Here is a 121,896-nt window from a genome sequence, read left to right on the forward strand (position 1 = left end):
GAAGGGATAGGAATATCTCCAGACAAATAAATGCTCCTTCTTATCCAGCTTAGAGTTTAGGGCAAGAGGGAATAGTGACACAAAGTAATTCCTGAAATCTGTCAGCGCTTTGCAATTTGAAGGGCTCAGAATCACTGAGGCTTTTCAAATGTAGTAGCTTCTTATGCATGATAGCATATGGAAGGCCTTCAAAATACGTCAACAATTGCTCTTTGAAACTTGGATGTTCTTCACCTTACATAATTTCATATTATTACTTAAATAAGTAAGTAAGTAAATAATAAGTATCTTTTTGATGAGAATGCTGTGTGTAAGAAACTTGTGCAGTTACCTGAGACTAATAAAAGGAATTTACATAGAGGAGGATTATCTCTTACATAAGGTTTTAAATACAGGCTGCTGCTGTTACATCACTTATTTGGACTGTGCTGATTACTCTTTTGTTCATTGCTCAGGTCTTACCCCAGTAAACCTGAACCCACTCTGCACAGTTTTGGCTTTAATGAAAGATATGGTTGAATATAAGCTGCTATGAACCTAGACACAGCACCTGTGAATTGTGAATCACGGTGAGAATGGAATTAAGTAACAAGTTTTTAACAAACGACAGCAACACAAGAGGTACAACGAGCTGTTTGGAGAGCCCTTGAGCTGCCTTAGCCACAGAAAAGGGCAGAGCAGATGGGCTGTGCAAGAAGTTACATGTCTTCTACTCATGCCTGCTTTAACAGCATAGTCCTCAAACCCAGTCCTGATTCAGGGTAGCTTCTTACAAGAAACACATTCAGGGTAAAACTCACATGTTTCTTTCATTGTAACTACCTATTTTTAGGTACACTGCAGTTCTTGCATTACTTCTTCATCACTGAACTTCATTTTTGCTCTTATTTCTCAGCTTCCCGGCTGCTTACATTCCGGTTTAGCAAAGATGTCCTTTAAAAAAAAAAAAAACTTTAATCCTAATTTGACTAGTTTTTGAACCCAAACCAGATCTTACTGGTGATGTAAACCCTACCAGCTTTGTTCTTCTCTCCTTCTGAGAGAGAAACACTGACAGCAATCTCCTGTGGAGTCTTTGAACATATTCAGGTTAACTTTCACTTCTGGAAGAGAAGAAAGTAAATCTTCAGCTACTGATTTTATGCAAATGGTGTTTGACACATGCCTGTTTCTAGAAGGATCTTTGCTATATATCTTACTCTCTTTGTAAACTTCTAGGACCCCTGCTTGACTATCTCTTCAGCAGCCCTGTTAGAGGGAGTTTCAGGATAAAAGAAACAGCTGGAAGACATGTTTTTTTCCAATACCAGTGAAATCAGTAAGGTATACTGACCTAGAGTGCTGAAAGAATTTCATTTAATGCTCTCTTGTAGTAGAAAGTAGCTTTTAAATGAGATGCTCAGGACTATAAAAGAGAAAATTAAATAAAACTATTTTTTACATATAGCAGTCTACAAATTGAAACAAATTCAATAAGTGCAGCCATTATTGTTTTCAATTGTTATTATACTTGAGTAAAAACTGAAACCCTGCATCAGTCCTGTAATGAAAGTAGTATGATGTGCAGAGATATTAAAAAAGTGATTGAGTTACTCACTGTGCCGGTAAAGGCAGGCATTGTGAAAATAATACAATATTACTGTATATTGTGACATCTAAGAGAACCAAAGCCCTCACATAAGTATTTACCTTTCATTTGTCCTTCCAAGCTTGGTGCTGCCATCCATCTATAGAATAAAAGAAAGAATGAGTACTGAAGAAAATCAATTTATGAAAAAAGGCTTATTTGCAAATACTGTTTGGGGCATGGCTCCTAGGGTTCTTTACTGGAATCTTCCATAATATCATGTTCAACTTTGTCTTTTAATAAATTCCGGCAGTTACTTGTGATAGAAACAATAAGCCTGACAACCAAAATAGTTCTAGAATGAAAGTTTAGGAGTTGAGTAAAAGTCTTCTTCTGTTGAGTTCTTTGTGATCTGAGGGAAGTTGATTTCAACCTCAGTTTATGCACCTGTGAAATGGGTTTTTACTGTGAAAGTCACTAGGATGAGGATATACTTCTGCTTGTGAAGTGGTTTAATAGCCTCTGCCATATAACACATGCCAAGTGGCAGGGTGTTGTGCTCTGGCTAGAAAGCAGAATAAAGATACTTAGTACAGATCTCAGTAAAATTTACAATTTAAGAAATTATATTCCTATGCTGAAAATATTTCCTTCCTCCCTCCTAGACAACTGTATACAACACAAAAAAATGTTCGGGTCTTACTATTCTGTCAGGCATTATTGAACTATTAAAAAATGATCTTGTCATCTCACACTTCTTAACAGATTATGAAAGAAAAATGTCTAAAACTTGTTCAGACTGTCAAGTTCCTGCCAAACTGAAACTAATGAATCACCCTGGCATTGGTAATTAGCCAAAACTAGATGATATGAAGCATATAAACAGTACTAGGGACCATGTTGCCAAATACTTATATTTATACCCCTGAAAGTAGTTATTGTTTTATTCCCATGAAGTTTTAAATTAAATTCTATCCAGCAGAGTAGTATAACACTCTTGTTTTTATTTCAATTCTTACTTTAACAACCTAGATATAAAATGAATATGATTCATGCCTGCTAGTTATTGATTTTGATATACATAGTAGACAGAATGAGCTTGGTGTCTGAGAAATAGCTGATGCCAAAAGTGGGATGGTGCTGTTGTGGGGATTAAACAAAAAGAATTAGAGGAAACTGTTTAGTCCTAGTGAGAGCTTTTGGCCCAGTGGGGTCTCAGGTATGGCAGTTCATGTACTCTAATATCAACTTTTTTCCTCTTCTACCTTTTTTTTTTTTTTTTTTTTTTTTTTTTTTTTTTTAAATGGGAATGAGCCTGTAGGTAGACTTAGTCTCATTAACTACAGTTAAACTCCTCCACTCTTCTGCTAGAGGATCCTCTATTCATGAGAAAGGTAATTTTGTTCTTGCCACTGCCATCTAGGCTAGTCAGATACTATAGTGACTGAAATAAAATGTAACAAAAGCTAATATACCATGCAAGTCATCCAGATAAGAAACTTTAACATATGTCTTACTGTGTACCCCTCACTGAGTATGTGAAAAAATGGGAAACATTTAAAAGATATTTATAACTGAATATACATTTCTTATGTAAATGTTGTCAATATCAAAATGTCTACATTAGATTAGCTAAGAAAATGAAAAGGATTGATTGAAATTTATGCATAGGATATGTCCACGTTAGAGAAACATTTCTTTTGTTAAGAGACTATTTGCATTCATGAGAACTGAAAATTAAGAAGGAATAGGATTTGTTTCTCTGCAGACTTACTAATTAGTGTTGGTTAAGCTCTCCCAAATGGTAGGATGTCTGAGTATTTAAAATGTTGATGCAGTCAAATTTTGAGACAAATTACAATTTGGTATTCATCCCTGTATATAGCTTCAGACTACTCTGTCATATCCTAATGACATGCAGAATTTCTGGATTCTCAAATGCTAAATTTTAAGTTTTATCAGAGGACCAATAACAAAATCCATTTATCTGCAGTCAAGGAGATATTACAAGAAGCAGTTAATGACAAATAGCAGCTGGGTTTGGTTGTTTTGTTTGTTTTTTTAATGAGCAGGTAAAGAACATAGGGACTTAAGGGAATCAAATTACTTTTAGAAGTGCCCTGTAGAATACTCGTGGCCACTGATCATACTTCTTTACTTGGTGCTTTAAGAAGGCTAAAACTATGAAAAGTATGTGCTTTGGTGTTTTTCAGTATTTTTACAGTGAAATTTATAGAGCCACTGAAATACCAGTTTTCAGTAGTCTTTCCCACAGAGAATGCCTATAGTTGGATCTCATGCCTTCAACAAAAATTGCAGGGGAACTGAATACTTAATACAAACGTCCTTTGTACAAGCTGATAAGTAAACATTGTGTTTGCATATGGCTAATTTTTTTTTTCCAAACCAATTTCAACAGATGCCTTAATTCTGTTCTTTCTCTCATTTGAATGTTCTTGTTAGTGCAGACTCTTTCTGGCTAAGCAACAGAGAAAAATCTTTTCTGTTTTCCTTTTCAAACATAAAAAACCAAAAGGCCATATTTTTTCTTTCATCTGGTAGTACAGTGCATTTAAAGAAAAGAAATCTAAAAATTGGGTGGCTTCATAGTGAAGGCCAAGAAATTTAGCTGCACAATCTGAATTTTTCTCAGGGCAAGGGCTGTTTAGAACAACTCTCTGTGAGAAGCACATAAAGGTGATTGCACTGTTTTCAAGTTCAGAACAGATCTGCACAAAATAAAGGAAGTAAAAAGGGATATTCAATAAACCAGGAAAATGGGGTATGTGGAAATCAGGTAGTAGCATCATACAAGCAGTCTTGCTTCCTGCTGTGGATGTTTTGATTGAAACATGCTCATGTAGTGGAATGAGACTCTAGATTCCCCTTTAAATATTTGCAATATTTTAATTCTGATTTGCAATAAATAATATGACTAATCCATGCTCCCTCTCATTGCTTTATGATTATCACTTGCACTGCACATCTTGGCTGCTCTTAGCACTTACAAGGCTCTGATATATAGCTAAATGTTTCTGACTCCATCTGCTACAAAGAGAAGTGACACAGAAGTGCTCCCCAGCCATTTTATTGCAATTTAATGTAAATCTGTTATAATGCAGATGATGAAAAGTGCAGTGGCTTCTATGAATTCTGAGAGCTGCGATTGGGTTGTGGCTGCTGCGCTGCCCTCTGAAGATTTGCTGGGTTTAATTTTACATTGCACAGCCATTAGCTGCCTGAGGTTCCTCACTGAATCACGCTGCCACAATACTTCTTCATCCTCCACTTCCTTTTCTCCTCACAGTGACCTCCTTCACCCAAGTTTTCCAGCCCAGTCTCTCATTGCTTTTATCTTACAAATTGTAACCTCCCAGTACATCAGAACACAGAGCCATGCAATTGACCCCTGCAATGGATTATTTTGTTAACTCTTGTTTGTGGGAATATCATAACATCCCTTCCAATTTGCTCTGGGCTCATTGTGATTCTCACTGTTGTGCAAGGACAGACTCCTCTTATCTGGTTGCAAGGAGAGCTTGCCTTTACCATGGCATCATGTGTGATCTTATTGTCATTGTGTCAAATGAGTGGTGTTAAATGTGTTCTGCGCTGGTTCGTTGGGAATTAGCTGGTAGATGGGAATTGGGGTGATCAGATTCTGTCATCCAGCATTAAGTGTTATTATGTATAGGCCCTTAGGCAAATGATTTTTCCCCTGTATTTTCTGTAAATGTTACTGTTTACAATGATAGAATTACCTTCAGTAGAGTAATTAAACTGTGGCAAATTACGTATACCTAGAATGTAATTAAAGTACAGTAAAAACACATGTAAATGATAATTGTTTCATTCCCACAGGGAAAATGCAAAAATAATCTTTTCAATAGAGTATCATGTCTAGAATCTTTACACATGCCAACTAACATGTTTGTCCGTAAGTAATTTGTCTAGAAGAAATTGACTGCAGTATTTTAAAAAATAGCTAAAAATAAGGAGAACATCCTGCTTTCTCACAGGTGTTTCACCTGCAGACTGGGGAGTTACCCAGGGAAAAAGTTGTGATCTTTCTGTGATTACATTCTCCAGTCCAGCTGACTGGATGGGCTAGAGGTGGAAGGAAGGACTAATTACAGGCTTCAGATTGGTTGAATTATTAACAATGGCGATCGTCTTGTCTGAAATAATAATAATAATGCCTTGCTTGGTAAATTCATCAACCTGGAATAAGGTAGAATGTGGTGCTGACTTCACCAACAATTTATTCTAAAGTATTTAAAGTTATAGCATGAATTCTGTTGCATGGAATGATCTGTAGGGATGTCTTTCCAGTAAACTTTGTGTGGTGCCACTGCAGATGGCACTTTCCTTTTTGTGTTGTCATCCCTAGAAAACTGGTGATTTTGAGTGAAGACTTTGGTGTGGATGTTTACATAGAATCTTTACTCCAAATGCAAATAAAATTCAAAGTTGATAGATGTTTTTTGAACCTTGAAAAAAGGCTTTTTGTTTTTTGTGAACAAAACTGACTCATTTGCAACCAGTTCTAAGAGAAACTCTGCAAAACCTCTGAAATGCAAATTTATTGAAATAAAACAATCCAGTCACCTGTCTCCTTGTGCTCCTGCAGCAAGGTGACTACCAGAGGAATAATTTCACATAAAGCTTTCTCAAGTGTTTTTCCTTCATCCTCCAATTGAAGATATGTATTTTTTTATTAAAACCAACTCTCAATTTTAATAATTTATTTCCTTTCTTCTTTTCATTACAGAGGAAGTCCATTGTTGCCGTGAGTTTCATTGCAGCATTCCTCTGTCTGATCATTGTTCGTCTCACAAATGAAGTAACTTTCCCTTTGATCCTAAACTGCTTTGGACAAACCAGAGTCAAGTGGATCCCATTTTCTAATGGCCAAAGGCAGCCTCTGAAAACTCATTATGGATATATAAATGTAAAAACACAAGAGGTAAGACCTGGTTTTAACAGCCTGGCAAAATGGAGCAGTAGATTTCTTTTTCTCCGATCCCATCTAATGCTTTTTTGCAACCTGCCCAGTGTCAAAACTGAACAAGGGTGTTTCTGAACAAAGTGGCTATTTTAGAAGTCTTCTACCACGTAAATGACCTTTGAAATTTAAAAAAAATCTGTCATGATTGCAGTGGAGAGAGCAATGAACTCACCTCAAAATCACCCTTTACTGAGTGAAAACTTGTTCATATAAACAAGAAAATCTTTCAGATTAATTTCAATCCTTCAATCCCTCTAATGCAAAAGGGAATTTTCTTCTGTTTGTTGTAGTAAGGTCCTAAAAATGTTTAATTTTGCCTGGGCTTCCCAAAGAGGAAGTAGCTTATTTTTGGTTATATGGGAATGAAAGAGGAAAAATGAGTGATATGTGAAATGAACATATGTGAATCTAGTGAATGTATAAAGCTAGAAGTTTACTGGATTTTTCTGGAAGTATTGCATTAATACTTGATAGCTATTTCAAAACTCGGCATGTATTTGCATTCTGTACTTTAAAACTCACTGATGTGTATCTGCTTTGCAAAATACTTGCTGTGTGATAAAAATACTTGCCTGATGAAATTAGGTTTTACAGGGACTCCTGCTTTAAAGTATCTTAGTTGTCAAAATTTCTAGTGCCACTGTTGGGTTTTGGTGGTGGTGGTGCATTTTCTTCAGACTTTTCCTCTCTGTAATATTTGTAAAATGGAATCTTTCAAAATAAGGTAACATAAAAATTGAACTCTTTCTATAGTTTGTGATCAGTTATAGCACTGTCAATGATGAGAAATACTATCAGACTTCCATTAGCTGCTATGTTTTTTTTCAATAAAATTACAGTTATTAATGAGTGAAATTCATTCATATAACAGCTTTATAGAGAATGAAAATACTTCACCACTTCATTATATTTAGTCCTGTAAGTGTATGGGATTACTTAGTTATTATCCTACCTTTAGTGGGTTAAATGTTAGAAATGTTAGTTAGATATTAGAAACTCAGAATGAGTGAGAGGCAGTTTTTAGGAGGCAGCTTCTTTTAAACATATCAAGCTTTTAATCATTGTTCCTGTAAGACGCAGCACTATTTTGGAGGCCCAAGTACATCATCTATAAAGCAGAAAAAGGACAAGCACCTGAAAGGAGAACTGTTCAGATGTGAATCCTAGTCCCAAGTGAGCTGTTGAGCTCAGAAGGGTTAAGGCTTCATCCAGCATCTTCATCCCTCAGAAATGGGAGGGCAGTGTGTTCTGCTTGTCCCTGGGTTGTTGCCACAGTGGCAGGCGCGGAATCCGAATGAGGCAGAGCTGCCACGATCACTTGATCACTATCAGTCTGAACTGATAACTGGAGAGGAGAGGAGCATGCTAATCCATTTTTATTCACCATTGCCTTCATCAGAGCTTAGAAGTAGTTTGTGAGGGCCTTAATTCATTCTTGAATTTGATAACACGCTTGGAAGTTCTAACAGTAAATGGAAATGAATGTCCTGGAAGCTGGTGACCGGTGTTGATTCGTAAGACATTTGTTTCAGTTTGGCTTGGGTCATGAAGGACTCCTTAAACTTAGTAATTTTAGTTGTTTTCCCTGATGTATTTGCAGATTGCATTAATATTTGCTAATTAAAATGATAATGAAGAACCTGAACATGGCATGCTTATTGTAAATGCACTAACTTTTGACTTAATTACTCCCTGTGTGAGGGAACTTTTGTTGTGATGCTCCTGTGAAAAGCTTTTACATAGCTTATGTGCCTAACTCACACTCATAGCTTTCTCAGACTATGATGTTTAGAACACATATTACTTTGTCAAATAAGCATTTCTATACTATTTGTATTAATATAGCCAGAAAATCTCAATTCTTAATTTCTTTATTGTGTCAAATAAATTGAATTTCTGCTCATTTCATAAAACTTAGATATTTTCTAGGTTTTTTTTGTGCTGCTGTGGTATATAAGATAAGCAGAAAAGTCTACTCTGTGAGATAGGCTAATGCCCCAAATGAACGTGGCCAAGATTTTTGCAAAGTGGGACACATGATGTCTCTTCAAGGACCAAATGGTGTGAGGAAACAGTACCACAATGAATTACCAGAAAATAAAATGATGGAAGGGAAGATAGGAGGGAAGGCTTTTAGAGATGTGAATTTGGGCTTTTTGTCTTTTATTGAGGGAAACATTTTGCAGAATTCTTTGAATGAATTCTTTGTTGAATGTGCTCATATTCTCCTAGAGTGTCCTTTGAATCCTGTCATCCCACTGGTGTCTCCTGCTGTCTGATAGCAACTCCCTCCTCTTCCTCAGCCACTTCTAACATCCTTCTTTTCTTCACATTTGTTTTCTGTTCTCCTTTACCTGTTCCTCTCAGGCAGCACTCCAATGTCTGGCTGCATGTCAACTCCTTAGTGTACTTAAATACTTAAAAGTAGAAGGTCAACAAACGAGAGGAATTAGGGTAATTTGCCACCAACCCAATCAGTCATTTGAAGTGACAGGGAAGCTAGAAAATCTAGAATGAACTACTTCTCTGCCTTTTTGCATACATACTCTCTGAAGAAAAAGGAAAACGAACCCAAACTAAAGAAGGCCCAACCCTCCAAAATTTTCCATAGCAATAAAAGTTTAAGTTAGGAGGACCTGTTTTTTTTGGGGGGGTAGGGCTGAGTGGGATGAGACTTCAAAAATCTTACAAGATGGTGGAAAATCAATTATTTGGTTAAAGTGGTAGTGATCAATCATTTGTATTAAAAAAAAATCAGGAAATACAATGATGTGAACATTAGTGCTTATCTCAAATAAAAAATGATATGGCTGTTATTAGGTATGATCAGAATAATGCTGTAAAGACATTTTTCAAGGGTGTTGTGTATTTGACTTGACACTGTAGTATTGTGGAATTTTTATTGTTAAAAAGTCTGAAAAAAATATTAAAACTAGATGTACTGGAGTATTTAATATAAAATGCAAAGAGAGACATAACTTAATCCACAATTAAGGCTGTACATAATACAGGGTTGTTGCTATGGTTTCCTTGATTTGTAGCCATAGCAACAGCTTTGGGGAAACTGTCTTTATGTACAGTAAATACATTAGAATTGAAATACAAATAGATGTGAAGTGTTGTATATACTGGGCCACTATGGCTAGACACATTTTAGTTTCACTTTGGAGGTATTTCTGAAACGGGGGATTCTTCACCTAGAAAATTTGCATCCAGAGCCCACCCACACTTCCCTCAGTAAAAGAGGATCTTGTAGCAGCCTTCCATGATGTGAGCTCTTTTCCCTTTTCAATATCCCTATCTGAGGTGACTCCTTGGAATTTGTGGGAAGCTATGCCTGCCTGTTTTGCAATATTGCTGTCTCGCTCAATACATGAATTTTGACCTTTCAGTGAGAAGGAGGTGTATGAACAAGATGACCTTTCTTTCTTTCCTTTGTTTCCTCCACTTTGTGTCTATGGATTTTTGGTGAGAGGTCCCATGAAGTCTGTCTTTAGGGAATGTCATTACTATCATGTGTTAGTTATTTTTATCCTATTCCTGGTGATTTTTTTTGTAGAAAATATTAATTTGATACCACTCCATGGTGGTTACCCAATTGAAACCTACTGGAATAAACTTCACTCCCCACCCACATCAAGCTGAAGTAATGACTCTTTTTGTATATCAAAAATGGGGAAGCAGATAAAAAGAAGCAGGTAGAGAAAATATAACCTTCCTTCTTCTTTCATACCACTCCTACTCTACAAAGAGTTCTGGCAAAATTAATGAACATCATGTATTTAAATTGCAGCATTATGACATCAATTTAAAATCCATTAGCAGTTTGAAACTTTATGCTAGGCAAGTCTAATAGTGTTCTTGGATATTTGATTGTGCTTCCTGAAAGGTGAATATTGAATAGATTTTTACTCTACCGTCAGTATTAAAATAATATAGCATTTTCCTACATACGTAAAATCTGAAATATAGCTGCAATAACACTTGAAGCATAATTATAAAAGTATATTCAAGTACTGAACAAAGATTAAAACTGTTCTTGGAAAAGGGTAAGTTCTGAGATGACCTAAAATCCCTACATTAAACTGCAGCTGTGAGATCTAATGGCTTCCTCTGAAATGAATTCTGAGGGAGCAAAGAGCCTTTGTGTCGTGAACATTGAGGAATCCTGCATTACAGTGATGAGCACTAGATAAAAGGAATGTGCACTTAAGACTTCTTAAAAATCCTGTCATAACTGAAAAACTCATCAGTACTGTACTGATATTGAAGAAATACATTTGGATCATATTATCCCATAGCATTTTGTCCCTAACCTGAACAGACCTGGCTACAAGCATTAATTGCTCAGCACTTGTGGCACACACAGCTACTGGATTGCCTAAATCTGGTTCCTTTTTTTTTTCCTTTTTGCCAGAAGTTCTGTAGTAGGACTTGGCTTAAATGAATGGAGGTTTCCACAAATTAAATAGCCCAGATATGCATATTAACCGGAGCCTACTGACCTTTGCATTATCCTTTTTATTATTCTTTTTAAAAAACAATAAATTACGCGCACTTAAAATTTACCTGAAATGTAGAGGAAAATTAACGTAACATGCAGAAATACAGGCTGTGATGTGGTCTCTGGGTGTAAGATAAGGCACATACAATTTCAACAATAGCAAAACCATAGTTGTCAATGTGTTATAAGTAATCATTGGATGGACCCACACCAACCATGAGACATCACCTTCTTACAAAACTTGAAAAACTAAATTAAAATATCATAAAGAAAGCAAAGAATGGGATTGATATTTTAATATTAGTTCCTCTCCCAACATGGGAAGTAAGAAACATTTTTCAAAAAGACCGAAATTTTATAAGAAACATTATAAAAATGTAAAGCTAGCAACCAACCTGGGAAGGTTTGTTTTGCCTCTGTTAGTAATGGATGAAAATGACACTATGAAGTGTCAGTGCAGAATATTGGAGTGCTATTGGAGAACAGCTTTGGGTTTCATCTCAGAAGAGAAGGTACCGGACTGTGAACTTGAATGGTGTGTGCAGCTGACTCCAGAGATGCTTGTTTCATACTCTTCTTGGGAAAAACTGGGTCCTAGAGAGGCTAAAAAGCTGCATCAGCCGAAACTCCCTGTGCCCTGAGGTCCTTACAGAAAGCTGCTTTAGTATTTTATTTCTGACACATGGATGACTTCTATCCTGTCTCTTTTCCTTTGGGATCTTGTTCTATGTTACAACTTAAGAATTCACAGGATATTTTGGTAGTAAAAGGTCATTTGTTTCATAGTAATTTATCATTTATATCCCTTCTAAGACTCAGTTTTTTATCACAGTTGCACAGTTACTCATTATTTCAGCATTGGAAATAATGTAATATTAATAGTAATGAAAGTACAACTAAACATGCAGTATCTTCTGCATATTTTTCTGTTTCCATTTTATACATTTTCAGGAACAATTTTCTTTGGAGGTATTGCAGAAGGATTAGTACATAACACTTTACATGTCAATCACATTGCGTGTTAAACTTCTGAGGGACATTCATATGGAGAGTTGATGGTTCCTGTTCCCCTGCCCCTGTTGTGTTTCCTAACTGTTCCAGAGCTCCCATTCCTGGCTCTGGGAGCCATAGGCACACACTCAGAAATACAATTCCTGCCAAGGACTTCAACCACCAAATGAGCAACTCCAGTAGAACATCATCTATTATAGAAATAGATTTCACTAAACAAATAGACCTCACCAGAATCCTCACTGCCCTCTTCCTCTTTCCAGCCCTCTTTTGGCCTGGAAGAAGAGAGAATGATACAAATAAGCTGCAAGGTCCACTTGAAACCACTCAGGTTGTTACGAACCTGCAGGAGAGAAGGGAGCACAGATAATGTGAGTCCTCAGCGGAGCAAATCCTGCCAGCTCAGCCATTTTCCTTCTGTATATATGGAATTAGCTTAGGTTTTTAAAGCTGCCACAACTCTGATGGTGTCTCATGAGGAAAAAGTCAAGTGCCAGGATAAATATATCAAGTATTCTATATAGAGGAATTAAATCTGCTCCACACAGAGCCTCAGTGTGATAAGTCAAGCAGTGCTGCCTGTGTGGCAGCTCTGCTTTAAAAAAAAAAAAAAGGCTATGGGACTTGAGAAGAGATTACTATCAGCCAGTGAGCTGTGCCTTCAAAAGTCAATCCCTAAAGAACCTGGGCTGGTAGAAATAAATGTCTGTGATGCAGTTGTGGGCTGGATTGATCTGTTGAATGGAGTTTATAGGTTATATCGCTGAAGGTTACTGGTATCAAAGATTTGCCATCCACCTTGGTTATATGCAATTTTCAGAGATTCCTTCCACCTTCTTGAGGACTTTTTTATACTGCTGCTCAAGGGTATGGGTATAGTAGCTAATGTTAGTCTCCCTATTGAGAAGATGCCAGTTGTATTCTCCATGTGAAACGTGTGAACAATGTGTCCCCAAAGAAGAGACACGACACCTAGAAAATTGACTGGAGATAATCTGGAAAAAAAAATCTGAAAAATATTTTCAGAAGAAAAGCTGACTTTTGCAGTTAGCTAGCTTGATAGGAAAATTTCTGTCAGTAGTGTTTAGTTTTAGTTTGAATGCCAGGTGGACCAGAAAAGTGAATGGAGTATTCTTTGGACTGGTAAAGAAAAGAGCAGAGAGGTTGGGTGTAATGTATTCTTGAGTTAGACCAAACCTCTGGGGAAAATAGGAAAGATGTAATGAGCAGATGAGAGTGAGGCTTGTCAAGGTGATGAAGGAGGAGCTTACTGATTTTACTCTGGATGAGAACTTACTTCTGTTACCATGACATGATTTCAGCTTTTGTCAGTAATTGTTGCCAAATGAAGGATGGGCTGTTTTGCATTAGTGGCAGGCAAGGTGTCTCCCTGGTGTTCCAGATCATCAGCTGGGAGAGCAGTGCCCTCTCCTCTCATCCCTGAATATCCTCCCACTACTGCTGTTTAAAAATGAGGATGCCTTCATCAAAAGAAGCCCAGTGTCACCCTCCTGAGTTTATACTTGGAGTCCATTTCTCACAGAGATTCAAGGTGTCTGTTGCAGCAGAGTGTCACTAGTTCTGGATTTGGAGATGGCAGCTGAGGTACACTTTGTACTGGTGTATAAAATACACCGCAGAGTAAAAAGAGCCACTAAAAATGGAATTTTGCTCTTATAATCCTTCTTACACAAGGGCTTCCTGCTGGCTATGGCAATCAGTGAGTTCAGCTCTTTGAGCTCTTGCCCAGCACAGCTATTCTGGCAGAGATGCACAGCACAGAGCTGACCCAAAGCTATTAATACTTCCCTGCAGGGAGCCGCGTGCCAGCCACACGCAGACGCGTGTGGGTGCACATGTAAACACAGCAGCTAGAACCCGCTCAAGAGACAGACTCCTAACACTGACAGCCATGCCAATTTCTAGTTAGCTTTAAAGCCACAGCCATCTTCCTTGAAAGCCTTTGCTTTCCAAGTTTGCTCCCATGGCCATCTGTCACAGCCTGCGTTTGGCAGCTCCAGGTTCTGCTGTGAGGCTCTGCGGATTGAGCAGAGTTTTGTCTTTTGTATTGTTCTCTGAGTGGGTGGAAAGTTTCATTCACATGAGCATTTTCTCTTAGGCTTTTTGTTAGATTAAAATGTGAACCTTAAATGAATATTTGAGCTGTTAATCTGTGCTGTGTGCTCTCAAACCAGGATGGAACAGGTGGACTGGTGTAAGTGCTGCATAGAGAGAAATGAGCTCAGAGACCCTCTTGGAGCAGATGCAAATTGTACCAGCAATAATTGCTTTTCTTGGGATAGTTGCTCTTGTCTGGCTGAATACATTAGTCCATACTACCAAATATTCTGTTAGAGACCTGTATGAATGTTGTATCAAAAACCTCATGCCCATTAATGGCATTACTATGCTAGCAGTGTGTGCATCTTAGAGCTCTACTTAATAGACTTACAGTATCTGTTACAAGGAGCTACATTTTCTGTGGGTGTAGCTGTAAATTTTGTGTACTCATCACAAATAATTTTGTAACTACCTCTAAACCAATAAATTGTATTCCCACCAATGCTGGAAAGTTCATTGCAAATAGTGTCTGTGCAGCTGCACCCTAAAATGAAGACCAGTTCAATCTGGGGATAAGTGGAAGGGAGAAAAAATGAAGTTCTCTGTTACTTGCAATATTTCTTTCTTCCATCTTTATTTTTCTTTCTCTCTAATTGATATATTTTCCATATTGAGCTAGTCAGAGATTACAGTAATCGCTCAATTAGAAAAGCAGTTGGCCCATTAGATGAATAAATACCGTGTTAAATGAAAATCCCCAAATGAGTGCAGAGAAATTACTAGAGTGATTTTGGGATTGTCCTCTTAATAACAACAATTCATCCTCCTTTTTAATCCCCAACCCCAGGGATGCACATTACTGCCTTTACCTTTTCATACCAGACAAGTCCTCTTTTCTGCAACTAATAGCATCATTTTTCGAAGTAGCCCTTCTTGAATTTGTCTTTAAGAGTTTCTTGTAGTTAGGACCCAGAGTTTTGGATTTGAAATTGACAAAAATGCTACCAAGTCTTAGATCAATATTACTCCAGGGGATGGAACCTGCTCTGTTCCAGTTAGAGACTGAAAAGAGCACTCAAGGGTCTCATATTAGCATTACACCAGCCAAAGTGCAAGTTGGTTTGGGTTGATTTCCCTGGTTCTAGTTCAGTGATGCTACCACCCTCCCTCCTTTCTGCCTCTTTCAGTGCTGGTACCTAGGATTCACATTTGTAAAGAGAAAAATATAATTTCTGGAGTGCATCAAGTTGAAAAAGTACATTTCTAAGCTTTTACAGATGCCTTCAGACTCCTATGAATGCCTGACTGCATGCACAGGACTCACTCCAGAGTAGTTTCAGGGCAGTACACTGAAAGCTTAGATCAGCACTGGCAAATATCCTACAACAGAAATTAAATACCAAGGTGAAGGATAAAGTCTGGCCTTTAGGTAAAAACAATAACCCTATATTTGATGACATACAGTGTCTTATGGAATTGATCTGTGAATGACAGTTTTGTTCTCAGGTGTTTTTTGTGTAGTTAATTTTATTGATTTATCAACATTTTCCAGGTTACAATACAGTTTCTTGTGTCGTCTTATTCCTAACATGTAAAAGATTTGTAATGTTGATCCTATTTGCTATTAGTTCTTCCTTTTTAGAACCAATCCAAAACTGCTGATTTTTCTTCAGCTTCCCCTCCAGTTTGGCTTGTCCTTTACTGCCAGAATTTCTTTCACTAGATCATCAGATTTACTCTTCCCCCAAAATATATTACTGTTTATGCTTTGAAGGCATAGATTGGAGATTTAGGAGATAAGAGGCTGTTCTTAAGCCACCTACTGCTGCTCAAGGTTTGATTCCTGCTAGAGTCAAGATGTGGCCTCAAGATGAATATATTCATCCAGCCTTCTGGTAGCAGGCTTTGGAAGAGCATCTGGAAATAGGTTTCAAATCAAAAGAACCTGTGGCGAAGTTGTGTCTCAGGTCAGAGTTCTTTTTAAGTTTCTTTCTGATGTCCTTACTAGAATGGCTTCTTTTTCAAATGGAGTGAGCTCAAAAGAAGTTTATTTGAAGCCATGTCAGTGTTTTCCAAAGGCTGAGTACAGGCCCTTTCAGTGTTTCCAAGGCTGAACTGGCTCTCCAGTAAGAAGCCAGAAAAATGCACTTTTCTCAAACACATAGCAGATGGTGCTTCTTCATTAATCATCTCCATGGCAGACCTTCAAAAAGTCCCACAGGAGTGCCTTGGAGGTAGTGGGATCACCTCTGGGATCCTCCATGCTCGTGAGGTTGCTCTGGAGCTGTCCTGTTCATTTCTGCTCCAGCTGGCCCTTGGTGTTGAATGTGCCTTGTCACCATCAGTATCAGTGACAATGGATGGAGCTGATGACATTATTGTAAGGCAAATAATGATGATCAGTGTTGATCTTTTACTCAGAAAGGAGTGGGCAGAGGAACAGGCTGGAACTCTGATGAGCTTGCCTCAATTTCTGTCCTGCTGATGTAGACCAAAGTATTCTTCACTGCTTCAGGATCATCATGTTTGTCAAGGATTCATGTTTATGAAGAGCAAGTAACATTTTTTGATCAAGTTACTTGTGGTCATGTTCAAAAATTAAAAGGTTATAGTCATATTGACTGTCATAAAATGATTGTGAATCTACTATCCCAGATAGATTATCCCTTATTACCATTGTATTACAGCCAGAGCTTTATTGTCAGAACAACAACAAAAATAATCTTTGCACTGCACTAATGCTTCATTCTGATTGACAAAGGATGAGGCAATCCACGTACTGTGACAGCAGTGTTGGCATGTATTATATAATGATATATAGCAACTTCCATAGGCTGCCATTAATTTCTGCATGAATCCTGTCTGTCTTTGATAAGCATGTGTAACTCCTAATAAATTATTTTGGAGCTGAGTATAAGTATCAAGGAGAAAGGACTTTTGTAGGTATGGGGGCTGGTGATAGCTGAAAATGAGAAGGCAAAACTGACAGATAATTGTAGATGAGAAGTCATTTTCAAGCAATAGACAGGGGTGATATTGTTTCCTGTTTAAAATTAGTTGCCACTTCTGCTGGCTGCAGTGTAAGGTAAGTTCTGATGTAAAATCTAAATCATTTGATCATTTGTTATGTAGAGGCTGTTGATAATAACATAGGAACCAGCTCCCTCCACTTGCTCTTAAATGCCTTGCTCCCATTCTGGTGGGTGTTATCCACTCTTCATTTCCTGGGGAAGAAATGGCCCTCTGTGAGGCTGTTTATCTGAATAGCACAGAAATAATTTTCTGCAAACATGACTATTACCATAACAGAACCCTTAAAAAAAATTACAGCGACACTCTGAGTTTTCTGAGATTAGGGTCTTCCTTTAAGGTCTCTATTTCCTCTGGTATTACTTCCAGTCCTGTTCACTGAAACTACAGTGCTTGTCTGCCACAAATAGCATGAATAATGCATATATTTTTCTGCTAGTTTCAGTGTATGCTAAATAGTTTCATATATAAAAAAAAAAAAAAAGAAAAAAATCTAGAGCTGAAAGAAGCCAATTGGCCACTCATCATCCTGCTAGTACGTGATTGACCCATATTCCATGTTATCTCAGATTTTAACCTGCCTGCTGCTATAATTGCAATTCTTGGGCCTTTACCCACATCCCTTAGAAGATCATGTGGTACCACTTGAGTATTTTCTGAGATTGAGATATGGCAAATATTACAGCTGTCTGTATCTCTTTATTTCCTGTTTCTTTAAAGATCTTAGATGTTTCTAGTTCTTATTCTCTTTTTTCTTCCAGTGTGTATGGAACTTGCAGTTTCACCTTCATCACCATGTTATCAAGCAAAATGCTCCTTTATTTTTCCTAAATCATCCGTAGAAAGAGCCCACTTTTTCCTCACTTCTTGGTGTTCAGTTTCCTAGAACTCGGTTTGGGATTGAGCTGTAATGGAAGAGAGATGACATAACATGGTCCCTCTGTTTCCAAATATCAAATTACCTTGGATTTATTTTTCCTAACGTGTCTTGGATCTTTTTCCATGAGATTAATCACTTAATGGTTTTCCAAGGTGATGCCCACCATGTTACTTTCCTCATGCTTGTGCACTGTTTCTGCAAATACCACTTATTTTCTCCTGAAGATTTTTGTAAAAATAAGGCAGATTTAGCAAGAAAAAGATCATAAATATGGTGTTGTATGAGGCCAGTTAGAAAAGGTATAACACTAAAAGGCAAAGTGATTTTTTTGTTGGTTGGTTTGTGGTTTGTTGGAGTTTTCCTCCTTAGTTTGTTTCAGTCCTTGTATCAGAAATCTTATAGTGGTTTAAGTTATTCTTGAAAACAGGATTTTGGTCGAAATTTTTCCCATTCAGTCTGCAGTAGCGCTCTTGCAGTTTAAATGCCCTTGTTCATTAGAGGAACAGTTTTCATAATGGAATAACAGAATGGATCTGTTAAGAAACTAGACCTTCATTTTATGTTCAGAACACTTGAATTGTATATACATTTGTATTTCTTGTACATTCATATTAATTGTTCAATTATCTAGGAAGCTCTATTCTGAATTCCTGAAAATCTGTCTTTTTATCCATCTTTAGTAAATGGAAGAATGCCTGTAGTAATTTCCCTTTACTCACTAAGCATGTCATTTTTCTTTGAAAAATCTAGTTTGTCTGGCAAGATCTTTATAAACATAAATATAATTTTAGCAACTACATATCACTAAGAGGCATTTCTGTGTTAGATGTGTGAGTCGATATTATTGCATAATACATCTTAAAATCTGTTTGGATTTTTAAATTGCTAGAGGATTCATGAATGTAGTTTTTTTTTGTTTCTTTCCAATATGAGTATCTATCTCTCTATACAACCATTAGTTATTTCTAGATGCAATGAAGTATTTATCTATCTAAAGATGTCCAAGAATTCTTCTACTATTTTGTATTTGAAATAGCATACTTTTTAAAAGTGCTCAACACAGAGCAGTGTCTATTATTTAATGATTGTGGCGATTTTGAGAGGAGAAGGGTGTTTCTTGATTGCATGGTTAGGTTTGGTCCCAGTAACACTTGAAGTGAAACCTCAGGTCCTCATGCTTTGTGGAACCTGGGCGTGTGTCTGCAAGATTCCTTTCCTGTTAAAAAAGTACCTGTTTTGTCAGGTTCACAGCCCAGATCCTGTCAGCCTTTGCAAAGCACAGGTCACAGCTCCATGCAATAGTTGTAAGAGCAAAGGAGCCTGAACAAGCTGAGGAAACATCTGCATCTATTCAGCATATCAGCTCACCCAGCCCTGTTCTCAGAGGCATTTAAAGCCCCCATGTTTTGCCTCTCCATAACAGAACAGTACATGGTAATCAGTAATATTTTCAGCTGTACTATAAGTTCTATTGTGAAAGGATGCCCAGTTTATTTCTGCAGCAGAAAATGGACTTGGCATGAGCTTTGGTCCATAGGTAATAGGTTCTTGAAGGCTCTGAGTGTTTCTTTCAGCAAAATGCTAATCTGGTAAATTGGTACATTTAACAGTCATCTGGAAATGCACCCTTTTGTGTAATATGTAGTTGATTGTAACAATTATGGATGCTATTTAATGGTGCCATCCTTAAACTTTCCAGTGTGATACTACCTAGAGAATTTGTTACTGATGAAATCATTATAGTGTTATAGAAATGAAATAGGTTACTGCTGAAATTACCCTCAACATCTAATTGTAACTTCACTGGAATTTTTCCCATGATGGATGTTAGGTATATGTGTATTTCTTATTTTTATAGAAGCAGCAATTTTATTGTATGCTTAATTTTATTCCACTATCTGCTATGTATATATTACATTTTGCTTCTCATTTCCAGTTGTGGCCAAATACAACTTTAGTCCAATTTGGTTTTTATCTGATATTATTTTATTTTTATTTCTCCTGTCACATGAATGAATAAGGCAACATATTTCCTTTCTTGAGACTTCCCTAGGATTTCTCAAGTTAACACAATGAAGAGCTCTATTTTATTAATATCTGAAATGATGCAAGTGCTCTCAGTTTCCTTGTGAGGGCTTTCTTGGAAAGAAAAGCATATTTCATAATTTCTGGCCTTCAAATCAATTCAGATTCCTTTTTTTAATTTTTTTTTTTAATCAAATCTCTTGTTGTACCCAAAGTTTGCTTTCTTGGCTTGTCTTTGTTTCAGACAGTGTCTGATTTAACAACAAAACAAACTAAGAAGAGGAATCTTCTTACTTGTTTGTAGTCCATGGGCAATAGATGAAATCCTTGCTCACAGAGGGAGATTTCAGTGACTGCCCAGGTTCCCAGGCACAGTAGCCCTGCTTCAATGACACTCTCTTAGGTTATCTCTGTATTGTTCTAGCTCTTACTCAAAGATGTGATATTTCACTGCTTTCAGAGCAACAGCCTTACATTCATCAGGAGTTGTGCCATTCATTCTTTCTGCTCTTGATCTTACAATATAGATTGATCCTGTAAGAGATGAAAAAATACCCATGTCTGTGCATCAGATTCTGTCCCTGTAGTCACACAGAGCCAGGGCACAGAGTGGGTAGGTGGCCATCAGCCACAGAATCCACTTGACTGCTCAGAGAAAAGTGGTGCAGAAATATCTTTTACTTCCCATGCTCATGCTTCTTGCATTTCCCCCCCTTCCTAAAGCATCAGACTGACTGAAATATACCTAATTTGGTAATTATTGTTGCAAATTTTCCATCAGAAAACTGGAAATTTGTGAATCCATGGTTCTAAAATTGTTCAAGATATGCTCCATCTGTACAAAATGTAATAATGTGTATTTGAACTCTGTGCTCTCATTGTTCTTAGAAGTAGGCTGCTCTTTCTCCTAAACAAAGAAAGCTTTGCAGAGTAAGGAGAGAAATATCATTGGATGGTTTGGATAGCCCCATGGATTTCTATTATTTTGTTTAACAATTCCTTCCAAAGAGTCCCAGATACTCAAAGCTATTTGTTAGAAGCAAATATTTCTTAAAGCCATCGTGCTTATGTCCTACTGTTGAGAAAATGGCCAGGGAAATGTTACCTTTCACCCAGGTGGTCCCCAGTGATGGGCAGCAGTGACCTTGCTCTGGTGTCTCATCTGAATGCGGGCAGCTCGAGCTGTGCGGAGACATCCCCCAGACCTCTGCTGCACTGTCAGCGTTGGACACAAGCCCATGTCTCAGTCAGAGATGTGAATCCCTGACCTTCCAGTGGAGAGGCAATCGTGCTGCCAGCTGTGTTATGCTGACAGGCAAAGGACTTGTTTTTGAGATTCAGAAGGGAAGAAATTGAGCTTAACACAGCACAGAGTGCTAACTGTTGAAAAAATGTAGCTATAAACCCCAGTCTTCAGTTTCCAAATTATTTTGTTTTCCAGGTTGCTGGGAGTAATTTGCTTCATTAATGCAGTTCTGCAGCATGAGCTATTTAAATTTTATCCCAGAATGAGTTCTTTTAGCTGAATAAAAACCTTTTGAAAAACCTGATTTATGTCACAGTCACAGCTTTAAATAGAGCAATTCTGGTTCAGTGACGAAGCGTTGGGGTCAAGGTCCGTGCTGTGCGTTTTCTGAGTGCTGTGCATGGATTTGCATGCACACAGCTTACATTAGCACTAACACAATTTGTGTATGTGGCCCCTGTGCAGCAGTTTAGGAAAGTAGCCCTCAATAGAGAAGATATTTACAGCACTGAAGCTCATGTTGGGAAATATGAACAGCTGTGCTCCAAACAGAAAACACACATCTGAAATAAGACAAGCATACTGAAAATTATGTCCTGGCAGTTAACATTTTATTTATGCAGACTGCTAGGCAAAACTGAAAGGAAATATCATTCTTTCAGGATTGATATGTTTTGCAGAGCTAATAGGAGAAAACACCTGTCATCAGAGAAGATTTTTGCTGATTATAATTTTTTTTTGCTGCATTTCCTGTAAGCATTGGTACAAAAGAAATAAATTAATAAGTAAATGCTGTGTCACTTGCTAATTGTGTTTTACTAGCATTTCAATGGCCTCTCTATACTTTGAATACTCAGTTGAAATCATTCCTCTAGAACATATATTTGCATAGATTTTTAGATTTAAATATTTTGAATTTTCAATTCTAATATCTCAACACCTGCTGTGCACAGAAAGTGAGCACCTGAGAAAGGCATTATCCATCACGCTGTTATGGGAACTAGTATTGACTTGCATAATGTCTAGAGCTGTCTGATAGCTAAATCCACGGCAAGTATAGAGGACTTTACAAAAAGAAATTTTAATTAATTTTAAATTTGACTGATGGAGCACATGCCAATACCTCAGATTTCCCCTGCTGGGCTTCCCTGGAATCGGTCTGCCTGCCTGTTCCCCAGTCCCTGCAGGGTCACACCTGGAGGGCTGGAGGCCTCGTTCCACTGATCCCCATGTTCAGGGAGCAGATAGGAGGAGGCATGGTAATTCTCGAAATGGACCATGCTGGATACTTCACCTTCACAAACAGCGTTCCCTGTGGAGAGGTTTGAGGTGGAAAACCTCAAACCTTTGGGGTGGTTTGGGGTGGTTTTCTTCAATAACACTAAAATAGCCAAGCAGTTCTGACTTGCCAAGGTTGTCATTTACCTGAGACATAAAGCAGGTCAGGAGCAGGACAGACCACAGCTCAGGGTTCCTGAGTCTAAAACTCCAGACTTTTATTTTGCCTTGCTTCTGAGGTGTTGGGCTTGTATGTCCAGGGAATAATTTGTATTGCCAAATGGAAAGCCAGTGGGTGAAAGACACAAAAAGCAGTTTAGAACACAGTCTTGATAAATACCACTTAATTAGTTTACATAATGAATTTTGGAAGATGACTATCTGTTAGATAAAAAATTTTGGATGCTTCTTTAATATGAATATTTTATTTCTTAATGACATATTAGTTGGTCAGGAGGAAATATTTTTAGTAGAGCTAGTTGGAAAAAATATTTTCCCAATAACAATTATGACATTATAATTACAAAGGAAAAATAGTGTGGCTACTGAAGTAGAGAGTGGTGTTCTGCTGTTGCCATTACTGCTGTGGTAATTCAACTTACTGAAATCTCTGTGGAGAATAGGCAGGTTCTGCCTCTGCTGGACAACACAGGTGTCACTCTCATGCTGAGGACAGATTTCTTGGCTTTTTAAATATTCTTTTGTACATTTGAGGTTGACATAATACTAGTAGGGTTGCAAAGTTAAGGTTCAGGAACCACGGAATGCCATAAATAAAATCACTTCTCCACTTTTGATTCAGAATTCTTTGATGTATTCATGGCTCTGAAGAGTGGGACAACTTCAGCCTCATTCTTTGTCCAGATTTTACCATTTCTGGTGCTGGGTGGAAATGTATAAAGAAGTTGCTAGGACTACTGCCTCATTTGCTGAAGAAATGAAAATGTGTGAAGGAGTCGGGACACTACAGGAATGGAGGGCAAGGCTGTCACAGTCAGGTTAATGCTAGCTGCTATATTTTATTCTTGCCTCTGTTACAGACTTTCCATGTGATACCAATCTAATCAAGCCACGTTTTTACTAATTGTGTGTGTTTACTTTCTGAATGCTTAGTTTGAGACCCTTGGGTCTGATTTATGAAGCACAGAGATAGCTCAAGTCGGCAAAAACTATTTCAACATATAAATTACCAAAGAATTCTAATTGCTCCGGGTTCTGTATGCCATTGAGTGTATTCTTCTTAATTTAAATTATAACTTTCACTTAGATTATAAATTTTTCAGACCTCTTTAGTTGAAGAAGGCTAATACAATCTTTTCCTGTCTCTCTTTAGAATGGTATTGGAGAAGGGAGGAGCTACTGTGAGTGTCAAATGACAGCCCAGGCAGAAATTAATAAGTCTCAGAGCAGGGTGTGAATAATGCTCAATAAATGAGGCATGGGGACACATTGACTAATAACAAGAAAACAAAGGCATTGAGTAGCTGCTCATTATGTCAGTCAGTGCAGGCAGGGGTCCAGTGGAAAAAATAGTAGGTGGTCGGGTAATTAAAGATAGTATCATAGTGCATGCACACAAGGTTGCCCAATTAGAGCTGCATAGCAACTCTAATTCTGACACTTCCCTAAATTTTCAGTGCTTGATTTTACACATTTAATGTTCCCTAGCATATTTTTGGTGTATTTACATATATACGCTCCCCCATTGCCTCCTTCATTGCCAAACTGTTAATTAGGTAGAACTACTGAGAAATGCAGTTGGATAAACAGGGCTTTGCAATGAGCCTTGGATATCATGCTGCAGAGCAGGAAACCTCAGGCTGCCAGAGCTTTGAAGGGTTTACATCAGTGGTAATGAATTTGTTTTCTTTGCTTAATTATTTTTAGGAAGTTATGTTTTCAGTGCAGTCTGTTTTCTTACTCACTATGTTAGGTTATTTCTAGGTCTTCATGGCTGATGATAGTCTAGATGAAGCAACTTTTAATGAGATGTGTGTTCATAAGACTCTTCTCCCATGGGTGTGAGTAGTCTTCAGCTATAGCCTTCATTTAAAACAATAATTTTATTTCACCCACCTCTTTTGGAAAATTGTGATCTGCAGTTAGATACTTTGGTCTTCAAGTGCAGCTTTCTACTTGGCATTACCTGCCTGTATGATCTGGAACTTTTCAGAATATCACAGAAGAACAATAAACACAGAAGTGGAAAAATTGAGAGACTGAGAAGGGAGAATTGAGAGACAGGAAAGTAAATAAGCTTTATTGAGACTTTTTGTCTTGTGCATGCAAATAAATTATTTCAGTGCTTCAGTGACGCTGTTCTCCTGAGCTGTTCCACCACAATTTTACTATAAGTGCTCTACCTGATGTGGGACTCCAGTATTCTGAAATTTGGCCTCACTTGAGTATGCATATGGCCAAGGGTTGAGCAAAGGCCGTTTTGCCTGTGCTTCCTGGCTGAGGGGAGATGCTTGGATGTCTCAGTTGCTGCTGTCAGACACCAGGTCCCCTTCACCCACCTGGCTGAGCACAGGGGCAAAAGGAGGGATATGGGGTGAGTGAGAGCCACCCTTGCCAGCCTCCATTCCTGAAGGCAGCTCCTTTGCACTAGTGCCTGTCCACCTGTATGGGCTGTCCATAAGAACTTGCAGAGTTAAAGCAGTCTTGTTTCCTGGTAAAACTACATTCTTACATTTCTACTCATGCTAGATCTGTCGTCATACCAAAGGGACTGCTGGTGTTGTTGGGTTATCTTCAGCATTAGTAATAGCATCAGAATACAAACCCAGGTGATAGATTCAGGATTAGAAAGCCTGAAAAGCTGAGCCTTTTTTCACCTTGCCCTGTTGAGATACTCATAACTCAATTAGTTTCTTTCCTTCTCTAAGATTTTACCTGAAATAAAAAGGTGTCATTATGGTGACAAGAAATCACAAATAAAGGTGTCTGCATTATGTGCCAAGCCATGCAGACATCATCTTTAAAACACTGTAATTTTTTGCAGAACCAGTTCTTGGACTTAGAGTCATATGTGCTATAATTACTTGCACCTAGAACTTAATATTTATTTTAGTTTTCCATTTGTATTGTCTTTAGTTGTATCTTTTTCTTTTGATTGTTTAATATACAGGAATTCTAGCCTTTCACAAAATATCTAAAGCTGCAGTGAAAATAGATGGCTGACTCTGAAATTATATTTACACTGTTATTACAGTTTTCATATCAATTTTACCAGACTTTTACCAAGCTTTCTATTCTTATAAACCTTTTTCTTTTAGAAACTGTGTGGAAATAATTTGGCAATGACTTACATTATAGCGTAGCCTCATACTGTGAAGCCTTTTGGAATATTTTGTTAAGACTTAGGTTGATATGGCTCTGACAGTCATGGCATTTATGTAAACCACAAAGAACCATTGTTGATTTGAGCTGCATGGCTGAATGTTGTGACCCGTATTTTCTAGTTAAGGATTTGTAGGGTCACATTTTCCTGTCACTCTTGTTCATGTGAATTAAAATCAGAAGTACAGAGAACAAAGACAGTCAGATGATAACAAACAAGGATGACAGCTCAAGCCCAGGACTTATCCAGAACTTACAACAGAATCGGCTGCTACACTTGGGATTCTTCAAGAAATTGGTCTTGTAGTGTCCAAATGCTTCTGCCTTACATTGTTTGAAACTCACTGGCTTGGATGGGCCAGTAGCATTTAAGTGCTTAGACAGACAGAAATGACTCTGTGAAATCTTTATTTCTCTCTGATACTTGTTTAGCAAAACACCTCAGCTCATGCTTAGCCCCAGATATATTTAACAGGGGCCTCATCCCAAACCAGATAAAAGCATTGATTTTTTTCATGTGTTTCAGAATGGATCCCAAAGCATTTAAGCACATGCTAAATTCTGTATTGACTGAGTTACCAAAAATTTGTAATAGATAAAAATTTTAAAGGGAGGTAGTCAATGCATGTACACTGAAGGCAGTGAAGACATTTACACTACATTTTGGAGACCTTTACACTACACAAGTCTTCCCTGAATTCTCTTTTTTTTTTTTTTTTTTTTTTTTCTTCTATCACAACAGCCTGTGATTTTGGTTGATTTCCTGCTGTATTTTTCATCCACAGTAAGCATCCTTCTTGCAAATAGCAGCTCAGGATGCTCACTAAAGAATTTGTAACATCGTCTGCTCTGTGATGGTTTCAGAAAGTGACACCAATTGAAAATAAACTGTACAGTTGGCTTTAGTGTATAATTTATTGTAACCTTCAAATCCGTTCCTTGTTCTGGACATTGTAGTGTCCATTCCTTCCTTTTATGATTCAGTCTGTGTGATTTTTACTACCATTCTATCTCAGAAGCTTGCACTTTACCATTCTTTCTGAACTCTTTTGAAAAACATGGGTTTCATCTTTCAAAATTAACCTGGGTATGTGTGGTATTTACAAATTTTAATTTCTTGGTTAGCTTCCCAGAACATGGGCTGATACCTATACATAATTTAAAAAAAACAACAAAACCAAACCAGAGCAACCAAACAAAAGAAGTCAATCTGAATGAACTGCTATTCCTCATTCTTCCTTGTTTTGGTGCAATTTGGTGTAATTATCTACACTGTGTATACAGAGATGTTTGAGTTTTTGCAGTATAATACTTTGCCACTCTTGTGTGGTGATAGCACAGAGTTTGCTGATATTTAGTCCCAAAGCTATGATTTCAGCTCTCCCTAGTCTTGCATTTAAAAGCAGTCAATTGAGATCAGCTCCTGTGGACCTGCATCTTTCTCTTCAACTATCTGTGCAGATTCAGCTTATTACTAGTTTTATGCTAACAATAAAAAGCAATAAAATACATTTTAGCAGAGATGAAAATATGTAGTGAAGGCTTAAAAAAATCTACATACTATTTGCATATCTAAGATATATATATTGTCTATCATTGACAGAAAATACATGTTATGCTGGAAATTGCTCCATTATGTGTAAGAAAGGCCCACTGGCTAGCATAGAAGGTTGCAAGTTCATTTCTTTCTCCTTAGCAGAAAGTTTTTACTATCCATCTCTATTTTTATGTTTTATTTACATTAGATGCCCTGATTTATTTTCTTTGTAATGGCAAAAAGTGGTATTAAAAAAGCTCAAGTGGTTCTAGTAGATACACATATGGCATTACATATTCTCTACAGTAAAACCTTGGAATGTTCTGTTTATAGATATCCTTGTTTCCTTGTCTATGGAAAGATTTATAACCAACTCTGTTTTCTGTCTTTTTCAATGCCATGCTTTCCTACTTTAGAAATCAATCTGTTAGATGAAGCAGTATCAAATCAGTTTTTGAGATCCAGAAAGAATACATCTAGCTGTACACCTTTTTCTTTGCTGAACAGCAAGAGGGTTTTTTTTACACACAGTCTCCCTCTTAAAAAAAAAAAAACCATAAAAACTCTCCTGAGTGATCTTTCCCATGAGCACAGCTCAGTTGGGCTTGATTGTTGTATTTGCCTCTGGGTTTGGAGGCTCTGGAGATCATCTAGTCCAACTTCATCCCGAAAGCAGAGTCAGCTACAGCAGATTGCTCAAGGCTCTCTCCAGATGTGCTTGAATGCCTCCATGGATGGTGACTTCCCAGCATCTTTGGCCAACCTGTTCCAGTGCCCAGCCACCCTCACAATAGGAAAGTTTTTAGTATGTTTGACTGGAATTTCCTGTATTTTTGTTCATGCACATTGTATCTTGGTCTGTCGCTGGGTATCACTGAGAAGAGTTTGCTTTCAAATTAACTCTCACCTACCCCAGTCAGGTATTTATACCAAGTCTTTGAACAGGACAAAGTCTTTCTCTTGGCATTTAAAGCTGTCAATTCAGATTTTCTCCCCTGTGCCAGGATCCACAAGGTAAATATTGCTATATATTGCTAACTGTCTTTGAGACTTTGGACCCTTATATTCCCTGCTGTTCTTGCCTACCTTCTGCCTTATTAAACTTCTATTCCCATTCCTTCCTCCCTGCATCTGTCTGTGGATTCTCCGCATAGGAGAGAGCAAATGTTACACAGCACAAACAAAATTGCATAAAAATGAATGTTGCCTCAAAGTGCAGTATTTTGGGATCGAGTGAACATAAGCAATAGCTGACTCCAGGAATAATGCTACTGATTGTGAGAGGCCTATTCAGAAGGAAGTGCTGCTTAAGATGACACTATTAGGAGTAGAGTCCAAGGGAGTGTGAGTTACATGTCATTTGTTATCCATTTGCTCCAAGACTAGAAAAATTTATATTTCTTTGAGAAATAACTTGGTATCGGAAGTAACCCTGATGGCCACTCCACCAGTTCAGAAATGGATATGGTTGCCAAAGTTCAGACTCCTAAATTTGAAAATGCACCCACAGACAGATCTTTTCTGCTCTGTGCTGTTTATTGCTTCTTCACGGGGGTTGTTTCATACCCTGCTAATTACCCCTCATCTGTACTTTTACACAACCTTTAACAAGATCTCCTGTTTATGATAAAGGTATTTTTAAAAAACCCATCTTGATTTGAAGGATATCTGTATTCATTATTTCTCATGTATCATTTTTTTGGGGAACAGAATTGATATTTCTGTGCTGAGCAAAAAGGACAAAAGTGAAAAGTACAGTTATATACCAGAAGCAGTATCCTCCTTCAGCACAGCAGTTTTTCAGCAGAAACTTGTGCCGTCTCTTACTTTCCTTTGTTCAGATCTCTTTGTAGTGGTTTACAATTGACAGTGAAGGTTTCTTATTTCTGCAACTGGCATAAATGACTTACCCAGAATTTCAAGTTTATATTAGTGTTAAAGTAGAATTAAGTCTTCTGTGCCTTTTCCTTTGTCTGCATTACCAGACTGATACAGACTTGGGTGTGGGTATTGGACATTTTTTCTTTTTTTAATTGTCAGTGTTACAGATTCTGGTCATATGAATAGTGCTGCTGAAGATAGAAGTAAATAAATAAAAGAGTGGTGTAAAGGTTGTGTCTTAGAGAAAATCTCAGCATGATTGTGCAGAATAGAGTGACCTTGTTGTGCTATTACATTAAATGTTTACAAATGTCAAGTCAAACACACAAAAAAAGAGAATCTGATTCTCACATCCCAATGTGAATAATTGAATAATCACATCCCAAAAATTGAAGCACATCAGCATTTACAGTCTGTCTTTCTGAAGCCTGCAGTTGTTATTTTGCCTCATAACCTCTTCCTCCCATCGTAGGTGAGCCCTCGCTGTGTAACTGTGTGCACGTGGTTCTGTATCCAGTGAGCTCTGTGTGAGTGCAGGATTTGCTTCCCATACAGGAGCTGTTGTAAACACACTGATCTCTGTCAGAGGGAGTCATTCACTACTCTAACTGATCTGCAAATGTTGAGGCCAGCCTGGAGTTCTCTGGACAAGTTCAGCTGCAGTGATGGATGTGGAAATCTGCTGCAGCGCAGTATCTACACGTGCATTTCCACAAGGGGTGGGTTTTGTTTGATGATACACTGAAAGTCATGAATGACAAGACCTCTGTGATGCAGGGGAGCATCAGAGATCCCACACAATACATAGTGTTTTATCAAGGGTTATTGCCTGTGGAACCCCATATCTGTTTTTACAAGTGTTACAGTTACTTGATTAGCAGGTAAATTTGCAATAGCTTGGAGCCAAGTAACACATGAAATGCAAATTTAACCTGTGTGTTTTTCCTAGGTCAGTAGGGTCATTCACCTTGCAATGGCTTTAAAACATTCATGAGTGCTTTTCTGTTATCTGCATTGTCAAAGGTAGTAGCCACAAAATGGCTTTTCTTTACCGTAGGACGTGTAGGGTGTGTCTGCAGTAAACAAACATATGTTTGCCTTCACAGGAGAATTCCACCAAGGAACTTCAGAGCACAGCAGGCTTATGCTCTGTAGTCAGAAACTTTCTGCAGAAGGTTCCTTTAGGGCTTCATTGCCCTTGAGTAATTCGTGGCATCTGATTCATTTTCCCCTGGCAGCTATATATGAAGATGATGCTAACAATATGGCAAAGACTTTGGAAAAGTGTCAGGGAAGAGCTGATCAAAAACATGTGAAAATGCACACCCTCAGACTGACTTTAAAAGCAACATTTTTTTGCACATACAGAAATTCTTATTCTTTAAATACATGTTCAACACCACAGTTACTGTAGACATACCACTATTCTAGACTGTGATATGTACATCAGGCAGCTTTTTTAAAAGTAACTCATACAAAATATTATTTATTTAAGCAACCTTGAAAGCACGGTCTAGTTGCTTATCATTTGACAGAGCTTAAAATAGAAAAGAATTTGACATCCTTACTCATGATGAGTGGTACTTTATTCCACAATTTCTCCTATTCTTTGTACTGAAAAAAAGAAAAGGGACGGCAAGTCTAGAGCTATTATAAACTATGAAGAAATACAGCTTTTACACAAAGACAGCTTCATATCTACTGTTGTCAAGAAACATGGTTTGCTAGGAATTCTTCAGGTAGCATTTGAATAGATATACAGGAAAGAAGAGTTGATTTCAATCCTTCTATTGCATTTAAGCAGGATTTCAGCATAAATCATAAAAGACGATGGGCTAGTGAATATTTCTATTTTAGTTTCCTTTTTCTGTAGCTTGAACTTGAAAATCAGAAGTGCGTGACACTGTAACAAAACAACTGTTAATAATTAGGAAAATACTCTTGACTTTCTAAAATGTTTGAAGCTGTTACCTTTGGTTATGGATAACCTGATCTGTTCTCATTTTACTGATTTCTCTGTCTGGGGATTAAGGTTTGTCAAATTGCAGGTTGCTTTACTAGAACATGAGTTCCATCCATCACACGTCTGCCCTGGTACCTTTTTAGTAAAGGATACCTGGATAGCTGCTTTTCCATGTAGTGCAGAGCACAGTGCTGAGCTAGAGACTGCAGCACAGAACATTATCTTCTTTCTTTAGCATCACCCAAGAAGGCTAAGTTGGGAAGTACTGTGTGCACATCAACTTACTAAAATTCACAGAATTGCAGAAAATAGGATAAGAAAGGACTTCCAGAGATAGCAAGTTTGTAATTGTGCCCCTGGCAACATTTTTATAACTATGTTTTCATATAGAAAGCTGCTTAAAGTCTAACCCGAAGCTAGCTAGCACCCTGCTAATGTAGAACAGACGTGAAGAATCCTTTGCAGCATATTTTACATATTTGGAAACATTTATCACAGCTTCTCCATCTTCTCTTCTCTTCTCTTCTCTTCTCTTCTCTTCTCTTCTCTTCTCTTCTCTTCTCTTCTCTTCTCTTCTCTTCTCTTCTCTTCTCTTCTCTTCTCTTCTCTCTCTTCTCTTCTCTTCTTCTTCTCTTCTCTTCTCTCTCTTCTCTTCTCTTCTCTCTCTTCTCTTCTCTTCTCTTCTCTCTCTTCTCTTCTCTTCTCTTCTCTTCTCTTCTCTTCTCTCTCTTCTCTTCTCTCTCTTCTCTTCTCTTCTCTTCTCTTCTCTTTCTCTTCTCTTCTCTTCTCTTCTCTTCTCTTCTCTTCTCTTCTCTCTCTTCTCTTCTCTTCTCTTCTCTTCTCTTCTCTTCTCTTCTCTTCTCTTCTCTTCTCTTCTCTTCTCTTCTCTTCTCTTCTCTTCTCTTCTCTTCTCTTCTCTTCTCTTCTCTTCTCTCTTCTCTCTTCTCTTCTCTTCTCTTCTCTTCTCTTCTCTTCTCTTCTCTTCTCTTCTCTTCTCTTCTCTTCTCTTCTCTTCTCTTCTCTTCTTCTCTTCTCTTCTCTTCTCTTCTCTTCTCTTCTCTTCTCTTCTCTTCTCTCTCTTCTCTTCTCTTCTCTTCTCTCTCTTCTCTTCTCTTCTCTTCTCTTCTCTTCTCTTCTCTTTCTCTTCTCTTCTCTTCTCTTCTCTTCCCTTCTCTTCTCTTCTCTTCCCTTCCCTTCCCTTCCCTTCCCTTCCCTTCCCTTCCCTTCCCTTCCCTTCCCTTCCCTTCCCTTCCCTTCCCTTCCCTTCCTTCCCTTCCCTTCCCTTCCCTTCCCTTCCCTTCCCTTCCCTTCCCTTTTCTCTTCTCTGGTTAATTTTTCTATGGCATGGATTATTCTTTCTGCTTTTTTTGGCTTTTCAGCAGCAGATCCAAATCTGTGCTGAAGTCAAATGCCCAGACTGAATTTACTATCAGTGCTGCTGAATAGAGTGAAAAGATAATTTCAAAACCCTTTATGTATGTCTCAGGATTATGTTTGCTTTTTTTAGTTGCTAAAACCTGTATTGGCGATTTTGCTGCCACTGAGCACACATTTGTGACTTGTAGCTCTGGAGATGACTGCCATTGTCACTGAAGGCTGCCCCACTTTAGGAAGTTAAAGCATCAATTAAATTAGCTAAATGTTTATATTGCTGACATCTGGCCAGCAGAATGGATGTATCTTTGTTGGAATAGAAATCCATAGAAATCAAAGGTTATGCTCAGAATAAGATTATAGCATCATAATCTCATTAGTTGGGAGGGGGATGTTGAGATTAAAAAGAGATTGAAATGGAATGCAGTATACACCAAAACTGATACTTGTTACAGAGAAAACGCAAATGGAAGAAATTACAGGAGACATGCCTGATTTGAACTTCAAAACAGTGAAAATAGCATTTCATTTCTATTTTTATTTCAAACCACATCCAAGAAAAGGAATAATGGAGACAAAAAGAGACTTCTAAGTGCTTTTCTTTTCAAAATTTTTCCTGGTGAGGGATGGATGGCAGGGGATTTTATGCCCCAAACAGCACTTAAAAGTGCTTTTGCTTTTTTAAAACTGTCCTTCGACTGAGAAAGGGAGAGAAAGAAGCAGACAAGGTGCCCTGACACATCACTTCTAAGTGATTTCTCTCCCAAAAGTATTCAAAAGACTGATAGAAGATTTTGTTTTTTGGTTGGATATTTATTTTGTTCTGTGACTTGGCAGAAATGAAGTGGGAAGATGAAGGGAGAAAGCTCTTGCTTGTGGAGCAGTATTAAATTCTTGACTGTAGCTTTAGTTGTGAGAGTGAGTGGAAGGATAACCTTCTCTATTTGGCATGGCATGCTACAGAATTTCATTGCTACGTCGTATGTATTCCTCATTGTGGGTCTCTTGTTCCAAAGTATGCAGCTAAGCCTAGTCAGGGAGCAAATCCCAAGTCAAATTGTCTGATGCATAAAGAAAGACAGTTTGGAAGGCAGGAGTCATTAGAGGGAAAGGATTTTTCATTTTAGTTATGGAACTTAATTTGTTTTCACTGTCTCCTTTGCATCTCTAAAATACTGATAGAGGTTGTAATTTCTGACAGTGATGTTGATTGTGGCATGGTAGGTTCCAACAGCTGATACTGATAGTGCGCTATCGTGATGGGGCCTGTCACATAGAGACAAGATTGGAAGGTGCAGCTGAAAGATTATAATTGGTATAAATGGGAATCTTGAATCTGAACAGGCCTGAAATTAGAGAAAGTTCATATCTGCATGCAAGTTTCACAGCTCTCATCCAAGTTCTGAATTTTAGCAGTGGTGTTTCAAGTGAGGGCTGAGCAGCACTGTGTGATCATAGGGATAAGGATGAGAAGGAAACCCTTCCTCAGCAATACAGCAGAGTACCGAGCAAGCACATGGGTTTTAATCCTGCCAGAAAATGCTTCTGTCTCCTGTTGCTTCATGGCAGATCCTGCCTTTCCTATTTTGGAGTGCTTTCCATCTCTGGCATTAGTGATGGCTCCCATCAGACACCTGTGGTCTCTCTGCTGATGGCTGATTGATCATACATGCAAGCCAGGGAAACAGCCTTACAAACCTTTGATCAGTGTCCTTAAGTAAAGTATGTTTTATGCATTAAATTTGACTCAAGGATTTCAGAACCATGGACTGCTTTCTCTTTAACAAAAGTTCCAGAGTATTTGAAAACTGAGGAAATCTTTTGTGCCTGTCTGTACTTTGTCAGGTTTTTTTTTTCATAAACCTTTTTTCAAAAACGGTTGTTCTCACTTTTTCTTGAAGTTTTTCCAGCTGCTGATAGTGTTCAAAATAGCTCTGTGCTGTGTGGGATCAAAACAGCTTTGGCATTAAAATAAAGCACAGCATTAACTGTTTTGTTTCAACAATAAAATGGGAAAGAAATGAATAATTTTTGAAAAATAATTATATTATCGGATAGGCAGTACTCCAGAATTTGTGAGGTGTTTTGGTTATCTCCACATTTCATTACATTTTGATTTGAAATGTGTGGATGTGGAAGTAAACAGCAATGTGTTTAATAGTCACTGTATCTGGGTCACCCCAAACAGCATTTAATCCCCCCACAGCAAATGGTTTGTAGGTAAAAGGGTGTCCTGGGAATATTGAGGCAGGATAACAGCCGTGCTCCTCACATTTAACTTGTTAATCAACAGGTAAGAAGAAGAAATGTCTTGCATCTGGTCAGGCATCCATGAGCAGCAGCCAGATTCTTTGCCCTTTCCCAATGTGCTCTGAAGAAGAATGGAGTCATGCTCCTTGTTTTGCCCATTAGATAGCATTATCTCTGTGGAATGCCAATTCATATCTCCTTGTGCCGTGTGTGGTTCTCACATATGGGATTTTAATAACCTTCATGCTGTGCTATGAATTCATAAACAGGGCTTATAGAGGAAAAGCACCACAGGACTTTATTTTTTAATTATTGCTCTTTTGAAAAATGGGGTCTGCAGGATTTTTGCAAGGGTCTTGTGACAATCAGCAATTGTTTTGCTACTGCAGTGAGGTTATTCCAAGAGGAGGGGATAAATACAGTATTTACCTCTGATTTTTCAGAATTGATTTTCAGTATCCTACATTTTGTAGCCACTATAATTCTGCTGTTTTATAGATGGATTTTTGAAGGTCTGATGGTATGGGAGTTTTCCCCATTTTTCTGGAATGTAATGTGCATTTGATGTTTTAGAACATAGCTCTCCTCCTCATCCCTCCCCCCGTGTCAGCCTGTGATCCCACAGTTTACTGCTCAGTTGACACGAGTGCATGGCAGCAGTTTAGATTTCTGTTCTGAAAAAGACTTATTCATTCTGCTTCAGTGGTGTTTTTTCTTTCTTTTTACCCCTCTTCTTTCTCCTTGGAGTCCAGTTGAGCCACCACTTCTGCATCTCAGTCGTGTCCCAGTACTGGTGAAGAAGGCACCACTGTTAGTGGAGCTAAAAAGAGTAACAAAAACTCCCAGCACTGGTCTTCAGGTATGGCATGGTATATCACCTTCTATTCACTGCCAAGAGCCTTAGAAAGTAGTCTTATGAGGAGGACTCAATACATTTAGCTTTCTCTACAAACACCTACAAAGTAATGGCCTATTGGATACAGCCACTTTAGCAGTCCAGGCGCTGGTTCACGCATGGCAGGAGGGAAATTGCACCATGTTCCCTGTCCACACCCTGTGCCACAGCCAGCTGGAATGAACCTGTGGTCATTCTGGATTCCAGTCTTGTAACTGTGCCTAATAATATTTTATCTGGAGTAAGATTTATTAGGTGTAATTTCTGTGTGGGGTTCTCATAGGACATGCAGATCAAATCTTTAGCCCATTTTCATTTTAGGAATGTTTCTCTCTCCTGCTTTATTTTGTATGATTTTGTGTGTGAGAGGCGGTAGAAAGAACCAAGAACAGACAAAAAAAAAAAAAAGGGAATAATTTTTCACTAATTATTTCACTATTTTGTTGTCATTTTGAGTTCTTTTATTTCTAAAAAGGTTCCTCGGGACATTGAATAGTCCTCGTTATTAAAAATGTGTGCTGTCTTTTTCATTAAAATTCATTGAGCTTCCCCTTGGTTCTTAGTGATAGAACTGTAGAACTACAGAAAAAAAAGTATGTTGGAAATAACCTCTGGAGACCATCTTGTCCAATATCAACTATAAATAGGACTAACATCAAGGTTAGGTCAGGTCCCTGCCTCTTCAAGCTTTGAAAATCTCTAGGAACAAAGACTCTAGAATCCTTTGGGCACCTGTTTCAAAGCTTAATTGCCCTCTGTCATAAAAGTGCGTTCCTTGAAAAAAGGATTCTTTTTAAATGGGATATATATATATATAGAGTCCATCAGGTTTTTTTCCTCAGCTCATCTGCCTGGGTCTTTTGTAGCCATGAGAACACTGTGAATGTCTGACACCCTGTATGATGGGGTAGCTGAACACAGACACACACAAACTTCGTCGTGCTGCATCTATAATTCTTCAGTTGTATGACTCAGAGAGAGGGGATGCCAAAACTTGTACATTTGCTTTGTAAATATTTTCTTAGAGTTAAATTAATATGTAATCTAGGCCCTCCATCTCTCCCACTTGCTCCTTTGGATGTTGTTAATACAAATGTACATGTGTGCGCTTTTTTTAAAGTCACCAAGCAAACGAGAACATAGAGCTAACGTTGAGTATGGAAAAGTTTTCCCTTGTATACTGTTTATAGAAATGAAGAAGTGTTATTTCTGTGCTTTTCCTCAGCATAAGCTGTAATCTGGACACCTGTTCATTTCCTTTGGATGATTATTATATAATTATTTGACTTCAGCTGATTTTTTTTTCTTACTCAGCTGCATCCCCAAGTCTCTCACACCAGCTTTGTGGCAGTGAGGTGGAACTTCCCTTCTCAGTTCCCACTGTGAAGTTGTGAGCTATTGGTAGCTTGAGGTGCAACAGAGCCTGTAACGTGGAGCAGCATTGCTCCAGATGGAGGATGAAAGGAGAGGCACAACTTGTTTGCTTAGAAGGCAGTTCTCAGTATTCCACGATCTCTTCTCTTTCTAGGCCCTCAGCTGAGATGTATTTTGCCACATTCATAGTGCCAGCAAGCCACGGCAGGCAGATGCTCTCAGAGGGTACTGATTTTCTTTCTCAAGTTGCTCTCCTGTAGGACCTGTTTTGTCAGAACCATGGTAGTCACTGCTGTATCAGTGTGAGTTACAGAGCCACTGATGAGCTTAGGTGTTGACCTTTAAGATTGCTTTTCAAGTTTCAAAGATCCTGCTGTCATTACAGTCCTTGGAAACATTAGGAATCACAAGCTATATTAAAGCCAACAGTCTAAAAGAACAAAACAGAAAAATCTACACAAGCTCTGTGCACTCACAAGCAGAGTGGAAATGTAGAATGTGATGCCAGCATGGAAGCTAACGTGGCCTCCAAGGCTTCCATGCCAGAGATAGACTTGGGGTAGGAAATAGTTTCAGTAGTGACCAGGAAGTCCATCCAGCCCAGAACATCAGTATGTGTGCTCACACACACAGAAGGTGCACTGTATTCTGGATTTGTGAGTAGGTAACTTACGTCACGAAAGCACTCTGCGTCCTTTTCATGGGTTGAAGCTGAATCACAGCTGAAAGGCCTCTGAGCTGCCCAGGCAAAGGAGTAGCACCATGATTTTGTAATCTTGTCCATCCACGAGCTGCAAATCCAAATTACTCTTCCCAAAATTCCTATGTTAGGTGAAGTCTCCATGAAGTCTTTGGTCACGTCAGTGGGAGTTTTACTTCTAGCTGTAATGGAGGCAATGAATGTGCCTCCATTTACCCAGATTTACTCAAATCTATGTGCCATAGATTTAGCCAGAAAGTCAATGTATAGGTATGTTGCAGTGGTATTTTTCTTTTGAAGATGTATGAAGGACTAAAAATTAATTTCTCTCTTAAAAATTTAAATTATAGGTAGAAGAGCTATATGATTATAAATACCCATTTTGGAAGTAGTGTTGTTTATATCTTGCAACTATGTCACTGTGAGGCCAGACTATGTAGTAGATAAAAAAATTGATAGGGTTTATTATTTTCATCTTTTGATAAGATTTTGTTTTGCCATTGCTTCTAGCATGTTTCACCTCATAACTTACCAGCTCATTTGTGTGTGTGTTACTCAGAACCTCGGGCCTTGGTTTGGTTCTGAGCTCTGTGCTGAGGATGCACAGACCTGCACAAGGCCCTTGATTTCAGTAAGGTTTGGCAGAGGCCACTGAGCTCAGGGGCTTTTCTCCAGTAAAAACTTATATGTGAGGGGTAAATGGAGCTGTTTGGGATGTGGCAGGAGCAGAAGCTCCATGAGTAAGGAGAACCGACAGAAGGATCTTTCCATTATTTACAAGTCACTTAGCCCCAGTGGTTTCCACTTGAGTTTCTGCTTACTGAGTTACTGCAGGTATTGTTAGTCCATGATGGAAACTGTTGTCTGCATGAAATCTGCACTGATTAAAAGGTGCTTAGTGGATATATGCACCAAGGTAATGATGAAAAAGCAATCACAAGACAGTATATGTACAGTGATTTTTTTTTCTTTTGAAACAGACCTTTAACTTCAAAGTTTTAAAATATGCAGCTGTGCTTCAATAGCTTTCACTAATGACTTAAAAAAACATAAAACACATCTGCCTAATAATTTAAGCAGAACTTTCTAAGCCATTTAAAATTTTTGTCCTAGTGCCCATTGCCATTGTGTTTGAAATTTCAGGTGTCTGACAAAATGATGATTTAATCCTTTCTCTTTCTGAAACTGAAATGATTTTATGATTTTAAAATAGAAGATATTTCAAACAAATAAATTTTTGGACTAAGACTTGCTAAGTGAAATTTTAACCTGAAACTACATTTTTAGAGAAAATTTTAAACATTTTTACAGATGACAGTCATAAGGTGGTACTGCAAATATTGCCAATGTACGAGTGAAACCAAATGAATGTGGTCAAAAGTAACTGTGTATTCTCTTTTAGATAGGGCGTCCTGAAATTAAGAACACTGGACTTAAAAAGCTTCTTAAAGCTTATTTTATCAAATGAAAAATGCCACTGGTTTTAATGCTATTGTAATAAACCTTATTCTTATTCCTGGCATGGATATTATAATTCTTTTAATTTCAGAAAAAAATGGATAAATTAGCATTTTAGCTTATCACTTTCCTTCCATGCATACAAATAATTTGTCAGATAGACCACCAAGAGAGACAAAATTAAATAATAGGTCTAGACAGCATGGAACCAAAATAAATTAGAGGTTAGGGTTCCAGCCTGTTAGGTGGGTGTTCATGAGAAAGAAGAGGATAGGTTAATACAAGGAAGTTTTTCTGACAGTTTTTGCTGCCTACATTGATATTGTTTCCCCATATCAAATCCCAAATAAATTGACCTGAAATAAGATGTAAACCTCCTACTAGAAGTCCCCTAATTTATTTGTGAGTCTAATTTTTTCAAATGTATTTAGATTAGAGGCCTTACAGGCATTACTGCATCTGTGATTCAGCCAACTAAGTTCCTAGATAATGGTCCATGATTGATGGTGAATGCTGATAATAGGAGGTTATTAGAGAAAGCAAATTTGGAACAAATCTGTATACATTATATACTTTACCGCCATCTGCGGGTATTTATAATAAATACAAATTAAAGTCAGCGGTTAGAGCAACTCATGTTTTCCATATGTGACAGAGAATTCCTTAGACATAGTCTTCCAGTAGGCATCTTCACTGTAGGAATTCCAATTAATTTTTTTGCAGAGATACTTACTATTACCTGCAAAGGAAAAAGAGTTTTTGTGGATAGGGTTCTTTTGGCCTTGGTTACTGTCAAGGATGTCTTTCTAGAGTCTACTCTGTAAGGAAGGATTGTGTGTTACATGTTACCTCTGCTCTGCTGCCAGGCGTTATTGGGTGTGAAAAATTGGTTTTGTCCTTTCGTACTGAGATTCATTCACTATTCAGCCCATGTGCTAACAGGACATTCCTCCCTTTTATGTCTCCTTGAGTTGTGACATTTTACCTCCTGGTGGTTTGTATTGTTTGCTGAGCAAATATGTCTGCATAGGGAAGAAACAATTGTTATCTTCCTTATTACTAAGTGTAAAAAGCAGAAAAGAAATGTGATACAGACAGAAAATTGCAGAAGATAAATTAGAGCTAAATATTATGATACCAATAACCTGCTGAATCAAGTGACATGTTTTGCTGGTAGCAAATGTACTGTTGCAAATACAGTTCTGCAGCAGATTGACAAAAGGGGTGCCATTGTTAGGATCAGCTTGTGTTGTGCTCTGAGTTGTTTATGCTGTTTGATGGACAATGTCTGGTTTACATGGTGTTCTTCCAGTAACTTTTGTGCACAAAATTCAAGTAGTACTGAGGGCAGGTGAACAATGTGGTGGATGTTAAGATAAATGACTTACTGGATTCAGCATTCAACAAGCAGTATTTGGTTGGAAGAATTCCCGGCTTTTGAACTATTACAAAGTCATGATATTTTAAACCCTGTGTGTTTGTAGATGGGTGATAGATGAAGTGTCACAAACATTCTGGTTATTTATGGTCATCGTCTAAACCTCTGGGATGAAGTCAGGAATACTCTAGAACTAATGTTGTTTGTTTGGTTTTCCATTTTGTTCAGCTGTGAAGCTAATTTTTTCATAGGCTGTTTTTCAGAGTCAATGCTGTTTTAGTGCCTACTTTGTGAACTTGTCTGCGTAGGGTGTGCATGATGGAGTTTGCCTCCCTTCCATAGCAATTCAATCCTCAACAGTGTTTGACAGGAGCATTTCCACATATGTTCTTGGGTGTACTTGTCTCTGTATGCTGATTTTATATACATATATATATATATATATGCCAGAGAGTATTCTGCTTTTCTTCCACTTCAGAGGTGTTCATTGTGTGGATCTGAAGGTGCAGACATCTGCATGCCTAGGGATGTCAGGGTTTCTGGTTACCTACAAACTATAGTACTATATGCTGGACAGAACATATCCATTTTCATCTGTTTTCTACTTGGGCAGTTGCAGAGCAATAGACAAAAGCTTTTCTCTCTGCCTCTCTGCCTATTCATCAAATCAATTATTTGATTGACATGTCTGATTTAGTTTTCTGCACAACAGTTAGTTTATAACTTAACAAATATCTTTAGGAGTTTTGGTTCTTCTTTGCTGGATTGCATTCCCAAACATCAGGGTTTATCTTCTCAGCTATATATATCAGTATTTTGCTTTTTCTCAAATCCTTCTTCCCCGTACATGTTTCCCTTTTAAGCACTAAACTACATTCTACCCTTTCATAGGTGTCTGAAATTTTTTCTATTCTCTCTTCTCTTCTGTCTGTTCACTCCCCCTTCTGTGACATGATCTATTCATGTGAATAAGAGCACGTCCCTTCTGCCATCCTGCCTAGGGACAGGGCAGTTTGCCAGGCACCTGAGACACAAAGGAAAATGGGTCTTCTGCGGAGTGACTGAGAGTGCTCATGCAGGACAGGTCTTCACATCCTTCAGGAAATGCCCTGGGGCAAAACTTTCTTCACCTGCCACTCTCAGTGCCCTAAGTCCTTCAGAGCTGCTGACCATCAGTCCTCCAGAGCTCTGCCTCTCCTGGGTCTTTCTGTTGTACTTGAAGCCCTGAATCTGGCAGATTCCCTCCTTCATTAACCCTCCATGCAGAGGCAGAACAGTTTCTCTGTTCTTATTTACTCCCTGCCACCTTTGTATTTTTAAGCCTTTTCTACCAATAGAGCTATTGAGAGTGTTCCAATAGTTTATTATTCCAGAAGAATAAAGGCTTATTTAAAAGGTGTTAGTTTCCATTAAGTTTCAGCTGGAAATCAGGAAAAATGAAAAAAAAAAAAGAAAGGGACTGTTTTTTTTTTAATGTGAACTCTCATTCTTTCACCTTTTCATAATAAAGAAGTGTTCAACTGGAGGAACATTTTAGCTCCATTTAAGAAAATTACTTAAATACAATTTTTGAAAAATAGAAAGTTAAGATATTTTGATCAAGCTGGACATGGCTTTTATTCAATTTTTGTAAATTTTGTTTTCTGAGATTATCATGAGAGGTATGATCTTTGACTTTTCAATTTTTGCCTTAAAGTAGTGGAAAATGCCTAGAATACAAAACAAGACCTGGTTTTATTCTTTATAGGTTATATACTTGATTCTTTCTACTCAGAGTCTTCTCAGGTATATTTGATGCATTTAGTTTTCAGCTCTTGGTATTGTGAGATGTGCTTAATTCTTGCTTTGTTTCAAAGCTGACTGTATTGTTCTCAATAGGAGCAGGAAAATCAGCAGCATTCTGGTGAACATGTGCTCTGCTGTATTTTGAAAGAGGTAGGAGCTGGCATGGAGTTGTCTGGAGCTGTCTCAAAAGTGAGAAAGATGACACTGCATCACTTTGCACTGTGATTTGTGTTTGGAAGGTTTGAGTTTCTGGTTTGTGTTTTTTTTCCTTTCCATGAGAAAGAAAACTAAAATGTTTCAAAAATACACTTGCTTGTTGAAAGTTTAGATGGAGTGAGTGACTTTGGCCCGCAAGTTTCAACCTCTGCCCAAAGTCCAAGCTTCCTTTGTTTTTCTGTCTCATTACCACTGACATGAAGAATCCCCAAGATACTTCTTCAAGCAAAGGGCTGGTACAGCCCCTTTAAGGAGCTGTAACAAGAGCTGCAGTCAAACAGTTCTGTAACAACTGGGTCAGTGTGTATAGAAAGACTTTCAAATATGGTTATTTATTCAGTCTCCTGCTGTAAGATTAGTCCCATTATGTGCCTCCTATGTACTCCCTTCCAATTCATTCAATTTAAATAAAAACTTTCTGCTAGAACTCATGTACATATCAGTGACATTCATCTAAATAAAATATCCCAGGCACTTGAGTCTCAGGAACAGTCTTATGAAGAAGCAGATAATATTATATTTATTTGGAAATGGGATGCATGTTGATGTTGGGCTTATTTCAAAATAATGTCAAAATGTTAAAATCTTTATGAAATCTTAACATTAAATTTTATGAAGACAGAGATGTTTGCTGGGATGGGATGCTGAGGGCTAGGACCAAAATCAACTGCTGAAGGTAAAAAAAACCACAATACTGCCATAGGGGGGAATGGGGAACAAACACAAACTCAGAGTAATCTGACCTGTCTTTTTAATAAATTTTATCATTTTTTGCTTGATGTTAGTAATATAATGTAAGTTATATACAGTACTGTACTAATTTGGTAGTGCTTGCTGGGTGAACACACAAATACTATCTTTCTTTTCTTTAATGTGCTGAATTTTTTCCTAGAGAAGCTTGGCAAGTCTTTTCTCCCAATCAGAGGACTGAAGAAATTGAGTAAGTGTAGATAAAACCAGCTTGTTTAATCACTGAAACACAGGAAAAATTAAAATACATTTTTTGCTTGTAAAGTAGAGAAAAGCAATAAAAACAATGCCAGACGGTTAATGCCTCTCTTGTACCTTTCATTTCAAAGACCTCAAAAGAATATCAAGAAGAATAAAGGCAAAATCTATTCCCTATTGGCATCATTATAAATGTTGTATCCTCTGAAACATCCAAGAAGAGTAGAAGAATAAATGGCATTGAAATAAAGAAAGTCTCTCTGGAGCTTTGTTCAATCAGCTTTGTTAGAATTCACTCAAATAGGATGATTATAAGAAAAGATCTCATTTGTTTCAACATTAAAGGAGCAAATTAATATGTGGCAAGCTGCTAATAATTGCCTCATTATGTAGTGAATGGGCATTGCGTCCAATTTACAAAATTACAATCATATTGTTAAAGTAACAATTGAGAAAGTTTAGTCTGAGTTTCCTAACTCTCTGCGTGATTAGTTGTGGGATTCAGAGTGGAACAGAGTTGGTGGTTGGAGAGAGCGCGCCACCGGTCTATAGTGCTGAGGAGCCACAAGAGAAATTCAGCTTTTCATTAGTGGAAATTCCATCTGCAGAGGTCCTGAGCTGGGTTTGGTCCAGCTGAGGAGTGAATCTGGCAGTCTCTGCTGAGACCAGAGCTTGGCATGTGTCTGCTCTGTCCAGATGTTACTTTGTGGTTCAGAGACCTGGCCTGAGATCATCCCCCCGTGGACCTCAGCAGATGTACAGGGCTGTGGCTGGGAAACTTGGTCATCCAAGATCTGTGCCATTGGGAAACCTACCCATACAAATGGTTCTGTGGCTGGAATTTCAGCCTCCTGATGGAGACACTGGAAATGGTGGGGAACTTGTCAAATTTGGAAAGTAAACAATTTTCCAAATAATGAAATCCTGTGTGGAAGAGAATCATGTTTTTTGACCTACTTTAGTTGGATTTGCTTGCGACCTTTTCTAATTCTGGCTGATTTTGTTATTTAATGATTTGACCTTTGATTCTGTGAAGCCACTTCAGTGCTAAATGCAAAGATTTAATAACTAGAACTGTTTGATAAGTGACCTTTAGTACACAGCTATTTCTCTTTGCTAGAGAAATGGCACTGTTTTGCGAGTTCTAATTCACAGTTTTAATTATCTTTTCTATTGTCTGTAAGCTTGCACAGGAAATGGAAAGGTCAGACATTTCATTTTCTTTACTGATTAAAATATAAGTGTTCCTCAACAGTTACAATGTATCATTCAGGAAAAAGATGGGACTATTTGTCAGAGCCATACCCAGCTGCTCTTCTGAGGTCTTCTACATACTTCTGGTCAGCAAAAAAATGAGAAATTTTTCTAGCAGTAATAACAGCTCAGCCCCCTTGCTGTTTAGAGGTGAGATAAATGTCTAAATGCATGAAAAGAGAAGAAAACCTGAATGGTTCTTAATATTTTTGTCTTTAACTCATGTATCTATGATGCAAGTGAATGAAGATCTTGTGAGAGATGAACCTTGGCCTGATTTTCTGGGTCCACAGAGGATGAGAAGTAACAGGACGAGTTTCTGTGTGGTCCTGCCAATCTGTTTCAATCCCAGTGCTGCTGGACCATCTCTGCAGATGAGAGGGCAGCCTGGACTGCCTGGCTGAGCCATTTATATTGTATGTGGATTCATGTGTGTTACTGAAACCACCCTTCTCATCTGTGACACAAACCAGCACCACAAACTGGTGGCCTGTCTCTATATGGAGTTCAATGAGTGAATATTGATGTGTGTTTTCTCACATGTTGAGGGAGATATGATGCAAAAAGATGATGGAGGCAGTGGAATATTTATCATAGGTCTCAGCCTCCTAACTCTGGGATCTCTGTTGGGAAATGTGCATATTGGGACATGTAAAATCTCTACATTGTAAAAAATATTTATTGTGAGATAGAGCTGGGAGGGGGTTAGCCTCTGACTCTGTTCAAGAAGAGCAGATTATATGTTGACCTAGTGTAGGCATTCAGTATTATGAAAGCACTTTATAAATTGGAACAAGATAAATGAATCACAACAAAAGAGCTAGAAAACCAGGGGACACAGTTGCAGGAGTGAGTGTACTCAGCTTATTCAAGCAGAACGGTTGCACTGAGTGAATAGAAAATGTGCAATGCATTTCTAACTAAGGTGAGGAAATTCAAACAATTCCAAATTTAAGAGAGCAGCTCCATTTTAATGGAGAAGGAAGAATTTAGTGAAAAAAGCAGCTCTGAGTATGAGACAAATTTAAATGGAACCAGATTCTTGGCCAAATTGGCTTTTCCTATCTAGCAGTTTCATATTCAGCATTTGTTAGTTTGAAAGTTCAGCCTGAAAGCTATAAATTAATCTACTGGGTCTGTAAAATTCACTTCATGCTAGAATTTGAGTTATGCTCATGGATTTGTTTAGGTCACCCAGCCATGTCCTCATAATGTATCTTAGAGAGAATTTCTGTAAGTAAGCAGTAAACAGAAAGACTGCTCCGTTCAGCTGCATCTCCTGGGATTTCATCCCTGCTGTCAGAGAGCCATGCAGGACAGCTTTCTAAAACTATACCAGCTATAAAAAATGCATGGTGTTCTTTAAAGGAAACATTGACAATGCTTTTGCATTCAATCAGGAATCTTTAGCTACTGGTGAAATGAGGAAAGAATGTTTTCCTGAACCAGCCACGTAATGAAATCAAATCAATCACAACAGAGAAATCAAAGCTTTGAAATTGTGAGGTTTACTGCACAAGTCATGCAGGATGCACCTTAATTCAGTACAATATTTGTCACCCACAGATGAGATATTTTAGCTCTTACAGTTTGGCTTTCTTCAGATGTTTGTCTCTTGTCCTTGCATTATTCCCCCTTATGAAAGAATTTGTTTTTTTGTCAGCAATTGCATCCTAGGGTTATAGTGGTCAAATGTAGGCAGGCTATTCATCCACTTCAGCTAAATGAAGTGTGATTTTGAAGAGAAATAACCACAAGTCTGATCAGAAAAGCACCTAGCATCCTGTCAGAGTAAATGTCCAAAGAACGTGAAGGGAATTTTTCTTAAAAAATACTAAACTGAGGTCACTGGCTTCCAGTTGTGAGCATGACAGAGGATCAAGTCTGTGGCTATTCAAAAAATTGTAGGTTATCTCTGACCTGGATGATCTTCTGTAGGTTGTTTTTTTTTTTTTTTTTGGTTGGCTTTTTTTTTTTTTGTTGTTGGTTTTTTTTTGTTTTTGTTTGTTTGTTTGTTTGTTTTGATGGATCTAGTTTTCATTTGATTTCAATTTCTGACTGAGCTCTTTATACAATCCAATTTTAATCCAACTTTTAGTCTGCACAAAACAACAAAAAGACATTTACTCTTTATACTCTGACAAATGGAGCATCAGATGGGTCCTTATATCTCTGTTATATTATTTTTTCTATTTTCAATTCATACTGGAATAATAGCACCCTAGAACATGGTCACAAAATACTGTCTTTGACTATATTTTTCTCAGGATTAATTTCCTAGTTCAGGTGTCACCAGTCCCTTTACCTCTCATTTTCCATGGATCATAACTGCTCTCTGGAGAGAACATATTCCTCTGTCCACATCTCCTTTCCAGCTGCAGGATTTTTGTACTATTAGATTGCTTTTTAGAGATACATTTCGCATTAGACTTCTGTCACAAATTTGGGAACTGTTAGTTCAGACACAAACACAGTTAAGGTACAGTTAAACTTCCAGCATTACTTTTTCAGTAGATTTTTTCCTATTGCTGACAACACCTTGTTAAAAGAGACACCCTTGATCTAAATATTGCTTTCTACTGTTTCTTTATTTCCTTTTTTTTTAGTGAAAAGAGTAACATTTAGAGGGAAAAAAAAGAATTATTATCTGTATAGTTGACTTTGCAAGGTGGGAACAAAGGCAAAGATTGGAACTTTTCTATTTCATTGAAAAGGTTTGCATTTGTAGTGGTAGAGCTTTCAAGCAATTCTACCACGTGGGGATTGCAGCTATGTTTTTTTAAAGAGAAGCATTGCTATCCATTTGTTGTACTGTACCTGTTTTTATTTTAACTGAATTTTCAGTCTTCATGTTTTACAGAGAAAAACTTGCAATATATGTTACTTTTTCCTGTCTTCCAGCCTCTACAACTTGACTGTGAACTCTGTGCCATTGTTTCAAACTCGGGACAGATGGCTGGCCAGAGGGTGGGCACTGAGATAGACAAGTCCTCTTGCATATGGAGGATGAACAATGCTCCCACAAAGGGCTATGAGGAAGATGTTGGGAAGAGGACAACCGTAAGAGTGGTCTCGCACACAAGCGTGCCTCTCCTGCTCAAGAATCCTGAGTACTTTTTCAAAGAAACCAACAACACCATTTACGTGATCTGGGGTCCTTTTCGAAACATGAGGAGGGATGGAAATGGCATTGTGTACAACATGCTGAAGAAAACTGTTGACAGCTACCCAAGTGCCAAAATCTACGTGACAACGGAGAAGCGCATGAGTTACTGCGATGCGGTATTTAAGAAGGAGACAGGAAAAGACCGGTGAGTCTTAAAAGTGAGGAACAATTATAATGTTTGACAAAAGATACGTGAGAAAAGTCCATGAGGGATGTCAGCTACTAAATGAGTCCCCAGATATGTTTTTAATGAATTGTTATATGGGTTTGACTGTTATAAGCACTTGATGAGGCAGCAGCTAGGCCCCATTTACCCCACCTACGCTACCTTCTGTTCATTCCATTTCTGTTGGCTTGAATCCCAAAAATATTGGATGTCTTCCTGAAATGTTTTCAAAGCTGTGTGTTGTTTTCAGCTCAATTTACTATTGATTAAATTGACATTTTATTTGAAGAAGATAATCCTACACAAACAACATTTCCAAATGCACAACCTCAGGATAATTCTAGATATTGCATTTTCTTCTCTGTTGAGATTCACTGTAGCTTTTCTTCAAACACAGACCTCAGGGTTATGCATTATTTCTGTTTCTTGGTGAAAACAGGTTATCAGACATACTGGAATAGATTTAAGTTTTTACCAGTATTATGTTGAAATTCTATTTTCTATGTCTATTTATGCTACTCAAATGAGGCTGTAAGAGGTGAAGGTATGAGGACTGTTTGGGCTAGCATGTTCAAAGCAGAAACTGGATTTGTGGAATTAAGACCATAAAATTCAAGAATTTCTAACTAAGCTGCAAAAATTCAGGTCATCTGTGTTTTGGCATGGAAGAGCACCTGTCACACATACTCACTTGAGCTAACTAGGAGGGAGTTTCCAGATCACTGCTGTGCCTTAATAGCAATTTTAAAATTTGTGCATCATGAATTTGAGGTTGGAAAGGACTGTTGCTATTCTCACCAAATTAAAGATACAGGTCTTCACAAACAGCTTAACATAGTCTGAAATTTTGACTTAGCTTTTGAAGTAGAAAAGCTTGTTATCTCAAATGTACTTGTTTCACTATAGTATTAAACTCTCAGAACTTGGTGACAGTTGATTTTTCCTATTTTTCAAACTGTTGGAGCATAAGGAGGAGCCGGCCCCTGTTCTCCAAGTGCACATGTTGCTGCTATGGTTCTGAAGCTGGAGGGAGCTCATATATCTCATAAAGGTATCAAGGTTATCATGGCTTCTTTAGTTTAACTGAACAAACTGATAACCAGAGGCTAATATATACACAAGATCCATTCTTGAAAAATGACCTTTAATAATCCAAGTCATCCTGTTTACATATTAATCAAGCTAAATATGATCCCAGGTACAGTATTGTATTGCTGTACATAAATTTGTTTATATTTATGAGTCAGTGAAGTCACAGTGACTTTACATTACTTCATCAAAATCCTTATTGTGAGATTAGACCTTGAAAAAATCTCCTCTTTTTCCTATGAAAGAAAACATCTCATCATTCAATGTCAAAGTATCCTTCTCTCTAGCCTAATCCATTCCTCTTCAACAAATTAACACATCTCAAGTTTTTATAGTTACGCAATTAACACAATACAAATGCTTCTTTTCATGTCAAAAGCAGATTGAATTTCTCTCAGTGCTTATAACAAAGTTCTTAAGCAGCCTAATGTCAAAGTGGCCCATGTTCTTTTTCCTTAAGTTTCACATTGCAAGAGCAATAAATTTTTATGAGCCTGTCTCATGACCCTTCATGTTGTTTGTGCACGTGCGTCCCTTTGACACCAAGGGAAAAACCCACCACTTCTCACAGTGGCAGCCAGGTAACGTCCTTGTATCTACTGCAACTTTCATTTTCAGTCCTGCTTTTCCACATCAAAGACTTAGTGATGTTTTTAAGATCATTTAGTGATTTTGTCATGCAGAAAAGCATGGGAAATGATTGATGCATCACCAGCCAATGCCTTCTGTATCTCCAGAAAACATCTTGCAGTTCCCTGGTAATCGGGGACTTCAGTTTGGAAACTCTTTCATTTTCTGTAACATCTTCAATTTGCAGGACCTGTCTTCTTTTTCTGAGGAGGGTCATGAGAATGTTAGAGGTATGTGGTGTTTGTGGAAGCAGTAAATGCAGAGCACTGGAGATTTGTGGGTGATGAAAATACTTCCACACATTGTGCCAGGCTATTATGATGCTGAGACAGATTCAGGTACCTCAGCCAAATATTCATCAGTTCCACAGAGAAACATCAACCCTTGCTTGGAATATTAGATTGAACAGAGGTCTGGTTCGACATGTTTCCAGCAAAAATTCTGGAAGGAAACCAATTTCAACTCATATTTTAAAATGTACTGAGTGGATTGCAACTACATCTATTTTAGTTTAATCCTAAAATACTGTCTTTCTGTACAGTGTATGCTGTAGTGCATAGTGAGATTGCAGCAGATTTCTAGTCTGTCAAGCCTTTAATGAGTTTTCTGTTTCTACTCTTTGATGTACAATCTTTTTAGGTAATTAGTGGGACTTTTCAGCAGTTTCATGCTTGTGATGCTCAAGTTTTTAAAGGATTTAGTGAGAAGCAGCTAACAGGTAGGTATTGCAGTCACTTCTCTACTGCAGAAAAGCTCTGGTCCTGCAGTGCTGACATGGGAGCTTTATCCCTGGGTGCAGGTCCAAAATCCACTTTGGTATTGATGAATGATTTATTACTGATGCATGGAAGAAATAAGAATTGCCTCTGAGTAACTTTGAACAAACAAGGTTTTTTTTTTTATTTTGTAATGCATTCTTTAATTCTACAGCAGTACAAAATACCCTCTGAATTGGGCTGTCCACACTGGGTAATTAACCTTGCATGAGTGTTAAGAATCTGGGGAACATATGTTCTTTCTGAGAGTATTTGTTAGTGAAGCAGTCGAGTTCAAGTGGTGAATGCTCATCCACTTTGAATAATTATTGTACATAAGTAATATTCATTACCAGACATTCACAATTTTTCATTAATGCATTTTACTTGGTACTTCCCTAGAGGGAGCATAAAGCTGGCAGCTTCTTCCAGTACTTCACTAATATGCTGGTGTATTATATATATATTTACTCAAGTGAAAGGATTTAAAGAGATATTAAATAATTACTAAATGTGCCATCTTTGTATGTACCTCAATCCAGAGAAGTGGTTCTAAAGCCATCTATAACTCTGCCATGCAATACAAATACAATGCAATATGATATAATAACATTTAATTGGTAATAACAGAGAAAACTGTAGTCTTCATTAAAGCAGCAAAGCTAATTCTGGTCTGATAAAGTGCACTGAGCATCCCTAAATAGGTTTTAATTAGCTGGCACCAAAGCTTCACCACCCCTAGGGAGGGTAAAATTAATGAAAACTAGCAACAAATAGATCAATGCTACTGGATGTTCTTGCCTTAGGTGAAGGTGATGAGAAAGAAAGAAGTGTCTTTTAAGGATCATTTAGAAAACAGTCTGCATTAAAAGTCACTTTGAACAAGCAGTGCTAAAATAAATCTGTGCTGATATCAGGAGAGCAGTCTGATGTTTCCTGGACTGCAGGAAACTCCATTTGTGTTTCTACTGCAAGCATCTCGGGCCAGCCCCTGAGCACTGCAGCTCCCAGCAGTGCCTGGGAGGGCCCAGCTCCACGTCCCCCTCGGGGCTGGCAGTGGGCTCAGGGCACTGTGTCCCACTGCACAGGGGAGGTGTTCAGCCCCAGCAAAGAGCCCGTGCTGAGTGCTGGTACTGCTCAAGGAACAGCTGAACTGGGTGTTTGTAGTGAGTAACTACTGAAAAGAGCCTGCTGAGCTCTGCTGAAGAAATGTACCCTGAGCTCCTAAAATTCCCAGTAAGAGATGTGAGGTGATGTTTGGAAACCCAACCAGTTTGGTAGACAGAGGACTTTCCACGTGCACTGTCTTAACTCTGACAGTGCCCATCCCATGCCCAATCAGTTCAAGCCAACATTTTGTAAAGATTATTAGCTACACACACATGTCTTCAGGAGGCAGGTTCACTGAGCCACATTTGCAGTCAAATGGCTGTTTCTGAAAGACTTCTGTCAATATCTTGGAGAATTCTGAAGAAACAAAATTGCTTGTGTGTTTCTCTTCCAGAAGTTCTTAGTTTCCTCAGTTCATGCCAGATGGTGCTATGTGTTAGGTTGTGAGAAAGCTGTTTTATCATTCAAGGCAGAAAGATGTATCATTCTGATCGCTGACTTCTGCATCAAGATTCAAAATTTGGGGTTGTGTTCAAGCTGCCATTTTACTCAGTTCTGCTCACTAATTATTTATTACTTTGGTGATATACGAGATCTATATTATATCTCTGTCATTTAGAGCTAGCAAATTACATTCATCTAAAGTTTGGATTGACACTGTTAAGACAACTGCAGTCATCACAGCTTCACCTCAGCTAATATGTAGTTTTTCATGTGTCTGACTAATCTACATGAAGCTATAGTCTAGTAAAAATGTCATTGAAATGAATAAATGAAATTACATTCTCTGAGGTTCAAGTAGCTGCAAGTTCTATTGTTTGGTGATATTTTCTGTGAATTGAGGCAGTAAAGCTGTCAGTGTCCAGAATATCAGAGTTTTATGCTGTGTTTCTACTTTTTGGCTTGAATGAAATACTATAGTAATGATATTTTCATTTTTGGACTTGCTTTCATGTATGTATTGGTTTCTTTATCAAAGTTATTCAGAGGGAATATAAAAGATTAGCTAATGTTGCTTAAAATTTGCAGAAAGCTGTTTTCCTTGGGAAACTGTGAACATTGATACTGAGTCTGGCTTAGAGAGTTAAATTCTGGCACTTGGGAAGTACATTCTATCAGCACTTTATATTAATGTGATTAAAAAAAATTCTGGATGATGAGTAAAAGTTCATTTCATTTTGAATAGAAAATGAGCAGAGTTAGGGAATATCAGTGTCTTTGAATTACAGAACTTTAGGAAGAAAAGGATGAAAAAACTGACTCAGACTGACAGAGGAAATGAATAATGCCTGTTGGAACATTTTTAAGGACAAAGATTAATTGTAGTTTACAATTGGCTGTAGTCTTTATCATGATGATGTAATATCTGCTGCTGCACCAATAAAGTCAGCAAAAGGTTCTCAACTGCCCGTGAGCATCTCAGCAACCCCAAAAATACGTGTTTGATACAGTGACCATTTTTCAAATACTTGGCAGTGGATCTTTCTTGAACTATTGCTTGGCACTTCCATTCTTTCTTTTTATAAAGTAATTCCTTCAAAAAATGCTAATGGATTTGTCCATCTTAATTCATAAAGGGTTTAAATAGTTTCATTGTCAGTCAAGGCTGCTTTATTACCTGAAAAAACAAGGGTCTAAAGCATGAAACCTTAATGAAATAAATAGATTTTTCATTATAAAACACTTAAAACCTCAGCATCTATTGCTATTTGTGGTCAATCACCAGATGGTTAACAACTGTTTGGGGGTTTATATCCACTCTTCCATTTCCTGGTAAAACACCAGTTGTTCCTGAGTGTTCTGCATTTATTCCCTGCAGCCCATTAGTAACTGCATTTATATTCTTTATGAAGATTTTCCTAATTAAGATGAACACTTTTCTCTATTAGGCAGATGGAACTCAATAGAAGAAGTCCATTCTTTATTAACATGCCAGTAAATGCTTCTCAAAGCACCAGCACTTCTGTTAAGAAACACAGCTCCTACTACATTACACTAATTACATAGTAAAGTGAAACTTTATTAAAAAATATCAATATTAGCTATTATTTTGTGATAAAGCTGTGGCTGATTATAGATTGGTGTGAGCTTAGAGACCTATTGATTCTGCAGTGGTTGCTGACTATAGCCATGGAGTTGTTTCTTTTTAATTAATGATTAAAGACAAGGAATATATAATCAGGATCTATCCTAAATGCACTATCATTGTGCATTTTCACATGTTCTTTGAATTTATCCATTTGTGTCTTCTAATTTATCGCATCTTCTTTATGTGCCAGTGGATCCGTTTTCTGCTTCTGATGAACTGTATGTTCAATCTTTATGCAGTGTTTGGTCCAGCCCTTTGCACACCTTTTCCATCCTGTGCTTTAAATACTCTGCAGCTTTTATTGTTATGAGAGCATTGCTGATACCTCTCAGAAGGAACTGTGCATATGGATGGGATTCTGGATTAGGTCCTTGAGGGTCCTTTCCAACTCAGCATATCCTGTGATTCTCACATCCCATGAACATCCACCTTTGGAAAGGATGATGTAAGTCAGTGATTCACGCTGGCAATCCTGGTAGCATCCTGGATTGCAGGGCTTCCAGTTTTGCTGCTGGTGGTGAGGATATTTTGTGGTTGCAAATGGAAAAAAGTATTGGAGAGAAAAATTAGCAGAAGCATAGATTTTGAATGAAGCCTTTGGTGATCATCTTCCATAGTTCAATGTTTTTCACTTTTTAGATCACAGTGTGTAGAATAGATATTGATGTTCCTAAAGGAGTTTAAAATTTTGAAGGAATAGAAATATTTTTTTAAAAATCTAAAATTATTAAAAAATAAATCAATCTATTTCTTAAAATTCAGCCTTGCTGCCAGGTGAAGTAATTGTCTTGAAAAACACAGAGTGATTACCATAGAAGTCTATACTTATTACCTGTTGTCACACAGCAATTCTTTTCTAAGAGATATTAAACAGATTAGAAGATAAATGTAATGTTGCTATTCCTTAAATGTGATACCTGTTGCTTACTAGTAACTGTGAGGTTTCTAATGGAAGCTCCCTAAAGAGCTCTGAGCTGAATTTATAGTGCTAAGTAAAATAAAATACTGGAATCAAACTGCATGAGATGCACTGGGAGGTTTGTGTTACAGAGCTGCTGCTCAGGTGAGGATAGCAACTTTAGGAGACAGGGAATAAGCCTCTACAATAATATCTTGCTTTGGATAAAGAAGAGTTTCTGTACATCTGTCCAACCACGAGCTAGTCAAATGTATTAGAAACTACTTTTATAAGAAAAGGTGTATGAGAACTCTGATACACAGCTCACAGAATGATATTTAGAAAAGATTGTCATCTCAAAGCTTTGTACAAGTAAACAATACAGCAAAAGAAAATCTGTTTGAAAGTAGAAAAAGTTTAGCCTGAACTTATGCTTGAGTATTTTATCTTAAAATGTAGAAATATTAGTAAACAAATTCTGCATGGAAAATTCAATTAGTAAGAAGTCAAGGCTGTGTGAGACCTCGTAGACATAGGCAGGAGGAAAACTAGGGGGAAATGGGAATTTTTGTGACTCATTATGTTAATTTAGAACTCATTGTTAACTAGGTGCTTGCTTGTGCACATCTTCAATATGTATTTTTACCCAGATGGAAACAAAGCAGATATTCTACATTTTTTTATGTCTATGTTTGTTATCCCACATAAAGAATTTAGGCTGCAATTTCAGAACAGTGAAACTGTTCAAATAGATGGATCTATAGCACATGCCTTTGAAGGTGACTCAGGATTCATTGCAATGCTTCTTGGGGAGCCTGATGTGCTATTGGGATTTGCTACAACCTGTGTTTAGAAAACAATCACTCCTACACAGTTCCTGTGATACTCAACTTCTCTGAGATTTTAACCATGAGGCAACTCTGCATTTGAAGAGTAACATGCACAAGAGCAGCATGTACAATTTTTCTCAGAGATTCACATCTTCAGCAAGTTTTGGAACTTTCAACGGTCTGGAAAAACATAACTGTAACAGTGGGGATTTATTATGAGTCTTCACTCTTATGTCTTCAAACAGTTTGTGTTAAGTCTCAGATATTGACCAGCATGGGGCTTAGTTTGTGTTTGAAGGGAAATAATTTTTTTTATACAGATGTACAAAGATTCAGCTGTTCTATTTTTAGGATTTTGTAAGCAGTTTCTGATTGTGGAAGCATTCAGTACAGTTGGACCACTTATCAGAGACACCACTCAGAACCTGAGCAGCCCTGTCTGATGCATTAGAATTCAGTAAACATGCAATTGCAGTAGAAGAAAAGGTTTTTAACTGCTCATATTTGTTCTTTACAAGTTTCTTGTTGGTGTTCCATCCTTAAATTTAGAGAGTTCTTTTTCTTTGTTTTTTTTATTTAAATCAAGTCGTGCCAACACGCGTATCGTCTCTGCTCTAGTCCTACAGGTTACAGAAAGGAGGCATAAACTCCTTGACTAATAACATTCTCTACATGAGTCATTAAAGCTTTCAGAGCACAGGATTTTCTGCAAAGCTTTAAAACTTGCTGCAGATGATGTCACTAGTGTAGAAAAAGTTAGAGAAAGGAACGAGTTAGCAGATGAAATTCTAAATAACAATCAGCATGCTTTTATCTTAACAATAAAAACAAAGATAAATGTCAGAAGTATGTGCTCTGTGTTGAGTTTGCTCTCCATATGTTTCTGAATTTTTATTGAATAAATTCATTAGATTTTCTAGTACTGCTGTCTCCAAAAAGTATCCTAAATATTTTCCATGAGACCATTTCTGAAAAATGTTGCAGGTATCACTTAAGTCTCAAAATGCCTTTGTGAGGCAAAGGATATTTGTCCCCTTTTTACAACCTGACTGCTCTGAGAGAAAAGGACACTAGGGGAAAGCAGAAGCTATTGCTGTGCAGAAATTCATGCCCATAGGGCTTTTTGAATATTGTATGCTTACCATGAAGGCATTTCAATCTCATACAGTCCTTATTTGGAGTTGGAATGGTCTGGAAGTGCACTATGGAACAAATTTCTGCTTCCCTATAACCCATTGTCAGCCAAACACGGAAACGTTACCGCATTTCCTTCTATATGAAATCAGCAGTAGTCTCTTGACATTTTAAAATCAATCAAAATATCAGGAAAAGAAAATAAAGAGTATGTGCAAAGCAGTATTCCTTGAAAAGAAGATTTTTTGTTTCATTTTTTTCAAGTATTATTTCATATATTATCAATATTCTTTGTCCATGCATTTCAGCATTCTTTGCACACCTTTTTAGCCCTTTAGGAAATGTGACTAGTGCTGGTCATGTGTAGCTTTTTCTTTTGTCAAGGGAGAATTGTGTCTTTGCCAGAGCTCAGTGGTTGTGGATTTTCACTTGCTCTGTTTGTGTTGCTCTGATTTTATATAAGTGCTGACACTGTTGAAATACGTTTCGTGTTTGGAGAAGAAGCAAGCAGAGGTCCTTAACACCTTGGGACTAATTTCATGGTCTGAAATTGCCTTTACCTCCCCTTCCAAGAATGCACAGTGTTCGGGAGAGTTGGATTTCAGCTTCACTGTACAGAATGTGCCAGGGACTCTCAGCTGCAGTGACGTCCCAGAACTGTCACATTCCTAGAGGTATTTTGAGTCTTGCTCATGGAGTGCCTTTTGGATATGAAACTTCCTTTAACTTTACAGAGGACATCCCCATGGTATCCTCAAGCTTTATGTACTGCTTAACTCTGGCCAATCAATTCCTGCCAAGTTAGACTGCTTTGCTTAGTCAGAAGGGAGGCAATGAATGGAGGAGTAGCTAAAGCCAGTTCAGTATTTATCAGGGGTAAATGTAGGATTTCAGGATTTCTGGATATGGTTTAGGATGGTACTTGGAAATGATACATTGAGGGAAGGCTTATTCCAGTTTCCCTTCCAAGCTCCTAGTTTTGGATCACTTGGTAGTTTTCCTTTGTTTTTGAAATAATCACCACTGGTGTCTGTCATGGTTTGACGCTGGCGCAATGCCAGCGCCCCCATGAAAATACACCCTCCCAAAATAAATGCTGTGAGATGCGATCAGGAACAGAGCAGAGCAGGCCCAATCTTAATAACAAAGGGAAAAACTTTATTAAGCTACTTCTACTATAAAAGACACACACACTAAATCCAGGATAAAGACCCTCCAAAACACTCCTCCTCCCCCCACCCAATTTCCAACAAACCACAGTGAAACACCACCTGGGATTCCTGATCAAGTTGCCACCCTTCAGATAATCAATACTCAAGCTATCAAGGGAGAGAGAAGTCTCTCTTGCACCACAGACCCCCCAGGAAACACAGTTGCCACATCCTGTGTTTCCATGTCACACATGGCAACCACCCTGAGAAAATCTGCCAGTGTGACACTCTCCTTTCCATGTCACAGTGCTCTCACCACCGTGCATGCACAGACTGCTCATAGGGCTCCTTTAAGGATGCTTTGCCACGGACCCAAAGATACAACAGTTCAGCTTCTCATCCTGGGACTACAGTCCCCCCCATTTTCTTCCTCCCCTGGGGCCAAGGGTCTCAAGAACAGAAATCATCTTCTTCCTGAAGACAGAGGGCATCACCACACCCTCCTCAGCTTTCCTCTGTTCTTGCCATTCCTGTGCTGTTAGAAGCTGAAGCAGGTCTCCTTGGGTCACCACTGCATCCCCCTAAAAATGCAGTCTCTGTTGCAGGAGATTTTGGTTCAGTCTATGGCTAACAAGAAAAGTCCAGCCAAAAGCTACTCCATCATCTCCTCCCCACCTAAAAATTTCTTCTTCTAACATCTCAGGTCCCGGACTGTCTCTCTTCCACTACAAATCAAGGAGGAATAATATTTTACAAAGCCTCCATTTCCCAGGAAAGGGTTAAAAGTCTCAGACTCCCTGGACGGCTGAAATCTCTGCCCAGAACTCCAACTCCCAAGGCTGGGCACCTCCCCCGCTTCTCCTTCTCCTCTGCTGGCAAATTCCAGGTGCTGTCAGGCTCTCTGTCTCTTTCCCTCTGGGGCGAGGGGGAACAAAGGCATCTTGGTCTCTCTCTACCCTTCCATCCGCAGGGGCCGGCCCGGTTCCAGTCCCTTCACCCCTGGCCTACCTCTCCCAGGCCGTGTGGCTTCCCCTCCCTCACCCAGCCCCTGGCTGGGCAGAGGAGAGTCTGCACTCTCCGACAACCGGCACCAAAGAGACAGTTCCCCTGGGAGTTCTTGCTTTTAACCCACTGTCTTCTCCGAGGCGTGTCCATGCCTTCAGTGGTCAGTCCAAATGCCAATATCCAACCCCGAAGTTGGTTTGACTACCAGCTTCCTGAGAAAATTCACTTCTGTGTCAAACCACGACACTGTCATATAAATTTGACCATTTTCAGGGTAGCACAAGCAAGAGAGACTCCACATGTTTTCCTTAAACTTCTTTGGTCTGCATTCCAGGCCTGAGACTGGTATGTAATATAAACATTTTCTTCATTATTACTTTCCATTTTTCCTTGAGGCTATCATACTGATTGCAAAACCACGGTCATCATTACGCTGAAACGGTGGCATTAATACATTGGTCTTTGTGGGTAGATTATAATACGAAGTTTCAAAATAATTGCCCACTAATATGGGAGGTGGATCTATAGTATTCTATTGCTCATAATGCAACCATTAAAATAACAATTATGTGATACTGAAAGGACTCATTATGCTTTAGTTTATCTTTGCATAAAGTTAATAGCTAATGAAAACAGGAAAGATTACATCTAATTACATTCTACATTACTTTTGCTCTTCCCATAAAGAGAACATTTTGCACAGAACTGTAGATTGGCGTGCCTCAGTACTAAAAGTCTGTGTCCACTCTCCATGTGCTTCAAATTACTGTTTTAAGACCAATGGTTGCATGTTCTTTGTTATCAAATGGTACACATAGACTTCACAAAGAACATTTTTGAAACTAAGTTATCAGAGGGAGTCAAATTTGCAGCATGACTATGCAGAACATAAATTTAAAAATAAATTTAGTTTCTTCAGGTTTGAAGTGTTAGAAAAATGAATGCAGCTTGACACTGAGTCAGTCAGTAGAATACTGTTTCTCTTTGGGTGAATGAGAAATGTCAAAATTGCCATCTGTGGCAATTTTGATTCAGTATTGTCTACAATACTTAATCAAAGTATTGTCAGGCAGGTGAGAAAGTTTCTTTTCTATTGCATCCAGGGGTGGAACATGCAAGAACAAACAGCAAAACAGGGCTTTGGCATGGATAGAGAAATCTCTCAGTATGTATGTTAGGATACTAAGCTCTGAGTGAAGAATGTTTAGTTCAGGAATGCATAGATGGAGCTCCCAAATTATCTTAATGGCAAGAAGACTAATTAGAATTAAGACTTTTTTGTGTTTTTATATACAGATCATACTACACTGATTTTTAAAGATGCAGCAAGATTGTCCTCCACTTTTCAATATTTTGCATATTTTTTAAACATAATTATTTTTTGAATGTTACCTTTAAATGCCAAAGTCATGGAGGTGGGAGTTATATAATCTAATCCATTTCACTCCAGAACAGAATTAAGAGATATTAATTAAGCAATTACAAAGTATAATTGTATTGCTTTTACTAGGTATTATATGAAATTACATCAATAGAAAATCTCTTTGCATGATATTTAATTAATTTATGTTCCAGTGAGCTAAATGGTGGGCTGAGTTTGTGAGCTGCAGTGTGCATGGTTTTAGGGTGTTCAGAGTGTTTTAGGGTTACTGTCTGAGGCTCTGTTTGAATGCCAGGACAGTTCAGTACATACTAAGGCACATCTTGTCTGTGAGTCTTTAGGCCTGGTCCCAAATAATTCCTGAAGCATTTCATCTTTCAAGCCTTCTCAGACTCTTCCATTTGTATTAGCTAACTCAAATCACAAGCTGTAATGTCGTCGCTGTGTTTTGGTCACAAACTCTTTCTTTTCCATGCTTCTCTTACACTTTCTCTTTCTGATCACAGAATCACAGGATTGTTATTGTTGGGAGGCTGATCTGAAGATCATCCACTCCACCCCCCTTGCCAAGGCAGGGTCACCAGAGCAGGCTGCACAGCAACGCGCCCAGATGCGTTTGCAAGGTCTCCAGTGATGGAGACTCCACGACTTCCCTGGGCAGCTGTTCCAGTGCTCTGCCACCCACAGTGTAAAGAACTCGTTCCTCGTGTTAACATGAAACTTCTTTTGTCTTGGTTTATGGCCATTGCTCCTTCCTTTGTCCCACTGCTGGGCTCCACTGAAAAAGAGTTGCCCACCTTTGAGATATTTATGTTATTGATGAGATCCCCTCTCAGTGTGCTCTTGTCCAGACTAAACAGGCCCAGCTCCCACAGTCTCTCCTCACAAGAGAAATGTTCCAGACCCCTCATCATCTTTGTGGCCTCTGCTGAACCTCTCCAGAAGCTCCTTGTCTTTCTTATCCTGAGGAGCCCAGAACTGGAGACCATACTCCTGATGTGCCTCATCAGGACTAAGAAGAGGGGGAGGATCATCTCAACCTGCTGGCCACGCTCTTCCCAATGGGATACTTGTTTCTCTATTACATTCTTTTCCTTTCTTTTCTTGAAATATTTTTTCCTTTTCTGAATTTTTAACGGATATTTTTGACATTTTTTCCTCTTTTATTTCTGCCTCATTGTTTGTAACTATGTCATCCATATAACTTTCTTCTTTCAGCCTTTTGTCCTTCTATTGTAAAACATATTGCCTCGAACACACCTCCTGTTTTCAACACAATCTCCTTTAAAACAGCTCACAGACCTGCAAGGTATGTGATGAGGAGCAGCTTTTCCCTCTGTGCCCTTGCTCTTGCCCTTGTCCTTGTGCTTCCTCATTCACTTGAATCCTGGTGCAGAGCACCTGAAAGTCTGCAGGTCCGGAACTGCAGATCTCAACTCAGTACATCCAGTTCTTAAAACAAAACCAAAATATCACAGTGGGGCATAGAAGCTGTGCGTGATTATTTATTGATGATTGTTGGTTACAGGAATTAAAACAGCAGGGAGCTCAGATTTTGATCAGAAACAAGTGATTTTTCTGTACACTTTTTATTGTAAAATGTGAACATAATATAAACCCATTGTGCTCCTGCTGTTAAATGCTAAGCCCTGGCCTGACCTGCTGTATGAACAGTGCATGTTCCCTGTCACACAGGTATGTAGCTCTGTATATGTAAGCATTGATTAAGGCTTGAAGCTGTTATAAGGCAATTTTTATATATGTGAATATAGGAGCTTTCACAACTGCTCTCAAATGTGCCAACCACCTCGCACAGTGTGATCTCCAAGTGAAAAGCAAAGGGATCTGGGGCTGGGCAGCCTTTCTGTGGGCTCCCAGCACAGGAGTGTTCACACAGAGACTCTATTCATGGGCTGGCAATGAGCAGAGTGCATGTGCTTTGCTTTTTGTAAGCGCTTTTCTATTATAAATGTACAAGATAGCCAGCCTGGCAGTGACTTTTAGGTCAATAGTTATAATTTATTTGCTTTTAGTTTTTGTAACATCACCAACTACTAAGGGAATTGATGCTTAATACATTTCTAAATAAGTAAAACTAAAGTATAAATAAATTATGCCTGGTTTATTAGTCCAGGTGTTTTCAGCATTGCTCAAAGTGGTTTGATGACAGCCACCAGCACTAGCAGTGGAAAAAAAAAACTTGATTTCACAGTGATTATTATCATTATAATAAACCATAATGGAAAGATTACAAAATTGATTCTTTTAAAAATTAATGTTGTATGAGTGAGCAGGCTCTGTGACATTCAGATTTTTTTCAGTGTTACTTGGAAGGAAAGTGGCTTATTTTATTTCCTGGCAGAAAACTGCTGATTTTCAAACAATCACATTAGAGAAAACAGTCCCAGAGGGTTACAGGAGGCAACAGACCTGTGTCATTAGGCTTTACCCTTTCCTGATGGGTTCGGAGAAGAGCCAGAAACAAAAGAAAGTTACATTCATTATTGAGAGAGCCTTGGGAAAATCTGTTTGGCCAAGCAATTTTGCATGAAACGAGTGAGGAAATATTTGACTGCAAAGAACATAAACTCCTTCCATCAATATGCAATTTTCTGCATCCATTTGTCCAAGTGATTATTAAGAACAGTTTCTAAATTTGCAGTGCTTTACAACTTCAAAGAGCTGTGAAAGCATCACCTAGTTAAATGGATGGAAGTGTTTTTTAATAAATAAAAAAAAAGACCAAAGTCAGTTGTAAGACAGTTTAAAGTGCAAAGTATTGAAAACAGCAGGAAACCTGAGAACCTGCAATAGCAATCATCTGCTCCAATCAGGAACATGGAAACCACAAATTTATCTTTGATGATTTCCTGTAAATATGCCCTTTGAGGACAGATTGCCCTGCCCAGTCTTGTGGAAAATGCTCAGAGTTACAGCTCTTCTCACTGCAACATATGGATCTCAGCAAGCTCTGCTTCTCCATTTCTGAAGTCATTCTTCACAAGGAAAAGTCTGAGCAAAAATGTAGTGCTGCAAAAATGCTGGTTAGCATCCTTCAAGCCTGGTCAGCCTGACTGGAAAACATCTTTCTGAGTTGTTTTTTCCTTGGCCATTTTCTTCAGCAAGGTCTGCCCAGATTTCCAGACCTGTTATCCTAGTGGAAATAGTTTTATTGATGTTTTCATTCGCTTCAGGATGTCTCATATTTCACGAGGACACTGCAGTATGAATGCTTTCCCCCCAGATATGTAGCAGTGTTTGCTGAGGGCTGAGACACATTTGGGTGTCTCTGAGTGCCCCCAGGGACACTCCTCCAAAGGACCACAGCTGCAGTGTGACAGCACAGTCAGGGGGGCTGTTCAGTGTGCTGGGGTGACTGTGCAGATGGGGTTGGTCCTTCTTTCTTGCCATCTCTCTGTGGCACTTTGCTCTTATGTTGTGTTTCTGGGTCTGAACACCTGGAATCTGGGCTGCAGCCAGCAATGTTGCATCCCACTAGCTTGGGATTTCCAGTCAGTACCACATCTCATATTTATGACACAGACATCAAAGAAGCCCAAGAAATTGAGGTTAGATGTGGCTTATTGTTTCCCCATATATATCCTGAAGAGAGAGCACGATATTCCATTTTAAAGCTGATGTTTATGCACCATTTCACATGGTCCAGATAGTTTGCAGTCTCTGAAGAAGTTTTCTATGCTTGAATTTACAGTAGCAATATAATCTACCACATTTAGTATGTATGCTCTTACTTGATGACAACCTCCGACTGGCCCCATGTAATGTTTTATTAAATAGAGGGACAGTTCCCAAGCCCATCTTTCTTCCTGAGATTGAAGTCAGTGTTGGGTTTCATTAATATTATTTAGCATTTCATAGTGCATATCATCCATAGACCTTAAAGCACAGCAGGACGTTAAATCAGCTTTAATTTTCCCATTTTCCTGATTGTAAAACTCATGCAGGGAGTCATTTGTCAAGTTGCACAGAGGTATCATCCTGCAAGTCTGTGGCAGAGCTATGAAAGTTCCCTTCAGTCAGGGTTCCCAGTTGTCTCTGATGCGTTACCCTGAGATGCAGAAGGCACAAGTGTTTATTCTTACCTGTGCAAGGTCATGCTCCCAGGAGGGAGTCCTGGGTGACCAAGTGATGACTGAGTGCATTTTTATAGGCAGAAAGAAAAAACTGGAATTTCTTAAAAGAATTCATTAGAAATTCTATGTTTCCTAAAATTTTGTATGACGAGACCCAGCTCTTGTGTCTTGGCTTCTGTGCAAAGATAGGTTTGTATTGCTCAGCAGAGCCTTGTTTAAAGATAACAATTTGCAGGAGGGAGGGGTGATCATTAGATTTGGGAAGGAATATTACAAGACATGTTGGAGCACTCCATATTCAAGCAGTTGCTTTCCTGCCACTTCCCCACAGTTAACACTGCCCATCAAAGAAAATTGCTAAATAGCTCTGCTACATCATTCTTTATTTGCATTAGAAATGGCTCTAAGCAATAACAGGATTACAGCCAAAAAGTGCCAGCACTTTATCATTCATTTATTTGATTTAATATATAGAGGTACCTATTTGAAACAGCATTTACTTTTCTTGAGCTCATCATAAAACCCACTCTGAATGGAAGTGTTTAAGGTAATGACGACTCCAATTAATTCTCTTAGAACAGCGTGACTGGAATCAGATACACTACTTCTCTTTTCATTAGACATTTCTGAGCTGCTGTGAGTGATCTTATAGCATGAGAGGAAAGAAATTGGCTGTATAAATCCCCATGTAAATAATCCACAACACGCTGCAATTCTTCCTCAGCCTGGTGAACTGTAAGCTCGGAAGCCTTTGTGGTGGTGTCCAGGTGGCATTAATAGAACCTGATGAAAACTTCTTGTTTTAAAAAAGGCAGAAAAGCCATTCTTGCTGTGTGCTGCAGATTTCTCTTCACCTGCACTGTGAATTGAGCGGTGTTACAGCTTTCTCAGCCAGCCATTACCACCTTATTCCCCTCTTCTCACTGCCACCAAATCCCTGTAAATCCAAGCCTGGCCTCAACAGCAGATCTCTAATCTGTTTTTCAACGTGCACATCCCCCACCAAAGTCAGGAGGTCAGACGTTGTGTTGCACTTTTGTTCACAAACAGGATTGATACATGGGATGCTGCCTCAGGAACTCTCTTCTAAGCCAGAAAGATGTTTCAATTCATTCTAGGAAATTTGAGAGCTGGCAGCTAAGTTTTGCCAGTGCTTTATTCCTGTTTACATTTCTTGATCATCAGTAACTACTATTTATTATCAATGGACATGGCACAAGTATAGGGAAAATATTTTCCAAAGCACCTCCCTGACCAAATAGCCTGTATTACATCTGAAAATGAAACAGTTCACTGAGTAATTTAGGTGTCTTGCTTTTTTTCCCATCCAATTCCCATTTTCTTCTGAAAGCAGAACTGGAAACACTACTCTAGGATGTTTACATTAGTTGAAGAAGCAGAGGTTTTCTGGTAACATTTGTCTAAATGTCTTGTGCTGTTTTTCCTGAACAGGATTATGAAGTTCTGCATGGTTGCTGGTGTTGCAGGTGTCTTAGCGTTATAACTTGGTAGTAGTAGTAACTAAACGAAAGGAGTGGGTAGGAAGGCAACATGATAGAGAATCTCAGTGAAAAAATTTCTGAGAAAACACTGTTTAAAGTCAGAGTTACAAAGTGCATGCTTTTCTACTGAGGCCAGAACCTATTGGTTTCAGATTAAACGTTCACACAAAAGTTATATCTGCTGTGCCTAATCTGCAGTAATTGATTATTCTAATTCCTAGAGGAGCTCTCTCCACTTAAAGTACAATTGAACTCCAAGTTACCCTGAAATGTTAGTTTAAGAAGTTGTATCAGCCAAGCACTGTGCAGTACCGAGTGAGCTGCAGGTGCATGCAGAAACTTTAGACCCTTTTCACTTCTTTGTTTCATGCCCTTTGAATGCTAAACAGTTGGATCAGCAGCCTTTCCACCCTGCATTTCACACATGCTTTCATTTCTTACATGTCTGTGCCTGGCAACAGAAGAGGAGAATTCAAAATGGTATGGTGTGTTTTCATTCAGACTGGCTTATGGGCTGGGTTTTCTTTTCTGCTTTCTCATCTGATTCTAAAAAAATCACCTGTAATCACATGTCATATCAAGACTAATAGAACAGCTTGATCTTCAATGTTGTTTGAATAAGTTTTCAGGAGAAAGTTAGAATTTTGCTGAACCATTACCTTATCTATCAAAGGAAAATATAAGCCACTGTGTGGAAGATTATATGGAGATAAGTTGTATCTTATTGTGTGATCTGAACCCTTATGGATTATAGAAGTACTGGCTTTCCAGAATGAGTTTTTAACATTTTTAGTGGCGATAAATTTAGTCATCAGTTCTACAAAAGTCTGGCTATAACTAACAAACTGTGTGTATGTGTATTTGTAATGACTGTTTTGATAGTTTCACATATCAGTTCAATGAAACATCTTCCACACAGGGGAGGCATTTGGGCAGGAATATCTCATGGCATCCTTGCCATTCCCATTACCATCACTACACACTTAGAGTAATACATGTTTTAAAAATTGATTGAGCGTGTATTTACAACATAGATCATAGGACATGTGTTTTTAATGGTGAGAAACTCCCAATGAAGCATTCTATGCTCTGTAGCATTGATTTGGGTTCTTTGATTTTAATGCTACAGAATACAGTCATAAAACTTTTAGACCCTTAATGTCATAGGGTGCAGCTTCCTGACACAGAATGCTAATGTAAAAGGCAGTAGATACTGCAGGTAAGAGCTGATGAAAACCAAAGGCTTGCATTAAACATAGCTAACTAAATGAATTTCAATTCTTAGCACATTAAATATAAAATCTGGAGAAGTTTATTGAAGTGACATAAGTCTGAGATGAAAAGTATCTAATGCAGGTAGACTTTCAGTGTGTCACTTTGGAAGTGTGGAGGATACACGTTTGGTTTAGAGAGTTTACTCATCTCCCTTCAGGCAGTTTTCAGTAAGCATCTCTAAAAAGTATTTTTCTGAAAGAGTCACCTAAAGATGGGTGAAACAAATTTTCCACCCCTTCTCAGTTGACTAAAGATGGTGTAGATGAGTCATCTAGACATTTAGCTCATGGTTAGCAAAGGAAGGTGAGGTAAATAGAGGTTAAATATCTTGTTATGTGTTGTATCATCTAACAGGCATTTGCTGTTGTACTCAGTTCAAGGTTTTGGTAAAGGCATGACAGAGGTGATTTGTTCTTATCACAGCAGAAAGTTCAAATGCTTTGTCATACTCTTCTCAGTCTGGTTGTCTTCCTGGTTCTAAAGAATTTCTTGTTTCTAGCAACATAAAACTAGGTCAGAAATTTAATTCCACCCTGGGTCAGAGGTAAAAGGTGACACGGAAAAATGAGTGAGAGAGGTACCAAAAAAAGAAGTTTTGCCAGATAGCAGGTGTTGGAATAGCTGTGAAGTATTTTTCCATAGATTCAGTTATAGTGAACAATATTGGGAAGCTTTTAATTGTTATACAGAAGTCCTACAACCATCCAAGGTGTATTAGAGTTCACTTGGATATAGAAAAGTCTTGACATTTCTCACTGCAGTGAGATTACTGTCCAAAGTTACCTGGAATCCTTCCAGTGCAAAAATCGAGTTTAGAAAAGGCTGAAATTGCTTTGTTCTGGTTCTGTATGACTAAACCCAGATGGAACAGTCAAGACAACAGAATTGTGGACTTAAGTGTGTGAGTATGGTTGGCAGTTTTAGTTGGCTGCCTTTTCTTATGGATTTCATTCTTCCCATTGGCCCATTAACACTTGGTCTTCTAAGTTCTTAGAATATTGTTTGGACACAGACAGAAGGGGGGAAAGCTAATTATTTGTGGGAAAGCCTTCTCTTTGTTACAAGTGTCTGCACTGAGGTGTTTGTTTAGGAACACACATTGAAAGCCTTTAGCATGCTGGTAGGTTGGTAGTTTGGCAGTATTGGTGAGGACAGAGCTTACTTTCTGTGTGGCACTCTCTCCTGGCATTGTAAACTTACCCTCTAGGACATGCAGAGCTGCAGCTGGGTCAGACTTGCCCGTGGGCTGTTGTGTGACTCTGCTGAACACTTAACCTGTTTCTCCATGAGATGAGGGATAAAGGGCAGAGCAGTGAACCCACTGGAGGAAATGATAAAAGAGAAACTCTTTTTGCAAAGGAGTAAGATACCTTAAGCTGATGCTGGACTGTGTTTACAGTGCCTGTTCAGACCTGTGTCTCTGTGACTAACCTTTTTTGGCGTCTGCTGTCCTGGAGTAAATTACCTTTCCCATCGATCGTGAGCAGGTTTTAGTTCTGGATGTTACTGTTCCAAATGTCTCCTCCTGCTGTTAACAAGTGTGCTCCCACTGGCCAGGCTGGGGCCTCAGGAAAGGCACTAAATCCTTGTGAAGTTGCTGCCTTGGGCCCCACTTGCCCCATCCCCTCACCCCGCAGAGCCAGTGCTGGGGTGTAGCAGCCAAAGGGGGGCAGCTGGTGGGGATACTTGGATCTCCATCACCTTCCCAGGGCTTGCAGAGCATCAGGAGCTGCCACAGTGGTAGGATACCTGAATGGAGAGGATCCAGCTCTGGCAGGCTGTTCTTCATTGTTCCAGCTGTTCACAGCTGCTCTGTGGCTGATTGAAAAGGCATTTACTCCCCGCATGTGAATAACCTTGAGGGATCAGAAAGTCAATTGTGCAAAGCACCTACAGTCGGTGCCAGATGTGTGTCTGGGAGCCACTGCAAAAGCGACTGACATTTAGGAGAGCTTCTTGAGTTGGTTTAGGGACTGGCAGGTGGCTACAGCAACTCAGGAGAATTTATTGCTGGTGATGGGGGTGCAGAGGTTACTTAGCACACAGCTATTGGTATTTAAAAGCTCTCTTTGCACCTCCTTTTCAGAGCAACACTGAGCATACATCCCCTGTAGTTTTCAGTCTGCTAGTTCATCTGTGGATGAAGCAAATGTTACATTAATTGTAGTTCATTAGTTCCATCTGGTGCCAGGGTGGGGAATGGAGACCCTTTCTTACCTTACAAAACATTATATACCTTTCCTGCCAAGCTGCTCTAGTGTATAATAATTAGAGCCTCAGGCTAACTAAATGTAAAGATTTGGAATTGTTTCTCCACTGGTCTTCCCATAGATACACACTTGGCTCCCTAGATCTGGCTGCTGTCTAAAGAAATTAAGACCAACAGTGTTTTAGTTCAAGCAGTAGTATGCCATATGCAAGGCCAGAGATGCTCTGTGTGATATCCACAAAATTTGGTACCTGTCTGCTTTTTTTTTGTTCCCTTTAATCGATAAAAATACGATTTCACTCTAGTTCAAAGGAAATTGAATTTTCACATAGCAGGGGAAAACAAATACCCTCCAGCATTGCTATCAGTGAATTGGGACACCAGCTGTCTTTTAAACGGGTCCAACATATTGTCTCTGCATTTCCAAGTCACTCTTTTATGCTTCTATTTATTGTAAGCAATTATGCTTTGACCCAAAGACATAATCCTAGTGGAATTAAAAATCATGTGATCTCTTTTTATAAAAAAGCTGAGTCTGATTTTATGAAAAAGAATCGTAGAGAATGAATCTAGTGGGAAATTAGACAGTAGTATTTGATGACTGTAAATGTATTTATTTATAACAGCTAATCTTGGTGGAAATGAAGAAATAAGAAATAATTGACTTTACTATTTATAAAAGAGTCTCTTTTATCCACTGTGTAATGCAGTCACCTCCAGGATGAAATGCAATGTTTACTAAAGAGCATGTAGACATTTAAGAAAGAAAGAAAAGAGCAAATGTGTGTTTGACACAGTGGGGAAAATGTGGCATGGAAGGAAAACATTTGCACGAAAATGTTGCCCCTTTTAGTTGAAGACATATTTTTAGCTGGTTCTTGTAATTATTCAAACTGGAACTTGGTCATAAAAGTAAAATGTTTCTGGCCTTGCAAAAGGCACCCTGACATTTTTAATAGTTTCAATACAGAAGAAACACTTATTTACAGTAAAAAAAGATCACTTGGTCTCAGAAAGATAAAGGGCTTCACTTTCCTTTCACAAAGACCAGTTTTACTGATGATGTCACTGGAGTTATTGCAGACTTAGAACAATGCAGGTGTGGGAGAAATCAGGATGATCACTCCAGCAGCATTGGGACAGAGGTGAGAGTGCTGCTCACTGAATTAACAGCTCTTTTCATAAGCCCAGAGAATGAAGGAGTTACAAAGAGGTTCCCTGGCTGTTGATGAATTCCTGACCGTGAGCAGTGTATCCTGGATCAAGGTTTAACTCCAGTTAAACCTTGATATGCCGAGAGAGAGAGTGAATGTTACAGTAAAGAGCACTTTTCCAAACCAAATAGAAAGATCCATGGGATTCTCTACTATTACAAGTGTCAGCACACAATTAGGGGTCAGTTTATATATGCAAAATGTTTTACTGAGCTTGAGTGAAATTTACAGCTTTTAACAGGAGACCTATTGAAATATACCACACCATCTGTGATACATGTACTCAAAAATTCTACTGCTCACCTTAGATCACTAAACGTAAATGCAATTTATGCTGTTTTACACATAACTATTGCCCTCAAATCAATCCACATTCAGCCAGTAATATCTAACTTAAATGCGTACTGAAAGTCAGAGGGAGACTCAGTGTTGATAAATTGGAAAAAAGCAGCAAAGTGATTTTAGTATCTTAGTATTGTTGATTAAATGTGTGAAGCTAACTAAGAAAATGATCTGCAAGGAGAGATGTTGTCATAGTGGTCACGTTGTGTCATTGATTTATATTAAATGCTAGGGAGGAGAGAGAGACAACTTTAAAGATTTGCTTTTCATTATGGTATGAACTGATGTTCAGCTACTAAAATGAAATAGGTTTGCGTAAGAGTTATGCCTGTCAAAAACCACTTGGAATTTCATTTTGTGGAGAGAAATTAAAATTTTGAGCGATTATGTGAAAGGCTCTTCTGAGGCAAGAATATAAAACTATGTTTCCCTTGTTACTGGACTTTTTAGATTAGGTGAAATTCTTACCGTTTGTTTTATCTCATCTCAAATGCTTTTTTAGTGACTTGCTGAATTAATGTAGTATTAAATTCAAGAAATTACGGTGATGGAACAGTATACTTCAGTATCTAACTGCATACAAAGATATTCAAAGTTATAGGTCATACAGCTAATGCAAGTTAACCATCTGGGTGTATACATACAAGAAATATTTATTCTAGTTTCTAAAAACAGTGTAATTGAGTAGATTGGGCAGATACACCATTAATTACATGCTTCAGTACAGTCTGATCTGATACCAGGAACAGAACACTCAAAATTCAGAATCTCTTGACATTTTTCATTCATTTCCATAACAATCAACCACTCAAACCACTCAGTTTCGAAGGAAATAATGATACTGGAAATGCACTGAGTTTTACAGTATGCTTTCAACATCTTGGGTTCAATTAAAATGGAATAATATATTCTGAAATTACAAGATTTGTCCTTTGAACAAGAATCTGCAGATGAATGTGTATGATTCCCATTGGCATAAGTTTCCCAGATCAGATTACCTAAACCTTGAAAAGCAGAACAATTTTGAGGGGTCTCAAAGATATTACTGTTAGATTTCACGGTGTTTTACAGCACTTGAATATTGCAAAGTGCTTGCTGGAGTTCTGGACCTGTTATTATAGCTGCACTCTAGAAATAGAGAATGTGGCCCTGCCACTTTATCCTCTTAGAAATGTTAGAACAATCAGATAATAGAATTCACTGCAAGATCCTAATGGACTTTGTAACCATGGATCTGAATGACTCACCAGTGGAGAGCTGTCAGACAGTGATGCACCACAGAAAAAACATAAGTAAACTTCTGTGCATTTAGGGCTTTTAAGCTGGTTTTGCTCTGTTTGCAACTATCATCTGTTTTAAAGGAAACGATAGACCAACAAAATTGCTCACTTGATGACAGAATCAATTTTTTTTTCATATTTATAATCAGATGCTGAGTTAAAAGCACAAAATGAGTCCAGTCCTTTGAATTGATGCCCTCTGAAATAAAGGCACTTGTATTTTCTTTTCGGAAGGGGTTTCTAGACATGTGGTAACAAGCCTGGCATTTTTTCACTGGCATGTGAGGTCACAGCTTCAGTCAGCTGCCTCGCCTTCAAGTCCCAAAGTGTGCTGGTTTACTTGCCTTTTGAACTTTGTCTCTCTGGTGCAGTCAGTACTGTTGGGAAGAACACCAGGTGCTGCAAGAAAGTCTCTGTTTGCAGATGGTGCCTGTGCTCCTCCTCACATCTGCATTGACACGTGCTCGGAGCTTCTCCTCTGAGTCCCTGTGTAGATTCTGGGCCAGGAACAGAAGGTGTCACCAAGGGTCTTGATGCCATCATTCACATCCAAGGCTGGAGCCGAGGTGATGAGATTTAAGGATAAAACTAGAATTCCATTAAATTTTATTATTTTTCCTGGGCTTCTTGAGTTGCTTTCCAACAGTTCTTTGAAATCATGATGGGCTAGGAAATTCCTTTGGTTGCAGCAAAAGTGGCACATGCCGTCAAGTCAATGGATTCCAAAAAGTGGGGCTCAAAGCATGGTAGATAAGGTAAAATAAAATTGTGAAATCTCACAGCCCCAGGGTCTTGTCATTAAAACAAAAATATGTTAGGATGAAATTTTCCTGTATTTATGTGAAATACTGTAGAGGATAAGACACCCTGGAAAATAGTTTTGCTACATTTTTAACACAACAGCCTAGATTTGATTAACTTTCCTTTTTTTCCCTGTAGAGTCATTTGAGTTAAGGTTAGTGCTGGCTTTTCCCCTGGACTCTCAGCAGAGGCAATGAGTGAGGCAGGCACAGTCCTGTTGAGAGATCCTTGAACTGTGCCAAAGGTTCAGCTCCCCGTGCTCTTCAGGCATGACTAGGCAAATAAATGTGCATTTCTTCCCCCAAGCTGACGTCCCTTTCATTTGACCTGCAGCCTCTTGTAGGATTTGCTTTATTGGCTTGCAGCCACTGTCGTGTCCTGCGAGGCTGAGGAAGGTGTGACAAAGACAATTCAGCAGAGGGGAGCACTTCAATCTGAGCAGTGCAAACTTCCTCAGAGAAAAATGGACTTTAAGTAGCTCCTCCACATGGTGCCCTCTCCACTCTGCCACACCAGTATCTAGTGATAATGCATTATAGAAGAGGCTGATAAATTTGTTCCAGCACTCAGCCATCCATACATTTCACCATTTTCTTTTATCAGCTTGGCTCTGTTTAATATCTGTGTACTCAGATGACACTTTAAGTGATACTGGACTATTACTTTTGGATTATGGTCCAGGGATCTGATGAAAGAGAAGCTAAAGTGTTAAACCTAAGGAAGGGTGAATGCATACATGCATGCAGTGAAAAATACATTACTGCATTGCATCCTGAAGACAAAGATAACAATAAACAAACATGAAATAGACCATATTATTTTTCACAGACTTTCCCAAGCAAAATATAGAAGCTTGTGTAAGAGGCTTTTAAAAATCCTACTATTTTCTGGAAATTTTCAAATGCTCTCTCTGGTTCTGTACTGCCGAGATACTGCATTGGTGGTGTTACTCTGGCATTACTAGGACACCTTGGGGTAATTTTCCTTTCATACCTGCCTTCCAGGATGATTTGGTCCTTTCTGATAACACTGGAGACCAGCTGAAACTGAAAACCAACCTCTTATACTTTGAAAGACTACATCTCAACATCTCCCATTGTCATTATGACACTTAACTTGAATTTCAGCTGAGGCAACCTACTGCAATTTTTACGTGTCTGTTTACAGCAAGATACTTCAAAAAGGTTGCCTGAAGTCAGCATCTTAAGTCTTCATATAGAAATGTAAAATATACCCCAGTTTTTCAAAGTATACATGCAGCAGTTCCTGTATTTTAAAATCATGGTATTTTTTCCTTTTAGTGTCACTCAAAAATAAGACAAAAATTAGAATAATAATTATACAGCAGAGTGCATTGATTGCCAGTGCCTAATGCTGGGTACTAGCAGAAATACACTTTTAAATATCTAAGCAATTAATTTGGAGATAGCATTTATTGATTGTGTAAAAAGTTCCTACAAGTCAATCTAAAATGTGTCATCCCAAGATGTATTGTTATAAATACAATAGTGAGCTTTGCACTGGATGTGCAATGAATGTAATGGGTTTTGAGTGACCTCAATTGCATTATTTATGCATCAAGTCACCTTAGATTTTGCAAAGGTATTTTCCCTGGAGGATGGAAACCATAGCAATCAACAGCCTGGTAAACATGGCCCTTGCTAAGGTGGCACAACGGGGAGGTCACTGGAGGTTTTTTTCTTGTGTAGTTCTTTCATCTCCAGCTACAGGTTTTCTGGGCCCCTCTCCCCACACAGGTTGGCACAGCCCTACCCCAGCTGCCTCCTCTCTGGGGTAATCTTCACTTTCAAGCCTGTCAGACTTGGTTTAGAAAAGGGTGGCTGCAACTGTGGCACAAAGAGATGATGTGCAAATCCCAGTTAAAGCCTCGAGGCTTTGATTGGTGCTGCTGGAGAGCTGCCACTCTGTGCATTCAGTGCACCAAAAACTTGAGATTTCCTGTTACCCCTTCCAAGGTGAGGACTGTTCTGCAGCTGGTGTTGCCACAGTAGAATTGTGATGCTGGAGTTCATCAGGAAAGCCAGGTTTAGATTCCAGCCCTTTCCTCCTTTCCCCCCAAAAGTATTCCTGACTCTGAATGAATTTGACTGTGAATGTTTATTTCCATTACTGATGTTATAGATCGCTGCATTCCTCTACTGAAGATTCTCCAGTCTGGGGAATGTCTGTTTAGTGCAGCCCAACTTGTTAGACCCTTGATGCACAGCTGAGAGCGAAGTATCAGCATTAAATCTCCACAATGAAAGTATATTTTGGCACATTAGCACACATATGGTGAGGATTTTTTTAACCTACATTACTGTATGTAACTTTGCAGCTTAATTAATCAATTAGGATTAGTGCATTTGTAATCAAGTCCAAGAGTGATTGATGCATGCCATATTAATTGCAACATTCACATGAAGCATGCCATATACACAGTCATTTTACAGCTGGATTTCACATTGGGTTGCTCATAAGCACTTAATGGCAGGAATATTTTAGACTTGCAATCAGGGAAATTGTATTGCACAATATGCTTTATATGTTGTACACCCTGCTTAGATAATAACTCCTCCATCACTGATGTATCCTCTTGCTCCTCCCTCCTGGTTCGATCATTGGCAAAGTAGTCTATTTTCAAAGGCTTTTCTTTGCTGTGGAACAAGAGGTATAATTAAATTGTATCCCAGTAGTGAAGGTTTCTAATGATGATGAGCCAAAACTAATTGTATTGATTTGTTTATTACTGGCTTAGGAAGCTCATCAAACAAATGGACTGAAACTATTTCCATATTCTTATCTGCTTGGTAAATGAGAAACAAATAACACTTCCATATGTCTGTTGTGTGGTGTCACGGCATTAATACTAATTCTGAAGACAGACTCAAGCACAGGAAGGGAGGTTATCCCTGGTGCAATTTTCTACAGATAAGAAAGGCCACATTTTTTTCCACATTTGTGTTCTGGGATGAGCAAAATGAGGACATTTTCTTTCTTTTTCAGTATGGATGTTCTAACTGCCAGAACTGGGGAGTAACAGACTATGCCCAGAAAGTAGAAAGACTGGGGCAAAAAAAAGGAAATTGGTTTTATGTTCATATCTCCCTTTGTTCTGCATATTTGTTCCTTGGCTTCTGTGTTAAACAAAGGTGGATGAATAACGTGAACTAAAAAAGTCTATGAATATTTATTTTAATTTTAAAATTAATTTACTTCACACTCTCACATTAACTCTGCAAACAGTCAAGCAATCACATCTGGTATAAACATTTGCAGAAAGTAAATTTTGCTATTTCATATAAGAGTCTTTGTAGAAGAAGAGTTTTGATTTTGAATGTGCAAAAATATGTTACTGCTCACCCAGACAAAAGTGTGGGCCAGAGAGAAGTTTCTCTGTCCTCTGTGAAAAATCACTTTTGTTGCATAATGACTTAAAAATGTTGGGCTTTTTATTATTAAATATTTATGATCAAGTCTTAGAGCAGCAATCTGTTCAAGTTCATTTAAACAGTTGCTGTTCTAAAACCATTGAAGCCACCAGTAGTCATTCATTGGCTTGAGTGTGTTTTGGATCAGTCTCCTCGTGGATGCAGTTGAGAACAACCAGAGCTAGGAAAAAATGACTAAGTTAATTGTATAAATTGTTATTTTAATTGAGTTTGGGGAACTGATTTTATTGAGGCTGTGAGAATGTGGATTCCTCCACAGTGAAATGTTGAGTTGGGCTGCATTTTGCTCTTACAGTAATACAAGTGGCCAGCCTAATCAGTTTAGAGCCTGGATGTTCTTTCCTGTGGAAGCAAAAGCAAGTGTTTTATTCTTAGAAGCTGCATAACACTAAATAAAATTGCTATTTATACATGTGGAACCATCCCATTCCTGTTCTGAAATACAGCTTCCTCTTGCACTCAGCTGTGTGTTTTCAATTACAAATGTTTGCTACATCTCACATCTCTTATATGCTGTAGCAGATGACACATTGTGGCAACTTTTGTTCAGCTAGCAGGTTTTGGTCCAAAGAGGTTTCAGTGAAGTTGGAGGGTGAATTACCCTTACATCCCTTGAGAGGCTGATCCTGTCAGCTTGGCAGAGCATTGCTCCAACTGCTGCACTGCATATTATGTGCAGACTGCGGATAAGTTAATAACACTAGAAGCAGAGCTAAAGGTAGAGGGAATTATACACCACAGTTATTAAACTTTGACCTTTATGATGCTTTAAAATCATAAAACACTTTAAAATAGGTACAGGATAGCACTTCTGTTGGGCAAACTGCCTCTCAGTACTAATGCACAGCATTTATTTCAGCACCTCTCTTCATATTCCAGTTTCCACACACAGCAGTTACAGACTGGTAGTGCTTCCTTTCTTCTGGTTATGTTTTCTGTGAAGATCTGCTGTTAGAGGCAGGATCTGGTGTGCTGGGATGTGAAGCATCACATCCTGCCTGTTCTGCCTCTCATGGCACAGCTGTGGTGCTTTACAGGCTTCAGCATCAACCTCCGGCCCTGGAGCTGCTGAAGGGAGAGCCAGCTGAGGCACCTGCTTTTTTTGTCAGCCACAGCCTTGTGGAATAAGCATAAACAGAACAGAGGAGACTCAAAATACTGCTTAGGAACTTTCATTAGGACACCTTGGCTTTCTTGCTTTCCCTGTATTCATTGAAGAGAAAACCTCTTTCCACTGCTATTGGAGTTCTTTTCAGAGTCATATCCGAGAGAGGGGATTGGACATAGAAGGTTACTTAGGGGCTCTGAGTTGCCTTGTGAAGCTGACTCTCTTCAGTGGCTGTAGAAAACCTGGGAAAAAGTGCCTCAATTAAATTGTGTGAATATCCTCTCTCCTCATGCTGTGCCTTGTGCTATAATTATAAAGCAGCTTTTATTCCCGGTTTGTTGCACTGATAGGCAAGGGAAGAAACACAGGTATCAGGAAGCACAAAAGAATTCAAACTAGATCTATGACTTAAGCTTACCTCCTAACAAATAGCTCAAAGGTAAATATTTTTCAGTTAGGATTTAGATTTGGCTCATTTTAAAGATTCAAGACCCTTTGCAAAATGTGAATGTTTCCTGGTTCAGGTCTCATAATTTGCTATCTTTCCTCATCTGTGCAGGGCTTACTGGCCCTGGGTGCCAGAGTTCACCACCACCCCTTGAAAGTTTACATTTACAGAGGTAAAAAAGGTGATTTTTTTGTGGCAACAAACACAGTACTTTTTTCCCCTAAGCTGTCTGAAAACCTTCCCATGCATTTGTGTGCAAACTATTATTTCGTTTAATATATACAAAACTTGTGGAAGTTTTTGCATTTAAGATGGAAGGTGTATGAGATGTCTTAAGAGCACTAATGAGCCAGTCCTGAAGGAGCGATTTCCATATGTCATGTCATTTGACTGAAGTTTGAGTTCAAGAAAAACAATCTCTCAGCCCCTTAGTATTCAGACATTTGCATGTGCCCTCCAGTTTCTAAGTTTTGCTCTAAAAGTCAGCTCTGTGGCTAACTCCACGTTTTAACAATACAAGCTCTGACAATTCCATTTTTTCTTTCACCTTGCAATAGTAAAATATGAATGATACAAAAAATATAAAAATATAAATGATGAGATTGGTCCCATAGGTATAAAGAACATGCACTGAGCACCAGAGTTCTAAAGCAATTGGGGAAGCACTCAGCACCAGGACAGGAGCAGCCAGCACTTGCAAGGTCAGATTTTCTGCACTCATTTGAAAAGATCCAGTGGCATTTCATTGCAGAGCTATTAGAAGAAATAAAGCAAAAACTTCAAACCCTTGAATAATGCATTTTTATTTTTTGCTTTCACTGTTTTTATGCCTTTTCATTGCTTTCATGTGAGCATTGGAGTGCAAAGCATTTTCAGAAATACGTGTGGCTATTCACTGTGCCCACTGTACCTCGGAACAGAAGAAAGGTACTGGCAATGTCTCCTTGTAATACAGAAGAGCAAAAGAAAGAGAAGTTTGTCACCTGTCAAGGCCGTGTGGTGGTAATGATCCTCTCTGTGGTTCACTGGAGAGCAGCAGATATTCCAGGGAGAGGCCATCCTGTAGAGCAGACATCCCCATGGCTAAGATATCAGCTTCTTTTGGTGCTTATTCCACACATTCTGGGACGAAAAAGCTTGGAGATGGGTTTTACTATCAGCAAGGGCTGACAGGGCTCCCATTAGGTAAGGGATGCTTTTACCTCCTGTGCACTAAGAGCAAAGTAAACAATCTCCTGGTGATGCTGGGATGTTTGTAAATATGCAAACAAAGAGAGATGAAAGAGGACCAGAAGTGTCAAGGGATTTTATTTATTAAGCGATTGACAAATACCTTTTGCTCTGTTTACTCACCTCTTCCCTTAAGGAGAAAGCAGATAATGCCAAGGATTTTTATGAAACCAGCTGGAATTCTATTATAGCACCAAAGCTTAGATTTTTTTTTTTTTTTTTTAATTTCACTGAGATTGATATGGTGGGCATGGGATAGTAAAGGAAACATGAAAAAAACAAGAGAGAGAAAAAAAAACCTTGAAGGGGTCCTGAAAGCCAATTAGAGCTGGCAGACAGTGTTTTCAGATTTAGATAGGTCTGAAAATTAAAGCACTTCAAGTTCATGGGAACCTGTGAAATGAAGGAATCTAAAGCCATTATTTTTCCATTCTTTCTATCATAAAAATGAATCTTTGACTGGGCATATTATAGCTACTGTCAGTGGGAACAATTCAAATTCCTGTACCCTGCAGATAAAGAACCCCAAATTGCCTCTTCCTAAATATATTCTCATGGACAGCTCAAAAGCTGGATGGCCTTTGTGAGGCTCTCAGGTGCAGTTTGCACAGTCACAGCTGCTGTACCAAGACCAGCAATGTTTCAGCATGCTTGAGTGCACATTCCTGGGGGAACACAGCGAGTCTTGGTGCAGACAGTAGTGAGGTGCTTGAGGACAAGTCTGGTTTGGAGGTCACCTGTCCTTTTGCAAACCCAGGAGGATTTGCTTGCTTTCAGAGCTCTCTGCAAAACCAAAACCTCACTTGCCTAGTGAATCAGCCAGTGATAATTCTTTCCCCATGTAGCTTTCAATTACTTTTTCTGAGGAAGAGAAGACACTCATGCTTTACCTTCCTGTCACAGAGGAGAAATCTTAGCCTCAAATCTCAGCCACCTGGCTCTTTTCCTCCTTGTTTTTCTTCTTGTAGAGCCTTCTCTAGATGACTACCCAGCTTTGCTGTTGTAGGTTGAATAATTCAGGTGGAATGAACTGTGAGTTGAAACAAGTGGACAGTGTTCCACCACTTGTCCACTTAAGTTATTTGCAGACTGTCCTGAAATAGGACCTTTGTTCTATATCTTAAATGGTTGCAGTGTTCCAGGTCAAGTTATGACTGTGTAGTATAGTAAGCAGCTGTGTTCAGTTTTAAATAATCAGGCATGAAATACATTAACAAATTTTCCTTACTGTATAACTGAACATGTATTCTTTCATTTTAAGTTCTATTTTGGCCTGACACTAATGAGTCATGTCACTGCATTAGATTGCACGAGATTTTTCTTAACCTTTTTTTTAATGCTTCTTCATTGCACTTCATATGATTGGCTGCTCCTATTAATTCCACCTTCACTTCCAGTTACCAAGTTCATGTTAAGCCAAGGTATGTATTTGAGTGTCATAGACTAAATGTCTCATTTTCTAAAAATCCTAACTTCCCCTAAACTTCCATCAATAGCAACTTTGAAATCCATTTGCAATTTAAATGACTCCAAGTATCCTGCTGTGTTCCAGAATGCTTCCTTCTTATTTAATTGCCATAGACACTTTAGTTACTAATTAAGCTTTATTGTTTATGATGTTGCATTTCATTAATAGTTGTGATAAAAATTGCATGTTCCAGCAGATATTTTTCAACTTAATGCCACTAGTGGGGTAGAATTCAGAATTGATGGGAAAGAGTTAATCCCAGAGGTTTCAGGGTTGTAGTCTTATGATCACACAGTGAAACTGCCCCACAAACTCACTCTTGAAAAAAGGGGGTTCATGTTGAGTCTCATGTCCAGAGTCTTTCACTTCTCATATGATGGAATGGCTTAAAGGTTCTTTAATTATAATGAGGAATACTGGAAATGTCATCACAGTAATTTATAGAAGTGTTTCAGATTACATACACATATCTATGTTTGTGTGTATTTGAATGACAAAGTGAATGGTTAGGGAGATTTGGAACATAATTTGAACTAAGAATTTTTTAGGTTCAGGAGCTAGAAAACCCAAAACCTGTAATTTAAGATATTAAGGAAAACCTAAGGCTGAAACTTTAGCTCCAGGTACAGGAAGGGAATGGGAAGTGTCTTAGGTGGAAGGCAGCCAAGAAGTCACTGAACAGATAATATAACTCAGTTCTGTGATGAGAAAGGTGACTTAATTTCTGAATAGATGAGTTTTGCACCTCCCAGACTCACGGATTCAGGGAAAGGATCATTTACATCCAGAAGCTCTGAAGTCACTCATGGGACCTCACTGTCCCCACCATTTCACTTCCCTCCACCATACCAGTGTATCAGCTTTAGTTCTACCACTGGTCCTCCTGAAATAGCGTCTGGCATGTGCTGGATCACCCAGAGAAAATGGTGCATTGCAGTACCTGGTATCTGATAGTACAGAAAGCCACATTGATCCAAGTTACTTTTCACAGCACAGCATGATTACACCAGGATCTTGTCCCAGTGAAGCTGTGTTTGCTTTCCTGTGCTGAGCAGAGGGCTTCTCCCTTCTCAAAAACCCTGAGGGATGAGAGCAATGAGAATCTCACTGATGCTTCCCTGGAAGGAGCACAGGCAGAGGCTTCCCTAGACAACCCACCCTCAGTGTTGAATGCAATTGCAACAATTCTCTCATTTCCAAATTTCAGCTGCATCTGCATTTGGGTAAACAAGCTTGTCAATCTCAGACATTATTTCTTAATGAAAGCTGAGGCTTTCTTGCAAACAGGTAGAGTCCTCTGATTACCTGCGTGGCCCAAGTAAAGGTAAACCATATGTTTCAGTGAGACAACTAATTTTGTAACCTCATGCACATGCTGTTGCTCCACACCTCAAGTACTTGCTCACTAGTGGCACATTCAGCACCATTAGCGAGATACTAAACAATTGCCCCAGTCTTAACAAGAAGTTCCTTTTTCTGGATCCAGAGTAATTCTTCCAGGCTGAAGCTGAATTGAGCTGACCCGGTGAGCAGAGCAGCCCCGTGCTGGATGCTGCCAATCTGCAGGGTGTGGAGTACAGGATTTGTCCTGCAGCTGAGCAATAGCTGTCTTTCACCTCCCCATCTCTCCTGATGCAGCCCTTTCAGCTCATAGGGAAACTTTGGTCTCCTAAAGACTTGCCAGACTGTGTGATTAAGAATGATTTCTTTTGTGCAGTAGCAGAAAAAGATTTCAAATAGATGTGATGATGGTATTGCATTCAGCATGTAAAGATCATTGAATATAAACGTGAAACAGAATGTACTTCTGTCTCACAGAAAATTGCATTTAGAACTTGTTGCCTACTTCACTGCTTTTGTAATGATGCTTCAGCCTCAGACTCTGGATCTCAATATAAATATGTTGGCGTTTCACACAAAGGAATCAGAGAACAGCTATTATCTCCCAAAAGCTGAGAAATTCTGGAAGGTGCATTAAGCCATGATGGAATCCTTCCACTTGTGCCTCCCAGAAAGTCACAAAAGGTACTGTTTTGAAAAGAACATTTTCATAATACGATTATGTCATGCTGGTTTTTGCACATCCTGGCAAGGCCACAGATCTGCTGCAAGAGGTAAAGGTGGAGAACTGGGAAGAGAATAAATGCTGGACTAGAAGTTCTGGCTTTAGCATATCCCAGAAGAGTTAGTAAGTGTCACCACTAATTCATAATTACTTTTTATTTGTCAGCCATTGTGTGCAAAACACAGTGAAAATAAAACTAAGATTTACACATTTTGGTACCAAAAGTTAGATGTTCACTCCAGAGTTTGACAGTGATGGGATTTCCCAAGGTGCACCGTCCATTTCTGTTCCCATGACTGCATGTTTTCCTTGTAAAAATCTTCCACTTAAATAGCTTTAGTTTAAACTAATTCTGAGGTACAACAACTTCACTGGTAGCTGCTGGGTAGTTATTACTTTAGAAGGTCAGGCCATTTGGATAGACATTTCTTGAATTGTTTTATTACTGCGTAGACAGGAGATGTGGAACTTGTTTGCACTTCACTCCTCTAGCTAAAGTTAAATGTATTTTGTATTGCAATGCTTTGTTCTACACAGGTGTATCCTTAATTCAGAAAAGCAGAAGAACACTGAGTATTAATCAGCCATTAATCAGTTTTCTGAATATAGCATGATTCCTATAGGTCGTAATTGCATTAAACTCAAAATAGCGCATAACAGAGATTAATGCTATTTTACTGAAAAAATAATAAATCAAAATTCAAACCTCATTTTTAAACTGAAACTTAAGGATAAAAAATGGCCAATCCCACAGCTTGTAGAGTTCTGCTTTGGAAATTATATTTATTAGTTTGCAGTGAGATTGAATTTTGGACGATCAATAATTGCCATAAAATGGAAACCACATTCTGGACCTCTTTTTTTGTTCCAGCACATCCTCATCACTACCAGAAAGACACTTTGTGGAATATGAGCTGACCTGGCTATAGCTCTTCTCTTTCTATGGGGGAGCTAAGTGTTCTACATCACTCTTTATATTCCACAAAGTTAGTGTGCTGGGCATTTTGCCTTGTCAAGACTGGAATGTCACTCTGAAGTAATTTGCTGTGCTTGGCTTTGCAGATTTCATCAGCTTTCTAATGAAAATTTAAAGGGGGGGAGAAAACTCCAAACCTTTTTTTCTGTCTTAATCCAGACACTCTTGTGGCTTGCATAAGATGTGTTTTAAAGACACTGGGACCATATATTGAACACAGATTTCATGAAGTTATTTTTTAGTCTAAGAAGATCCAATAACATAGAGATCTGAAACAGAGGAGGTTTAAGCTGAGATAGCTGCATGTGGATGTCCTTATCCATGAATGTACCTAAAGCCTGAAGATGTACTCTGCCCCACCTTGAGCAGCTTCCCAGTCTGAAATCCTGTTCTCGTCAATTCAAATCCCTTTGCAATGCACAAGCTAGTTCCAGCTTTTCACACCAGCCATCCTCTGCCACATCCCCTTGCTTGTAGTCACACTTCCAGCCTATTCCAAAGATTTCCAGAAGATCCTGTGGGATATGGGTTGTCCTGAGTGTAGTTTCTCTCTTTAGGAGACAAAGTGCCTCATCCCCTTCATGCTACAAGCAACCAGTGCCCAGGGTGCCCTGGTGCCCCCAGAGGCATCCATGGGGTCACAGCTGAGCCATTGGACTGACAGCAAAACCAGACTTGGGTTTAGACAGCATGAGAAGTGTGCAGTGATACCCAGTAACCTCCTGAATGCAAATATGTGTGACATTTCCATTTTTGCCATTTTCAGGGGAAGCAGCATGCCAGGTCATTGTAATGAATTGGTAAACATCACACTGTATTACATCTGAAATTCATTTCCCAGAGCTCAGGAGAGGGGTGTTAATGCAATGCTCCCCACTATGGTGTTTGCTTTGTGATATTAGTTCAGTGCTGTATACTAAAATATTCGTATCCCAGTCATACCATACCACAGAGTTATTAGCCTAAATCTATGAAGACAAAAAAGATGAGGAAGAAAGCTAATTTCACTTTTGGTTTTCAATTCTTATGCACTGTAACAGAATGTGAATAACCTCATTACTATACAAATTCTTTGTGTCACATAATGACCTCTATACTGAGGACCAAAGTTTGCATAATTGAGGAGAGACTCACCTACAGCAGTGTTGAATTCATTAGCATAAGGCTGAAATAATGCTAAGAAAATAGCATTTGATGTCACCTATTTAAACTGAAGCACTAGGTGTTTTCTTTCCTTTGGACTTCTTAAAGGTATATGCTTGTGATGGGGAGTAAAACTTGTCCTACTGAATCTGGCAAATAGTGAGAGATGGTTCTGTAACTCACTGGGTCTTTACATATAAAACAGAAAAGGGCTGTTCTTCTGTAGCTTGGCAGTTTCTTGCAAAGATCAGTGAAGTACATGTTACCTAATAAGTTTATTTTTATAGGCGATGTATTAATATATTTATCTTGACTTTTTAGTGTTCATCCTTCATGCTAGGTTCTCTGTGGTAATTAAAATATACCATAAATCATATCCACTGTAATTAACAAAATACACTGTAATTATCTGTTGATCTTTTGCGCCTATTAAATAACTACTGGGATATTTCAAAGCTGAGTTATTTTTGTGTTCCTTGAGATAAACCTACTGCAAAATGCTGGTAATTCACTTAATATTGCAGCATAGATCAACTTTGGAGTGTTTCATGTCTCCTCTCTTCTCACTGTAATGTTATGGCAATTCTATTGACTATCATTCTGTTAAAAATCACATTTGTGAATGGCACCTGAATCCTGCCAGCTGACGACAGCATCCTGGGGTATGCATTTATTGAGGATCACTCTGCAGGCAGCTATTCCTTTCATCCTGCTCTTTGTCTTTACCATGACTGCAGACAGAAATTTTACATGAATTGAGGGAATTCAAAACCTGAGTTGGAAAAAGGAGCAACTCTTATCTGAAACCTGCAGGTGGTTAAACCTACTTCAGTGCAGCTGCTCAGAATGAGAGTTGTGAGCCCAATGGTAACAAGCACAAACATACAAAAACAATCCGAAAAATGGCAAAACAGTTCTGCTTACCTTCACTGAAGGTAGAAGTATCCATGTATGAATGTTTGTAATGCAGCCTTGGAACAAATGCACCAGGCCTTGCTTACTGCAACGTTTCCCAAACGTTTCCCTTTTCACAAGTATTAATTCTAGCTAAAACACAGGCACCTTGCCAGATTTTTTAATATTACCAACTCTGGGGCTGTATAAGAAGTATGAGGATGCAAATTCTTGTAGTGTTTTATCGGAAATCGAGGTGAGCCCAAGTGGAATTATATAAGTGTCAGGGTTAATTTTCTTACTCTTCATGGAAAAAGCATTACATCAGTTTCCTGCAAACTTGAATTTCCAGTGATAATAATATCTTGCAGCCATGCTTGTGTGTAATGTTAAATTCTTGTCTTCAGAGATTTATGCAAGTCATTATTTAAAAATAGAGATCTGGGAGTCACAGCTAGCTAATTAATCTCTACCAAGGAAATCTAAGTGCTTGGCCTTTCAGGCATCCTGTGATGGCTGAGTAAGCTTGTAATCCCATAAAATTCTCACGTCTGTGTTGTTTGGCTTTTTCTTTTTTTCACTGTTGTTTTTTGGGGTTTTTTTTGTTATATAAAAATTAAATGCTGAACCAATCAGCTTATTGCAGACACAGTTTTCAAATATTTGCATGGGTCTAGTATAGAACTTGGCAGCAATTGGAAATAATCAGTGTACTGCTCTCCACCATAGGCTGAAGATTTGTCAAGCATAAGCCTGTCAGGAATGTAACCAGCCAAGTATTGCTTTCAGATTGTATATGATATTAACTTACAACTGCAATAATTCAGCCTTCTTACCTCATATTATTGTTTTTTCTTTTGGTCTTGTCAGGATGTTTCTTAACATCTATTGTTGTATTGCAGTTAATTATAACAGCCCTATGGCCAAACCTGAAAGCTGACCAATTGTTAAAATAATACCAGAAAAAAAAAAAGTCAATATTGTAGTAATTCATACTATCAGTAAATAGAAAAGGTAAAGCCACATAACCATAATAGCTTGATTGGAAAAAGTAATTTTCTCATAACCACTGATAGAGTGAATAGCAGTAGTCCCCAATTCCCTGTAAACATAAGTAGGAGGCAATCAAATGGCTCCAGTCCAGCAAGCAGAATCTTATTGGTTCAAGATAATCCTTTGTAGGTTAATAAGCAACTAATTATTTTTACAGTCATAACAGCATGCACGAGAATACTCCAATCTTCATTTGGCTGTAGCCTGAATGACATGTAGTTTCTGGCACACCAGATTGGAGAAATGCAGTTCACAGGAATGACTGGATGTCATGATCTCCCTCACAGCCTCTTTATTCTGACAAACACATTGTTATCCCTTATTTGTTTAGTCATTAGTTACTCTAATGAAGAATGAAATGAATTATGTTCTTCAAGATGTATGTATCTATAAATTGATGTTATCCCTCTGTGGAGGCAAGAATTACAGACTTTAACAGAAGATTGTCTATAAAATTTTGAATATCTTTGCTAAGGTTTGAATTTCTGCAACAGCTGTAGGAAGGTTTGGATCTAATTGTAATCACATAAAGAAAGTAGGTATGAAAAGGAGATTCATGTCAGGCCAGAATTCCCTTCAGTGAAAGCAGGTGCCTGTCCCACACAGAGCAGTGGAGCTTGTGCTAAGGAGCTGAAATGAAACTTCGGTACCAAAGCACATGAGGCTTGTGTACAGTGGTGAATCTGTGTCTAAATGTCCCTGGTATTATGTTACTTTTTGAGCCTATTTTCTTCTATATATTTACACAGAGAAAGTCTCCTCTTTAACCTCTTTCTTTGCCCAGCAGAACTGGTGTAACCACTGAAATATCCTCACATATGTTACATATTCAAGTACATTTACCTTCCAGGTGAAGGAAAATGCATTTGCTGGCCTCCATTCCCACAACTCTTTGGAAATAGAGTGTTCCTGGATCAGTAGGCAAGAAACAACAAGCATCTCACACCAGTCAGCCTCTATGATGCAGAAAAGATAGATGATATGACCATCAGTTTTATGTCTAGCAAACTCAAGTAGCAACCCCTCAGTAATTGCTAATTTTTATTCCTTTATCTGACCAGCATGTCTTGTTTATCTCACTCATTGCAAATCTTCCAGTGCAAGACTGAGATGCTGTTACCTTAGTCAATTAAAATTATTCAAATTATACAAATGGCTTGTTCTGACACAGAACTGTGTGAAGACTTTTCTACCCATGCTGTATCACTGAGCAGTGTTAATTGCAATTTACAACCAACTTCCCCAATGAAAGATGGTTTTGGTCAAGTAATTAAATGCATATGTTTTTTCCTTCATTAATGCTCAGTCTTAATAATTTCTGTGAAGTGTAGTCCATAGAGCTTCTTTCCTGTGCTTAAAATAAAAACTATTGAGGTATTTTTTTTTGTTTCTGTCAACAAGATTTGCCATTTGATCCAGAGCAGGGTTTTAAACTTCCTATTTCTTAGTGTCAAATGAAAGGAAGAAAGTTGGTAGAGGTATTGATGGTCCTGCAAGGTAGAAGTGAGAATAATTCTTGTTCTTGCAGAGTCCATTTATGAGTATTCATACTCATTGTGCTAATTACAGTGTGGACATCATTGTCTGTAGGGAGGAATGAACTGATGCAGGTGTGAATGATGTCCTGTATCTGCTTATGGTGGTTTTAGTCCTATATGTCAAATTTGATGGAAGAAGACTCCCTAACTCATATAGGAATTGGATTTGACTGTCCCTGCAACCCAAGGAAAACAACTCAAACTTTTAGAGTGCTTCTAGAGTGTTCTACATTAATTTTTAGGAAGATTTCATTCCCTCATCTATCCACATACCTTAATGACATCTTTACAGTCTTCTTTTCAACTTGTCTCCTATGGGAAATTCTATATGAACATGGGCTAATGCTGATATCTAGGCTTATTTAATGAAATTAATTGTAATAACACATTTTCTAAAAAAAGACACCTGTGGAGGCAGCTGGGATGCTTGTCTTTTCTAAAGTACTAGAGGAGTACTGAAATGCTGCTGGCTGCCCAGCACAGGCAGGTATATTGCCTTCTTTGATAGCAAATCATATTTCTGCCTTTCTATGAAATTCAGCCTTTATCTATTATAGCTAGTCCTTCTGGTGAAAACCCAGTCCAGAGTGGCCTCATAGGAAGAAATACTTAGCTCAGTAATTGTGACTACGGAGACTGACCTACACTACGTACATTCCTTCCATTCTTTCTCTTTTATTTCACTCTTTGCTCCTGACCATTTATGAGAAGTCTTATGTAGCCTACCATAAGCTATTCTGAGCCCCAAAGACCCAGAAATTACTAAATACAGTAACAGAAAATCCCTTACCAGGAATAAATATGTGCCTAAATATTGTTTAAATTCCTAAATTAAATCATGATGTCCTGATCTGCCAGTTTTAAATTGTCTTGTGAAATTCAAGCTTTTAAATTAATCTTGAGGGAGAGAGATGCTGCAATTCCCAGAACTTTTTCCTGCCAGTGAATACGGACAGTTTAGCCTGACCTCTGGTTACATTTGTTTACTTTTTATTTGTGAAAAATGCAGGGAAGAGTGATACAAAACTCTCAGGAGTTCACTCCATGATTAACTGTGACGTAATTGACAGAGGAAAACAGCAACAATTCATGCAACCAGTAATTAATCTCTCGCTTTATGGCCTCATTTGCCAACTGTCTCCATATTTGACAGCGAAAGTGACTTGCAGAATGTTTAATTTCCACAGTGACAGCTAAGGTATGAAATCAGATAAACATCTTCTGTGGCTTCTGCTTGCAAAAAGAATAGCCAGTTAAGTGTGCTTGCTTAGTCCTTGCAAATATTTGCCATAGGATTGACATAGGAAACGGAACATTTTCCCTGTCTGGGCAGGAGCCCCACCTCACTGCTCCCCTCTGCTGTTTGTGTTCAGGAGCTTTCTCAGTTTCCTGGATATGAGCCATGCAGGTATTTTAGTCTTCTCCTTTCTCTTCTTTTGCCCCTGTGTGTAAAAGGGCCAAATCACGTGAGATGCTGACCATCTCCCAGTAGGAACTGCATGCCCTAACAGGACATGGGCAGTTTGACATATCCCAGGAGACAATTTGCACCTCCTGGGATTGGTAAAACAAGTAACTCAGCTTCAGTGAATTCTTTCCAGAAAGATTTTCTCCATATTGCAATGGGATTTTTTTTCCCCCTGGTTTTTGTGAACACTCAAACTTGCCTGACCCACACCAGATACTGCTGACCTATAGGAGAAAATTTCTCCCCTCTGCTGTGCCCTGACAATTTGAGATTCTGTCCATGTTCTACATTCTCTGGACAAGTCAAACAATCTGCAAACAGACAGCTGCAGCCCAGAAAGGAGAGAGAAATTTTACCATAAAAGGAGAAATTAAATTAGTGTCCTGCTCACCTGCATTTGATTTTTAAAGTAAATACATTTGATATGTTTCCTGTTTAGTACTATTGAAAGGGCAATTTCCTGACACCACTCATATAAAACAATCAGGAATGTAGACTCTGGCATCTCTGTATGTAACAGGACTGTGATTGTAAGAATCTTCTTTTTTATTAAGTTGGACTTGGTGAGGGAAAAAGGTTTTTTTCTTTCTGTAAGCTTTAATGTGCTTTTGTTTTGAACTTGTCATTTTTATTTGTCTGTGAGCTTTGTTTTGATTTTTCTTGAAGATTTCTAGTAAAAATAATTGTTTGCAACAGGAAGATTCATATGAACTGACTTCCATTGTAACATCAGTTCCTGTGAAATGAAAGGGGATTGCAATGTGGATGTGGGCAAAGAGGACTTATGTGTCCATACAATGCACTTCTGCTCCAATGGTAAATATATTTCCATGATTAATAAAGAGAGAGTAGAAGCCATTGTACTCTGTTAGGATTTTGTTGATGGCCGCTCCCCAGAATACTGAAAAGATGTTATCAATACTCTTGACACTCTGCTTAATCAAGATGTGACCCTCCAATGCAACCAGACAGCGTGCTTGTTTCAGAGCTGGAACAGTGCTACAGTTAAGGGAGACATGGTTGTTATTTTTGGTTGGAGGATTTTTTATAATTTCTTTAAAATTTAATCAGTGCCATTAAATAATATTTAATGCCACTAAAGTGCTGTTGGATACAAAAAGGAAATCAATCAACTTGTACTCGGAGTGGCCGTCAGCTGTGGAAATGCATAGGTACCTCAGGGTGAAGGGCTGCACCTTGCACAGCAGTCAAAATCAGATCAATAATAGTTTAGTTCAGTTTTTTAAATTGCTCTTGCTTGGAATGTGCCAATGGGCACCTTCAATATCAGATATGTGGGCTTGGAACAAGAAGTTTTCAAGCACCCCCTTAATGTTTGCAGCTTGTTAAGTATTTTTGCTCCTTAGGTGCTGCACATCAAACGCCAAAACTATAAGAATGGAGGTTCCCCTGGCCAAACTGGAAAGATAAGTTAAATATACAGCATGATCTTAGCCTGGTGGTGGAATTAGTCAGGCCAGCTCCTTGGTGTGCTCTCCAGCTTGAGCAGCAGGTCATTGTTGCTGGCTCGGTGCAGTCAGCCCTGTCTGTGTGCACAGATAGGCTGGTACAGGCATCCTGAGAAACTGGGTGGCAACTGAGGCAGGTTTGGGACTAAACCTCACTCTGGCCTCTGTTGCAGCCAGTCCCCAGTGGGTTAATGGAGTAGGATAGCTTTCTCTGAAGGATTTAGGATGATCCCATTGACTGCAGTGGATATTTGTTCGCATTCCCTACCTGTGGGGGCAGGGGGAAAAGGGATTACAATGAGTAGCCACTAGCAAAGGAGAGCTCTGCTGACTGTCAGTGGTGTCTTTATAGGACTGGGGAAAACTGAGCAATTCAGTAAAATTTCACAGTGTCCTGACCAGAGACTTATGTCTTCCTTCAGAAAGTCCATGTGAGGTGAGTTTTCACATAAACTCAAACTATTGCAAACACTCCTGCTGGGTCTGGCCAGAATGCATTTGACAATTCCTTGCAGCTGTTTAATTCCAACATAATTGCCTTTGAGATTTCCTTCCTGATTTTTCTGTGTAAGCTGCACTAAGCTATGTAGATAAGAAGCAATCTATACATTCTGTGTATAGGAGTAAATCCAAGACTATAACACAGATGGACAGAAGCGAGCGAAAGACTCAGTTCTTGTAATTTAAAATACATTGCAATGTGAATCCCACTGAGTTGAAATATCTAATTTCCAAGAATTTCCTGGGGCAGGAAGCATGAGGCTGCTTTATTCCACACTAGTCACATCAGTCTACAAATTAAAAACTAATGAAACATGTTTAAAACAATTACACACACCTTTTCTGAGTTCTTCACACAATAAATATGTGTAAGCCATCCAATGACTAGCAAGCAATTCTAGCTGACAAATATGATAATAGTTAAAATTAGTGCTACATAATTGTGCTGAAAATGTGCTTTTCCTCTCTGATCACACAAAGATGGCTTGATCAACCTTCTGTCATTTATAGGTGGCAGATGGAAGGAATTATTAAGTCTGTCCCTTTTGGATGTTGTTCCCCTTGATATTGAAGCCTGCCTTACTCTATTTGCACTCTAACACCTTGCCATACCAACAGTACCAATTCTGATTGTGGTTTTTTTTTCAAATAGATTCTAAATACTAAATAATACAACAAAATGTTCTTGCCAGGGCCTTTGAGCACTCACCCTTTTGGAGCAGACTCATGGACTATACAAACCATTGCATTAAACATTTGGTTCCTGACAGGCAGGTGTGGGAGCTGTTGAATACAGTTTGAAAAAACTAAGAGGGAAGGGAAGGGAAGGGAAGGGAAGGGAAGGGAAGGGAAGGGAAGGGAAGGGAAGGGAAGGGAAGGGAAGGGAAGGGAAGGGAAGGGAAGGGAAGGGAAGGGAAGGGAAGGGAAGGGAAGGGAAGGGAAGGGAAGGGAAGGGAAGGGAAGGGAAGGGAAGGGAAGGGAAGGGAAGGGAAGGGAAGGGAAGCTCAGTCATATCTAATCTGTGAACTCCTCTAAGGAAAAGCAAGATGTTCTCTGTGTGCAGCTGAAAGAGCTATTCAAACCATGCAGTATGAGCATGTTGCTCTGTTTTGTGAGTTTAGCTCCTCACATCATCTCCACCCCAGCATGAGACAAGTCTGTAAGCTCAGTGCAATTGTATCATAATTTGGATCTCTACAGGAGACTGAACTCGCATCACCAGAATGCATCAAGCCAATGCATGTGTCAATGCACAGTTACATATACACACCACGGTTACAGGCCCATGGTGACAGTTCTCAAACTAATATATTGACAGAATGCCAGGATATTTTTAAGCATATCCAGAAGGAAAAAGAGTATTACGATGAGGAAGAAAACCAAGCAGAATGCTGACACCCAAGTACATTACTTAGTGTGCAGTTGCATTAATGAACCATTACTTCAAATCCCAGGTTTGCCAATAGTGTCACTGTTCGTTTATCAAGGCAGAATCATCGTGGATGTGAACAGAATGCCTGTATAATAGATAACTTCTCAATCCTCCCATACCATACATTTCCTCGAGCCCATTACAAAAGATTTATTTTTAAATTGGAAATTTTTTTTCAGCTGGGCAGAATGAGACTATTTATTGAACAAATGGCGTTAAAATCCCCAAGGCTCTGACTTACTTCAGTAACGACCAAGACTACAGCTTGAGCCAGCTGATGTTCTTTTAATGAGCACTGCTTGTCAGAGGATCATATCTGCAAGTTGCTGTATAAAATAACCGTTTGCCATGAGTTCATAAAGCAGGCTCTCGTTTGAAATGGATGAAGTGTTGTACCAATCTCTGCAGCACAAAGCAGGCACTTGTTTGAACTGAAAGGGAAAAAAAATCCTAACCCAAAGTATTTGACAGGGTTTTTTCCTTCTTTTTTAAAAAGTTGTTTTCCCTGTCTATGACAGACAGCTTTGTGTTCGCACACAACAATGGTTCAAGACAAAAAATTATGAAATACAAGCTTCAAAATGAATTTCAGCTTTGGCCTGATTGAATTAATACAAGCATGACAGGTTGCTTATTTAGCAAAGTGGGTGTACAGTAACATAAAGCCTTTTCCTGTGACAAGACATTCCAAAAAACTCTCTTGCTGTCCCTTGTAAGGTTTTTCAAGGCAAATCAAGAAGAGACTCCTAGATAAATCAAAATGACAAGTTCAAAACATGTGAATCCTTCTTCAAAGAAATATCATCTCCATAACAAGCCCAAGCTTATTAATGTTGCATTTGACAAGCGCAACCACTTTGTGGTTTTGTTCAGTCCGTGGACCTGATCGTACCACATAACTACTGCACTGCTACTGCTACCACTGGATTCAAAGCTAGGATCACAAAGTTAAAGAACAGCATTTAGTAGCCCTGCCATCAACCTGTTCTTTTTAATATATGTGTTATTTATGGCTGCAGGTTAGGTTATACCCTTGAATATCACATTTCTCACCAGAAACAGCAATGAGTAATTGGGTACTGCAGGGTTTAATGTGCAATACTGAGTCATTTTGATTAGACACATATTTTATCACTCATGCTGTTAACATCAAAGATTTTTAAACTACAATACTCCATACACTTGGTATTAGTGTGAATTAACATGCTCAAGTACCTTGAGTTTTTTTTGTCTTGTGCATATCAAATCCACCTAGGTCACTGGTAAAATTCAGCTTGTACTTGTGTACAAACTAGCTCTGTCCTATGAAAATGAACCACTAAAGTTAACTCAGATTTGTTCAGGGCCTTGAACAATGTAAGTAATGAATCTTTCAGACAGTTAATTCGAGCTGAACAAAAATAGAATCCACTTAAATGTTATAACTGCTTGGATTGAATCTTACCAGCCTTGATAGGTCTGACGATCCAAGTCTCAGTGGATGAGATCTGCAAATCCCAGCTTTGGTCTCAGCAGAGAGAGAGAGAGAGAGAGAGGGGTGATGACTTGGTCTCTGTTTATTCAATGAAATTACTGTCCTAGCTTATTTTCTGATCAGAAACATAAATATGTAATTCTATTTTGCTCTAAAAAGGAATTTTTTACATTTGTAAACCTTTCTCTGTTTTGCAGATCTTATATCCAGGCCGATAAAATCATGAAGCAGGAACAGTAATGATTTCCTGCATAGAAAAATGTGTATGTTAGAGATGTTGGTTGAATGTTTCACCTCTATTAACCTCTCTTCCAAACCAGCAGAGAAGTGGGAATATTTACTTATCATACAAATTCAAACTAAGATGCTTTTCCTGTGAGCAAAAATGCTCACCAACTTTGTTTGCAAGGGTAAAGTCTTCTGTGGTTTGCTGCATATGTTACACTCACTCTAGTTTTTCAAATTCTGTGATTCTGTGAAATTATTTTACATTCTTAATATTGGGAATAGTAAGAAATAGTCTCACTGGTATTTAATTTTTCGCTTCAAACCTGGTTAAACTTCTATTCCTGTCCATCTGTTTCAAGTTGTCACAGATTTTCCAGTAGTACCTAAGCTGCTGTGTTATGATTCAGGCTCTATATGTGACATTTAGCATGCTGGGTCCCTTTGCTGTTCCAGGCTACACAGAAAGCACCCTCTAGCATATTAAATGCCTGTTTCACCTGAAGTAAAAATGGGAGAACATGTTAAAAGATAAGTTTTCCTTTGTCGCATTTCTTGCTTGTACTGTAGATTATCAGAGCCTTTCCCCCCTCACATGTAAGCAAAGACAGATATAGAGAAAAACGAGTTCTTTGAACCACAGGAAGATTTTCTTTGCTGTTCTATTAATATCTGACTGAAATAAAAAGGAGAAATTCAGAATAAATGACTACAGGCATCTTAAAACCTGTAAAATTATTTTTTAAACAGGGCTTTTGCTTAAAAAATGGGATCTGAAAATGTGTGTAATGGAGCCAGACTCACAGAGGAAAATTACAATTTCTATGTCTAGCACCTGTCAGGTTTCTTCAAGAGTCTAAAATGCATGTATTATCACAGATAATACTCCCAAATAGACCAATCAAAGCCTAATTTTCAGAGGTAAATCTTAGAATCCTTTTGAAGTCTAAATTTAAAACATGATCATGTGTTATCCATCAGAGGTCACTACCAACTAGGTATGTTTGCAACAAGTGTAGTTTTGGAGCATGGTAGTGATAAGAAATATGAGAGAAACTATCTTCCACCATTGAACAAAGAGTGATAAGAGCATCAGAAATAGTACTAGTCCTAAAACTTGCTTCTGTGCTCCAGTGGTTTCGCACCAAGCCTTTGGAGCTGATACTCACAGCCGCACAGCCGGATCCTGCTGAAACCTATGCTAAGATACTGGGGGCAGTGCTCAGAGCAGGTAACAACCATATTGCCCTATACATCATGATTAATCCAGGACAAAGAACAGATGGCAGGAGAAGGAGATGGATTCCATGAATATGGAGTGGGTGGCAATTGTAGCTGGTCCAAGCTTTGAGACCTGAGAGAGTAGTATTGCTAAATAGTGATAAATGTGAAGGGATTGTTTCCTGCATGTTACAAGTTACAGGAAGACAGAATGGAGTTATCAGCTACCTGACAACTAATTTTTATACATGAGGGTTTTTTTAATGGCTGCTTTTATTCTGTGATCTGTTATTTCATTTGTTTGTTTGCTGCCAGGCATTCACTGTGAGATTTCAGGATTCCCAGTTTACAAAGAGATGGCTTTGTGTAGGGAAAGCCTGGGAGACCAGGAGAAGATGAAGTCTCAACTAGTTATGAATGTTTAAACCCTGAATTTCAGGAAAATGAGCATAAGCAAATACATTTAACTTCCCTTTGAGTTTTGTTCCACAAAGTTAATTGTTTGATGTTGATTTGTATTGATGATTCCTTTTCCACACTGCTGTTAGTGTGTCAGGAGGAGGAATGCTTTGAAAGGTAAACAGAAGAGGAAGACACTCCAAAGGAACTTGGACTGTTGGTCTCCTGAGACACCCAGTGTATAGATTTCATTGGCTTGTGAAATGCACATCAGTCATGCCTCCATTTAGTCTGCCTTGTTTCTGAGACTTAGTGTCATAGGCAGCAAGTAATTCCTCTGCAGTGGAGAGGTGACATGTTTCAGTGGAGATGCCAAGGTGTAAGCATGGATTAGTTCAAGTGACCTTTTCTTGGTAGATGACTTAGAAGGTGCTAAATGGCTCAGCAAGTCCCATGGGAATGCACTTAGATTTCTATTCCTTTGCCCTTATAAATGAATTAATTAATTGCTGTGTTTCATCCTTTTAATTGCTATAATACTAATTTTTATTCCAGAAGAAACCAGAGCAGTAATGATGTACAGTTTCATGAATAGATTTTTTCTTACTGTTTTCTTAGGAGAGTTTATCTCTGTACCTAATACATATTTTAGAGCATAATAGTTATACACTTCCAGAATATTTTTATTTTTCTTTGCAGGAAAAGAAAATGAATTTAGAAAAAGACCATCAGTACTTTTTTTCTTTCAGCAAAATATTGTTACTTCAAGTGAGGCTCATGCTCATTAGTGGGTGCCATATAGGTTAAATTTAGAATGCTGTTTCTGTATGATATATAAAATCTGTAATGAAAACTGGTTATTTTCTTTTGCCTTCACAGCTGACCACTTGCCCTTTCCAGACCAGTTCATTTAAATTTTTGAAGATCTACTCAAACTTTTTTGAAAAGAACATTTTGTAAAATATGGAGAATAATAATTGCAAAATCCCCAGGATCATGAGGCCAATTTATTGACAGGAATTTTGCACCATTTTGGGAGATGGAGTTGAACAATAACTGTCTCTTTTTTATTTCTTGTTTGTAGGAGCCTGAATCCTGTGAAAAGGCAATCCTTTTTTTTTTTTTGGCTGTTTCATAGTACAGTGGCACTCATTACAGGGAGGAATATGCAGGGCTGGCTGAGAAAACAAACCTTTGTGAGAATTTGAGCCAAAGAAGGATGGCACTCTGGGAAATCAGCTTCTCCATATTTCAAACCTGTGTTCAGTGAAAGGACAGTCTGCACAGCAAAAGAGGATTTACTGGGGTTTAATCCTGTTTGAAATTCTGTACTTTGAAAAGTTCTCTATGCATTCAGGCTAGGATGAAGGTTTTTCTTTGCATGCAAAAACCAAGCATACATCCCACTTAGTTATGAGATTTGGGGGCAGAAGCAGACAGGGATTTTCACTTTTTGGTGGACCTCCATTTGCTTGGCCATTGCAATTGCACGTTGCTGGCACATTGCCCACCCATAAGGGAGCCATTCAGTAACCTCTAGGACAAATTCCATACCAGTGGTCATATTGCCAATGCCTATGTATGCCCTGTGGGACATCCCATAACTTGTCTCTGTAACCTGTATTTGCCAAACACATTGTCCTCCTGTTGTCCTGTAGTCTATGGTGCATTTTCAGTGCAATTGATTGAGAATTAGATTTATCTTTTGTCTATTTGCAGCTTACTCTGGGCTTCATACTATGAGTCTGGAGACAGTGAGAGTACATCTGTGTTGTCCATGAGTAGGCCATGTGGATATCTGACACAGCTTCCATGTGCTTCAGTTAGTAAGTTAGAATCACAGAATGACAGAATATTCTGAGTTGGAAGAGATTCTCAGCATGGGTGTCCCATACAGGGATCAAATCCGCAGCCTTGGCGTTGCCAGCACCATGCTCTAACCTGCATTGACAGGTGTGTGAATAGTTTAATAATTCTGTTTGCAGAAAGCACTTGGAACAAAGCCCAAAAGGTTGTTGTTTATTTTGGAGCACTCCAAAATGTGAAGGAATGTAATAATTTAATACAACTTTGTGCAAATTCTAATTCTTATTTCTGGGGCAGTTGAAGCACTCTATCCACTAAGTCATTCGGATGTAATCACAGCGCAGTTTAATGTCAGACCAAATACCGAAAGAGATCACAAAGAGCATAAATAATTTTACTTCATTTTTACGGAATTTTGATAAAAATTAATTTGGATTGAAACTTCTTCTTCTCTTAGAAAGAGGAGGAAGGAACAAAAATACTATTTTCTAGAATGTGCCTCTTCAACCTGCTGCTACTGAATGAAAATCCATCTTAATGTAAGCCTCCACCTGACCACTTTGTCAAATATCTTTTCTGCCTCTTTTCATTATTATTTTTGAACAAAGCTAAGCACCTAAGGCAAAGTACTGAGAAGCTCACAGCATTATTTGCTTAGGGAGGAGTGCTTTACTAGTGGTCTTGTCTCAGGTTGGCAATAGTCTGTTGCATTGTATAATATTTGAATTGTGAGGGTTTATAGCCATGGTTCAGGTAAATAACAATGTCATCCCAGGTAAAAGATACAAAGAGGTGAATTGAATGATTTAATCATAGCTGAGTCTGCTACTCAGGCTCCTGGAGTGGCAAAGAAATTACCATTACATCAATGATCTTTCTATGTGAATATCAAGTATGCTTCAATCCAGGCTGGAAAAAATGTGATTCCAATAATTGTCATTATAGGCATCGGGCCATTTTGAAGCCATTTACTTGTCCATAGTCACAAGATCAGATATTTTGCTCTCTCCTGGTGGGTTTATTTTTTCCAATGTCCTATTAATAGAAATTCTAGGAAGCTGTTTTACCAGGGCTCATGAATGCTTTACCAAGATTCACGTTCCTGGCTGCACTGCTTTAAGACACAGCCCCTTCCTAACTGTGCTGCCCCTGCTGTTGTGCTTCCAAAGCCCAGGAGTTGGTCTAGTCTGGTTATTTTGCTCAGAGCAGGTTAGAGACCTGTGCTCTGTGTTCCACAACTGTGTGGGATCAACCACCTCCAGCTGTTTGGTGTTGACAAACAGCTGGAGCAGTAACATCCTGTACCCCCAGCTCATCTCAGGCAGGGTCTGACAGGCTGCTGAGCGTGCCTGGGGAGGGTACATGAGCTCAGCATAGATGGAACTGAGCTGCACAGGGCTGGATTTGTCCCCCCAGGTTTAGCTCTTCTGCTTGTTGATGATAATATTTGTCCTTACATACCTTGCATAAAACTATGAGGGCTTGTTTATGTGCAGCATCAAACTGCTTTAAAAGGAGCATATTGCCAATGTAGATTTCACCTCTGGATTGCAGTGTGTTTTCCCATGGTTAATTTTCATGCATTCATGCAATTCAGAATCACATTTCATATGATTTATGCACTAGCAAACTAAGTTATCAAGAGGAGATTATCTTATATTTGTAATGCTCTCATCCCAGATTCTCTTCTTAAAGGGAAACTCCAGAAATAAGTAAGAAAGACAGTTTTAAAAAATGTTCCAGGAAGAAATGAGGTTTGAGTTATGTGCTCATTTACTGTGGTATTTGAGGACTGAGGGAGATAATATCTAGCATCTTTTCAAACACTGTTCTGTACAAAATATTTCCACTCCAGTTGCTTGTTTTCTGTTGGTTGCCTCTGTAAACTCTGTTTAAATGCTATGGATTCTGCCCAGTCTACATTGTATTTTACAAGTTAGAGGTGGGCAACTCGTTCCACAGTGGGGGGAAAAAAACATGATTTCAGACTAATCCTTTACCTGCACTCAGAAAAATCGAGTAAAATTACAAAAGTAAAAAAGAACAAAGCTTCTGTCAAGTTCAGAGAAGTGACAGCTCCCTGGTTGAAGAGCAGCTCTCTGGTAATACTTGTACAAGTAAATGGCAAACTTGAATTATCTCAGTTGAAGATGTTCTCTCTTCTCCCTCCACACCTGTATTGTTTTCTCAAGCTTTTGAGCAATTGCTGAAATCTATAAAATAGTTTTATTTATATTCCTTCCTCCACAAGTACATTTTTATATCTTACATCCTCTTAGGAACAAACTGATGGAAAACAAAGTCATAATGTCACCACTAAAATCATTCAACGTTTACAGAGTGTGATCTTCTAATGTACAAACCAGTGTAACTCTGCAGCTTTGCCTTGTGAGGGTGAGGAATACTCTGATGGATGTGAGTGCAGTGTGTGTCCGTGGTACCTGTAAATCAGTTGGTGTAGTCTGTGTGTGTTACATACACATGCAGAGGCAGTGCATGACAAAGTGTGTAATAATGAATACTGCACAATGGAGGACGATTCTACACAGCATAAAGATAAAGGATAATGATATTGCTCTCAAATAACAAAGCCCTGAGCAATGCTGGCAAACCTATGAGGGTACGTAAGACATCTTCATTGTTTCCTACGGTAATAATCTGTGTATGCACGTGGTTTTCATAATGATCCATGGATATGGAATATTATATGAGCAGTTCAAGAAGAAACTACCTGTTTATATTGAATGATTTCCATTTGAATGGTTTAGGGTTGTACATTTTCTTGCTTTGCTTTTCTGAGATCTGCAATTTCTAATTCTGGCTTCTTATCTCAAACTTGCAGCAGTACAGCCTGATCTCATCAGATCAAACAAGTTTAAATGTAGTCAGATCTGGTCAATACTTAGGTGAACAATTTCCAAGGTAATTCAAGAATGCATTGGGAAACCGCTCCATAGCAGTATTCCTCTCTTGCCAGCATTGAACAAGAATCTCCCATATTTTTGGGGAGTTCACTTGATACATGGTTCTTCATCCTCATCCTAAATTGTCCTCTACCATTGCCATGTGCAATTGGCTGCATTTGTCAGTGTGCATGTATTGTACTAAAAACCTTTTGTGATGGAAGGTACTCCATAAGCAATGATGCCAGCTCAGACTTGATATTTTATATTTTCTATTTATATTTTACATTTTATATTATCTTTGTGAAGCCATGGTTTAGTAAAACCCAACAAAATGTTACTTTTAAAACACCATTTAGGTCAGCCTTTGAATGAAGAGTACAGAGCACTGTTTCTTGTCAAAAATACTTGTGCAGAATCAGAAGAGTTGCCATTATACCTGTCAAAAGGACAAGATAAAGCATCATTTCTGTTATCATCTCTGAGATAAACAAGAATTATCATGTTTGGGGTCTTTATTTCTTCATAAATTGTGATTTAATTTACTTACTGGACCTGGGGGAGTGCTAGACCTGTACATTGCATCTTGATGTTTCTGTTTGCTTTCCCTCTAGGCCAGTTGACATAATATATTTGTGTAACACCTACAGTTCTACCTCTCCTGGAGAAAATGTAAGGGATATCTATGAATGAGAGCTGTGTATTATAATAGCTAAGAGCTATGATAAAGAATACCAACTCACTTGTTCTCATCTAGCTATAAGATAGCATCAGCACAAAATGTAACTAGAGGTTATCAAACCTACTGCCAGGGGAAAATGCAGATTAAATACAAATAAACACAAAGTACAAATGAAAGATCTGAGTAGGCTTATATAATGAAAAAGAGGGAGCCCAACAAGCTTCTTTACTGTTTAATGCCATACTCCAAAGGCAAATATTACAGCTATGTTTTCAAGGAACAAAATGTCATGCTTTTATTCTATATTTTCCCTGAATAAATAGCAAAGCCATGTAACAATTTCCTTAACTGAATGCACAGAATAGACCTACATCAAAAATAACCAAACCACTATTTGTGTGATCATAATTGTGACCATGTAATCACAATTTGTTTTCTTGCTGTAAGACTATCATGATCCACCATTGTCAAGGAAAACCACACCAGAAGTGAATTATACTCTCTGCTATTAGTCTGGGGATTCAGCTCATATAGTGTGTCAAAATGTTGATGCCTATGCTCTGAGAACTTCAGTGAATTTATCTCTTTAGAGCAAACAGTAAAATGAAGTAAAATTTAGTTAGGAGTCAATCTTTCCTAAATCTCATGTATTTCTATATAAAGCTGGGTGTGTACACTTCTAGAAAGAACAAAGAAATGAAAACGCTCTGTTGGTGATATTTCTTTCAGTTTGGAAAAATAAATATTCTCCTCAGTATTCTGCATACTTTGTAATATGCCCTTTTGCACTATTTCCTTTTTCTGGTCCTATATGAGGATGCTCATTTCCAAAACCTTTAAAGCACAGACAAGTTTGATTATGACTTTTAAAATAGGATTTAGGTAAGGAAGTCCAATTTATACAAGCTTGGAGAGGTTTTGTTAATACCAAGCATATCTGACTATGCCTGTCTTTGTACCTTTGCAGGATTTCACATTGCCTAATATAATGTTCGTCATGGTTTTAATTTTTTCTCAGAATGGATCTCTTTTATGTCTGCTATTTACCATCCTTGCCAGAGTCACTGAGCACAAGAAATACAGTATCTACAAGATGCAGAAACTGCTTTCTTCCTTGCACTCATGTAATATGTAATGGATGGTTTTAAGACAGGATCTTTACTCTGTGCTTTACCTATTCATGTGTAGGATTTTGATTTCATTTGAAATGAAAGGCGTAAACCTCAGGTCTGAAAACTAATAGAATTTCTGCATTTACCTGCTGATCCATAGCCTTTAGGTTAGATTGTGTGTCAGCCAGCAGTCGGCTTGTTGAATGAAGCAATACTTTAAAACTAAAATGAAAAGATTTCTGTTATATGTAGCCTGACACCAGATATGAAGGCAGATTTCTGCTGGCTTATTATTGGAAATATTTTCCAGTGTGTCTGATAAGCGAGACTGAACAAGCCCTAGGAAGTAGACCTAATCAGATAATGCTGACTTGCAGACCAGAAAAAAAGAGAAATGTATTTTCCTAAGTGCTATGCCTTCACTTGACAAGATTGAGGACAAAATGGTTGGTGTAATGGCAAAAGGCACTCAGAGAACAGGGAATAAACCTGCTGCTTCCTGGCGGTGGCTGTTGTGTCTCAGCCTTTTTTCTTGGGTACACTCATTGTCTGTGTTACGGAAGGTTTGCATCCAAGTGCTTGAGTGCACTGGCACTCAGGAGATGGGGCATGTAGAAAGGACTGGGAGAACATCAGACTGGATCAGCTTTTAACTTTTCAGTGAGTCAAGGTATTTTTTTGGAACTTCAGAGGAGTTCAGAATAGACTTATGAGAGGATCCCCCTGAAGGATCGAGTGCTGTGTTCTGCTCAGACTCTCAGTGCTGTAAATCCTTCCTGGAAATGCACTTGAACAATGAGGATATTCACAGGAGAAGCAAATTCTCAGTATGGTTAGAGGACCTTCATGATGTTGCAGGATGGAGGACAAAGGAGGGTCTTGTAGTAATTTTTAGAAGGAGTTCCCAAAGAATTGAAGCAGAAAGATTATTTTGTTATTTCCATGCCTAGGTATGAAGTCGTCATTACCACAGTTTGATAGTTAACACAGAAAGTTATTTAATACAACTTCAGATTCTTTTATGTCTTCAGATTGCATGTAGATAATAATTACATAAAAGGCAAACATAGTGTCACATTAATATTGCTTGACAAATGTGCATACTTTTATTTGTTGACCTGAAGACATTAAGAAAAAAATTGGTGGAAGATCCTCTTTATTCTAAGGGGTTTTTTAAAACAGCTTAGCTCTTGGTTTTGTACCTTAAATGTCTCTGCTCAGGGAAAAATGAATTTAATTGCATAAAACCTACTCTGCAATGATTTTTCCAGGGAAAAGATTAAAGTTTTAAATGGATTGAGTGTCCCTGTAAGTATATTCACATTCATACGTGTCTGGACTGAACATGACATCTGTGGCTTCTGCTTTATTTTTTTTACTGTATATTTGGAATTCAAAATAACATTTATTTTGTGAGGAAAAAAATCAATAAATCATTTAAGTTGTCCTACTCTTTGTATAACTAATTGTAATTAGTATGATGTCTTTGTTGGCAAGGGCTTATCGGCACATAGCATGAAGAGGCAAAGAAAGAGCTTTATAAGGAATTATGTTGTTTTGTAAAGCTAATTGTGACACTATCTCTGCTATTGTATGTGATTGAACTCTTAATTTTTAATGTGGTATTCCTTCCAGTTGTGCAGCTCCTATTGTTACCTGGAGTTCTCTGTAATGTAACCATAGACCAGATTTTAGTCAGTTCTAGATTTTACAGTTTGGTGCCAAAAGAAATCAGAGTATTTATTTATAAAGCAAAGGACCACTGTCCCACTTCATGAATCCCACTTTACTTAGGTTCACTGTAAATATCTTATTCCTGGTGCTAGCTGAAGTCCTCACCATTCTTGATACCTAGGCATTAGTTTAAACTGACAGTGAGCTGGCTAGATGATTGGTATGATGATTCTTGTGTTTTTTATTCTCAAAAGGCTGGATTGCAAAAGACTTGGAAAATTAACTAATTTGCTACTTCAGTTGATAGCAGAGAAGCCATAAAAATTCTGGTTTCGAGCATTTAACTGCCATTCTAATAAGTATGGAGATTTTTCTCAAAGCTTCCACTTGTATTATTAACCTCCTACAGACTATTCAATGAATATTGGAATAAGATATTCTGAAATTGTCCAGCACAGTTCAGTGGGATAGTAGGAAATAAGCTGTGACCCTTAGTTCTTCTTCCTGTGAGCTTCTCTGTGGCAGTCTCCTGCTTTTCTGAACTGTTTGCTATACCATGCTTTTTCTAAAGGCTGCCATCTAAGAGAAGAACTTGGGCCATTCTTGGTTCTGCCCCATATGTTTGCCTACAACCAAGGTGCTGCCTCCAGTGTAGATATTTGAACCAGTGGCTGCAGGCATCTGCCCTTCAGAAGACCCTGCTGTATAAATATAGTGACTTTGGGGGAACAGAAGAGGAATGACAAAAGCTAATCCTGTGTGTCCTCAGGATTTGGGACCCTATATTTTAAGTGAGGCTTTAATTAGGCTTCAACATCTTCTGCCCACAATATGCATGAGTGGAAGATGCCCTTCAGAAAGCCACCTACTATATAAGCCAAGCAGTGGAGGAGTTAGAGGAAGTTTCAGTAGCTCAGATGTGAAGATTATTTGCTTCTTTCTTGATGTTTGGATAGAGATGAGTTAATTAAGAAAGCAGCGAAAGACTTGATCTATTTTGATGTCATATAGACAGTAAGCAAGGCCCTAATATTGATACTAAACCATAATATGATACCTATATATGTGTGTGTGCTTCATTAAAATGTATGTCAAAAAAGAAAAAAAAAAGAAAAGGAAAGAGAAATATTTTGTTCCTTTTATACTTTAAGGAAAAGTTAATCTAGAGAAAGTTACAGTAGTAAAAGGGAAGGCAACATCTGTGTTAATTAGCAGTTAATCTTCAAAGCTTGACTGATGGGTTACTTTATGGCCTCTTGCAATTGAATTAAAATTCAGACCCACGCAAGTTCTATTTTTTGCCTCCTTTTTCCATATCAGAATAATTTGTCTGGATTTAAGACTTTGCTTTTGCTAAAAATATTGATGTTCCATAATCAGAAATGAACTTTTGGTTAGTGCAAATAGGCAGTGTAGAGAAGAGCTCTGTGGCTCCGGATGCACTTCCAGAGAGCGTGGCTTTATGACGCGGTGCGGTGCTGGGGGTAAGGACAGGTGTGTTCTCCAAAGGATCTGATCCTCTTGGGTATTTGACAGTTTAGCTCTTTGGTTCAAAAACTGCTGTGTGTGTACAGTGCCTTGCACAGTGAGGATTCACAGTGCTACTGTAATGTAAATAATCAGTTAGTAATTTAGCAACAAATTAGGAATGAATTTTAGAATACTTGGAAACACTCTTCTCACTCTTCTGAATACCAGAGCTGGGGGAGAAGAGTTGTTGATAGAGGAATGTGCACTGATGAAGGTCTAATCTATGGAGTTTGAGTTCTCTTTTTCCAGTGAATATAATCTGTTCAGAAATAATACTTACAGTTAACATTCTGGCCCTCCATAAGCTTTTTTTTTTTTTTTTGTATGGGCATCCATCCTGGTAAAAAGCAAAGTTCTCAGATAAATGTGAAATGTGTGGAGAACAATGTAACATCGCCTTCCCTTCCATATCAGTATCAAAGAAGTAGTGCTTGAACTATCACAATGACTGCAGACTGTGGGAAATTTGAAAGGGTATCAGCTGATGTACATCAGTGTGGGTTCTGTCAGCTGAGTATCTGGTCCAGTGTTCTTTCCTCTTAAATGAACAGACTTAGGGTACAATCTCGTGCTAGCTATTCTTTCATTTTCACCATAGCAATAAAACAAAATATCTTTATAAAAGCCTCTGCTCACATCCCAGTGTCACAGAAATACAATATACACCTTTACAAAGCTGTATCATATTTTCAATTTAAAGATAAAAAAGACCCAACCTAAAAGAAAATGTTTTTATGAAAAATTTAAGCTGCTTTCAGACAAGGTTAGATGAACTCCTTTGTATCTTGTATTGAGAACGTAAGAGCTAATCAAGAAATTTCTTCTGTATTCACCTACAATACATTTCACTAAAATATGCAGCTAGGAGTAGTGAGTACCCTTTAATACCAAAAGAAAAGGGTGGGAAAGCCTCCTTAATTAAATCTCTTCAGGGATCCTGGATTAACTGCAGCTCTGTTTAGTTTATATCCTCGCGGTAGAAAAATGTGCAGACCCAAGACAGCAAATATTGATTTAAATGGAGATGCAGGGAAAAGGCCCTGTTGTCTTTTTTCTTCCACTTGGCAGAGTTTTATTTTTGACTAATTTCTGGTTACAAAGGATGAAAATCTAAATCCTTCTCTACTCCCTTTCACGCTGTGTGAAAATATTGAACCAGGACTCAGCAAACTGGATGCAGCTACTGGTGAAGAGAAGAGCACATAAAGCTGCCCTACAGATAACTGTGGCACCAGCCCTGAAACCTGCGCCAGGGTTTCAGCTGTCACTCCCTTTGTCACAGCCACCATGGATTGCAGTAAGTCTTCAGCCTGGCATAGTCCAGTAAGAAGTGGGGAACAGGGTTACACCGTGGTGCCACAACCAGGGAAGTTTTGGCATCACCCCCCATTTGCTTCAACCACTGTGAGCATAAGTAATTGTCCTGTGGAGCAAGTGCTCTACTGCCACTGACCAGAGGAGCTGCATTTCCTGATAAAGTCTTCCTAAGCACAGAATGAATTTCACTTAGCTGATTTTTGAAGAGAAAAATGGCTATGTAAAGATGCCAACAGCTTAGCCCGCAAACCTGCTTATGTGAATTTAGTTTTCCTTTGTTCTAAACTTAATTGCATGTTTGTAATGGGCAACATTTCTGTGCATCCTGTCCTGATTTACACATACATTTTGTTCATCAACAAAATCCAAGTGCAAATGGAGATGTGTGGAGCCATGCACTTCTCCTTCTGCACAGTGCAGCTGCAGCAGGTCGAGGTTGGTTGTGATTGTGCATAAACTGCTCGAGTGCATGGACCCCAGGTGACAAGTGCAACCTGGGCACTCACAAGAGGCATCTTCTGCTGATTACTTGAGTCCAGCAATAGCATGGGCTGTGGCTCCAACCACAGTCTGTACTTAAGAAAGGGAAATAAAGAATCTTGACTCAAGAGAAATCAAGAGAATATGTATTTCTGGAAACAGCAGGATTAGGGAAGAGAGTGGGGAAGGAAAAAAGTTTGAAATTGGGATTTACTGTTCTGTAAACAGTTTGCACCAAGACCACAGTTCTCACCTGAAGACTCAGTGCAACCTGTAGAAGCCCAGTAGCTGTAAGAAATTCATCTACCAATTTGTGTTCTCGACAGGGGATGCCATTCGTTTTTAAGAGATTAGCACAGGTTTAAAAATGCATGAGAATCACCTTGAAATAATATGTATGTGCAATATATAGGCTGGAGGGCAGAGTTTACATTATAATTCTTTAGTCTTGTTTCTCTTCTGTGTGCTTTGCAGCAAGCTGGACCTCTGTGATCACCCTTGATAAACAGGAATTCTGCTTTTCTTCTTTGAGCTCAGCAGCAGAGGTGTCTGAAGGAGCTCTCTCTGCCACAGTGAAGTAACTTCCTTGTCTCGTTGCCTGAGTTCAAAACTGAACTGAGACACATCAAAGTCAGGTCAAGGAATCAGAAATAAGGAAACTACAGAAGCTTGGACAGCAGAAGTCAATTTTCTCAGGCTGCTGCCTTGGTTTTTTTCCTCTTTGTTTCAGGTTTCCATGAGTGTATTGAATAGACAAAGAAAGAAAGGAAATAAATTAGAAAAATGTACACAACACAAAGATTGGAAATAAATCCATAAATTAAATACCCAAGCAGATGCCTGAGCTATTTCTGTACTTGTAGTAACAGACTAGTCCTTATTTCTAATGTTGGTTTTGCCTGTCTTGCCCAAAATAATAAGTAAATAGTAAGTCAAATAGCTGGCTGGAGTGCATCACTTCTTCACACCCAGGTACATCTTGCTGGGCACAGTCACTGCCTGAATCTGGAATGTGGTCTGTGCTGTTCATAATGCATTCCACTTGTTTAAGCTTTGCATAAAGCTATACATGATGGCTAATAAATGTACAAATGTTTCACTTTTCATGACCTGAAGCAGGATGTGTGAGACAGTCTGCTCACTGCTAGAGGGGCACGGCTGTTTATTATTAGATGTCCTGCACCATTATGGAATACAAAGCAAACACATGTGTACACTCACACACAGATGTACAAAAGAATGAATAATAATGATAAATGGCTGCCCAACAGGTACCTTTATAATGCAGAAATAGCAACCATTTTTACCAGCTAAAATCAATTCTCTGTGCTTGCATCTTCTTTGCTCTTGTGCTCTTTTTAATTCAGAAAGTATGTAATGAAATAATTAGCAACAAAGTACCATGTCTTAGAAAAAAAACAGAAATAAATCCAGGCTAGGGCTGATAGTCTTCAGGATTTAGAGTCTTGCCCTTCTCCTGTACCAAAGGTACTTCCTTTACTTCTCTCAAAACAACAGCTGTCTGGCAAGAGAAGTGTATGTGCTCCTCAGGAGAGAGGTGAGAGTCTTGCTGTTCTCTCAGTGGTGGGTGCATTTTTCTGTCAACTCATTCCAATCTGTCATTTACAAACCTACATCTGATGTGAAGAGAAAGGCATAGACCAAAACTGTGACTTGGGGAATGTGGGTGTTTAATTTGGCAAAGCAGAAGAGTTTTACAGCAGCTGTACTCAGAGACGATCCCACAGGGGAAGAAAAAAAAAAAAAGGGAGAAGTCTCAGTCAACATAAGTACAATGGTAGCATTAATTTGGTTAGTATATAGAATTAAGTAGTGGCTCACCAGTATGTGCTGGCAGATAAATTTCCTGTATTTTTAGTTGTAAGGAAATATACTGTGCTTCAGCAATGCAAAAACCCAGAGAAACCCAGGGATAAAAAGAGCTGATTGTCTTTAACAAGGGAGTGCAGAGGGGCCATGTACCTTCTACCCTCCTTCCCAAGGACCTGTCACAGATGAGGCTGACACAGGGCACATGACAGAGTGCCAGGCAAAACCAGAGTACCCCGACCCCCTCCCAGAGGATTCATGGTCTCTTGATGCACTGCAGATACAAATAAGTACCAGAGATAATTCGACCTGAACATAGTCTAAGTTAATTCTGACATGTTTTTGAAAATATTTCTGTTTATTTTGAATCATTTTAACAAACCTTTTTGTTGGAAGGGCATCTCACATTATAAAGCCTCTACTCCATGTATTACAGTTCTCTTTGTTTGCTTAGACCAATACTCTTATTTATACTTATTTATTAATCAAGAAGCCTGACAAGCTGCTGCAAATAAAGCTGCTGCTGATTCAGTAGTTTGGTAGGAGAGTCATCTGAGGATTAGATTCTATAAACAGCCTTTATGAAAAGATGTATTTTTTGTCAATTAATTGGCCTGGAGAATTTTGTCATTTCAATCTGTCACTGTTGAATTTTACTTTACTGCAATATTTTGAAATTAAGTCAAAAAGGAAAAGTGTCTATCTAATGCTTTTGGCAAGCTCTCTGTTAATTAATAGCTTTTTGAAGTACTAAATTTCCTCGGTTTTATCTTAATTAACACTCTTAATTGACCTTCTGTGATCTCTAGTTTCTCCCAAAAGAATTAAAAAATAGACTTCTAAATTCTTTTCTGCAATCAGATTGACATGCAATTGCTTGTGTCGACATCTTCTCTGCCTTCACAAACGTTTTTTTCCATTTTTATTTTTTACCACTGAAGTCCCCACTGGAAATTACAGTCCATTGAACCATAGAACTAAAATTGATTGTGCACATAAAAAATCCTGGAACAATTGAATGAAGAAAAGAACTTCCTGGAATTCTCTGCTAAAATCAGAACTCAAGTGACAAGAAAACTTTTACTCACTTTGAACTCACCTGCCCTGGATCACCAAGAAAATATTTTATGTTCTTCCATTTACCCCCAGTGACAGAAAGAATGAGTTTTTCCTTCATTTAGCCTACATCAAAGCATGGTTATAGATGTCAAAGAAGATGAATTTCAGTTTGCAGCATTTTTAGGGTGCATTCTCTATTCCATCTTCTTTATATCAATTTCTTATTCTTTTTATGAAATAGTGAAAACTTAGAACTGAAGAGCCCTGTCTATTGGCTTTTATGTTAAATTGATTTTTAATTAAAGCTATATGTGTCACATATAACAACTCTAGCAATTGGGTTTACTATTTTCTTGTGAAATATAGAATGCAAGTCTCTTTTGTAACATGTTGTGAGAAACTGTAATCAGTTCCTTCTGCTGGAGTTTATGGAAGGCATTACTAAAAATGCAAATTCTATGTTTTGAGACTTTAAACTTTCAAGTAACTATTAATCTTGGAGCTTACTTATATATTCTGAGATTAAATAATGACATTTTAAGCACTTAAACCTTTACTAAGAGCAAGATAAGCAAGCATATACTTAGTTTCAAGCATTTTAACTAAGTTGATTCCACTGGTCCTTTAATGTCTTTAATGTTAAGCATATGCCTATGTACTTTTCTGAAATGGTGGATGGCATTTAGCAGAGTGAATTACAACCTATAACTGTCATTTCTTTAAGAATACTAATAAAGTAGGACGTATGCAAAATAAGGTTTCATTTTTAAGGTAAACAAAGCAAGTTTTTGTGAGCATTGCCTTTTTATTGCTGCATGCAGCTGTAAATCATGTCTTAAAAGCAAAGCCATCTTTTTAAAAGTGTATTTTGAAAAACAGTGCATTATTTTCTCCTGAGTTGTTGAGACAATTTCCTGTCCAGATCTGGTACCCCATTAATTTTATACTATGAAAAAAAGACTCTCTAAGCCATAGGAAACAACGTTGGGATTGTTGCACATACATATATCACACCAGATCTGCCTGCTGTAGTTCTGCAGATGATGTTTAACAAACTCCTGTTTACCCTGTTTTGGGATTAATATCCTCCCTCCCCCAGATTTGTGCAGTTACATAGCCTTACACTACCCATAAATGGAGGATGTTTTAATTTCCTATGTGTAAAATTTGAAATTTGAGTACAATTACAGTAACAAGAGGAACTCTTTATCTAATGAGTCTCAAAAACCCGTGACCAAGAAACATGTAAAACTCTCCTGTAGAGAGGGAAATTGAGTGCACAGTGTTAGCATAATAGCAAGGGCTGAGACATTGCTTTGCACTACAGTTTTATGGGATGATATTTTAAAAGGTATTCAAAGATTTATGGATTTTTAGGGACAGCTAAAATTGTTTTCGCATTTCTAATATTGCTTTCATTAGAATTTTGAAAGTATGTTTATGGTATCAGATAGTGTTACCAAATCATCCAGAATCTCCACTCCTTAAGTATATTCCCTTCTATCCCTTTGTATCTTCAGAGGAAAAAATGGGATGAATATAAGTGCTTTGGTTTAAAGTATATAATCTGTATTCTGTCATGTACTTCATCTCCCAGGGAAGGTACCTGGGAACTCACTCTGCTGTTTTTATTTATCCTGCCAGTGCAGTATATAGATGAGAGGACTAAGGTCCAATGGTGTTAAAACAAGACATGAAATATTGATTAATTCTTTTTTTAAATTCCTTTTTCCTCCTGAGTATAGCAAATTTCAGATGCTCCTGTCAATATAGTGTTCTCCATTATTGGAAGGGTCCTGATCTTCATCGTGTTCTTAAAAATGGTTATTATGATTCTAAAATGCTTTGAAAGCTCAAGGCCAGTGTTTTCCTGGTGCAAGAGCAGAAAGCAAGTTAGAAGCAATGCAGCCTTTTATCATGGCAGAATGTTATTTTGAAATAACATGAATTGGATTGGGAATTCTCCCTGCTAGACAGTAGCAGAACTTTCTGGTTGAAGAGATGAAGATCCTGATGGGGCAGATAAACAGCTGTACACTTTTGTGGCTATAAAGCTGTCAAAAGTAGAAGCACAATTACAGTTGGTTTCCACCTAATGAAACATGGGTGTTTGGCACCCTGTCTTTAGTTTCCACTTGTTGTTCTTCAGTTTAAGTTAAGCCTTTATGTATTATTTCCAGTATGATCTTTACAAAAGCAGCTAAACAGATACTTAGCTGTTTCCCCAAAGGAAAGGATATTTCAGGAAAGGTGGGGATAGAAGTTCACACCAGCTCAACCATGAAGGATGACAGACATGGGCAAGGAAGAGAATATTTAACTACTTTCAGTGTTCTTGGACTCAGCGCTGGGAATTGAGGCAATTGTTTTTCACTAAAAAAACCAAAGGTTTATTTAAACTGGAGTGTACTGGAGTTTCTTTAGGAACGTAAAGCTCTTGGAGCTTTTCTAGTATCCATAATAGAAGGTATTACACAGAGAAGGAATTTGAATCTCAGACCTGTATGTGCCAGGTAATTGTCACGATAAAGGTTGTACAACTATGTTTTCACCCATTGTCTTAAACAGTATTTAGTTCAACCTGAGCAAGGAAGTAACACAGAATCTGTGCCAAAAGCCACTGATGGTATTTTATGCAGGAGGAGGGAGGCAGGAGACCAGAGTACACTCTTGCTCTGAACCAGGAAAAAAACCATCAGGTTGGTTCTTCTCACAGGGAAGTTGGGGCTTATAGGCTGGGTAAATTGCTGTAGGGTTTTGGTTTTACACATGAAAATTTTATTCCTATGTTTTCAGAAGATTTTGTTGGTGGCAATAACTGATTTGCACATGGGCTTACTTGGGAGTTCTTTTACAGCAAAACTTAATTGTGTGCAAACATTAGGCTGCTTTAACTTAGGATGGAGAACAGACTGCTCCCTGCCATACCCAAAAGCTAAGAGCTTACAAGTGTGGCAGAAAGCTCATCTAGCCCCTCCTCTCACTCACACCCAGCTCTATTAAGGTGCTCTATTAAGATGGTTTTGTGGTGTCTTTCTTTGGAAATGGGGCATTTTAAAATAATTTAAAGATAATTATTTTCACTGATTTCAGTCAAACTGAAAGCAATACATGCACAAAGCTGGACTTCAGCCAGTTCATAAGCAGCAAGGGCTAAGTGTGTTTTCACTACTGGTGAGGTGTGAAAACAGTGAGTCTTGCATGCCCACGTTATCTGGGTAACTCCATGGACTCCCAGTCCCCCATTGGTAACATTTGTGTGAGCAGAGCAAACAGGATTTGGTTTGTGGTTAACAATGCATGTGTTGGCTCAACCAACCAGTCTGTGAGCCAAATCCTTTTCCCACTGGTGCAGGTAATACTTCTGGGCTGATTGAATATATCTAGTCATTTGAGCAAAGACTGTCAATCTGGGCACTATCCTCTTGTGGTTTTCTCTCTGCTATGGTAGCTTGAAGAATGATAACACAAAATTAGGTAAAGGGATATGCGTAGAATTTTGGTTTACAGAACCTTATATTAGATGATTTTGTACTAAAATATCATTGGAAGTTTCCTAACTGTTTGAATTTTCAGGTCGAGAATAGACCACTGCAGATTAAGATTTTGCTTGTAGAAGAAGATGGTGCCTACTCACATGCACACACCACAAATTCCAACAGTACTTTATGTTTTGGTAAACTTTATCTCATTTTACAAACTCTACTAATTGCTGTCTTTCAGTTAAGAGATAAATAAATGAAAATAAATACTTCTCTGTTTTACTGGAGATGCACTGTTTGACTTCAAGTATTTAACATGTTTTTTTTTTTTCTGTGGACAATAGCTGGAGGCTCCAAGCTGGGAAGAATGAGAGGATATCTATAAATAATTCAAAGTAGTTGTATGGTTTTGACAGATTGTCAAGCTGCTTAATGCCTTTTGTCCCAGGCAATAGATTGTATTTCTTTGATAAAGTGTTGATAATTTCTCATTGCAATTTGTTTTGTGTATGTTGTATTTTTACAGAGTCCAGTCAGGTTCATATCTCAGCACGGGTTGGTTTACCTTAATTTTGGCTATGGATGCCTGCTATGGAATTCACGTCTATGGGATGATAAATGACACCTACTGCAAGTAAGATCAAAGAAAATTATTTTCATGCATCTACAATTCTGATGTCTTGTCAAAATTTCACAATTGATTTTAATGTCATAAATCCAAAAAATGGATCAGGCAGTCATTTCCCAGTGTTTTGCATTGATGTGACACTATTGTCAGCATATTCACTCCTGATATGGCATGTGCTGTTGATAAAATAAAACCATTTACAAAATCTAACATCAGATGTCATAAGGAGCTATTTTTAATCAAAGATCTTTTTCAGTTTCTGAATTAGCTGGAAATAAAGTATGCTCATATTCTTTTGATAAAATGTATTTGCTTACATTGCTAAAACAAATCTGTAGAGCAAAAAACTCATACATTGCTGTCTGAATACCAAATACACCTGGAAGTGAAATAAAATGATTAGCCCAGGATAGTTACCTGAAATTACATTTCACTACCATTGAGCAACCTACTTGAACTTTCTCAGTTATATATGGCTTGTTTTGAGTAGTAGAGGGTTCTAATTAGATAATAAAACAAGTCCTGTGAGCTTTATCACCATAAACTGACATAAATTCCAACCAGCTACTGTTGGTGACCTTACAGTGACAGCGGATTAATCCTATGGTCAGAAGTATAACTCTAAACACAGTTTTTAAAAATCCAAGTTAAATACTTTAATCTACTGTATATGGTAGAAAAAATATAAAATGAAACTATTCCTCATTCATTCGGAAAAGCAGGAAATGCCACGAACAATGTATGGCACTAGTACATACACATCTGTTCTTCTGTGCCTAAGCTGGCCCATGTCCTGCATGTAACCAGTCCAGTGCATCATGAGCTCCTGAAGTCAAGCCTTTGTGCAGATTCTCACTCCACATTCTGTGTCACTCCAGTGTGAGACTCATTGCTGGCAGAACCTAAAAAAATGTCACAAACAACAGAATTTGAGTCACAGCTGTTTAATTAGGATATCTTAACATTAGAGGCTGACTTTTTAGAACTTGCAGATCTCACTGATTGAGTCATCCAGATGGAATGAACAGAATGAACATATGTTGTTCTTTGTTTATGAAAACACACAGTAGGCACCCTGGGATGAGGGGTGACAGGACTAAGGTTGTCCTCAGAGAGCTCAGCCAAGCTGGCATAGCATAGCCCTGATGTAAAACTGGTCAACAGCATGATAGCACTGTTGGCAGCAGAGAAGGATGTCCCCTTTAAGCTGTGATTCTGACTGGATTACCTACTTAAATTGGATGTTACTCTTATAACTGCCCTGTTCAGCCAGTTCAAGAACCAGTTTCAACAGCTAGGACTATCCAGTGAGAAGACTTTGCTTAGGGAGGGAGCCTTGTGGGCTGAGTTATCACAGCTTAAATAAAATGTGCAGTGCCCGTAAGAGCCGGCCCATCGGCTTCTCACTGACTGGTAAGATGGGTGTATGCTAAGAGATACACTGAGCTTCTTCTGCCAAAGGAAAATTCCTAGAAATCGTGGTGGAATGAAAGCTTTTGCAGTTTAGCAAAGGAGTTCAAGTGCTGACATATGGACAGGATTTCAGATCATTCATAGAATGGTTTAGGTTGGGAAAGACCTTTAAGGTCATGGAGTTCAGTCATTAACCCAGCACTGCCAAATCTGCACTAAACTGTGTCCCAAGTGCCATATTTGTGCATCCAGGGCTGGTGAGTCAACCACTTCCCTGGGCAGCCTGTTCCAGTGCTTGACAACCCTTTTGGTGAAGAAATTTTTCCAAATATCCAATTTGAACCTCCCATGATGTAGTTTGAGGCAATTTCCTCATGTCCTGTCACTTGTTCCTTGGGAGAAGAGACCAACTCTCTCCTCATTACAACCCCCCTTCAAGCAGTTGTAAAGAGTAAGGTCCCTCCAGAGCTTTCTTTTCTCCAGGAGGATGACTCCCAGCTCCCTCAGTTGTTCCTCATGGGAGTTGTGCTCCAGACCCTTCACTGGCTCCATTGTCCTTCCCTGCACTCACTCCAGCACCTCAGTGTCTCTCTTGTAGTGAGAGGCACAAAACTGAACACACAATTTGAGGTGTGGCCTCAGCAATGCTGAGAACAGGGAACAATCACTGCCCTGCTCCTGCTGGCCACACTGCTGCTGATCCAAGCCAGGATGCTTGTATCTTGTATTCAGGTGTATTATATATTTATGTTTTTCTTGAAAACAGTACTGAAGTATGTCTTTCTTCTCCCTAGGTCAGAAGGCTTTCGCAAAGTTCCCTACCACTATTACGAGCCGGGAAGAGATGAGTGTGAGGAATACTTTCTCCATGAAAATGCTCCATATGGAGGCCACAGGTTTATCACAGAAAAGAAAGTATTTGCTAAGTGGGCCAAGAAGCACACAATAATATTTACACATCCCAACTGGACAGTGTCTTGATACTGGTTTACTTAACTCTCCCTTAACAGCATATTACAAAAATGTCTCAGTTTACAATAGTTTTGCTTACATCTGGCTGGCCTTTCTCAGCCTAGGTAACACTAAACTAAAAACCAGAAGACAAAGAGGGTGGTGGTTCAGCTGTTAAGCAAAATTAATCATCTGTGGAAGGCAGACACATTGTTTGTTATTTCTTAGGGTTTTAATCCACACTATGCACTTTATACTTTAACTGGATTTTACTTCAAGGCAGGAGCAGTTAAAGACAGATGAGATTTCCTGTATATACAGGTACAAACAGAAAGCATGGTGGTCCTTTGAAAATTGTCCATCATCTCAGATATTTAAAATTATTATATGTAGCTCATTTGCTGTACTAGTTCCATATGTGGTATCAGTAGACATTTTCAACAAGAGAAATGTGAGGAAAATACAGACCTCCAAGATCCAGGAGTGAGTAAATTTTAAAAAAAAACAACACCTGAATATATTGATACACAGCACATTGTGAGCATTTGCATATATGGTAAAATTAGAGATGAGCTAAGCATGGTTCTTGAACTGTACCCAACTCTTGAATGAGAAGATATTACCTACTCAAGACTCCTGATTAATTCATAACTTCTGATATGCAGCTTCCTTCCACCCTGGTCAGTCTGCACCATCTGGGGCTGTGTAGTTTGTGCTTTTTGAAGCTGTTGTCCCACACTTCAGCTCCAGCAGAATGGCACTTGGCAAAGATTGTGTTTTGCAGCCCATGATAAACCTTTGGCTGTTGTACCAAGCCTGCTGTCAGTACCCAAGCTGGTGAGTGTAATGTTGTCTCATTAATATCTCTATTTACTCCAGTTGTGCATTTGACTTGCTCCAACATCCAAATAACAGTGTTTTGACAGTATTTCCCATGCAGCCATCATAATTTATTTTAGATCTCCAGTTTCTCCATCTTTAAAAACAAGGGTAGTGTCTATCTACCTCACAAGAGAATTGTGAGGACTAATTTAATTTAATTTAAAGCACTTTCCTGATGCAGAATGCTCCAGATCATTTATTCTTAACACAAAAACAATGGTACCTGTCATTTATTCTTGTCTGTTGGGTATTTGAAGAAAGTGACAGTGTGTCTGGCTCTGATGGCAAATTGTTCTGTGCATCCACTTTCCTACTGAGGATAATTTGTAATACTGAGTTCTATCAGCTTGCATTGCTTCAGATGAAGTTGAAAGAACTCCCCATCTCACAGTATTATCTGCACATTAAAAGGCAGTTCAAGAATCTTAAAATATACTCATCTCTAGTTTAAGTATGTATTTCCAAGCTTACTGTCATGGAAAGTTTTCAACTGCAGCAGACTCATTTGTAATATGACCATAATTCAAATACACATGTGAGTTTTATTTAAGCTGTATTTAAACTAATGCTTTAAGTTTAGAAAGTGTCCTATGAATATTTTAACATCTAGAATGTCAGATTCAACACTGTAATAGCCAATACTGTGAACACTTGAAGGAATTGTCTGTGGAACATGTCACACAGGGTTTACTCACACTGCTTAAACATTTACCAACAGGAAACTTTGTATGCTTTTGTAAATCAAGAAAAGGGGAAAGTAAAAAACTATTTTTACATGTAAGTATTTGTATACTGACTATTTCCTATTGTATATTTGTATATATAAATCTATATTTTATATGTTCATTGCATATATATTCTCTCATCAACAGCTCCAACTCATAGGATGGGGAGAAAATCTCTTCCTCAGTATTCTTTCTTCTGATCATTGCTTTCTTGTTCCTGTTGATAGGTGATTCCAGGGTATCATCTCTGTTACCCCTTTTATTTTCTACCATAAATGCAGCTCTCTGATTTTATTTTTTTTTAATATAGGTCAGCATTCACTGCTTTCTTTAGTACTCTAAGTATTCATTCTGGTTCTCAGACAAAGGCTGGGGCCATGCTTATGATCTTGGATAAACATCTGTATTCAAACACAGGCTTTGTCCCAGGTTTCTGGCATGACTTTATGTCTCACCTTCCTGTTTGGAACAGGAGAACAATAGTATTTTCCTACTCCCTTTCTTGACTGACTTTCTTGAAAGCTGTTGAGATGAGTATTCCCATTTTCAACTTATTTGTATGATGCTTTGAAGAAAAGATGCCCAAAGTGTCTGAAAATTACAGGCAATGCTGTGATATACAAGTAATTAAAAGTGGCTGTTTCTTGTCCCTGGAATTTAAAATCAGTTGTATGCTGATACAACATGGGATGAAATCAAAAGGGGGGAAAAGGTCATGGCTGGAAGAAGAGCTGTAGTAGAAAAAACAAATTTATCACCATACATCTGTGCAGTTCACATAGGTGGCTGGATATGTGGAAACGTAATAAAAAATTGTAAGGCAGAATTTGAAAAATGCAGGGCATGCAGAATTAGGGAGAATGTTCCACACATGTTTTACAGGGCAGCCTGGGAAATCCTATCATTCCCTTGAGGGAAGAGGAAGTGCAAGGAAGAACATCAGCCAATTGAACTTGTATTTAGAAGGTTTCTGGGTTAATAGAAAATTGCTATGAAAGTGCTGCACATGGAAATTGTTTGGGCTGGACAGACTTCCATGGACGTGTCCTCATGAAGCAGAGTGTTTATTCCCCTGGGTGTTACTCCCCAGTGAGCATAAGGATTCTGCCTGAGTTGTGTTCACCTGGTTTTTAAGCTTGAGAAAGTTTTAAAGATAATTAATACTTGCCAATTCACCATAAATGTATTGTAAAATACGTGCTTCATTCTGAAGCTCTTTGAAGAATGCTTGCATGCTGCATGAAACGCTATCACAAAGTATAGCTAAGAAAAATACAGCTCTAAGAACATCTAAATGTACACAAAATTGAGAACACAATGAGAGTTTGGGCATCACAGAGCAAAATAAAGGTGTTACTCTCTGCCTGGATTTGCACTTAAGAGCAGATCCACGTTAGAAACATTGCAGCAGACTTCATTCATACTAGAAAAAATGAACATCAGTTCTCTTACATAATTGAGCCTGTCTTTAGCATGTCAAATGCATATTTACATGATTTTTATTGTATGAGTAAGTAACTGTGACCACTGTGTTAAAGATGATTCTACAAAGAAATTACTTGGTTGAAATCTGTTAAAAACCAGCTGTGGTACTAAAGAAAGAATGTCAGTACTAGGATGTATATAAGGGATCTTGGTGGTTCACCTTCTGAAAGCAGTTAAGAAATCAGCTGAGAATCACTTATTAATTCTTTAAGATAAAACTACTACAGTTTACCTGAATGTAATCATATCCTAATTGCTTATTCATTCAAGCAGTCCTATTTTAATCAACTACTCATGAGTATAAAACAAGCAGGGAGTTTACCTGAGGTTTTCAAAATGCATTTTCACATTGCTGCTAATAGAGGAATGCTCAAAAATAGTTTGTTCTTTTTTTTTTTTTTCCATCATGAGCTGAGTAGTCATCAAAAGTTTCTTTTAAAATGTAGGGGGGGGGTTAATTTTTTTTTTTTTTTAAGAGGGGGAAAAAAGGCACAAATGGTTTGGGTTTAATAGACATTTAAATGTTAATATACTTTATGTTTTATGTTACATTACCTTCTGACTTTTTATTTTCAAAATAGAAAGTTTTAAATAGGAGCAGAAGTTTTCATTTAAAAATATTCTTTTTGGCTGGCTAATTACTATTCATAGATAAATGACTGAATAAAATAGTGTTGCTTTTCTTTCCAAACTGACATAACAGACATCATCCCAACCTTTTCATCCCCATTAGATGTCCAGATCACATCCTTCTGCTTATACCAAAGCCTCTCCTCAGAAAGAAAAAAATTAGTTTATTTATCCAGCCAAATTCCCTTTCCATCTGGGCTGGGAGGCTCCATCTGCAGACTGCTCCTATCAGTTACATCAGTAAATGGGGAGGACTTATGGAGAGCTCTACTTAGGAGCAGATGGTGTTCCAACTTCTAAAAAATGCCCCTAAAGTGCTTTAGGCAAGGAGTACCCATTGATCTCTCTTGGAAATACTTTACTAAAGTAGTGTTCAGTTTCTTCAAATGCCTTTAGCTCCTGTGTGGAATAATTGTCCTAGTCTTTTGAGTAGGAATTATCAGCAGTGGGAAAGCACGCCCTTTACAGGAAAAAATGGAGGCAAATTCTGTGTTGTTAAATATTTGCACATTAACACCACCAGGGATGAGGAAGTCAGCCTGACACAAATTATCTGAACACTCACTGATTTTGGAATCCTTAGGACTCTCTTCAAAACTAATGGAAGTGGTTTTGGCAAATTCATGAATACAGCACCTACCCCAGTAAAATCCTTGC

The 121,896-nt window shown here is 38.4% G+C and overlaps 1 protein-coding gene across 1 annotated transcript; it reads left to right on the top strand.

Annotated features, from left to right (window-relative positions):
- Window positions 1-46,269: 46,269 nt before the first annotated feature.
- On the top strand, window positions 46,270-117,547 carry ST6GALNAC3 (ST6 N-acetylgalactosaminide alpha-2,6-sialyltransferase 3). Its single transcript, XM_053950758.1, has 4 exons — window positions 46,270-46,283; window positions 47,890-48,276; window positions 115,052-115,159; window positions 117,361-117,547. The coding sequence occupies exons 2-4, from the start codon at window positions 47,918-47,920 to the stop codon at window positions 117,545-117,547; spliced, it is 654 nt and encodes a 217-aa protein (XP_053806733.1). The 5' UTR covers window positions 46,270-46,283; window positions 47,890-47,917.
- Window positions 117,548-121,896: the final 4,349 nt, after the last annotated feature.

The sequence above is a fragment of the Vidua chalybeata genome, chromosome 9, assembly GCF_026979565.1.
Source record: "Vidua chalybeata isolate OUT-0048 chromosome 9, bVidCha1 merged haplotype, whole genome shotgun sequence".
In the NCBI taxonomy this organism is placed as follows: Eukaryota; Metazoa; Chordata; class Aves; order Passeriformes; family Viduidae; genus Vidua; species Vidua chalybeata.

What these genes read in the sequence shown, in the direction of transcription:
- ST6GALNAC3 (XM_053950758.1), top strand. Translation starts at nt 47,918, where the DNA reads ATGGCTGGCCAGAGGGTGGGCACTGAGATAGACAAGTCCTCTTGCATA. An exon ending in AAGGAGACAGGAAAAGACCG is followed by an intron (nt 48,277 to 115,051) that starts GTGAGTCTTAAA and finishes GTATTTTTACAG; the next exon opens with AGTCCAGTCAGGTTCATATC. An exon ending in ATAAATGACACCTACTGCAA is followed by an intron (nt 115,160 to 117,360) that starts GTAAGATCAAAG and finishes TCTTCTCCCTAG; the next exon opens with GTCAGAAGGCTTTCGCAAAG.